This window comes from Dipodomys spectabilis, unplaced genomic scaffold, assembly GCF_019054845.1.
Source record: "Dipodomys spectabilis isolate Male_0828 unplaced genomic scaffold, ASM1905484v1 ptg000266l, whole genome shotgun sequence".
Taxonomy (NCBI): domain Eukaryota; kingdom Metazoa; phylum Chordata; class Mammalia; order Rodentia; family Heteromyidae; genus Dipodomys; species Dipodomys spectabilis.
The window spans coordinates 2,339,021-2,472,231 of NW_024870943.1; the positions used below are offsets into that span (position 1 = coordinate 2,339,021).

The window sequence follows — 133,211 nt, forward strand, 5'->3', positions numbered from 1 at the left end:
GCCCACAGCCTTTTTCCTCCCCACCCTGCAGACGTGCAAACATACAAACTGCAGTGCGTAGAGCTGCAGCTTCTCAATAACCAGTGGTGCACACACATCTACAGCAGCAAGGTGACAGACACCATGATCTGCGCCGGAGGCTTCCAGAAGGAGGGCGGAGGCCCCTGCGTGGTAAGCCGCCCCTCATGTCCTCAGCACCCACCTACCCCATCCCTGGCACACCTCACTGCCCCACCCCTCCATCCAGCACGTCACCAGTACTGGTCACACTCACGGTGCTGTCCCAGGTCCTGATCCATTCTGATGGGAACACAGAGAGAAACAGGGAGCTCACCACAGACATGGAGCAGTTCAGGGGGTGACAGTTAAGGGGCAGGGAAGAAGCAAAGCAGTGGAAAGGAGGCACCACAGGCCTGGGTGCCCAGGGAGAGGGCCAGAGGGCAAGGGGCAGCTGGGGGCCCGCACGACTGGGGCAGGGGGCAGAGAAGGTGAGTAGGGGCCGAGGCAGGGCAAGGCCCAGCTCTAGGCTTGCCGGCGCCCTCTGGTGGTGGTGTGGGGACCAGGCTGCAGGGAGGCAGGGGCTGGAGGGAGGGCAACAGGGCTGCCCTGGCTCCCCCATCCCTGATGGAGCCCGGTTGGGGTTTTTTGTTTGTTTTCAGTCAGTTGTGGGGCTTGAACTCAGGCCCTGTCCCTGACGTCTTTTTTTGCTCAAAGGTAGCCCTCTACCACTTTGAGTTACAGCCCCACTTCTGGTTTTCTGGTGGTTCATTGGCAATAAGAGTCTCATTGACTTTCCTGTCCAGGCTGGCTTTCAACCATGACCTTCAGATCTTAGCCTCCTGAGTAGCTAGGATTACAGGCATGAGCCACCGGTGCCTGACTAGGAGCTGGGTTTTGATGTCTCCTCCCAATGAGGAGGACCCTCTGCCAGAACCCCATTTTCTTGCTCTAGAGGGGCAATGCCTGAAAGTGTACTCTCTCTCTCTCTCTCTCTCTCTCTCTCTCTCTCTCTCTCTCTCTCTCTTCTCTCTCTCTTTCTGTCTCCCCCGCACACCTTCCAGGGTGACTCTGGAGGGCCGTTGGTCTGCAATGGCGTGATCCAAGGTGTAGCGTCGTGGGGTCTTTCCAAGTGTGGCATCTTTGGCTACCCAGGCATCTTCACCCGAGTGCAATCCTATGTGAAGTGGATCATAGACACCATGGAGGCCAATCCCTAAGTCCCACCTTGCCCATTCACCATTAAAACAGAATGTTAGCAAGCTCTGATGTCCTCTAGTGTGTGGCTATGTCCTGGTCCTGGGGCTAGAACTCAGGGCCTGGGTGTTGTTCCTGAGCTATTTTTGCTGCAGAAGGGCTGAGTAGCAGCTGGATGAACCTAAAACTAAAGAATGTGCCCACCAATCCTTACGTGGTGTCTCAGAAAGGGAGGAGAAAGAGATAGTGAGAGAAAAGAGAGAGGGGGGAGGGAGGGATGGAAGGAGGAAGGGAGGGAGGGAGGGAAGGGAAGGAGGATATCTCAGCTCATGCTGACCTGGGAACAACGAGAAAAGGAGACTGAAGAGATGGGGACCTCACAGGTCTGGGAGAGGACCCAAATTCCAGGGACCACAGAAGGGCACAAGCAGCTGTGAGCTGGGAAGAGCTATGGTCCCACAGCTCTGGAGCCAGCGGTCTGCCCATGGGATGCCTGATGTGCATTTCCCCCACAGGACACCATAGGCAGGGACAGTGGTCATTTCTCTGTGAGGAATCTGAGTGCAAGTTTGCTGTCCCCACACTGAGATGAGCTAAGTCCTCCAGGATAAGGCAGGACACAGCCTCACCCAGGACCCCACCAATCTAATTCACAGCCCTGTGTGCCTTAGCCTCACCCTCAGGCCCCCGGGAGGCCTCCTCTCATACCCCTTCCTCTCCACCACTCACTGCTGCCTCTATGTCCCCCTCTCCCTTCTCCCCCTCTCCCTCTCTCCCCCTCACTCCTTCTTTTCCCTCTCCCCTGGCATTCAGCACACATGATCTCCACCGCTCTGTGTCAGGACCAAAGAACACTAAGCAGGGGACTGCGTGGAACCCTGAGATTTTATTATATGTGGAACCCTACAATTTTGTTGTGAGAAAACAGATTTGTGGGACTAGATCCTGGGTGTGAGAGTACGAGACTCAGAGTGCTCTGAATGTTTGAAAAGAACACATGAAGCCAGGCGCTGGTGGCTCACGCCTGTAATCCTAGCTACTCAGAAGGCTGAGATCTGAGGATATCGGTTCAAAGCCAGCCCGGGCAGGAGAGACCGTGAGACTCTTATCTCCAATACACCACCAGAAAACCGGAAGTGGCGCTGTAGCTCAAGTGGTAGAGCGCTCGCCTTGAGCTGAAGAGCTGAGGGACAGCGCCCAGGCCCAGAGTTCAAGCCCCACGACCAATCAAAAAAAAAGAAAAAAGAAAAGAACACATGAAGCTGGGTGCCGATGGCTCACGCCCATAAACCTAGCTACTCAGGAGGCTGAGATCTGAGGATCGTGGTTCAAAGCCAGCCCGGGCAGGAAAGGCCGTGAGACTCTTATTGCCAAAAAACCACTCAGAAAACCAGAAGTGGAGCTATGGCTCAAGTGGTAGAGCGCTGAAGAGCTGAGGGACAGAGCCCAGCCCAGAGTTAAGCCCCACAACCAACAAACACATACACACACACACACACACACACATACACACACACATGAACCAAGCCCATGGCGCTGACAGCTCAGAGGACACTGGGTCTTGAGCGGTGAAGAATTTGCTTGAGATTTAGGCACATGAGACTTTGTTTTCAGGGTCACTCTCTCTTGTCTAGCTCTAAACTTAGACAGAGGAGCCCTGAGCCACGAGCCTTGCCCCTGGGATTCGTCCAGCTGTATCCACAGAACAAGGAGTGCTAGGTTCTCCTCCTCCCTTGGCACAGCTCTTGGCGGAAGATGGCCAGGCCGAAGCAGCTCTGGCAGGACGCTGGCCAGCCTCAGGGTGCCAGCCAAGCAGGGGCAGGGTCCTGGGGCAGGGAAGGGCTTATAAGTCTCCTCTGGGAAGCTACTCAGATCAGAGCTCGCCTCCTGCCCGGACACCTCCAGTCACCATGTGGTTCTTGACTCTGTGTGTCATTCTGTCCCTGGGGAAGACTGGTGAGACAATGGGAACACAGGAGGGGGGGCCCTGGCACTCACTCTGCCCTCACCCCAAAGTCCTTCCCTCTCTCCACCCTAGCCTCGCTCCTCCCACCCACTGCCCACTTTAGATCAGGTGCCAGGCTTGTGCATGTATCTCCCAACAGTCTATACTGCCAAACCTTCCCCAGCCCTGATTCTCATGCCATGCCCTCCCAGGAACTCCAGAACTTTCTTTCCTTTGGGCTACCAGTACTTCATTAAAAGGGGCCAAGTTGGAAGTCATCTTTGTCCTTGTGGGGTTCAAATCTTCCCAGACTAGGCGCAGGTGGCTCACACCTGTCATCAGAGCTATTCAGGGGGCTGAGATCTAAGGATCGGGGTTCCAAGTCAGCCTGGGCAGGAAAGTCCATGAGATTCTCATCTCCAATTAACTAGAAAAAAGTTGAAAACAGAGCAGGGGCTCAAGTGGGTACAGCACCAGCCTTGAGCAAAATATCTACAGGATAGTGCCCAAGCTGAGTTCAAGCCCCAGTACTGGCACCAAAATAAAATAAAATAAAATCATGCCAGGACTGCCATTAATCCTGCCAAGTTCTGCTGATTTTTCCCGTGCCTGTGAGATTCTTAATTAACACTGGCTTGGAACGTAGTATCCGGCTTCCAGTCCACCCCTTGGAAAACCCAGATCCTGCCAAACCCTGTCATCTTCCAAGAGTCATAGGATCCGCCAAAATCACAGCCCCTCTCAGCTGGCCACGAGACTCTTTGCCCCAGATCCTTCACAAACTGCCAGCCTGTGATCCCAGCACCTGAGAAACTGAGGCAGGAGAATCATGAGTTCAAGGCCAACCTGGACCATATAGCATGACCCCATCTCTGAAACAAAAACTAAAAACAAAACTCCTACACAGCCTCCCCTGCCTGTGTCCTGGGTGCCCACATCTTCCCCCACAAAAACTCTTTCTCACCGGGTGCTGGTAGCTCACGCCTGTAATCCTAGCTACCCAAGAGGCCGAGATCTGAGGATAATGGTTCAAAGCCAGCCCAGGCAGGAAAGTCCATGAGGCCAATTAACCACCAGAAAACCAGAAGTGGCATGTGGCTCAAGCAGTAGAGCACTCACCTTGAGCTGAAGAGCTGAGGGACAGTGCCCAGGCCCAGAGTTCAAGCCCCATGACCAACAACAACAACAAAAACAAAAACTATAAAGTCCCCCTCATTGGAACAGCCAGGAACCCACAAACCCAGACAACTATCCAAATTCTGGGTCCTTTCCATCATCTTGTCCACAGCCCAGGTATTGTTGCCTTGGTCCCCCACTCCCATATCCCTCCAAACCCACAGCTCTTCTCCCAGTCCAGTCCCCCCAGCCCTGCCAACTCTGGGTCCCCTTCTGCAGGTGCTGCGCCCTTCATCCAGTCCCGGGTCATAGGAGGCTGGGAGTGTGAGCGGCATTCCCAGCCCTGGCAAGTGGCTGTGTCTCACCACGGCCTGGCAGTGTGTGGGGGAGTCCTGGTGCACCCCCAGTGGGTGCTCACAGCTGCCCACTGCATCAAAGAGTGAGTAGAAGTCTGGGGGCATGGCTCAGGAGCACAGCACAGCCCCGGGAGCCTCCCAAAAGTGACCAGGACCAAGGGACGTAGAGGAATAAGTTGGCAGTTCCCTGGGTGAGCTCATGTGAAGCTGGGGTGAGAGGGAAAGGGGGTGCTAAGCCAGGTGGGTCAGGGACAGGCTGAGCTGGATCTCCAGGTCCCTGGGTCTCTGGGTGTGTCTTCAGCGCTGTGCTTTTGGTCGATGTCCTCCTTTTTTGGTCTGTATCCTTCCATCTCTGGATGACTCTGGTCTCTATCTCTGTACATGTCAGCATTTCTGTGGTCATCTATCACTGTGTCCTCTCTTGTCTCTCTCTGTCTCCCTTCTCCTCATTCCTTTTCCCTCGCTGCTGACTACATTCCCAGCGTGGACCCCAGGGCACCCCTGAGAAAAGGAAACCCCAACTGCGTGAGAGGGAAGGTTTTCCTCTGCCACCCACCCACCCCCGCCATCCCTTCTGTCCACCCTGCAGGCCCCAGGGAATCCTGGAGAGGCTGGAGCTGGGTGGGCGCTACTGAAGGGGGAGGAAGAAGAGGGAGGAGAGTGGAATAGGGGTGCAGGAGGAGAGGAGCAGGGCGCTGGAAAAGGGGACCAGCCTCAGGCCTCAGGACAGGCCCTGCCTGCTGGGAAGCCCTCAGCTCAGTCCCAGCTGTAGCTGGGCAGCTCAGGCCCTGGCCCTCCTCCCCTCACCCTTCCCCTCCCTCTGCTGTCCTGCTTTTCCCCTCCCTTCTCCTCTATCTTTCTCATGGCCTCTGCCTTGTCTCCTTCCTGCCCCCTAGGTTCCCATTGTCCCCCTCTGCTTCTCACTTCCCCTAACCTCTCTCCTCTGTTTATCTCTGTATGTATGTGTCTTTCACACCAACGCCCGGCTTACACGATTTTCACAGATGAGTCTTCCCCCTCTTTTCTTTTTTCTTTTCTTTCTTTCCTTCCTTCCTTTCTTTCTGTCTTTCTTTCTTTCCTTTATTCTTTCCTTCTTTCTGCCAGTCCTGGGGCTTGAACTCAGGGCCCAGGCACTGTCCCTGAGCTTCTTTTGTTCAGGCTAACTCTCTACCACTTGAACTGCAGATCCATTTCCGGCCTGTGTGTATGTGGTACTAAGGAATCGAACCCAGGGCTTCATGCATGCTCAACAGGCACTCTACCACGAAGCCACATTCCCAGCCCGTCCTTGTTTCTCAGACTCTCCCTGGGACCCTCCTGACACCCCTGCCCCGTCTCCCCACGCCTTCCCTCACCCCTGCTCCTCCTCGCAGCACTAGCCAGGTCTGGCTGGGTCGCCACAACCTGTTGGAGGATGAAGACTCTGCGCAGCGCGTCGCAGTCAGACACAGTTTTCCACACCCGCTGTATGACATGAGCCTCCTGGAGGGCAGAGACCGGGGCTCCGACTCCGACGGCAGCCACGATCTGATGCTGCTCCGCCTGTCGGCACCTGCCAACATCACCGACGCCGTCCAGGTCCTGGGCCTGCCCACCGAGGAGCCCTCGCTAGGGAGCACCTGCTTCGCCTCAGGCTGGGGCAGCATCCATCCCCAAATATGTGCGCCTGCCCCCGACCCGGCCACCTAGATCTGAGACCTCGAGACACTGCGGGGGGGCGGGGCTGGCGGCTAGGGGCGGGGCCACAGCAGGGGGTGGGACTGGTAACGAGGGGCAGGGCCACTGCGAGGGTGGGGCTGTTGGCGAGGGGCGGGGCCACCGCATGGGCGTGGCTGGTGACGAGGGCGAGGCCACCAAGTGGGCGGGGCTAGTGGTGAGGGGCCTTGTCACATAAGGTTCAGGGGGCCGATGAGCAAGCAGGGCTGGTGGAGAGGATAGAGCTCAAGGAGAGGGGCGTGGCTAGTGATGAGGGTGGGACTAATGATAAGGGGCGAGGCTAGTGGTGAAGGATGGGATCAATGGTGAGGGGCGGGACCAAGGGTGAGGGCGGGACCGGTGGGAAGAGGAGGGTCCGGTGGGTGTGGTCTGCAGCAGAGGGCGGGGCCTGCCTTGAGGGGCGGGCTCAGTGTGGGGCCGTGGTCCAAAGAGTCCACACTGCAGCCGTCTTTCTCCCTGGCCCTCAGCCTTGTTCCCCAAGACCTTGCAGTGCGTAGACCTCAGACTCTTGTCCAACGGCATATGTGAAGAAGTCTATTCCGAGAAGGTGACGGAGTTCATGCTGTGTGCTGGGCGCTTGAAAGGCGGCAAGGACACCTGTATAGTGAGCCAGGCCCCTCTCCCCCACCTGGCCCATGATCTTGAGGGGAACAGAGTGAGGGCACCCTAATTCTTTGCTGGACCTGAGGCCAGCCCCCCGTCTTGGAGTAAATGCTCTCCGGGGGTACCCCTCCCCACCAAGTTCCCCTCCCACTGAGCCCTCCCTCACCTCCCTCCCTCCAGCCACTGTCTCTCTCTCTCATGTAACGGCTCACTCCTTCCGGAACTGAGCTTGGGAGACATTCCTGTGGTCCCCATATACCCAGGTGATCTGTCAGGTCTGACGGATGGGGGTTCCCAGGGCAGATACTGGGGCTCACCTCCTCACTCTGTCTCTGTCGCTTTGACCCTCAGGGTGACTCAGGGGGTCCACTCATCTGTAATGGCATGCTGCAAGGTCTCACATCGTGGGGTGGCGACCCCTGTGCCTTGCCCAGACGGCCTGCCCTGTACACCAAGCTGATGCCCTACCGCAAGTGGATCGAGGACATCATGATAGCCAACCCCTGAGTGGCCTTGCCGGGCACCCCCTAGGAAAATGGAGCCCCTACCAAGTTGTGGCATCTTCCCACCCTTCTAGACTCCAGGTCCCTGGAGGCTCAGAGCTCAGCTGGTCAAAACCTGAGACTACTGGACGCTGCTGGTTCATACCTATAATCCTAGCTACTCGGGAGGCTGAGATCTGAGGATCACAGTTGGAAGCCAGCCTGTGCAGCAAAGTTTTATCTCCCATTAACCACCAAAAAGCCACAAGTGGAAATGTGGCTCAAGTGGTAGCTACTGTGTCATCAGGTAGATTCAACCCACTGTGCAACCATGTAGAGAAGTCCTATGGTCTTTTTTGCTTTGGATTGGGTCAGTACATCATGCCCCTACCAAGACCCACTAAACCTGCTGTCCCTGTCCAAGGCCTATCCCTCCTTCAGGGACCATGGACTGTAGACCCTAGCCTTCCTCCCTCAGACCCAAGGCTCTAGGCCCATCCTTCCTCCCTCACATGGACGAACAAGCATACTTTGGTGCCATCTTGTGGTAGGATTCCTCCAGGACAGCAGAAAGAGATTTTCTGCTTCTTGACTCCTACCAGCACAACCTAAGGGTTAAAGTCTGGACTCAGTACACTGCCACCTATCTATGTTCTCTACCTGCACCTCAATTTACCCATCTGTGAACTGGGGTTTGCTTTGTTAACTCTACTTTGTTGGTACTTGGGTTTGAAATCAAGGCCCAGCTCTTGCTAGGCAGATGCTCTACCACTTGAATCATAACACCTGGCAAAACTGGAGTCTTGATAAAGCACTGGGAAATTCAGAAAAAGCACCACATCTGAATGATCTGGAAATGAGGCGTCTTCCAATGCTCCATCTTCTGTCTGAGAAAGGCAACGTTCCTTGCCCAGTTTCTGTACCTGGGGAACCAGGACTAGAATCAGCTCAATGCTGAGAGGACGAGCGCAGAGCTCAGGAACTTTTGCCTCAAAATGCCACTATAGCTAGACTCAGTACTGGCGCACACACACACACACACACACACACACACACACACACACACACACACACACACAAAACCCTATTGACCTAGTCTGCCAGAATGTGTTAGGGCCTACAAATACCAAAGTCTGCTATTCTAGAAATACAGAGATCCTGTTGTTCTCACCCCAGTCAGGAAGGTATTTTCCATGAAGATGACGATGTCTTTGCAGACCCAGGGTGGGGCAGGCTTATGACACGTTTCGTCCTTTGCTAGAAGGCCCCAGAACAGTCCCTCCCATGCTTGGACCCTCTCATTACTCAGACATCTAGACAATTGCTTCAAGGTCTCTGGGGTTCTGAGACTCCAGAAGCCAAACTTAAATACCTGAGGCCTTGGATCATCTTTGTGATGATCTGCAGGCTCCAGAATTCAAACTCCAGATTCCAGCTTCAGAACCCAGAATCAAGGCTGTAGGATCCACAACAAGACTTGAGCATAAATCTATACTCTACATGCAAGACCCTGGAAGCCCAGAAGCCTAGAAGTCAGGCCCATTCTCTGGTCCAGCCTCTTTTTTTTTTTTTTTTGGTCAGTCCTGGGGCTTGAACTCAGGGCCTGGGTACTGTCCCTGAGCTTGTTTTTCTCAAGGCTAGCACTCTACCAATTGAGCATCATTTCTGGTTTTTTTCTGTGTATGTGGTACTGAGGAATTGAACCCAGGGCTTCATGCATGCTAAGCAAGCACTCTACCACTGAGCCACACTCCCAGCCCTGGTCCAGCCTTTTAGATGTGCAATGTAGATTTGAAACTCCAGACCCGGCACTCCGAACGTGAGTCTAGACCTAGATGCCAGAATCCACATGCCAAAATCCAAAACCCAAAATTCAGCTGGGTGCCAGTGGCTCACACCTGTAATCCTAGCTTCTCAGAAGCCTGAGATCTGGTGACATGATGACATCATGATGATGACATGGTTCCTGCCTGGCCAGAAAAGTTCATTGAGCTTTTTTTTTTTCTTTTGCCAGTCCTGGGGCCTGGGCATTGTCCCTGAGCTTCTTTTTTTCTCAAGGCTAGCACTCTACCACTTGAGCCACAACACCACTTCTGGCTTTTTCCATTTATGTGGTCCTGAGGAATTGAACCCAGGGCTTCGTGCATGCTAGGCAAGCACTCTACCACTAAACCACATTTGCAGCCCTCATGATACTCTTATTCCAATTAACCAGCAAAATTAAAAAGTCAAAAGTGGAGCTGTGGCTCAAATGGTAGAGCTTCAGCCAGTCTTAAACAACAAAGCTAAAGGAAAGCACCCATAGCCTAAGTTTAATCCTCAGTACACACACACACTCACACACACACACACACACACACACACACACACACACACACACAAACACCTCACACACACAATCCAAAATCTAGTGTTTGTACTGCAGACCTAAGGAAATACAAAAGTTCTGACCTTAAATGCCAAATTCCAAACACCAGCCCTGGTGTTTTATTTTGTTTTTTTTGTGGCCAGGACTTCAAATTTGAACTCAGTCTCATGCTTGCAAAGCAAGCCTTCTGCTTTTAGGGTTTGGGGTTGTGGGGTGTTGTTTTGTTTTGGTCATGTGGCTTGAACTCAGGGCCTGGGCACTGTTCTGAGCTCTTTGCTCAAGGCTAGCACTCTATCATTTTGAGTTACAGCACCAATTACAGTTTTCTGGTGGTTAACTGGAGATAAGAGTCTCATAGACTGCCTGGGCTGGCTTTGAACTGTGGTCCTCAGATATCAGTCTCCTGAGTAGCTAGCGTGAGCCACCCAGGGCCCAAATGGTTTTGTTGGTGGTGGTGGTGGTGTGGTGGTGGTAGTGGGTTTTCTGGGTTTGTTTTTTCTTTTTTTTTTAAGATAAAGTCTCATAGTTTTACTTGGTGTTGATGTTGGAACACAATCCTCTCTCTGCCTCGGAATAGCTGGGGTTATAGGTGTTCACCATCACACCTGGCCCAAGTCTGGCTTTTAAATGTGAAGGCCTGGGATCCAGAATCCAGTCTGACTCAAAGGCGATACAAAGGCCTCATCCCCCTGGAACTGAGGATATGACTTAGTGGTAGAGTGCTCGCCTAGCATGCCTGAAGCCCTGGGTTCAATTCCTCAGTACCACATACACAGAAAAAACTGGAAGTAAAGGTATGGCTCAATTGGTAGAGTGCCAGCCTTGAGCAAAAGAAGCTCAGGGACAGTGCCCAGGCCCTGAGTTCAAGCTCCAAGACTGGCAAAAAAAAAAAAAAAGCCCCACCCCAAGATCCAGACTCCAGATCTCCAAAAAACCCAGACAACACAGACTTCAGGTCATCAATACCAAACACAAATCCAGAACCCATGATCCAGATGTAGAATACAAGTACAAGAACTTCCCATCAGAGAAGCAACAGGAAGAATGCAGTTCCCATAGGCTTACACCCCAAATCCCAGCCTCTGTATTTTGCCATCCTCCAATTTTCTGCCCTAGGCTCCCCCACCCCTGCCTTGGGTGCACTGGGCCCTGGGGAGGAGCTCCTGACAGACTCACACAATAGCTTCATTCTAATAAATGCTCATTAGACCAAGTCCCCCGCCCCACCAGCCACCCCAGCGTCCTGCCCATAAAGCCAGCTCTGAGCCACCTCCCACCCCACCCCACCCCATCCCCAGACCCAGAAGGAGCTGAGAGCTTATAAAGGCAGGCTCTCCGGTGAGCATGCCCTCTCCTGCCATCTGAGTGCCCCGAGAAGCTGCTGGAGGATCTGGAGGGGGTGAGACCTTTGAGAAAGCACTTGGAAGGGGGTGGTGAGGGGAAACTGGGGGGCGGGGCGGGGAGAGGGTAGGGGGAAAAAGTGTCAAGGGCACATGGTAGGCCCAGGTGTCCTTTGCTGCGGCTACAGGTTGAATCAGAACTAAGAAAATGTCTTGGAAGTTGCCAGGAGCCCCAAAAGGGGGAGGAGGGAGAGGAGGGACCAGAAGGGTGACCCTGAAGACACACATCCTAGAACCAAGGACATGGTCATGAGCGATCCTGGTTCGAGTCGGTTCAGAAGCAGCCTGAGGCTTCCTGCGTGCCAGGCCTCAAGCCAGGCAGTGCTGGGGACACAGAAGACATGACTGAACTCCAGGGCCCTCGATGGGGGAGCAGGAAGAAGCCCAACCTTGGCGTGTGTGGGGAACTGGTCCATCAGAGGCAAGACAGGCCCTGGAGGAGATCCAGAAGGCTCCTAAGAGTGGGGCCAGGCCTCACAGGACAAACACAGATTCGGGGAATGGAGGGGACACTAACTCACTCCCCAGATCTCCCACCTGCCAGGTCCTGAGGCAGCAGAACTAGGAAATGCAAGTCCAGTCAGAGCAGGCCTGCCCAGAGCGGGCTCCTGGTCTGACGCAGGGGGGGGTGGGGAGTAGCAGAGGACACAGACAGCCCTGTGGGTGAGGAAAGGCCTCTCAAGGAGGATGTGGTCTAACCTAGTAGGGGTTAGCTGCAGGCGTGAGGTCACAAGGTGGAAACAGTAGCAGTGGCCTAGTCCAAAAGGACAAGGTCCTGAAAACTGGAGGTCGACAATTGACTCATGGCTCTGAATTGGGTGGGTGGGAGGACCAAAGGCTGAAACTCCATCCCGGGGCCATTAGGGGTCCTGAGCAGGCTGGGTGTGGGGGGGGAGCCATGGGCAGCTCTGGGTTAGAAAGACCCCCTCGGAGGGCTGGGGTGGAGGACAAGGTAGGGAACACCTGGAGACTGGGTAGAAGGCTGAGACAGGGTCTGAGCCAGGGCTCTGAGGCTTTTGCCAGCGACTGAGGTGAGACAGGCTGGGGGATCCCTGGGTCTTCCGGGTGCCTAGAGATCAGTGGAGTCTTCCTGAGATGGGGATCCTGGGGAAACAGTAGGCAGGGGCTGTGGGAGAGGGAGGAAGGCATGGTGAGAAGAAATTTTGTGGGTATGCGCACATCAGTCCTGAGACTTGAACCCAGGACCTGTGTGCTACTGTTCCTGAGCTTTTATGTTCAAGGTTGGCACTCTACCACTCGAGTCACAGCTGTACTTCTGACTATTTGGTGGTTAATTAAAGATAAGAGTCTCAAGGAGTTTCCTGCCCAGGGTTGGCTTTGAATGGTGATCCTCAGCTCTCAGCTTCCTGAGTAGCTAGGGTGACAGCTGGGAGCCCCAGCAGCCTGGCTAAGAAGTTTCTTAAGTAGGAAGCCCAGGGAGTGAGTTGGGATCTAGAAGGACCATAATGGGACACAGGGGTCCCAGGCTCACCCCAGCTTTCACTCTGTCTCCAGATCTCAGCGGAGCCTGGCCCCTCCTCCACAATGTGGCTTCTCGCCTTCTTCCTGATGGCATCTGCAGGTGATGGGGTCTGTGGGAGGCTGGTGCCCTTCTGCCCCAGAATGGGTCCTGGGACCTGTCAGGCCTCATCTTACACAGAGACCACTTAATGGCCCCACCTCCATCCGCCCCCACCAGCTACCTACAACCACCTCTCATCCACACTTCCCCGCCCGACCCCCAGCCACCTGACCAGCATCCTGGGCTCTAGAGGTGACACCTGAGGCCTCTCCCTGCCTGTAACAGTGAACACCAACCTGAGTTTGAATCCTGAGTTTGCCCCTTTCTTACTGTGTGACCTTAAGGAGACCACGTCAGTTCTCTGGGTCTTCTGTGTGTCAGACAGCCCCTAACCCAGACAGCAACAGCAAGATTCCACTAATGTCACCGCAAGCATTGAGCGAGGGTAGCAAGCCTCCAGGTGCATGCGGTGCACATCTGTCACCCCAGCCACACAGAAGGCGGAGATCTGAAGGTCGCATCCCAAAGCCAGCCTGGGCAGGAGAACTCTTACTTCCAATTAATCACCAAAAACTCAGAAGTGGATCTGTGGTTCAAATGGTAGAACACCAGCCTTGAGTGAAAAAGCTAAGGATAGGGCCCAAGTCCCTGAATTCCAACCCCAGCACTGGTGTGTGCGCACGCGCACGCACACACACACATACACACACACACGCACACACACGCACACAAAGGTGGTCCTGCTTCTGCCACTTTCCAGTTCCTTAACATCTCTATGCCAAACTATATGTCAGAGATGCCAGCAATTCCCTTACCCATTAATCTGAGTTTAGTGCATAAGCACCATGGGGCACTTAGAATGTGCTAGAAAAGCATCTCTCATTCACACCACTTCCTCACTGCTGTGGTTCACACAGGGGGATGACCACAAATTCAAGGTCACCCAGATGGCTGGACTGCAGCTCCATGCACTGCCACCCCCCAGGGAGAAATTACATGTAACCCGATGCCTGAGCCCTGAGTGGAGGAGGAAGATATTCACTACCCGCCCCCCAACAGCCAGCCTGCACATGACCCTGGTTCCCCCTGGGGCCTTCAGACCTCCCCTCTGCCACCAGCACCCCTGGGGCTCTCCCCATGCCCTTTCCTCCCTGCCCCCCACCTGCCTGCTGCACCCAGCTGAGGCCTCTACCTTTCTCCAGCTTGGACTGGCCAGGTGCAGACCGGTCCCAGCTGCTGGCCCGCGCCCTCCTCCAGAGGACACCTCGCCCTTCCTCTCTTAAGCCCCTTGGACACACATCCGCATTCCCCTCCAGTCCCTGACCTTGGTGGGCAGAGCTAGGAGTATTGGGTACCAGTCCAGCCCCATGGACCGCTTTGAACCTCCAGGGGATTGTAGGGGGGGTCCCATCTACACTGCACCATGCAGGGGGGCTGTGGGTCTGGAGACCTGGAAAAAAACAAGCAAACAAAACCTGATTATGTCCTTTGGCACGATGCCCGCCCATGTGGAGGTAGATGATCTGGAGATGGGTGACAGCGTCCTGTTGCAAGGCTGTGTCTGCTGCTATGTGTCTGCCTGCTGCGTGGAGGCCGATCTGGGGAGGGGAAGGTGGGCCTTCTAAGTTGATGTCTGGAGGGTGTGTGTGTGTGTGTGAGAGAGAGAGAGAGAGAGAGAGAGAGAGAGAGGTGGGAGTTGTTCTGGGGCTTGAGCTCAGGACCTGGGCGCTGTCCCTAAGTTTTCCTCCTCAAGGTTGGTGCTCTACTTCTTGAGCCACAGCTCCACTTCCAGCTTTTTGGTCCTTCATTGGAGATGAAAAGCCCACAGACTTTCCTGCCCAAGGCTGGCTTTGAACCTTGGTGCTCAGATCTCGGCCACCTGCATAGCTAGAATGCCAGGCGTGAGCCACCAGCATTGGGTTCTGGATCTTTAACGATGACAAAATGGCTTGTGGATGAATCACATTTTTTACCTTGACCCTGTGTCTGAGTCTGTGTGGACATCTGCCTTCCTTTGACCATCTGTGTGTCTACAAGCTGCCCATCCCCATAAAGTCCCCCATAAATAAATAAACCCACTAAATAAGCTATGCTAATTAAGCAATCACAGGGGGCAAGGCATTTGTCTCTTATATATTTCATCTTTATAGCCCATCTCGTTTTCCAGACAAGACTAGGGAGGAACAGAGAAGTCAAGTCTCTCTCGGTCTCACAGCCAGTGCATTTGAACCCAGGAGTAAAGCCTCGCCTTCTCTGTGTGCAAATATGCACATCCATGACACCAATGCCCCAGCCTCTGCTCTCCTTGGGCCTCCAGACGCTGCTGTGCGCACGTGTGCGCCTGCCGTAACCGCCTGTGTCCAGACACACACAGGGGTGTTTCTGCTGTCAGTCCTGACATAGTGGCCCAGGTGTCTGTGCGTGAATTTTGGTGCCATCCCTGTCTGTCCTGGGCCTGGAGATGTGCACGTGTGTGCAGGCATGACCGTGCTGATAGGTCACTGTGAGCCAAGTCTGCTTGCCACACCTACTGAGTGGCCAGGTCTGTGACAATAGCGTGACCTCAAATGACACTTCCCAAGGGATCACCCTGTCTGTGGGTGATCCCCCCTGCCCCTGTACCCAGAGGAAGATGGCTACAGATGTCCAGGCCCGTGGTCAGGGCCCCTGAGCAAATAGCAAGGATTTCTAAGCTGGGGGAGGGGGGCTACGGTAGAAAAGTACCAGTGAGGGTAGGGGGTCAGGGTTGCTGAGGAGACCCCTGTCCCCTCTCCTAACAGCCCGGGATGGCGACAAGGTTCTAGAAGGAGAAGAGTGCCCACCCCACTCCCAGCCGTGGCAAGTCGCCCTCTACGAGCGCGGGCGCTTCAACTGCGGGGCCTCCCTCATCTCGCCACACTGGGTGCTGTCTGCTGCCCACTGCCAAACCCGGTATGAAGGCCAGGTGGGGGGGAGATGCATGGCTGGGTGGGTGGGCAGGGGAATCACAGTGCCTACCCCGATGCCCATACTCCAGGGCTTGAATGGCAAAGGGACTCTCCCTCTTGGGTTCTGAAGGAGGAAAAGGTTGGGGGTCAAGGTCTCAGCTGGGGTTTGTGGGTTCTGAACCCTTAAATCCCAGGAGGAGGTGAGAGAGCTTTCCCAGTCTTTGACCTCTCCGACTGCTCCTTCCTGCCCAGCTTCATGAGTGTGCACCTGGGTGAGCACAATCTGCGGAAGCACGAGGGCCCGGAGCAGCTGCGGGCCGTACTCCGCACCATCCCGCACCCCGGCTATGAGCCACGCAGCCACCTTCACGACATCATGCTGCTGCGGCTGGCCCGCCCCGTGAACCTCACTCCACAGGTTCGACCCCTGGCCCTGCCCACGCGCTGCCCACACCCCGGTGAGGCTTGCGTGGTATCGGGCTGGGGCCTGGTATCAGACAATGAGTCTGGGACTACAGGAAGCCCCACGTCACAAGGTCAGTGAAAGGGTGGGCTTGGGTGGCAGGCTTCAAGGAAATCTATCTTCCTTCCCTGAGGGGGGAAGGGACAGAAGTATGAATCTAAGGCCACGCACAGTGGCTCATGCCTGTGATCCCAGTTACTCGGGAGGCTCAGATCGGAGGATCACAGCTCAAAGCCAGCCTGACAAGATAGTCTGTGAAACTCTTATCTCTAAGTAACTCCAAAATACCAGAGGAAGTACAGCTCTCTTCCACATCCACTGTCTTCTTCAGTGAGTCTGCCGGACACTTTGCATTGTGCCAACATCAGCATCATCCCAGACACATCTTGTAACAAGGATTACCCAGGCCGCCTGAGGGACACCATGGTGTGCGCAGGAGTGGAGGGCGGCGGCACAGACTCCTGTGAGGTCAGGGAGGGGTGTCCCACTGGAGGGAGGCCCGGGAGGGGACATGTTGGGGGTGCCAGAGTTGGCTTAGGTTGTTTGCTTGGGGCCAGAGAGGGTTCGAGGGTTGGATTCAGCGCTGGTGCAGCAAGAGCGGTTGGAATGGTGGGGAGGTTGGAGCCGGGACTGGTCTGGATGAGTGGGATCTAGCCAGGCTGAGTTGGGGTGCACAGGAAAGGTCTTGGGTACGGCCAAGTTTGGGTGAATTGCTGCTCCATTGGGTTAGGTGCGAGGCAGTGGTTAGATTGGAGTCCAGCAGTGACTAGAATGAAGATGAGGACACTGGATTCAGGAAGCTCCTACTTGAGTCTCCATTGTCCCCACAGGGTGACTCGGGGGGACCCCTGGTCTGTGGGGGAGTCCTGCAGGGCGTGGTATCCTGGGGAGACGTCCCTTGTGACACTACTACCAAGCCTGGGGTCTATTCCAAAGTCTGCTGCTACTTGGACTGGATCAGAGAGACCATGAGGAGGAACTGACCCCTGGCCTGTGCCCCGAGTCCCAGCCTGAACAGAAGTGCCCACCCTGACCCAGAACAAATCTGGCCACTCACTGGCCCCCCCATTGTAGCCAGGAATGAGGCTCCGCCCTCTCCAAGCCAAAGCCAGCCTCCAAATTCGCCCACTCAACACCAAGACAGCAGAGCGAGCTGCCCATACCTCCTCTGTGCAAATTTCTGTGACTTTCTTCTGAGAGGATGTGAAATGGGTGGCAGAGGCTGGGTGGGGAGCGGCTCCATTTCACCCATGTTCCCAGTCCCTGGCTGAGGGGAAATGACTCCGAGCAGGGTACTGTTCACCCAGCAGAAGTGTGCAACCACGCACATAAACACCGATTAATGGCCCAGCCACACCCATTGTTGGTTTTTCCGTCTGTAAAGTGCATCATCATATTCAATAAAGGCATTTGTGTGCATGTGTGTGTGTGTGTGTGTGTGTGCCTGCCAGTACCACCAGGGCTTCAACTCGGGGTCTAGGTATTGTCCCCTAGCTTTTTTTCACTTAAAGCTGGTGTTCTTATCACTGAGCCACACCTCCACTTCTGGCTTTTTGCTGATTATTTGGAGATAGAGGTCTCACAGACTTTCCTGTCTGGGCTAGTCTCAAACCCAGATCTCATCCTCAAATCTCATCCAAGTGTGAGCCACCAGTGCCAGGCTCAACAAGGCAATTCTTATGAACTAGTGAAAAGCAGCACTGTCCAAATATTCTTGATCTCTGGATCCTGGTTTGGGGACCCTACATGCACTGGGTCACAAAGAGTGAATGACTTCTTTCTCTTCAATATTTAGTTCCAAGTATCTTGACAGCTGATAGCCTTGGCAAAAAGGAAAATACTGCCAGGCTGGTTCATGCCTGCCATCCTAGCCACTGAGGAGGCTGAGATCTGAGGATCGTGGTTCAGAGCCAGCCTGGGCAGGAAAAGCCGTGAGACTCTTATCTCCAATAAACCACTCAGAAAACCAGAAGTGGCACTGTGGCTCAAGTGGTAGAGCGCTAGCCTTGAGCTGAAGAGCTGAGGGACAGAGTCCAGGCCCAGAGTTCAAGCCCCACAACCAAAAAACAAAGGGGAGGGGAATACTCTTCTTAAATTAGCCACCATCCTAACAAGTAACAGAAGTGGGACCCTATGAGCTGCTTTGATTTTTACCAATGAGCCAAAAAGCAGGCTGGAAGCCTATGGCTTCACCATTGAGGGTTCAGGAATCTTGATAGTCCTCAGAGACCCCCAAAATAGGACTTTTAAGGTCACTCAATCTTGAAGCACACGAACTTCATCCTTGAGACTGAGATCTTTTCTTGGTAGGGCTCGGGTGGTAATAGGAATTTGTGATGCAAGTCTTCACCAAGGAAGGGAGGTAGACCAGATCTCCTGCACTTTGCAGGGCATGACCTTGAACACCCATAGCTGAGTAACGAGAAGAGCCACGGTCACCCCAGCATTCTTTGGGGAGTCATTGGATTTTGAAACCTTAGTGAATCTTGAAACCTTAGCCTGAAATTTATTTCCTATTCTTGGCTCTGAAGGTGTTCTCTGATTGTGGTGATGCTCCATCTTTGTGTTACAAAAAGAACAAAATATTGGAGGCTCTAGATCCTGAGTCTAGAACATTCTGAAAGCTAGGATTCACAGTTCAGTTGAAACGGGCCAGCTGCTATCTTGTGGTGACAGCAATTAAGGCCCCGATTGCTTCTTGGAGCTCTGTGTGAGGGGTCGGATACTTCTCCACCTGCCCACCATGCCTCGCTGGCTCTGTGGCCCCGAGCAAGGCTCCAGGAGCTGCCCAGCCCCACCCCACCTGGCCTGGGCACTGGGCACGCAGCCAGTGTGACCAAGCCAGCACCACAACAGGTGCAGGTCCTCCCTCTTCTGCCCCAGCTCAGGGACAGGTGGGGGCAGCTGGCCTCCATCAGCAGGGGTGGGGCCCAGAATTGAGTGCCAGCAAGGCAGGGGTGGGGCGCTAAGGGCAGGGGGGGGTGGGGATAAGGGCTTTTAAAGGCTCCACGAGGAGGTACTCCAGCTCCAAGCTCACCACTTCACCACTGGCCTGCCTTGGACGCCTCTAGCACCATGTGGCTCTTGGTTCTGTGCCTCGCCCTGTCACTGGGGGGAACTGGTGAGACTGGGGGAAGGGGAGGGAACCCTGGATCCACCTTGCCCACACCCCTAAATCCTTCCCTCCCACCTCCTCCAGCCTTGTCTGCAGCCCATAGCCCACCCTAGACCCCTGTCCCCCAGGGCACCACCCTCCTCCCTCCTTCCCCCACTGGCTCCTCTGCCCCAGAACCTCCCCCACTCCTTAGCCAGAAGGGAAGGCCTGGGCCACCTGTCTGTCTCTTAGGAGTTCACCAATGCTTCCAAGGAACCCCCTAGCCCTGGATCATCCACCGCCACCCCCGATTTTCCTGTGACCCTTGAGCCTGCAGCTCCCCCAAATTTCAGCACACCCAGTGTCTTTCCCACCCCAGCGGTCAGTGTCTTCCGCAGGCTGATGTCACTTCATCTCTGACATCCCACAATCCAGCGGACCATCCTGCTCCCCACACTAACTGGCGGGGATCACCAGAAGGCTCCCCATCTCGCATGGGGAGTGCGCAAATATCCTTCTCCCTGTTCCCATGCTCTGTGCAGCGCCCCAGTCTCCCTCCAGCCAACACCCCCAGACCCTCCGTCCTTCAACTCATCCACCACAAGCTGTGGCTCTCCCCACCTGCATACTGCCCCCCCATCTTCACAGCTCTGGTTTTCTGGGACCCAGCCAGGGCCTCCTGCTGCCCTCCTAGGCACCCCAACATGTGATTCCAACTCCCTCCTCTCCTGTCTCCTTGGTGGCTGGGCCTGACTCAACCCCATTCTCTGTGCTTGTCCTGAGAATGTCCTCAAGTTTCTCCAGTGCTCAGGCCATGAACCCCATCTCCCTGAGCAGCGCCCCTCGCCCTCCCCCACAGGGCCCCTGCGCATGCGCCACCATCCCGACCACTGTTTGTTCTCATGGCCCCATCACCCCAACATGACAGTCTTACTGGACAGGAAGGACCCCAAACCCTCCAGAACCCCTCTCCCAGCCTTGGCCCTGCACTTGCCCTTGCCCCGAATTCTAACTGTCCCTGCCTAGCTGACCACGTCTAGCCCAATCCGGAGACCCATATCCCAGATGCTGTGGTGGCATCGTCTGCCCAGGGTCTCATCTCCCACTCAGGACCAGCCACCCCCGACCCTCAGATCTCTCCTGAGACCTGGGGCTGCATCCCCACGTGCCCAGCCTAGGCCCTGCACCTTCCTCCTGCGTCAAATCTTGAGCCCAGGTCTCCGCTGACCCTTTGCAGGTGCTGCGCCCCCTATCCAGTCTCGGATCGTCGGAGGCTCAAAGTGTGAAAAATACTCCCAACCCTATCAGGTGGCCGTGTATCATTATAGCAATCTCCAGTGTGGGGGCGTCCTGTTGAACTCCCAGTGGGTGCTGACAGCTGCCCACTGCTTCAGCGAGTGAGTAGGAGCCCATGGCCGGGGAGGAAGGCAGCCCCGCTCCAGGAGAAAGCAGCCAGGGACTTTCCAGAACCCCTCAGGCCAGGCTGGGGGCTGAGGGGCTAGGGAGGGCCTGCAGGGGTGCTGGACAGTGAGAGGGAGCGCTGGGTGGACCCCCTGTCCATGTCCCCCACCCCCCGTGTCTGCCTCTGTCTCTCCATGGTATCTTTGGGCATCTGTCTTCCTTTCTGTCCCCGTCTCTCTTGGGTGCGGTGTCCCTGCCTCTGTCCCCTCTGTGTCTCTGGGTCTCTGCCTCACTGGTCTTTCTCCTCCCTCTTTGCTGACCACACTCCCAGCGTGGACCCCTGGGCACCCCTGAGAAAAGGAAAGGCTGTTCTTCAACTGTGTAAGAGGGAAGGTTTTCCCTCTGTTCCCTCCCCCATCCCTTCTTCCACCCTGCAGAGCCTCAGGGGAGCCTGGAGAGGCTGGAGCTGGGTGAGAGCAACTGAGGGAAGAGGAAGGAGAGGGAGGAGAATGGAGTAGGGGTGCAGGAGCAGGGCTCTGGAGGAGGGGACAGGCCTTGGGCTTCAGGCCAGGCCCTGCCTGCTGGGAAGCCCTCAGCCCAGTCCCAGCTGTGGCTGAGCAGCTTGGGGCCTGGCCCTCCTCCCCTCACCACTCCCCTCCCTCTGCTGTCCTGTTCTTCCCCTCCCTTCTCCTCCTCTGTCTCATGGCCTCTGCCTTGTCTCCTTCTCACCCCCTTCTTCCTGACCCCTAGATTCCCACTGTCCCCCTCTGCCTCTCGCCCTCCACCCCTGCACCTCTATCCTCTATCTCTGCCTTTCACACTCTCCCCTTCCTGTCTTCTCACACACACACACACTCAATTTCCCCAGGTGTGCCTTTCCCCTCCTCCTTCCTCCGTTTCCCACTCCCTGCTCTGTCTCCAGTTTGGTCCCTCTATGACCCTTCCATACCTGCTTTACAGGGGTCTCTGCCCAGCTCCGCCTCCCTTCTCACTCCCTCCATTTCCCTCCCAGCAATTACCAGCTCTGGCTGGGTCGCCACAACCTGTTTGATGATGAAGAGGAAGCTCAGTACGCCCAGGTCAGTGAGAGCTTCCCGCACCCATACTTCAACCTGAGCCTCCTGAAGAACAACACCCGTCACCCTGGAGAGGACTACAGCCACGACCTGATGCTCCTGCGCCTGACAGCACCCGTGGACATCACAAAGGCTGTGAAGCCTGTGGTCTTGCCCACCGAGGAAGCACAGATCAATACAGCCTGCATTGCTTCTGGATGGGGCAGCATCGAACCACAAAACTGTGAGCCTACCCCCTCCCCCCAGGTCTGAGGGAGGGGGGGGAATGCCCCAGCTGGGTGAGCTAACAGCTGCTTTTTCTCCCTGGCCCACAGACAAGTTCCCGGATGACCTCCAGTGCGTGGAGCTAGAACTCCTGGATAATGACGTGTGCAGGAAAGCACATCCCCAGAAGGTGACGGAGTTCATGCTGTGTGCAGGGCACTTGGAGGGTGGCAAAGACACCTGTGTGGTAAGCAGCACCTCCATCCATGTGGGGGGGATCTTCATCTGGTTATAGTCTTCATCATTGTCTTTATCTGGCCTTCCAGCCCCAGGAGTGGGGCTGGTAGAAGAGACACAGATTCCAAGTTTTGGGGGGATTTTTGGTTGTTGGTCATGGGGTGGGAAAGGGCCTGGCCCTATCCCTAAGCTTTTCTGCTCAAGGCTAGCACTCTACCCACTTTGAGCCACAGCTCCCCTTCTGGTTTGGGGGTAGTTAATTGGAGAGATAAAGAGTCTCAGAGACTTTGCTGCCCAGGCTGGTTTCAAAATGTGAACCTCAGATCTCAGCCTCTAGAGCAGCTAGGATTATAGGCCTGAGCCACCAGGGCCCAACTGAGGAGACTCAGATTCTGAACTGAGGTCTGCCCGCCATCTGCCCCCAAGGCTGCCCCCAGTGCCTCAGTTTCCTCCCTTCCTGAACCCCCATCCTGGCAAGTACTGCACACCCCCGTATCACAGTGTCCCCTGTGGCATGTGTTCTGCCTGGTCCCAGAAAGCTTCCTGAATGGGGCTGAGAGATGAGCCAGGAGGGAAGGGTCACCTAGCTCCTCTGGCCTTTCCAGCTGGACCCTGTTGCCTCCCCCTCACCGCTGTGTTGGAACCCTGTCTTCCAGCCTGGTCCACAGACCTTTCTCACTATCTCTCTGTTTCCTGTTCTCAGGGAGACTCAGGGGGCCCGCTGATCTGCAATGGGGTGCTGCAAGGCATCACCTCCTGGGGCCATGTCCCATGTGGCAGCCCTGACAAGCCTGGTGTCTACACCAGAATTACCAAGTACAAGCAATGGGTAGAGGAAACCATGAACAACAACTCCTGAACGCCACCTTCTCCCCACTCCCAATAAAGCCAAATACGCATCACACCAGTGTCTCCTGCCTTTATCTGGCTTTCAGCCCCCAGCCCATCCAGCGGATCCCAGTCTGCCCTGGCACGGGGCTGTGCCGATGCGGACGACCAAAGGGGCAACCAAGGCTGGGACCCTCGGGGCGAAGTCGGGGATGCCCGTGGGGCGCTGGGCCGACCCCTGTGAGAGCAGGGGCACCGAGGAGCTGCAGGGCACCCAGCTCGGTGGGGGAGGTCGGGAAGGGGGCAGAGGGCTGATGGCAAGCCACGCCCCCAGGGAGGGGCCTGCTCCCTAGATGGACCCTGCAGAATGCCAGGACAGAGGAAGGGATGGGAGCTTGGGGCATGGCCTGAGCTGGGACAGGGACAGGGCAAGGCGTGTGGGCGTGGTGTGAGTGCTTGAATGTGGGAGGGGCCTGGCTAGTAGTGGTCTGAGTGCCCTGTAGTGGGCATTGCCTGGTAACGTGTGTGGGCGTGGTCTTGCAGGACTGACACCAAGGGCGGGGTCTAGCTGGACATGAGTTGGGGGGGGGACAAAGGGGCAAGGGGGGGTGCCATGTGTGTCCTGCCATAGCTAGCATAGGGACCAGGCTACAACTATGCACACTGTCCAGGCTGCAGACCCCAAGAGGGGTGTCAGACCTCTGGAGTGGGGACACTGTGAGGACCCAGTGGGCGGAGACAGGATGGCAAAGTGTGGGCCCTAATGCTGGTGGTGAGGTTGGCCACGGTGGTCTTCAGAGGGTGCGGCCTGTTCTCAGGGCCTCCAGAGAGGGGTTGGGGATATGAGTGGCCACGGTGAAGGGGCGGGCCAGCACCTGGCCTGGTTAGAGCTCAGTGTTCTGAATTGCTGAGGAGTTCTTCGTGGTAGGGTCTTGAGTGTCACCCTGGTCGGAAAATGAACTATCCTCAGTCTGCTCAGGGTCTGAATCTTGCTGCTGGGACAGGCGCCCCACGGCGCCCTGCTGAAAGGCCCAGCGACGATAGCTTATTCTCCGCTCCATGGCGGGCATCCTCCGGCTCCACAAGCCCACTTGGTTAAGGTAAGAAAGGCCTCCTGTGGGAGGAGTGCACGTGGGAGCTGGACTACCAACCCCAATTTAGGCCCACTCATCCCTGCCTCCTTCCCTGGGCTCTGCCCCCTGCTCCGACCAAGGCCCCACCCTTCCTTCCCAGGCCTGGCCCTCACCGGCCCACAGCATCAAGCCACTGGAGCACAAGCAGAGGTAGAAGGTCACCAGGTAGGATACCTGTGGCCTGGGGTGCAGGCTCTGGCAGTCAACCACAAAGAGCGTCAGACTGAGGAGAATCAGGAGCCCTGCACTGGGGTGGGGCCAGAGACAGACAGGAGGCTGGACAGTGACCCTAGTTCTCCCAGGAGGAGGAAGGGAACAGAGACATCCCCTCCCACCATCTGTGACAAGCAGACAGACAGACACACAGCCACACACACACACACACACACACACACACACACACACACACACACACACACAACAGACACTGGGAGAGAAAAGAAGGGGGAAAAAAAGAAACAACCAGTAGGAGAAAGACATCACACAACAGAGCCTAAACAAGAAGGAGATGCCTACAGAAGGAGAGAGAGAGAAAGAGAGCGAACGAGAGAGAGACAGAGACAGAGACAGAGACACAGAGAGAGAGACAGAGACGAGAGAAAAAGAGAGAGAATGCACCTGAGAGGCCTTTGCAAGACCGGCAGATTTCAGAGCAGTAAGTTCAGCCACACCTCAACACAGAAAGGGGATCTGGGAGGGGTGGGGGGCAGGGCCTTCCCCGAGGTGGCCCCCTCCCAAGCCAAACTTACCAATGCTAATGCTCAGGGAGCTGAAGACAAAGTCGATCTTGACCAGGCGGCGGAAGACTGGGCGGAAGGAGAAGATGATGACGGGGAGGAGCAAGAAGCACAGGCCCAGGGCCAGCAACATGAAGCCCTTACTCATGTGAATGAGAACTAGGGAAGTGGCAACACATACTGTGGTCAGCCCCAGCAGTCAGTCAATGCTATGCCCCCACATCATGCCCACTGCCACTGCGAGCAGTCCCTCAGACACTCCCACCCCCAAAGTCTAGCCACAGTCCCGCTCAACATCCCCTAGCCTCATATCAACCAGTCACCCCCTAGAAACTCCAAAATAACTTTCACTCAGAAAGTCACCCCAGACCCTCCCCCAGAGAGACTGCTGGGAGCCCTCCATCCTCGGCAGGGCCCGAGGGGACACTGACCTGTGACCTGGCCCACGTTGGCACACCTGTGCCTCCTGCAGTTGGTCCAGAAGCCCAGGTAGCCAGTGTAGGGGCCCTGCAGGTAGGCCATCCGCCCATCCCCCACACTGAACATCAACAGGGTGGCCAGGATGATGAAGACGAAGCACCAGCCTCGAAGGATGAACTTCCGGTCCTCCTCCCAGGAAATCAGGTACTCCACTTGTTCCGCTGGGAAATTGCAGAGTTTTGTTGTTGTTGTTGTTGTTGTTGGAGGGAAGACTGGATCATTCTTCCTTTTCTTCATGTTTTATTCCATCTCCATCATCTTCTACACCCTCACTCCCATCACCTCCTCCCCACCCCCAACTGTTCCTACCGCATTCCCTGCCTCCTTCCAAAGCGAGCCCCACACGAAGCTCAAAGGGACTCGTTTTGTACCTCTACCCCTCTTCTCCCGTCCATGTTCCCCATCTCTGCAGCCATGACACCATGAGATCCAGAGTGCCACACACTTGTGACCCTATCCACCTTGCCACTGCTGCTTCCTATTTGCTCTCTCTCACCTCCAAACCCACCAACTTCCCAGGGGTTCCCTCACTCCCAGGGCCTCACCCCCTCAGTGGCTGCTCCCTACTTCCAACACTCATCTCCTGCTTTGGCCCAGCTCCTCCCTACCCATCCAGGAGGTTTCCAGGTCAATATCATTGTTTCTCCACCTTCTCCAGAAGCCCCAGCCTTCCTCCCAGACCCCCACCCAGCTCCCAGGCAGGCAGCCTGGAGCAAATGCCAGCTGCACCCCTCACACACACACCAGCCCAGCACAGACAACTGATTAACGCCTCTGCCAGTCTTCTGCCACACCAAACTGAGGGCCATGTCTTCTCTGAGACCCCCAAAAGAAGTGAAAGAAGATAAAACAGAGGAAGGGAAACAGGGGAGCAGGAGAGACAATGAACTGAAGGACTAAAAGGAGTAAATGGATCCTGAAGAGGCAGGAGGAGGTGAAGGGAGATGCCAGTGGGAAGAACAAGATCTAGTTTCAGATCTCGGGCTCTCTAGAAACAGGTAGAATTCATTTCAGATGTGTTGCCCAGGCCTGGCTCCTCGCTCATCTAACACAACCCCTCCCCCATGGCCCAGACCTTACACTGAGTCCCCTCCCCTCCCCCCCACAACACCACCAGCCCAGCCCCAGACCTCAGGTCACTCACAAAAGGCCAGCGTGGAGCGTGAGGCCATGACCAACGTCCCACCACCCTGGAACCCCTATAACTGTCATAGAACCTACCCTGCCCCCAGCTGCAGGCCGGATTGAATCCCTGAGCCCTGCCTGTGGACAGCAGGAGAAACTTGGAAACATATACCAAGGCAGAGAAAGGGAATGCTAACAGATGGAGCCTGAACCCTGGAGAGACACCCACAGGCTTCTGGGTAGCCGTGGCAGTACCCAGGAAGAGAAATTGAGGCCGTTGGCTAGCTGAATCCACCAGAGCCCTGCCCCTGCCGTGACCTTCCCCATGTCCCAGGAAGCCCCATCTGACCCCCAGAGACCTCAGCCAGCCCCTCCCAGCACCACCCAAGCTGAGACCCCAGGCTTTCTGCCAAGTACTTATAACCCCCAGGTTAGTACCTGTTAGGATCCATTGCGACCATCCCAGGGGACCACGTGGAGGCAGGCAGGCACAGGAGGAAGATTATTATAAGGTTTATGAGAGGGGCCATGTCTCCCCCAGGAGAGGGAGCAAATATGGCATCTGCCCTTATCCAGGTAGGTAGCTCTGAGGTCGGTGTGCAGGTAGGTCTGGGCCGAGAATGGGACTGGCCAGCTCTATGGTGGGAGCTCTAGGGCAGGGAGGAGTTCAGGTCTGGTTGGAGCTGAGGACTGGTGGTGGGGAACAGTGCTAACAGACCCAAGACTCTTCACCCTCTGTCCAGAGTCAGCAGGTGAGCGCCCAGGAGCCCCTGCAAAGTATCCTCAGCCGGCGAGTGAGCAGCCAAGAGCATTCATCAGCCCACAGCCACCGCCGGGTGAGCATCCAGGAGCCCCTGCCCAGCATTCTCAGCCGGCCAGTGAGTCTCCAGGATTCCCCACCGGCCCTAGGCCGCCGCCGGGTGAGCATCCAGGAGCCCTCGCCAGCCTCCAGCTACCACAAATTCAATCTCCAGGATTCCCCACTGGCCCCCAGCCGCCGCCGGGTCAGCATCCAGGAGCCGCCAGTAAGCTTCTTCCCATCCCAGTCCAATATCCAAGACACCTCACCCATTTTCCACAGTCACCAAGCCAGCATCCAAGACACACCACCTGTCACCTACAACCGCTGGGTCAGTGCCCGAGACTCACCTTCGGTGTTACAGGAGCATCAAAGCACTTACCCCCTGAACAATGTCCAATTCAAGTCCCCCTCCGGGCCAGCAAGTACCCAAGCACCACCCAGCCAAGTGCCACCAAAAACCAAAAAGGTCAGCCTCGCCGGCAAACAGACCTGGCCCCAGGACAACATCCCCTCAACAATCAGCCAGGGCTCTCGTGCAACCATCCAAAGCATGGGGTCACTTGCCTCGGACTCTGATGCGACCTCAAGAGAAGACCACAGCTACCAACGTGACCCAGTCACCCCGAACAGCACCATACAGTACTTGGCAAGGCGTTCCACAGGAATCGCGTATAGCGGGTAAGAGGGCATGCCCAGCCGAGCTGCCAAGATCTGAGCTCCAGTACTATGGGAGGAACAGCAGTCAAAGGTTGGGGACTTGCTGGGTGCCTGTGGCTCACACCTGTCATCCTAGCTACTCAGGAAACTGAGGTTCTCAGTTCAAAGCCAGCCCTGGGTGGGGAAGTCTCTGAGACTCTTTTGTTGGTGATGGGGCTTGAACTCTGGACCTGGGCACTGTCCCTCTTCAGCTCAAGGCAAGCGCTCTACCCCTTGAGCCACAGCACCACTTCTGATTTGCTGAGTGGTTTATTGGAGATAAGAGTCTCATGGTTTTCCTGCCCAGGCTGGCTTTGAACCACGATCCTCAGATCTCAGCTTCCTGAGTAGCTAGGATTACAGGTGTGAGCTACTGGCACCTGGCTATGTGAGACTCTTCTCTCTAATGAAACACCAAAAAAAGCCAGAAGTGAGCTGTGGCTCGAGTGGTAGAGTACTAGCCTTGAGCAAAGTAAAGCCCCAGGACACACACACACACACACACACACACACACACACACACACACACACACACACACACACACACACACACACACAGAGTTAAGGACTAGAAGGATGCTGGATTAGAAACCAGACATCATGGCTGGCTGTTGCAGGTATAAGGTAACTCTGAGAGAGGGTGGACCGGACAGACAGGGCAGGTGGGTCAATGCTGATGGTCTGGTGGCTGGGCAGGGCAGGTGGGCCAGCGCTGATGCTGGTGGCTGGCATGTGATCTGTGCAGGTATCGGGCAATGTACAGTCGCCAGTCACTGCTGCCCATAGGCTGGAGGCTGCTTCACGAGGCCAGGAAGATCAGCCGCCAGCTGAGCCTGGTGCTGACCCTGGCTGGCATGCTGATCCTCGGCCTCATCTCGCTGGGCCAGCCCTGGGTCCACTTCCAGGTGCCACTGATGCCCCCTGGGGGTCCCTCGAGACCCCCAACCATCGCCATCGACACCATCCTCTTTGTGCGATGTCCAGACATCTCCTGCATGCACGAATATGACCAGAATGCATGTAAGGCCTGCCCTGGCATGGACTGGTGTCTCCCTCCTTCCCTGGGGTGGCCAACCCAGCTCTAGGGTGACCCTCACCTGGCAGGTTGCATATGTCAATTTCCATTTTCTTAAAGGAGAATCCTTTTCATGGGATAGGAGGAAGGAGGGGTGACACCTCCACCCCCTCCATGCCCAAAGCCTTAAAGACAGCCTTGGTGTTCTTGATATCTTCCCTTCCTCAGACCTGCTGGACCTTGCCTGGGCCTTCCTAGTTATATCCAGCATCACCTGCTTCTGTCTGTTTGTGGGCCTCATCAGCACCATCTTCTTCACCAGCTCCAACCTGCCCATGCTGGATTTTTTCCTCTTCATCTGCAGCATCATGTCAGGTGCAGTGCCAAGATCCTGCCCCTGGGAACCCAACTTGTTCTTCTTCACTTGTTTCCAACCCGGGCATCTGAGAATGTCAACCCCAGTCCAGCTCCAGCTCCATCACCCTGTAGACCTCACTCTCCAATTCCTCCCCACCTATTCCCAACTCTGAGCTCTTTCCCAGCCATAAAACATCTACGTGCTCCCCCAGGCCATCCCCAGCACAGCTTCAGCTCCCAACCTCTGCCCCGCCGCCAACCTCATCCCCAATCCCGTCCACCCACAGCAATCACCATCTCTCTGAGCCAGTTTTCTGTTCAGTAGGATGAGGGGTAAAGCTTCCTACCATGTGGGGATGTACCTTAAGAAAAAAAGGGGGGCCGGGCGCTGGTGGCTCACGCCTGTAATCCTAGCTACTCAGGAGGCTGAGATCTGAGGATCGTGATTCAAAGCCAGCCCGGGCAGGAGAGACCTTGAGACTCCTATCTCCAATAAACCACCAGAAAACCGGAAGTGGCGCTGTAGCTCAAGTGGTAGAGCGCTCGCCTTGAGCTGAAGAGCTGAAGGACAGCGCCCAGGCCCAGAGTTCAAGCTCCACAACCGACAAAAAAAAAAAAAGAAAAAAAGGGGGGTCCGGAAGTTAGTCAACTAGAGAAGCAATGAGCAAGAGCCGGGGGGCATACAACTCTGAGCAAGGGTTCTCACACATCCATCCCTGGCCTCCCACCCTCTGTACTCTCACCTCTGTGCTCACACAGGGACCAGCATCGTACTGGCTGTCCTGTTCTACCTACTACAGACCAACAAGTATATGCAGGAAGGCATGACCTACACTCTGGGGACCAGCTTCTACTTGGCTTGGACAGGCGTCTTCCTCTTCCTCATCACCGGTCTGTGCTGGATTGGGGGCAGGCTGAGTTATGGTTCAGGAATAGAGATAGGTGTTGTGTGGGGAAGAAGAGAAATCCAGGGCCGGGTAGGATGAGACTGACATGGGAGACAGGGTTGGGAACACACGTGAGGCTGGATGTAAGGATGGGCCAGGGTTTGACACCAGAAGTGAGTTAGGAAGAGGGCAGGGGGTGGAGTCAGGTTGGGGTTTAAGGGCATGATCAGGGGACAGTTTAGGGGATAAGTCATGGGGTTAAGACACAGCGTAGGGCCCATGGGATTGGGCTAGTGAACCGTCTGTCCTCTGTCTGTCTGTCTCTCTTCCCCTTTGCTCTCCCAGGTTTCTTCTCCTATCTGAATTACATCAATTTCTGGTCCATCCTGGCAATTCAGGCAGTCTGGACTTAGGCCATGGGATGACCCCACTGCTGGACGGCTCTCGTGGCTCCTCGTTGAACACCTGACAGGCCTGCTCCATATCCCCCACCCTTGACAAGTCTCCTATTTTTTTTTCAGGAGCCCCTACCATCCCTTACCAACGTACATTAATAACTTGTATTTTTAAATAACCAGTATTTTCTGCTCAGAATGTATTTAGTTTAGCTCTGCGCCTTGAAGCCTTCTGTGGAAGTGCCCTTCCTCTTGTGGCATCCTTGGGTAGAGACAGGGAAGGGACTCAGACATGAAGGACCAAGATACACAGCAACCAAGAGAAAGGGGCCTTGGTGCCTGGCACACAAAGGGTACAGTGTCTGATGAATCACTCATTCTCTCCCATGCCTGGTCTTCAACCTCTTAGCTTTGTGAGTCTGCAATAACTCACCATTCCTGGGAAGATTCTCCCCACGCCTCCCTCTACCTTCACCCGCACCAGCACCCAATCCTCACCTCATCTTTCTTCTCCCAGGTCTGTGAAAAACAGCTTTTTCCTTACATTACAGGTGTTGAACTCAGAGCTCTGAGCTTGCTAGGCAAGGACTCTACCAAATGAGCCACACTCTAGCCTTTTTTCATTTTCAGCGTCAAAGCTTTTTTTTTTGTCAAATGGTCCCATCTTTAGATTAAGACCCAGCCACCCAAGTAACTAGAATTACAGGGATAAAACACCATACACACCACTTCCAGTTTTTTGTTTTACAAAATAATATTCTTGCCCAAGCTGGTCTCAAACCAAGATCCTCACATCTCTACCTCCCAAGTAGCTGAGATTGTAGGCATGAGCCACCACTCCCAACATGTGCAGCAGCTTTTTGAATACGGTTTGAAGCTAACAGCCCCTTGTTAACAGGGTGGTGTTAAAACTCAGTTACAAAATTCTGTCATTGCCCAGGTCCCCCCAAAGGGCCTTGGCTGAGGGCACCCCTCCGTCTCCTTCTCACTGTGGTTAAAGCTGCCACGCTTGGAGTCTCAGCTCTGCCACTTCCTGGCTTGTGACCCATAGCGTCCCAGTTCCCTCATCTGTGAAGTGAGTGATGCTGGTATTTTAATCTACACTGAGTTTAACCCAAATGCCTGTCCTACAGTATGGCAGTTAGCAGTGTTGCTCATACTAATCCTTGCTCTTCTCTCCAGCAAAAGGCTGTTCTTTTTTTTTTCTTTTGCCAGTCCTGGGACTTGAACTCAGGGCCTGAGCACTGTCCCTAAGCTTCTTTTGCTAGAGCTAGCACTCTACCGCTGGAGCCACTGAGCCACTTCTGATGTCTATTTATGTGGTACTGAGGAATCGAACCCAGAGTTTCATGCATGCTAGGCAAGCACTCTACCACTAAGCCACATTCCCAGCCCCTTTTGTTCATTTTTAAATATAAGTGGAGCCACAACTATGTGCCAGATGCTGGAGCAATTGTTTCAGCAGAGGCAGAAAATGATGTCCATAAACAATGAAATAAAAATAAGAGGGCTGGGTGGGGTAACTCTATTATAGTCAGATGATCTGATGGACAGAATAGAGCCACATGGATTGGGAGAAGAGCTCTGAGGAGAACACAGGACGTGCAAAGGTGCTGAAGCACACAGACACTAGCAGGTTCCAGAAACAGAAAGAAAGCAAGCCAAGGCAGAGAAAAACAGACATCAGTAGAGGCGTGGTGGGCCTTGGTCAGACCATGCATTGCCTTTCCTTGGAAGTACAATAGGAGCCGGTGATGGAATGTCTGTTGTCCTTACGAGAAAAAAAAATCTAGGCCTTTTTTTTCCTTTCCCCTCAGACTACTGGGTTCATGCAAGGAATATCCCCACTAACAGGAAGAAAAGAACCCAAATGACCCAGGTATGAGCTAAACAAAGTAGGCACTCTTTGATTAATGAATAAATGGATTGCCTATACACGGTGAGACAAACAAAAAAATTGTATTTCCCCTAATGTGTCCTTAGCAATCAGAAGTGTGACACAGCTTGGTGACCGCAGGTGAATTACAGTAGAAAAGTTTCTGTTTAATTTGGAAATCCTAACCGTTGAAAGATAGTTCTCAGACCTCCAACAGTACCAAGAAGCCAGAAGCCCTGATTTTAAGTCATCAAAACCCAGGGTGGACACAAAGCCCTAAGACCCAGCCTCCCCACTCAGGCCCCAGCTTCCTCCCTCAGACCCAGGAATCCAGACCCAAGCCTTCTTCCTCAGACCCGAGGGGGTCCAGGCTCCAGTCTCCTCCCAGACCCAGGGTTCTGAGACCAGGCAGCTCTCCCTGCACAGCCCCACAGACGCAGAGGCGAGCGGCCTCTCACAGCGCATGCTCAGTCTGTAACTCCGCCAAGCGATACCTACCCGGGACAGTCTCTGTCAATCTCTCATGGCCCCGCCCCCCTCACTGCGGCTGGATCTCTGTTTGGGTCTTTCTATCTTGGCCCCGCCTCCGGCGCAGAAGCTCTCACCCTGGTCCCGCCCTCACTCACTCTCCGCGGTCCTCATTAAGCGCGGCCTGGAAATTGCCTGATACGCCTGGTAGACAAGCGTTCCAGATATGTTATTACTCACTTGCAGCCTCATGTAGAAACAAGTTTTGTCTATCCTTCTCAAGAATATCCCAGAGAAACGCGAATTCTTTCTTTTGCCAACGTCAAAGCGCGGTTCTGATACAGGCGAATACGTCGGACAGCTAGGGGCGGAGCCTGATGGTTGGCGGGTACTATATAAAGAGGTCTCGGGGCCTTCTCGGCGCCTTTTCGGAGAGGAAAGCTTGGTGAGTGTGGCCCTTTCGGGTTGCCTTAACGCCTTCGGTTTTTTGTTTTTGTTTTTTTTTTTTTTTTTTGAGGGGCAACTTGGGGATAGGAGATTCACTTGTTGAGAGGTTCCCGCGTCCGTGGCTGCACAGAGAAGCCCTATGCCGGACGCACGGTGTCGGGGTCCTTCAGGGCCTCAGCGAGCGCCCTCAGGGTGGAGCCTGGGGGGTCCCCCACACAGAAGCAGGATTGGCGACTCCTGCCTCGTGGGGCGGGGGGGCGCGCTTGTCGGCCAGCCAGGCTTCCCTGCGGGCTGTGCGTGTCGCCCCCAAGTCTCCCGGCTCCGCCATCTTGAGCTGTGCAGGGAGGTGGCCCCTGGCACGTGGTGACTGCCAGCTCGGGAGAGCCCTGCGCCTGTGCGCACGCCGCCCGCCTCCCTAGACGATCGAACCTTTTCGCTCTTTTCGGTCCTAGAAGCAGGCATTTCTGTGCGACCTAGACCCAGGACTGAAACGGATGGAAGAAGAAAAGGTTCTGAGGTTCCCGCCCTGGCGGAGTCAGAAGACCAAGCGCCTAGGGAGACATGAGTCTCGTGAGTCAGGTAGGAAAAGACCTGGGAAAAGGAGTAGGAGAACGATTTCCACCTATAGAATAGGTCTGGGTTTACACCCTTCTGGGATATCCGATTTTGAGGGACAAAAGTCCTCTGGCCGGTAGAGAGCTAACTGACTTTACTTCGAGAAGCACCCAAAAAGAAAACGATAGGTTTCTATCCCGCCGGTTTCCTTTTTTTTTTTTTTGTTTGTCGGTGGTGAGGCTTGAACTAGGAGCCTGGGCGCTCGCTGACCTATTTTGCTCAAGGCTAGCACTCTCTACCACAGCACCACTTCCGGCTTTGTGGTGGATAACTGGCGAGAAGAGGCTCACGGACTTTCCTGCCTCGGCTGGCTTTCAACCCTGATCCAGAGATCTAGCCAGGATTGCTGGCATGGGCTACCATACCATCGCCCTCCTGAGGTCCTAACAGTTGTAGCATTTTACGGTAGTTGTGCTTGGAATTTCTATCCCTGACAGGGCCCTTGTAGCCTTTGATAGGACTGATTTCCATATCCTTTTTTTTCCCCAGAAGCTGTTGGCCCATTCTCATGAGTTTCGTTAACTGTTGACGGTTACTAGCAGGTACTGTGGGGTGCACCAGGGTTTTGTTTATGTGGTGGGTTTGGCTGTCCAAACCTGGAGAACTCCCAGTGAACCCATGACACTGGGGAAGCTGGGGCAGCTGAGGATTTTGCATTTATCCATTCCTACATTCTATTAGTTTGGCTCCCCCTTCCTGAAGGCAGCTGGCCTTCACCTGGCTGCAAAGAGGGACCAGGGCTCCCATGATGTCCAGCACTGGGCTCTGAGCATCCCTGAGGACATAGTGCCCCCCCAGGACCTTTGACACCTGGGGGTCTGAGGGGCCCCAGTCATGTTCTCCTAGACCAATGGGTTGTTGGTGTAGTACTGAGTCTTTCCTGTGTTACAGGTATGGCATGAAGCTGCTTCAAGAGATCATCCACATACTCAAGGTGAGAATCCTTGCCTTAGTCCCTCATCCATCAGGTCAAACTTGGGTGACTGCACAGCAGGTGTTTCTGAGACATAATCAGTTGGGCCTGGGTCCAGATCTTAAGCTCTGCTGTGCATAGGTTTGGAGATGCTCATTGAACAATGTACCGAACAGCACTGCCTCCTGTCACGCTGCACCTTTGTGCAAGGCCAAAGTGGCAGATTTTCCCTGGAGATTGTTTAGCAAATGGTTGAAAAGAGCTAAATGATACTGTGGGCGTGTGCCTGTTAGAGCATGTGTCTTCAAGCTCTGGGAAACTTTCCACTTGGGCAGAGAAAGTAAGAGGAGAAGAAGAAGAAGGCAGGACAGGGAAACCTCAAACAGGTGTCCCTCCCACCCAACGCCATCCTAACAGAAATGCCCTGCTCCTCATCACCTGCCAGGTGCTCTTGAGCACCTCAGCTGGCTAGTATGACATAGCACATAATGGCACTTTTCTGCACAAGGTCTTAACTGTTCCTAGTTGCTAAATGGTAGTGTACTTAAGTAGTAACTGAAAATGAACTCCCTAGATCTACCCAGCAGGGTCCTGGCAAAAGGCAGGCATCCCAGCCTTGCACCCAGGGAAGGTTGGAAGCATTGGGTGTGGGGAGACCAGGCCTGGAGTGTGGGCAAAAGCCATCAAGGATATTTTCTTTTTTTTTGGTCCGGTCGTGGGGCCTGAACTCTGGGCCTGGGCGCTGTCCCTCAGCTCTTCAGCTCAAGGCTACCGCTCTACCACTTGAGCCACAGCACCACTTCCGGCTTTTTTCTTTTTGCTTATGTGGTGCTGAGGAATCAAACACAGGGCCTCAGGCATGCAAGGCAAGCACTCTACCACTGAGCCACCTTCCCAGCCCCGATCAAGGATATTTTCATTAGCCTTTAAAAGACAGGGACAGAGTTGGGGTTGGGCGCTACATAGGCCAGATCTTGCTTCATGGCTCTCCCTCTCTGCTTCCTTCCAGAAAAGCCACCTTGGAGGGCTGGTCCCTTGCTAACCCCAAGGAATCAAGAAAACGGCTGCCATTTACTTCCCAGATCTCTTGAGTGTCTGTCTGCCCTGTGTCCTTCAAGACTACAAGTGGCTCTGAGATTTGTGGAGACCACTGGGGCCCCTATGATGTCTAGCACTGGGCTCCGATGGCAGGTTGAGGACATCATGCTTCCTGGGACCTTTGACACCCAGTCTCTGAGGAGGGGAAAAGTCAGGATGCTGAGCTTTCCTGCCTCCCACCAACCTCTTACCCCCTTCTTACTGCCTACAGGTGTGCTCCAGAGGGCCAGGCCCCACAACCTGCCAGGTAAGAGCTGCTGGGGCTCTTAAAAGATGGGAGTCACATTGGCTTTAGTAATAACACTTATTCTGCTTCAAGTTTACCTGGTTTTAAAGACCTTACTTACATCTGTTTGCAGAAACTTACATATTGGAATGTTTTTACAGTTCCTTTGAATGTATTGCATCCACAAAAGCATTGTTTCCTGTATTACCTCAAACATACATAAACTAGCATCACACAGTTTCTCTGAGATGTTTCTGTATTCTGGAAGCTGAATATTAAATATTTTTCCATTCAAACAGGTGGTGATAGAAATAATGGGACTTGGACTGTTTCAGTGTTTAGACAGGAAAATCCACTTCCTTGTTTCGCGATGACCTAGATAGAAGAAAATTTAAAAGGATGGGAGTCAGTAATGATGCTTGTATAAACCCCAGTGGGGTGACATCTACCTGCAGTAACAGCCCTGAAGCTGGGCTGGAGGGGGTGGGGTGGGCTCAAGGCTGGTCTTGTGAGACCTTGTCTCTTAAAGCCAACCAAAAAGAGTGAAAATGCTGTGGGGTGGGTAGGGGGTCTCAGGGCTACACTTGGGGACCCCCATGATGTCCAGCACTGGGCTCTGACCACCCTGAGGACATGGTGCCCCCTGGGAACTTTGACACCCAGAGGTCTGAGGGGTCCCACTTAGGAAAGGCGAGGAGTAGGGTGAGTCTCTTCCTGCTTTCCCATTACCTCCTTTCCTTCACACAGCCCTTCCTGGACCTCTTGATCCTGCCCTAAAGCAACTGGGGCCATGGGTGTCCATCCACATGGGCGCCAAACTGCTGGCCACCGTGCAGCCCTTCCAGCAGAGCCCCAGTGACCTTGGAGCTGGCCAGCCCCCCGGAGCCTGTCCATACCAAGGCACGGTCTTCATTTACCACCGAGACACTGTGCACTTGGGCGTCAGCAAGGAATCGTTCCTGTGATGCGCTGCCCTTCCTTCCTTGGGCCCACATGAAGGGGGTATCCAGCTGCCCACAGCAGTGCACCCTCAGGAGTCAGCCTGCTGGTCTGCCATCATGCTGCTGTTAAGCCCATGTGACTTTGGCTCAGGAGAGGCCCCGTCCCAGTCCTCCCTTGTCCTCAGCCCACTGTCCCTCTGCTTTGCTTTGTACCTTCCCTTTGGAAGCTTGCTTGGCTGGGCTTCCTGGGGTGCCTGAGGAGCCCCAGCATGAGTTGGGTGTGGGTTTAGGGATGCTGGGTAACCAGTACTGCACAGGTGCCCATTAAATAGCAGGTGCATCACCCTTTGAGCTGTGGGTCTTGACTTGGTCCTGCTGTGGTCTTGGGGTGTTGAGCGGGGCCTGGCAGACAGGGTGCGCCTGGGCTTGCCCACCAAAGGATTTGTGGGAGCCAGAAACAATCCCAGCCTCCTCCTAGAGCCAGAAAACACCCAACAGTGGTCCACGTTGGAGGCTCTAGTGGTGTATGGCCCTTTGGAAGTGATTAAATAACACACGACAGCAGGGTGGGGCCCCCCAAGTGGCCAGCAGTGGTGGATGGAGTCCCCCCCCTTGGTTTTGGGCAGGCCAGAGTTGTCCCCTCCATGAGGAGTGGTGCTCCTGCCAGGATGGGGCATGGTCCCCACAGTCACAGTGACACTAAGTACTGTCCACACTGGGTGCAGCCACTACAAGGCTGGAGGCATGTGTGCATGTCCCAACCCATAAACAAGTATGGCCTCATCCACGGGGACCCCACCCTATCCTCCCTCCCCAGGCGCAGTAAGTGACAAGCCAGAGCAGCAGATGAGCACACTTGTTGGGGTCCAGGGGCAGCTGGGGAGGAGGGACTGCCCCACTCACACGGCTCCCCCCAAAGCCCGCAGACAGCTGGGCCTCCAAGCAAGGAGGCCAAGGCCCAGGCTGAGCACTGCCAGCACGGCCACAGCTCCAGCCAGCAGGGGTATCGCTGTGGCTGCTGCCGGAAGAACATGGGGGTTGGTGTCAGGGCTTGGAGGTTCCCCACTCCCACCAAAGCGCAAGGGGCTGTCACCTGGGGGGGTGGCAGGATCAGAGGAACCTTGGCAGCGGGCCCCCTGCACTGGAGGCCGCGCAGGCGCAGTCAGCCGGTGGAAACGCCCCAGAGGGCAGGGCGCCGGGCACCCAGGGAGGCTGAGGGGCAGCGGCGGGCGGGTGGTGTCATTGCGATAGAAGAGGGAAACCGTGATGTTCCTGCCGGGGGGAGAAGATGGTGGCATTTGCCCCTGCCATGGATTACCATCAGGAGGTAAGCTGTCACGCACACCCGCCCGTGCCTCACCCTCCATCATCTTCTGGGTCCCTGAGGCACCTCCGGAACTCAAAGGCCAAGCAGGCGGCATAGGGCGGCGGCGGGGTCTTTCCATCATAAAGTCCCAGGGCCCCCAGGAGTGCCAGGATAGTGCTGTCATGCTGCAGGCGTGCGGAGGGCTGAACTCAGCTCTTCCATGGGCTCCCAACTTCCTTGGGCCCTCTGAGGGGCTGTCCTGTCCCTCCAAACTGCTCCTGTGCTGTGGCCCTGAGCTTCCTCCAGGGCCACCACCCTCGGCTTAGCTTCCCCTCCCTCTGCCCTGCGCACTCACAGCTGAATACATCACCATCTTGAGGGGCAGGCCCAGGCGCTGGGCCCGAGAGAAGTTGCTGAGGATGGCATCGAGCAGGATCCCTGGGGGCAGAGCAGAGGGCTCAGACCATGCCCCTGTGCCCAGAAGGGTGTGGCAGCCTCCCCGTCCACACCTCACCCCCTGTCAGCTGGGCCTTCTCTGCTGCCCGGGGTGGGCCCACATGGGCCCCGATATCCAGAGCTGAGATCTGTGTCAGTGTCCGCAGAACATCTGGGGAGGCCCATGCCGGAAGGGTGAGTCCGTGTGCCCGCTGCAGGAAGAGGGGCGCAGGCTTTTAGGAAGGTCTACAGCACCCAGAAGAGCTGAGCAGCTGTGCAATTTAAGAACAGGGCAGGGAGGCTGGGCACTGCTGTCGTCCTGGCTGCTCAGTAGGCTGAGACCTGAGGGTCCCCATTCAAAACAAGCCTGGGTAGGGAAATCCATGGGACATATCTCTAGTGAACTACCAAAAAAGTATGTGCCAGCCTTGATTGGAAAGGCTAAAGGATAGCACCTAGGCTCCCAAATTCAATCCCAGTATCTGCACCAAAAAAAAAAAAAAAAAAGGATAAGCAAACTATGAAAGCATCCTCTTTAGGTTTTTTGTTTTTGCCAGTCCTGGGCCTTGAACTTGGGGCCTGGGCACTGCCTCTGAGCTCTCTGAGCTGCTTTTGCTCAAGGCTAGCACTCTATCACTTAAGCCACAGCACTGCTTCCAGCCTTTTCCGTGTATGTGGTACTAAAAAATGGAACCCAGGGTTTCATGCATGCTATCAAGCTCTCTACCACTGAACCACATTCCCAGCCCCTCTTTAGGTTTTGAGGTCAGCTGCTGCTCAGCCTTTCTGAGCTTTTCTTGCAGGAAGAACTGCATGGCCTGACCTCAAACCCAGAGGTGTGGCCAACATACGGGGTGGCAAACACCCACATGTGGGGGGCTTGTGGCCTTCCCTGCCGGGAAACTGAGTCCCAGCAGGCTAAATCACTTTGCCTGAGGAGACCTAAGTGACCCTTGGCAGGGAAGAAGCAGGGGCTCACCTGGCAGATGAGTGTATCCAGAATTTTCCACGCCTTGCGGAGGGGCTCTCCGACCAGTGTCAGCCCCGTGAAGTTGCTCAGGCGAGTCAGGAAGTCCTGGGGGCACAGAGCTGGGTGAGCCCCGACAGATAGTCCATCCCAACACCCCTCTCCAGTAGGCCCCCACTCACCGTCCAGCCCTCCAGAGCCTCCTGGTACTCTGCAGCCTCCGTGGACTCCCGCAGCAGTTCATGGTATCGAGGACAGCTACGCATGGGAAACCTCAGCAGCTGGGGGAAACTGAGGCTCAGAGAGGCCAGCAGCATGGGGCGGGGAGGGAGAGAGATCATCCAGCCCTGGTTCTCCCTTAAGTCTCTGAGCAGTAATATCGACTGCCAGGGGCTCACAGGTGACTTGCCCTGTCCCTCCCATCTCATCCCTGTCCCTTTCTCTGGCCCTTTTGCCCAATCCGGCTGCTGACCTTGTCCTCACTGACAGGCACCGTGTGCACCGGGATGGGCTTCCAGTCGGCCTCAGGGTTCCCCGGGGCAGCCTCGGGGAACAACCCCGCCAGGTTGGCCTGCGCGCTCTCCAACGTGCGGTCAAAGTCAGTGCTGCGGATGTACACCTGGGACGGGCAGAGCAGAGGTCAGAGGTCAGCGGAGGCTGCCAATCAGAAGCCTCAGATTCACCTTGCCATAGGCTGAAGGGCATGAAGGGGTCATTGGAAGTCAAAATTCAAGGTGGCTTTAATGTCGGAACTTGGGACCAAGGGTCAGATGTCAATGTTAGCAGTGTTGGGTGAGACAAGACCAGGGGTCAGATGGACAGGAGTTGGGGACTGGAGGTCAGAGGTTGGGTAGACTGTCCTCAGGAATCGGCACCTGAGGTCAGGAGAAAGAACTGATCCCAAAGTGAATTAGAGGATGCCAGAAGAGGGAGGGTAGCTTCCCATGAAGGACAGATGTTAGCAGTCAGTACCAGGCTCAGGGCACGAAGCCTGTTTGACCCCCCAGGACCACAGAGAAGAGGAGGGAAGGGAAGAAGGCTGGCACTGAGGAGAGTGAACACATCAGCAGAGAAAAATTCGGGGAATGTGGCTCAGGTTGAGATGAGGTCAGAGGTCAGTTTCAACAGAGGTCAGTCAGGTTGACAGAGGTCAAAGGCCAGAGCTGCAAATGCTCAGCGGGCACAGGGGTCAAAGGTGACGCATAGCAGTACCTCCTCCCGCCGGTACTCAGGACTCAGAAAGGCCTTGTAGCGCCGCCTCAGGAACCTGCCCAGCTCCAGCTGCTGGCGGATCCCCTCCTGGGGACACAGCAGGCCTCAGTGGACCCTCCTCCCCTCCCCTGCCCCTGCCCCACCCCTGCTCCTCAGCTGGCTCCTCACCCGGGTCAGCTGGCCCAGGCCTCGGGGCCACAGGCTGGAGACGGCTTCCTTGTGCGGGTCTGTGGGGTAGGAAGCCAGCGGGGCGCGGTCGCCATGGCGGAACACCTGGAGACAGACAGAGTCAGGGCTGGCTGGGGGGAGGCAGGGGCCAGGCAGGGCAGGGGCAGCTCACCAGAGCCACGAACACCAGGGGTCCCTCGGGCAGGGCCTGGGATGGGAGCAGGAGCAGCAGCACCAGGAGCGGTCCACCGGTGTGGCCCCGAAACCCTGGCCCAGCCATGTCCGCACAGCTCAGACGCTGAGCTCAGCCGCAGTCTGCCACCGCCTCACCTGCTCATTAGCCTCTGCCTGGGCCCCCCTCAAGCCAGCGCAGGCCCCAGCATGCCCCCCGCACCGCCCGGGGCCTCCCCGCAGCCCGGGCTTAACCCATTTCATCTCCACCAAGCCCGAGCAGCTATTGACACCTGCCACCGTCGCCGGCATCTGCCTTGTTTTCCTTTTATTTGATTTTCTATTTTTTAGGGCTGGGGTTTGAATTCAGGACTTTGCACTTGCTTGCCAGGTGCTTTACCACGTGAGCCTTGCCTCTGTCCCTTCTTGGTTTGGTTTTTTTTTGAGATGGGAGCTCATTCCGGGCCTGTCAAACACCCAGACTGCGATCTGTGGGTTCTAGGCTTCCTGTCGTAGAGGTATAGCTGGAATGACACGAATATGCCACTTGGCCCATCTATAGGTAGAACGGCGAGTCTTACATCTGCCAAGGCTGGCCTCAAACCACAATTCTCCCATTCCCAGCCTCCCAAGCACAAGTCACTGGCAGTGTCCTCTGATCATATCCTCCCTCTCCTAGATCCCTTTCAGCTGTCACTTGAGCCACACCTCCAGCTCAGCATTTTACTGTTTGTGTGTGTGCGCGCATGTGCGTGCGTGCACAATTACCAAAATTTGTTTTTTGTTTTTGGGTCCGGTCGTGGGGCCTGAACTCTGGGCCTGGGTGCTATCCCTCCGCTCAAGGCTAGCGCTCTACCACTTGAGCCACAGCGCCACTTCCAGCTTTTTTGTTTTTGTTTATGTGGTGCTGAGGAATCGAACCCAGGGCCTCAGGCATGCAAGGCAAGCGCTCTACCAGTGAGCCACCTTCCCAGCCCTGTTTTGTTTTGTTTTGTTTTTGGTCTGGTCATATGACCTGAACTCTGGGCCTGGACGCTGTCCCTCAGCTCTTCAGCTCAAAGCTAGCGCTCTACCACTTGAGCCACAGTGCCACTTTCAATTTTTTTCTTTTTTGCTTATGTGGTACTGAGGAATCAAACCCAGGGCCTCATGCATGCAAGGCAAGCGCTCTACCACTGAGCCACCTTCTCAGCCCCAATTAACAAAATTTGAACTCAAGTTCTCTCCCTCTTTTTTTTTTTTTTTTTTTTTGGGTCCGGTCATGGGGCCTGAACTCTGGGCCTGGGAGCTGTCCCTCAGCTCTTCAGCTCAAGGCTAGCGCTCTACCGCTTGAGCCACAGCGCCACTTCCGGCTTTTTTCTTTTTGCTTATGTGGTGCTGAGGAATTGAACCCAGGGCCTCAGGCATGCAAGGCAAGCGCTCTACCACTGAGCCACCTTCCCAGCCCCTCTCCCTCTTTTTGTGGGGGCTTGAATTTGGGGAGAGGGCTGGGTGCCGTCCCTGAGTTTTCTTGCTCAAGGCTGGTGCAGTACAGCTGGTGCTGTACCACTTAAACCAAAGCTCCATTTGTGACTTTTTGGTTATTAATTAGAAATGAGTCTCATGGACTTTCCTGCCCAATCTGACTTCAAACCATGATCCTCAGCTCTCAGCTTCCTGAGTAGCTGGAATTACAGGTGTGAGCTACGGGCACCCTGAGGGTCTCTTGTTCAACTTTTTCACTCATGGCTGCTACTTTACTATTTGAACCCTATCTCTAGACCTGCTTTTTTGCTGGTTATTTTAGGGAGACCAGACTGACTCTGAACCATGACCCTCCAGATCTCAGCTTCCTGAGTAACTAGGGTGGCAGGTGTCTGGCTTTCCAGGTGTTTTCTGATTCTCCTGTTACCTAGTCCCATCTATCCTGCCTCATACCCAGAATGCTCTTCTCTGGTCTCCATGGCCACCATTCTGGTTTCCCCGACAACCCCCTCTTGGTTCCAGTGGCTTCTTCCCTTCTGGCTCAGAGGCCTGGGAAGGGAGACAGAGGTCAAGGAGTGTGTGGCTTGAAGGAGTAGATGGCCATGAACTTCCAGGAAGTGAGCAGAGGGGAGAGGAGGGAGGGGAGGGGGAGCAGGGCTGAGGAGGGCAGGGGAGGGTACTGACCTCTCAACTCCTCCCCAGAATGTGACTCTGGCCATGGCAGTGTTGACCATCATCGCCTCCATCTACTTCTTCAACAAGGTGAGGGAGGGGAGGGCAGTTGGGCCCAGCCTGCCCCCCTCCGCCTTCCATCCCCTCACCTTTCTCTGTCTCTGTGGCTCTTCTTCCTCAGGCCCAGCAGTGAGGACACCCCGGCTCCCCAGCCCTGGAGCAGGACCCCCACCCGTCTGACCATGCCCTCGGCCTCTGAGACCAAATAAATGCAACGCCACAGCATGCCTGGCTCCGTCTCTCTTAGGGAGGGGCTGCACCCTTGGATGAGGGGGGCGGGCTGGGGCCTGGACCCCTGGATCTGAGAGGGGAGGGTAATTAGGGAAGCTCCTCAGGCCTGATGGGTAGAGTCTTTCAGGAATGCAGGCCAGGAGGAAGGGAGAGGCCAGGCGTCCACCGAGCCTCAGCCGCCTGCCTTACTCTTCACCCGCTACCTGGGTCTGAACCTTCCTGTTCCCATTAGAGCTGCACATTCTTCCCTGGCAGCCCTGGAAAGTCACAGATTGTGTGACATCTGTCACTATTTCTGGTGTCAACCCCTCTTTTACTTGGGGGAAGGGGAAGAAACAGGTTTGAACACAGGGCATCGCTTGCTAGGCAAGTGCTCTACCATGTGAGCCTTGTCCCCGGCCCTTTTTGCTTTAGTTTTACTGAGGGTCTCTCACACAAGGCCTGGATCCTCCTGCCTCCTCCCACTGGAACTACAGGTGCATGCCACCACACCCAACTTTTCCACTCCCCGCCCCCCCCCCAAGTTTTTAAAAAGAATTTTAGCAAACTCCTGCTCAACTTTTGACATTCCTCTAGACAGAGAAATATCCAGAACCTTCAAAGACAGTCTGCTGACAGTTTGTTTTATTTCCTGTGAACAGTCCCTTTCACTACTTCCCCTTTCCACTCCCTGAGCTCATCCCAGGAATGCATGGACGAAGTCACCCCAGCCTTTTCTTGAGGTTCACCTACTTTCTCTGAAAAGGAGCAATTTCATCTTAACCCAATTATGTGATCACATGGCTCCTGAATGGACTGCATGCTGGTTTTACAGAGAAAGGACTAGAAACCCCCAATTACAAACAGATCTGTTATTCTTAGCACAACTTCAGCTTAGCGCAGTCTGGTTTGATTGGATCACGTATTGAAGAGTCCTGGGTGTGGTTCCACAAGTCACCACACGAGGGCGGAGTCGGACCATTTTCCCAGGCCCATGCGGTCCCAGCTGTGGTTGACCTCAGCCCAAGGAACTTGATTTCCACAAAACCACAGTGCAGCTTCTAAGTCCTGGGGGGATCCAGCGGCTTCCTCTTACCTTCCCAGCGTGGGCTTGCCTGTCAGGGTTTCCTTTTTTTTTTTTCCTTTTTTTTCTTTTTTTCTTTTTTTTGGGGTCCGGTTATGGGGCCTGAACTCTGGGCCTGGGCGCTGTCCCTCAGCTCTTCAGCTCAAGGCTAGCGCTCTACCACTTGAGCCACAGTGCCACTTCCGGCTTTTTTCTTTTTGTTATGTGGTGCTGAGGAATCGAACCCAGAGCCTCATGCATGCAAGGCAAGTGCTCTACCACTGAGCCACATTCCTAGCCTCTTTTTTTTTAATGACTAAACTGGACTTGGGGATGCTGTAACATGACTGTACAGTACATTGAGGTTGAAAACTACCCTCAGAGACCCTAATGTACAGCCAAGGTTAAGAGGGCACTCCAATGCTTTTCCGAAGAGAGGTTTAGCACATTGGCTCACTCCTGTAATTCCAGCTACTCAGGAGGCAGAGATCAGGACGGAGGCTCTAGGATCAGCCTGGGCAAAAAGTTACAGAGGCCACCATCTCCATCAACAAGCAAGGGAGGCCCTTGCCTAGAATCCCAGCTGTGAGTAAGGCAGAGATAAGACAATATAGATCGGCCCAGGCCAATCCTGCCAGACAATAACCCCAAAATATATAGAAAAAAAAGTAAGGCCAGGCGCTGGTGGCTTATACCTGGAATCCTAACTAATCAGGAGGCTGGGATCTGAGGATTACGATTCAAAGCCAGCCCTGGCAGGAAAGTCCATGATGAGCCACCAGAAAACCAGAAGTGGCACTGTGGCTCAATTGGTGGAGTGCTCACCTTGAGCTGAAGAGCTGAGGGACAGCGCCCAGGCCCAGAGTTCAAGTCCCATGACCGACAAAAGAAAAAAAAAAAGTGTCAAACTAGCAAGTGTGAGGCTCTGCATTGGAAATCACACGCCACCAAAAAAGAAAAGAAAAAGTTGGATTTTCCCCAATCACATCAAAGATTCAGGACATGAAATAAAAATTAGCCAGCTTTAAAATGAAGAAAGGCAAATGTAGTTTCTTGGGCCAGGGACAGACAGAAGGGACGTGTGGATTTCCAGCCTTGACAAGACACAGCCAATTGTAGTGCATGACTGTAACCCAGCTACTCAGAGGCCGGGAGTTGGGGGGGGGGGTGAAAGAGGGGATCAGTTCTAATTGACAAGCAGCAGGACTCCTCTCCTCTGTAGCTCCAGAATGGCCTAATACAAGCAGGAATCACGGGGACCCTGGTCCCATCGGCTTGGTCCTGGGCCATGGCTGCCCTCCTAGCTTCCCATCCAGGTCCAGACCTCTCACCGTGTTCTTCTGTCTGTCTACCTCTGTCTCTCCCCCCGCCCTCCCCCCACTACTTCTCCCCTAGAGCTCCAGTTCTGTTTCTGCACCCTGGCCTGGCCTGCTTCACACCTGGGCCCTGCCTCAACTTCCGTCTGCAGCCAAGACTCTGCGACTCCTCGACAGACAGACAGGCAGCCTGACGGACAGGTTCTCACTGAGTTACCTCTCCTGGCTTCCTCTCTCTAGATCTCTTCTTCCCCCTCTCTGGGACCCTGTCCCCTCTCTTCTGTTCCTCTCGTACTCTCTGGGTATGTTGCAGTCGGCCCTTCTGTCTCTCTTCTCTGGACCCCACTCAGCCTGTCTGGCTGCGTTCAATCCAGCCCTACATGCTTTGGAGGTCGAGGAGATGGGGACCCCCCCACCCCACTGTGTCCTCAGGTTCCCACTGGATGGCTCAGCCTCCAAGCCCAGGCCTGGGCGCTCTCCACCTCCTCCCCACACCCGGCGCCTTGGCAGGACCCCAGAACCTGGCACAGCCTTCTCCTGAAGGCCTGGCCCCCACACACACAGAGCAGAGGGTGGAGCCAGCTGCTGGCCCCTGCGAGGCTGAACCCCAGGGGTCTGAGCAGCACCCAGACCTCCCCCAAGTCCAGCCCAGCCTCACGCGCCCCCAACAACTTGAGCAAAAGCAACAGGTGGAAAGGGAGCCAGCAAAGGAAGAGCATGGCCGCGGTGGCCCAAGGCAGCCCCAGCAGTGGGGGGCGCCCAGTCAGCCGGGCCAGCTGCAGCTGGGCCCCCAAGAGGCTGCGAGAGAAAGCCATGACCCCCAGGGGTACCCCAAACCCAAATGCCAGCTGGTCTAACACGGGGCTCCAGGCCCCGAAGCCCTGGCTATGGCTGGGGACTTCTGCAGCCAGAGTCCTGTTAGAAGGGACAGCCAGGCTGGCCTGGTCCCTCCTGGCTTGCAGGGCTGACCCCCCCAGACCCAGCAGAAAGATCCAGAATCCGCCAGCCCAGAAAACCATCTGCCGAGCTGTGTGGTGGCCCAGGGCCCAGGCAGGCTGGCACAGCGAGGTGTAGCTGTCGGCAGCCCCCCGGGCCAGCAGGCGGCCGCTAGCCCAGCAGGTGAAGAAGGACAGGCCGGGGTCCGCGCGGCAGAAGGCGCCACCCAGCGGCCAGCAGGAGCGCGTGCAGGTGAGGCTCAGGGGCAAGAGTGCAGTGAAGGTGAAGTCAACGGTGACTTGGTGGCCAAACCAGGCGGTGGACAAATGGCGCGGCAGGAGGGGCCCAGCAGCCCGGGCCAGCAGGCCATGGCTGGCCACCTCCAGGACATAGGAGGTGACCATCACCAGGGAGTAGAGAAGGACCAGGGCGGCCCAGGGCGGGCCCAGTACCGCAGGGGGTGCCGGCAGCCAAGGCTCCGAAGGGTTCTCCATGGGCCAGACGAGGCTGTGGGGACCCAGAGCCTCCACGTTAGTCACCCCAGTTCTTCCCCCCAAATCTCCATCCTGTACCCCAAGAGCAACTCCACCAGCCACCCAGCCACGGCTGACCTCCCCCCTCTTCATCCCTTGGCCTTCCTGGTCTCCTGGGCCTTGAACTCACTGCCTGGTCACTGTCTCATATATTTTTCCACTCAAAGCTGGTACTCTACCACTTGAGCCATAGCACCACTTTCTGACTTTTTGAAGATAAGTGTCTCATGGCCTTTCCTGCCCAGGCTGGCTTCAAACCACAATCCTCCAATCTCAGCTTCCCAAGTAGCTAGGATGACAGGCCTGAGCACCAACACGCAACCTTCCTATCCTGCTTGACAACCTCACCCCCATCCAGCCAGCACAGCTAGGGCTTCCCCCCATTCCCCAGCCTCCCTGCTTCCAGCCTGTAGCCCACCTCTGACCCTCTTTGCTCCCCAGTGCCTTTGGACAAAGTCCCAGCCCCTCAGCCTGGGAGGGCCCCTCCCGCCAAACCCCAACCACACACACACTCCAGGAACCAGCTCCTGCCCCATGGGCCTGTTAGCTTCTGATCTGAGAAACCCAGTATCCTCAAGTTCAAGGCCTGAGAGCTGCCAGGGAGCTGACCTTCAGACAGCCTGCCCTTCATGTGGGGAAACTGAGGCCCAGAGGAAAAAATCAAATCTCATAGCAAGGCAGATGAGCTCATCATATCTGGGAGCTCAGAGGCCTGGATTGGCAACGGGGCTCTGCTGTCTGTGAACCTCAGTTCACCCTCCCCCCCCCTCCCCTCATGTCTCACCTCACCAGAAGTGGGAGTCAGAAGCCCTCCAGGCGTCTGAGCAGAAGTAGGAACTGGAAGTAGCTCACCAATAGACAGAAGAGGAAGTAGAAGCTGGGGTCTGCCTGAAAACCAGAGACTGTTAAGTGCTGTCTGGGCCTGGACCTCAGTTTCCTCCTTCTTGAATGGAGGCTCTGGCCTGCTCCCCAGGGCACCCCAGGATAAGAAGCCCCTCAGCCTGGCATTTGCAGCCTTTCTTCTTGTAGCTCCACCCACCTCGCCAACCTGCCAGCTCCCACTTCCCTTCCTCCTTTTCCCTCTCCCCCTTCTCCTCCTCTTCCTCCTCCTTTTCAATTCCTGGAGTAAACCACACACCTTCACAAGTGCACCCATATGTGCATACACCAGCATTTGTCCTGTCTCTTCGCCCTGGTACCCATTGTTTTGTCCCATTGATGCACACAACAAACTCTTGTTCATCCTTCAAAATCCAATCCGGTGTCATCTCCTCTGGAATCCCTGACCTATCCACCATTCACCCCATCAAGGGGGCTGAGAATTACCTTCTTCATATGCAGGATCTGGAGCATGGGTTGGACTCATGCTAAGCCTCATGCATCCTGGGTTCTCTGACCATCCAGAGCTCTGCTCAAGGGCCACCTCTTCCAAGAAGGCTCTCCGTGGTCCTCCTCCTTCTTTTCCCGGTTCTGGTGATGATGCATTGTTCTTAATTTCTGCATTACCTGACCACCCCAAATGCTTTACATGGCCCCTCTATGAGAGCTTCATCCACCGGCTGGGTGCCAGTGGCTCATGCGTGTAATCCCAGCCACTCAGGTCACTGAGGTCTGAGGATTGTGGCTCGAAGCCAGCCCAGGCAGGAAAGTCCATGTGAGTCTTATCCTCAACTAGAACTTGTAAGATAATGAATTTGTGTGGTGTAAAGCCCCCAGATTCCTGGCGATTTGTTAGAACAACAGGAAGTGGGTGCACCCATTTTATGGACTGGCACATGGAGTCTGGGGGGAGGGTCTCATAGTCAGCTGATTGCTGGTTATGCCTCTGGGGTGAGGAGGAGGCAGGGAGTTAGGGACAGTCTGCAGGAGGGGCGCTCCCAACCCAGGCTGGCCAAAGAGGAGGCTGTGGTGCAAGGGGCAGGGCTGGTGGTGGAAAAGAAAGGGTACAGGGAGAGGAAGTGGGTGCAGGCCCGGCTAGACCTTGTCCTGGGGCTAAAGTGGGCCTCCAAGTGGCCCAGACGTGGAGTGGAGGAGGGAAAGCAAGGGACCGGAGGCCGGGCCTGGATTTGGGTTTCTGTCAGCTTTTCCCAGCCCTGTCCTTCGCCTCTGCACCCCGTCCCCCCCACACACACCCCTGCATACCTCCGGGTTGAGGGTAGGGTGTGGCTGGGGACTTCCTGGGTCCTAAGTTCGAATCCGGTCTCGGCAGCCTATCCTGGCTCCAATGAGTGAAGTTCCCGTCCCGGGGAGCAGAGCCTACAACCTGCGGGGCGGGGCTGCAGGTGTCAGGAGGTGAAGTCTCCCGACAGCTATTTCCCGACATCTGATGACAGAGTGTCTCCTGCGGCAGGGAACATCTCAAACCAGGCCACGCCGGGGGCGCCGCCTCCCCTCCCTCTTCGCCTGGGAGAAACAGAGGTAGTGATTAAGATGGCATAATTACCTCCCTCCCTCCCGCCCGCCCGCCTGGGAGGCAAATCCTGCCGTGGGGCTGCTCCCTGGCTGTCTCGCTCTCTACTCCCAGCGCTCAGCGCCAGCAGGGTCGCCTCTTACTATGAGCTCCGCCGGACCCGCCCTGGGGCGTTGGCTCCGCCCCTCAATCTAGCTCCTCCCCCTGGAACCTTAGCTCCTACAGTTTGCCCTGCCCCTAAGTGTTAGTCCCTCCCCTGAGGCTTCAGCTCCTCCCCCAAGAAGTAGCCCCACCCCCAAGTGTTAGTCCCTCCCCTGAGGCTTCAGCTCCTCCTCCAAAGGGTAGTCCCGCCCCCAAGTGTTAGTCCTTCCCCTGAAACATCATCTCCTACCCCAAGGCGTTAGCCCTTCCTCTGTTAGTCCCTCCCCTGAGGCTTCAGCTCCTTCCCCCCCAAGATATTAGCCCCGCCCCTAAATGTTAGCTCCTCCCTCGCGTTGTTAGCCCCGCCCCTTAAACGTTAGTCCCTCCCCGCGATATTAGCCACGCCCCCAGATGTCAGTCCCTCCCCTGCGTGTCAGCCCCTCCTCTGGAATGTTAAGTTGCCCCACTCCCCCAGAATGAGTGTACCTCCCACTGGTTTGTCGGTCTTTCCAGTCTGGATTCTTCGCGCGACGACTGCCGTTTACCTTGAAAGGTGCTCTATAAAAGTAATTGAATAGATTCATGGAGTCAGACCAGTCAAATCTTGACTCCACCACTTGCTTGCTGTGTGATCTCATAAAAGTCACTTCACCTCTCTGGGCCTCGAGTGTCCTCGTCTGTGCAAGGGACAGGATCGCAGTGCCGTCCTTCCGGGCTGAGCGCTGGTCTCAGGGGTCCGGACAGGATCAATGGAGGAGCGCCTTGCTTTGGGCTTAGAACCCAACTAAAGACCGTGGCCTCCCGCGGGAGAAGCTTGCAGTGCTGGGAAAACCGCAGGATGTCAGAAGGCGTCGCCGCATTCATTAAGAAATCAATGCGGATGAACCCCTCCCGGGATCCCACTGCATCCAGTCCGCGTTGGCGAAGTGCTGGGAAGCCGCCCGGAGGAGGGCGAGCAGGTGTGCAGCCATGCGCTGCGACACGCGGCCCGCCCTGGGCCCGCGCGGTGGCCCGGCAGGAAGCCAGCCTGCCAGGTGGCACCGCCATCAGAGCAGGCACCCGGCGGAGGAGCCTCGCCCACACCACCAGCCAGCCTCACAGACATCACACATCCTTCTGTGGGAGGTTGCGGGAGGGGAACTGAGGCACGGAGAGTGGCTCAAACAACGTCGTGAGCCATTAAGTAACCTGAGTAAAAAGTTCTCCTGTGCCTCTACGATTCGTATTTGTGCAGGTATTCTGTATATTTGAAATTATCTCCAAATAAAAAGATTTGCTTTTGTTTTTGCCAGTCCTGGGGCTTGAACTTGGCCTGGGCACTGTCCCTGAGCTACTTGTGCTCAAGGATAGTGCTTTACCACTTGAGCCACAGCGCCACTTCCAGCTTTTTCTGTGTATGTGGTGCTGAGGAATTGAACCCAAGGCTTCATGCACGCTAGGCAAGCACCCTACCATTAAGCCACCTTCCCAGCCCAGATTTGTATTTTTTTAAGTTTGGGCGGACCAGTGCCTAGCACACATTTTTCAAGTACAGGAAGAAATTTCGTATTATAATTCAATACATAATTCAGTCACTCAAAATTTGAGAAACATTTCTTTTTTTTTCTTAGGTCCCAGACTGGGACTGGAACCTGGAACTAGGTACTTTCACTTATTGGCTGGTGCTCTAGTTAACTGAGCCATGCCTCCAATGCTGAGAAGCATTTCTTACCAATTTCTATGCCCACTGAGATTTCATATAAATGTATTTCACTTAAAAATAGCTATGAAGAGCCGGGCGCTGGTGGCTCACGCCTGTAATCCTAGTTACTCAGGAGGCTGAGATCTGAGGGTTGCGGTTCAAAGCCAGCCCGGGCAGGAGAGACCATGAGACTCCTATCTCCAATAAACCACCAGAAAACCGGAAGTGGCGCTGTAGCTCAAGTGGTAGAGCGCTCGCCTTCAGCTGAAGAGCTGAGGGACAGCGCCCAGGCCCAGAGTTCAAGTCCCACGGCCGACAAAAAAAAAAAAAATAGCTATGAAGGGGGCTGGGAAGGTGGCTCAGTGGTAGAGTGCTTGCCTTGCATTCATGAGGCCCTGGGTTCAATTCCTCAGCACCACATAAGCAAAAAGAAAAAAGCCGGAAGTAGCGCTGTGGCTCAAGTGGTAGAGCTTTAGCCTTAAGCTAAAGAGCTGAAGGACAGCGCCCAGGCCCAGAGTTCAGGCCCCACGACCGGACCCCCAAAAAAATTTTTTTAATTAAAAAAAATAAAAAAAATAGCTATGAAAGGGCTGGGAAGGTGGTTCAGTGGTACAGTTGCTCGCCTTGCATGCATGAGGCCCTGGGTTTGATTCCTCAGAAAAAGCTGGAAGTGGCGCTGTGGCTCAAGTGGTAGAGTGCTCACCTTGAACTGAAGAGCTGAGGGACAGTGCCCAGGCCCAGAGTTCAGACAAAAAATAAATAAATAAAAATTAAAACAAAAGACAAAACAAAACTATGAAGCCGGGCACCAGTGGCTCACACCTGTCATCCTAGCTACTCAGGAGGCTGAGATCTGAGGATCATGGTTCAAAGCCAGGCTGGGCAGGAAAGTTCTTGGGACTCTGATCTTCAATTAACCACCAGAAAACTGGAAGGGCACTGTGGCTCAAGTGGTAGAGTGCTAGCCTTGAGCTAAAGAGCTGAGGGACAGCGCCCAGGCCCAGGACAGACAAAAAAAAATAGTTATAATCTGCACACAGATCATAACTGTGTTCTGAAAAACTTACTGGGAAGTCAGGTGCATTAACCTGTGTGGCTTCTGACGTCCTACGCTTGGGGCTCGGAACCGGACTACATTTCCCAAAATGCTCATGGGCGAGGCCAAGGGATGGGAAGAGAACTATGAGCTCTGATTGGAGACAGCATAGTTCTGACATTGTGTGTGTGTGTGTGGGGGGGGGGGGGGGCATGGCCCTTAAGATTGCTGGGAAATGTAGGCCAACACCACGAGGAAAGAGAGAGGTGGGACTTACAAAACACTCTTGCTGGCTGCTGGGAAACGATAATCAGCCCCCTTGGCCTCCTGGGGATTTGTAGTTCAGAAAATGGGTCTTTCCCCTCCACCCCCCCAAAGACTCTTCCTGGACTATTAACTTGGGATGACATAAACATGGATCTCAGTCAGCTGCTGTTTCCTCTGGCTTCACAAACCTCAGGTACTCCTCAGAGACTTGGGAGGGCCAGCCCGGTGGAGGAGGTGAGTTTCTCAGTAGGCGACCACAGTTAGAGATTAACCCCTAATGCTACAAATACCCAGGTTCGCTGGATGCATAAACAGCTCTCGTAAATGGGCTCTCTGCTTCCTGCCTCTGCCTTCTTTTTGTGCCCACAACTCTGTCCCTGAACTGGTGTGGGTGGTCCTGGCCCAAACAAGGAGACAGAGACTTATAAGGATCTCAGAACCCCAGACCCTGTGGGGTGTCCAAAACCGGTTCCTGACCCAGGCCTGGAAGGCCAGGGAGGAACAGAGCTGATCCTACTCAGGCCCCACAACAAAATGTCACAGGCTGTCTCCATTCCATCAGTTTCCTTGTGCCCAGTGACCCTAAACACACCAAGTTGGTGCTACCCAGTCTTGCCTACTGTAAGGACAAGGAGTGTTCCCCAGCTGGTAGAAGCAGTCCTGCCCACACGTGCCGTCCTGTCGTATTTCCCTCTCTCCCTCTCCCTCTCTGTACTAGATTTTAAGCTCAAGGCCTTGTGCTTGCTGTAGACAGGCACTCTACCACTTGAGCCAGGTCCCCAAACCCTTTTTGCTTTGTTTTTTTTAGTAGAGGCTTGGTGTTTGTTGTTGCTGTTGTTTTGCCTAGGCTCTGGCCTGGGACAGTGAATCTCCTAGTTATGCTTCCTGAGTAGCTGGGATGACAGACGTATACCATGTCTCCAGTTTTTATTAACTGAGATGCGGCCTTGAAAGCGTTTTGCCCAGGATGGCCTTTGACCTTCCCAATTACTGTCTCCCAAGTAGCTAAGATTACAGGTCTATGCCTCCACATGTGGCTCCGTTCTATGACTCCAGAGAGAGTAAGGGTAAGGGTAAGATTAAAGGCACTCCCCTTTAGGGGATGGCAGGGTGTCTCCTTCCCTCCTTCCCAGATCAGATGGATTGTGGGTGGGGCGGAGGGAGGGAAGGGGCAGAGACTTAGGCCAGTCAGGGTTATATCTCCATTACTGAACTCCAGGGGAGTCCTGCTCCCCCCCCCCCGCCCTCCACGTGCGCCTGGCCGGCCGAGGGGGGGGACACTTGGGGGTCCAGGGAGGGAGGGGAGTGGGGTGGAGCACAAGGGCGGGAACCGGCCCGCTAGAAGGGGAACTCGCAGACGAAGTAGAGGCGCCGATCGCAGTCGTGATCCCACCAGGACCCGTCGTCCGAGGCCTGGGCCACGCAGTTCTCCAGCACGCCGCCGTTAGGTTGGTCGGGACTGAGCGGGTGCGGAGCGGCGCTGGGCCGGGCGCCCGGCTCGGGGCTGGGTGCACGGTGCCAAGCGAAGAAGGACACGCGCTGGCCGTTCTCGAAGAGGTAGAGACCTTCGGCGCGCCGGTCGTGCACGCCCAGCCACACCGGCCAGTTGTAAGGCGCGAGCGCAGCGCGCAGGTACCGCGCCAACGCGTCCATCTGCTGGCGGTCCGCCGGCTGCGCCAAGCTTCCGCCCCGAGCTGCGCACCGCGCCTGCGCCGCCGGCTGCGTCTCGAAGTCACGCGAGAGAAAGAAGCACTTGTGGCCCAGGCGCAGCCCCTTCAGGCAGCCTGCGGGCAGGGCGGGGAGGGAAGAGGGCGTGACCAGAGTGTTCATAGGCGGGCGGAGAAAGGGGGCGTGTTCGTAGTGGTGGTGGGAGGGGCGAGGGTCTGGGCTAGAGGGCAGCGAGGAGGCTGGGTCAGAACTACAGCAACCAATGAGGTGGAGCCAGGGGCTTCGGGGCGTGGTCAGAGTGTGGGCGTGGTCATCCGTTGGGGGCGGGACTTCAGGGCAAGGACGGTGGGGGCGTGGTGCAGTTCAAGTAGGGCCGGGTAGGCTTCTTGGAAGAAGCGTCTCGCCCTCTGCCCAACCCAGTCATTCTGGCCCCAGATCTGCCAACACATTCTAATTTTCTTTTGCTTCCCTGACTTCCTCATGTCTCCATGGCTCCCCCACCTGGCCCGGACCCCCTCGACCTTCGTCACCACGCAGGGCGCGAACTCACCTTCCAAGCGGCCGTGCTCGCGCTCGGCGCGGGCCCGCGCTTCTTGCAGGGTTTCCACGGCGTCCCGGGTGTTGCCAGTCGTCTCCCGCAGCTGCCGCAGCCCCTGGGTCAACTCGACCACGCGGGTGTCCAGTGCATGCAGACGGACGTGCAGCTGATGCAGGCCCGCGTCCAGGCCCGCCAGGCGGCCCACTGAGGACGGACGGACAGGGTGCTCACGGGAGGGGGTTCTGGGGGCGCCACCGGGGATGGGGTGCTACAGGGCCCTAGGACTCCGGAGGGCAGGAGTGAGGGAAGGAAAGGGGTTCTGGAACTTCCGAAAGTGGCCTTTTGGGAGGTCACACCCGTGGTCTGTAAGCAATTGAAAGACCACCCGGCTTCTGGTTACTCACGGATATAAGTGATGGTGTCCTCAGGGGTAGGAGAGGGGCTGGAGCTGGGGGTTGGGGGAGCCTGTGTTGCTTCCTCCTCTTCTTCATCCCCTTGATCCTCCTCCGTCACCCCAGTCCCTTGGCCTTCCGCAGTTGAGGCAGGATTCTCCTCCCTCCTCCCATCCGGCAACCCCAGGGCCTCCTGTAAATGCTGGGCCAAGCAGCAGCCATCAGTCCCGTCTCTCCTCCCCACCCCCCACCCCCCTCCATGGCCTGCTTCCCTTCTCTGAAGCCACCTTCCCATTCTGTCAAATCCTCATTTCCCAAACTCTGGGATGTCCTCACCCCCAAGCCCAGGGGGTTCCCTTCCACCACTCACCTTCAGCATCAAGGCTTCCCGCTCCCGCTCCTCCTCCAAGGCTCCTCCCCAGCCTCCTTCCCACTCCCTCGCAGCTCCTCGAGCCCCATGGCCAAAGCCCAAGAGCTGGAGGACCACCAAGGCCCCGAAGAACCAGTACGCCTGCATCAGGACCTTGGCACCCAAGGTCAGAGGTGTTGGATGTCAGGGCTGAGGCTGGGTTCCCTGAAGACTGCACCCTTGTCGTGGGTGCCAATTGCTAGCCCCCGATCGCCACTTATCCCAGTTGCTTTCTGGTGCCTCTCCTCTCTTCTGATCCCAGAGGGCCTGTCTTCTTGGCTTCTTGGTGTGTGTGTGTCTCCCCGCCCTTCTTGGCTCCCCTGAGGCCCTGCCTTTGTGGCCGGAAACCTCCAACGTTCCAAAGCCAAGATCCCGCCTTGCCCCCCCCACCCCCACCCCTCCTTCAACTTTCCAGAGCTGGCTTCTGCAGGGTTCTTTCCTTCTGCCTGGCCAAGAGCTCAGCAAGTCAGGAATAGAACCTTGCTCTCCAAAGGATCCTGGGGACAGCAGGCAGACCTTTTTTAGGAACCCCTCAGGACCAAGGGGTCGAGGTGGGGTGATGGGACCTTCACCCACACACCCTCCTTCCTCTCTCTCTTGGCCATTCCTGAGGAGGGGGCAGACTTCAGGAGCTTCGAAGGTTGTTATTGCCCAGTGGCCACCATCTTCCACAAACCATTCACAAGCTCCAGGGTACTCCCTCCCTGCCTCCTGTCCACCCACATGGGCCATCCCCACCCACCCAGCCCTTATCCAGGGAGAAGATAAAGTATATGTGCATATCTGTGGGGACACACACACACGCACACACACGCACACACACACACACACACACACACACACACACACACACACACACACACACATATATATCTGGGAGTCAGTGGCTCATGCCTAGAATCCCAGCTACTCAGGAGGTTGAGATCTGAGGATCCTGGTTCCAAGCCAGCTCGGGCAGGAAAGTCCATGAGACATCTCCAATGAACCACCAACACACACACACACACACACACACACACACACATGCTCCACTACAGTGCAACAGATAAGCTCCCAGGATGCAGGGCTGTGCAGAGGGGGGGGGTACCAGGGGTGCAGTGAGCTGTCAGAGAAAATTTCTCTAGGAGATAGAGCAGACAGACATGGGGCTGGGTACAGAGAGAGCTCTAAACCATCCAGGAGCTGCTTCCTCCCAGCCTGGACCACTGCAGTCCCCTCCTCCCTGCCCTCCTCCTCCTCCTTCCTCGGAGCCCCTCCAATCCCGGCTGCCTGCTTGCCGCAGCCAGAGCAATCCTTCCAAACCATAAATCAAATCACATCATTCCCACTCCCCTACCTTCCCATCAGAAGTAGGAGGAGAGCCAAACCCGGACTCAGCCCTCAGCCCAGCCTGCTGCCTAGGGGCTGGGGAAAAGAGGAACCCTTTGTAGCTGTGTGACCTCATCACCCCTGCTCCCCATGTCCCCCCACTTCCATGGTACCGCTCAGGCTGCAGCCTCCCTGCTCCTCCCTACCCCAGAGCTTTTGCATTCTCTTTCCTTCTAGAAGCCTCTCTCCCCAGCTGCTCATCTCTTAGAGGCCTTCCCTAATCACCTTTAGCTAAAAAAGCTTCTGGTATACAAGCTGTTTTTATTTGAAGTGCCCCCCTTTTATCTTCCAGGTATCATTGGGACTGACAAGATCTGCTTGTGGCTTTATGTCTATCTCTTGCCAACGAAAGCAGAGATTTGCGCAGTGCCCTACCCATGAAGCAGGAGATCAGACCCTTCCCTGCGCATAGTAGGTGCTCGCTCAAGCTGTGAGTCTGGCCATAGCCTTTCCAAGTGTGGTAACGGCTTGGTCAGAGGCCTGGAGGTCTGTTCGCACCTGCATTCCCCATTTGGAGGCTGCAGTGAGGATGGAGATGATGGGCAAGCCCCTTGGGGCTGGGGAAGCAGGAGGCCATACTGGGCACACTCCATGCCAGGCCCGTGAGTCACACAGGGCTTTCCCAACTTTGGCCTGGCCACTTGTGCCAGCCAGCACCAAGCATATTAGCCAGGCTGCAAAGGGCCAGCCCTTGAAAGAAGGAAATTGAGCCTCAGACGGGGGGCGCATAGCCCTTTGGAGGTCACCAGTGTGCAGGTAGCCAGCCCAGGCTCTGGCTCCCAGCATGGGAAATGGGTCTGTCCTGGGATATCTGCCCTGGGGTGTCTGAGAGCCCCAAACGGACCTTGGAAATCAATGCATTAGACCTTGTCTTCCAAGAAAGCACAGTGCCCGGTGGAGGCCCGTGTGACCTTGGGCGGGGTGTGCTCTGCCTCAGAGCTTGGACCTCTCAGGTGCCTGCCTGGGCCCACTGGGCTTTCACTCCCGGCCACGGTCCTCCCTAGATCATGTGCAAGGCTGCGACATCCTTGCAAACTGTAGAGGGGTGGGCAACCTCACAGCTGGTGCCAACACACAGCTGTTTTCCAGGGCCCAGCTGCTCCCCACCTGGGTGGATGGGGGTGCATCTACAAGGGCCTCTCCCAAACCCAGGCACCTGCTCCTGCTCAGGCATTGTAGGGTGCCACAGAGAGCCTGCAGCTGGGGGGTTGGGAACCCCACAGGTTGCCCAGAAACCCAGAACTGCCTTCTCAAGGTGCCTTTGCAACCTTTAGCTTTTTTGACCTCTCTATCTCTTGAGCCACAGCTGCACTTTTGGCTTTTTGGTAATTCATGGGATACAAGAGTCTTGTGGATTTTACTGCTTGGGCTGGTTTAGAACCATGATCCTCAAATCTCAGCTTCCTGAGTAGCTGGGATTACAGGCGGTAGCCACTGGCACCCAGCTGTGTAGAGATGGTTGGGCACAGCTGCCTGTGCGAGCCGGGGGCATACAATGAAGCACAAGGGGCACCTGCTGTCCCTAAGCCTCTGCGATTTCTACAACCGGGTGACTTGGGGCAAGTTCTCTGTGCCTCAGTTTCTCCCTGGGGAACACAGAGATGGCCAACATTCTACCACATAGAAGCGACAGCGGCTGCTACCCAGGAGGGGAGCTAGGATGAGAGCTGGGCTGCTGGGCAGGTGTGGGGTGCCGGGTGAGGTGTGCGTGGTGGCAGCCCCACCTCCCTGACACGCGCCTAGCCTTCTGCTCTGTGAGGGCCGGGCACACAGGCGTGCACAGCCCAGGTGGGTGGTGGCCAAGCCTGGCGCCACGTTGCTGCGTGTGCTGGCTGGTGCAGGAGGGCTGAGCGCACGTGTAGCTGGGCGCGTTTGTGGCGGTGTACCCCGGGGGGGCACTGGCAGGCAGGGCAGCCATGCCCCGGAGACAAGGCACATCTGGTGGCAGCCCGGGCTCTGCTCCTATCTGGGGGGACCCCGAGCCCGGCTCAGGTGGGTCCACGTGCGCTGGGCCCTGGACTGAGGTGGCCTTCGAGGGGAGGGGAGGAGAAGAGAGGAGGGGGGGAGGAGAGGGCCCCCCTCCCCGGCCCCCACTGTGGGGGAGCCCCCCGGGAAGGGGCGGTCCTGAGGTGAGTGAGGACCCCCGGTGGCGGGGGTGGGGGCGGGGCGGGGGGCGGGGCGGGGCGGAGCCGGCCGGGGGGGGGATGGGCGAGGTATGGGGGCGCGGGGAGGGGCGATGTCTCCTCCGCCGGCTCGGGGAGGGAGGGAGGGGAGAGGGCGGAGGGAGGGGAGGGCGGGAGGGAGAGGGGGAGGGAGGGAGAGACCGGGTGAGGGAGAGACGGCGCGAGCGCGCGAGCCAGCCGGTGGCAGAAGGCGGCGCGGAGCGGGCGGCGGCCGCGGCCCGAGGACGAGGAGGCGGCGGCCGAGCGCGGGGGACGCGGCGCCCGGAGCCGGCGGGACCGAGCCGGGGCGCGCGAGCAGGGGCGCGGCGGCTCGGGGGGGCGCCCGGCGCATGGCCAGGCCCGGCCCGCGGGGGGGGTGAACCCCGGCCCCCGCCGCCCCCCGCCCGGCCCGCTCGCCCCCCGGGGCGGTGGGGCATGGCCTGAGGGTCCCCCGGCCCCGGGGGAGGGGGGTGGGGGGGAGGGGGGGAGGGCGCGGGCGCCGCCCGGGATCAGCAGCCCCGCCAGGCAGGTAAGCTGGGGCCGGGTGCGGGGCCCGGGGGTTGCGGGGCCGGGGCTGCGGGAGGGGGCGGGGGCGCCCCGGATGTCCTTGGCCCGGCGCCGGGCTCGGGCCTGGGGTGCGGGGTGCGGGGGACAGCGAATTGGGTTCCGGCAGAGCAGGGCGCGCCCCCCACCCCGGCGGCGGGGTCCCCCCAACCTGGGGCTCTCCGTGGTCGGGCCGGGGTCCCGGGGCCCGCCTCCCGCCCGGCCCGGTCCCGGCCACTCCCCCGCGTCGCCCCCCTGGCGCACCTGGCCCCTCCCCCAGGTCACCCCGGGGCTCGGCCGCGGCCCAGCCGGGGTCCCCGCGCCCCCCACCCCGGGACCGCACGGGCCCCGCGTCTCCCGCCGGGCGCCCCCCCTCCCCCGAGGCCGCCCCTGCCCGCACTCCCGTCCGCGCCGCGGCTCCTCCGGCCCGGGGTCTCCCGCCCCCCTTCCCCGGCCCGGGGTCCCCCCCGCCCCGGCCCCGACCGTGGCCTCCGCCCCTCTCCGCCCCCACTCGCCCTCCCGCGCCCGCGGCGGGCCACGCCGCCGCCCCCAGGGCGCCCCCCGCGCCCCCCGCCGTCCTCCGGGGCACCCCCACCTCCCCGCCCCCCGGCTCCTCAGCCCGTCTCGGTACCAGCTGCGTGCCAGCTATTCTTAGCCGCCGAGCGTTTGATTCATGCCGCCCCGGCGGAGTGTGCCCGCTCCCTCCCTCGGGCCGGAGGGGGAGGGGCCGAGCGGCCGGGGGGCTGGGGCGCGGGGGAGGGGGGGGACCCCGGGCCGGCCGCCGCCCCGCCCCGCCCCTGTGTGGCCGGAGGTCAGCCGGGGTCAGCCGAGGGGGGAGTGGCCGCGGCCCCGGGGGAGGGGGCGAGAGGGATGAGGGGGGGAGCTGGACCGGGCCGGGGTCCCCCTCGGGGGCGGGGCCTCGGCGCGGGGAGGGGGGGGAGGGCCCCGACTGGGGTCTAGGTGCCCTCTCGCCCACAGTTCTTGGAAGTCTGCTTCCACACACATTTTCTCTTCCTTGCTTCAGCCCCCCCATCCCCAAAGTCGGCAGTACCCTCCACTGCTTCTCATCTCCATGGCAACCGTGCGGGAGCCGGGCCTGGTGTGGGGGGGGGGGGGGGAGGGAGGGACCAGACCAGACATTCTGGTTTCCGGTGCTGGGGTGGGAGTTGGGGGGGTGTTTGGGAGAGGCAGTTCTACCCCCCACACCATTTGGAAGGGACCTGCCCTCAGAAGGCAAAGTGGGGACCCAGGAGATGATCCCCAGCCCCACTTCCTACCTTCCTTGGCAGCCAAGCCTTCCCCCGCCCCTGCCGGCTCCTCGGATGCCGGCCCACCCCTCCCACCATGCCTGTCCTGGAACACGCCCACAGGTCATCACAGACACCTGCACCCCACCACCCAGGCCCTCCTCCCCCAGCCTGGCTCGCACCCCGGGGGGCTGCTGCTCACCACTGCCAACCTGGTTCAGATGCCCCAGTAACCTCTCGCTGTCCCCTTAGGGACAGCCTGCAAGATGCCCTGCCCTGGGGCGCCCTCAGGTGGCACCCTCGCTCCCCTGGGAAGGCCTTGCTTTGGTGAAGTCACCCATCAGGGCACCGCCATCTCCCTCCCCCCCCTTACTACGGGGCTCAGTCAGCCTGGGCAGGAGCACAGGGGGCCAGGGTGGGGCCGGGAGGGTGGGTACCAGTGGTTCCACCTGTCTGTCCCGAAGCTAATTTTAGCTCCATTTTCTGCGACCTCACAAAGTGGGCCACTAGCTCCCGCGGTGATTCTGCGGTTTCTGGGACACGGCCACACAAAGTGGGGCGCAGGGGGGTGGGGGGCTGCAAGCAGGGCCAAGGGCAGGGAGGAGACAGGTGCCAGAAGTAGGCGAGGCAGGGAAAGGGGCCTGGTGTGGGCCCGTGTGGTGGAGGTGGGAGGCCGGCAGGTCTGGAGCGCATGCCCAGCCTCCTCCCTGCCTGTGCCGGACCGATTGTCCACTGAGGGGTGCTGGTGGCCCCCGAGGGGTCCGAGCCTGATGCTCACTCCTGGTCCCCTGCAGTCACCTGTGATGCTGCCGCCCCCCACCGCCCCGTGGCCCCACGATGACCCACAGCCCCGCGACAAGCGAGGACGAGGAACCCCACAGTGTCAACGAGTATCTCGAGGGGGGCTCGGAGTCCGACAGCTCCCCCGACGGGCCAGGTCGAGGCCCCCGGGGGACCCGGGGCCGGGGCAGCGGAGCACCTGGTAGCCTGGCCTCGGCCCGAGGCCTCCAGGGCCGGTCCATGTCTGTGCCCGACGACACCCACTTCAGCATGATGGTTTTTCGGATTGGCATCCCAGACCTGCACCAGACCGTGAGTTGACCACCCACCCACCATCTGGCAGAGGTGGGGACGAAGCCCCTAGCTGGTGGGAAGCCACTTCCAGGGAGGGCCCCCATTTCCAGAAATGCCTTCCCAGCCCACCTGGGACCCCTGACCTACCTGAGTCCTCCTGTCTGTCCCCCTCTTCCTCCAGAAATGCCTGCGTTTCAACCCCGACGCCACCATCTGGGCCGCTAAGCAGCAGGTGCTGTGTGCGCTGAGTGAGAGTCTCCAGGACGTGCTGAACTATGGCCTTTTCCAGCCTGCCACCTCCGGCCGCGATGCCAACTTCCTGGAGGAGGAGAGGCTGTTGAGGGAGTACCCCCAGTCTTTCGAGAAGGGGGTACCCTACCTGGAGGTGAGACCTCCATCTCCCCAACCTTTTTACCAACAACACAAAAGGCATGCCCCAAAATAAGCACACCCCACACTTTCATGTGCTCTCCTAAGACTCCCCAGCAAGAGAGGCCCAGAACAAGGCCTGATTTCAAATCATTCTCCCCTTCTGACCCCCTGGGTGGCCTTCGCAAAATCCTTGTACCCCTCTCCCCTTCTTGTCTGTGAGTTGGGGAAGGTGTCCCTGACTCCCTGCAGGAGCCAGACACCTTTAGCCTTCAAGGCAGGCCTGCCTCTCAGAAAAGTCAGTCTCTGCCCAGCCAACCTACCAGGGCTGTTGGCACACCAGTCCTGCCCTACCCTGGGGATAAGGAAGAGGTCAGAGGTCAGAGGCCACCTCTTCCACCATCACCCCTACCCCGACACTTCCAGTCAAGACCCCAGTTCCCAATCTTGGTCTCTCCTCCATGCCTCAGTTCCGATACAAGACGAGAGTTTACAAACAGACCAATTTGGACGAGAAGCAGCTGGCCAAGTTGCACACAAAGGTGAGAGAAACCTGCTGGAATGGAATCACCTCCACCCCCCACCCCCCACGCCATGCCTACCCTCACACCTCCCTGCTCTCCACAGCAACCCTCAGTGTGGGCCAGGCCCCAATGTCCAATGGAAGCTATTTCCTTCCTCCACCATCCTCTGAGCTCACCTGGATGTACCAAGTCCAAGGATCACCTACATATTTTCTCCAGTCCTTATGCCAAATCTCCCCCAGTCTCCCCTGATCACCTGGAGGATGTGAAGGGGCTGCTGTGGCTTAAAGAGGGAAATTTTGTGGGCTTTTTTTGTTGTTGTTGTTGGTCGTGGGGCTTGAACTCAGGGCCTGGGTGCTGTCCCTCAGCCTTCAGCTCAAGGCGAGCACTCTACCACTTAAGCCATAGCACCACTTCTGGTTTTCTGGAGGTTTATTGGAGATAAGAGTTTCACAGACTTTCCTGCCTGGGCTGACTTTGAACCTCGATCCTCAGATCTTAGCCTCCTGAGTAGCTAAGATTACAGGTGTGAGTCACCATGCCTAGCTCGAGAGGAGAATTCTCGGGACCCTAGCACCCCACACCATACATCTCACTCCTTTCTCAGTTCCCTTGGCTCTTCTTCCCCTGCCATCCTGAAAGGTCCTAGGGTGCCACTGGCCATCTGGGACATGGCCGATCTGGACAGGAGGCGTTCGAGTAAAATAACTGCATAGCTTTCATCTGTTGGAATAGTAATAGCGTGGATTTATTAATCCAAGAACAGTTTCAACTGTTCAATTCCAGTACAATAGATGGTTCTTCTGTGTGTGTGTGTGTGTGTGTGTGTGTGTGTGTGTCTGTCTGTCTGTCTGTCTGTCTGTCTCTCTGTCTGTGCCTGTCTGTCTGTCCTGGGGCTTGCACTTGTGAACTTGGCACCTGGGTGCTATCCCTAAACTTTTTCCACTCAAGGCTAGTTACTGCTCTCTTACTTGAGCCACAGCTCCACTTCCGGTTTTTGGGTGGTTCGTTGGAGATGCGAAGCTCACAGATTTTCCTGTCCAGGCTGCTTTGCACCCTGATCCTCAGATCTCAGCCTCCTGAGTAGCTGAGAATACAGGTGTGAACCACTTGTGCCCGGCCTTCTTTTTCTGAGACAGAAAATCTTATTATGTGGCTTAGGCTTGTCTCAAATTTGAAATCTTTCATCAGCTTCCTGAGGGCTGGGATTCCAAGGATGCACCACCACACACAGCTTCCTTTTTCCTTTAGAGGTGGTTGCTGGAAACTTTTTGGTGTTCTCTGTGGCTCTGTCTTCCACTGGGTGGCGCTGTTTCAGATCTCTGAGCAGCTTCCCCTCTTCCTCCTCCCCCAGACCGGATTGAAGAAGTTCCTGGAGTATGTGCAGCTTGGGACATCCGACAAGGTGGCACGGCTGCTGGACAAGGGGCTGGACCCCAACTACCATGACTCGGACTCAGGAGGTAGGGAGGAGGTCCTCCACACGCTGGAGGAGAGCAGGCGTCAGACTCGGTGGTGCAAGCCTGTAATCGCAGCTATGTGGGAGGATCTCAAGTTCAAAAACAGCCTGGGCAAAGTTAGTGAAACTCTTGTCTTCAAAACGAAACAGAAAAACCTTCAGAGCTGGGGAGTGGGAAGCACAGGGAGTGGGAACTGCCTGTGATGGATGGCCTTTTTCACCCCCAGAGACGCCTTTGACGTTGGCGGCCCAGACGGAAGGCTCTGTAGAGGTGATTCGAACTCTGTGTTTGGGCGGGGCCCACATCGACTTCCGGGCTCGGGATGGCATGACAGCTCTACACAAGGCTGCCTGTGCCCGGCACTGCCTTGCTCTCACGGTGAGTCACCGGGGTGCCCTCAGCACTCCTGGGACCTTCTCTCCTTTTCTCTTGCTTTTCTGTCAACATCCACGTTTGTTTGTTTGTTTCTCTTTCTCTCTTCCTTCCTTCCTTCCTTCCTTCCTTCCTTCCTTCCTTTCTTTCTTTCTTTCTTTCTTTCTTTCTTTCTTTCTTTCCTTCTTTCTTCCTTATATGTTAAAAACAGTCCTTCTTTGTGTCCTGGGTACCTCTTTCAGTTGTCACTCTTCTGACTGAATTAGAGACCTTTCTCAGGCTCTGCGTGGGGACACACGTGACCATCAGCGGGTCATACCTCACCCAACCTGGGTAGATCCAAACCCTACCCCCACTGAAATATGACACAGGGTCATGTTGTATAGACCTAATTTGAAAGGTTCTTCCCGAAGCCGGGCACCGGTGGCTTACACCTGTAATCCTAGCTACTCAGGAGGCTGCGATCTGAGGATCCCAATTTGATGTCAGCCTGGGCAGGAAAGTCTCTAAGACTCTTATCTCCAATTAACCAGCAAAAAGCCAGAAGTGGAGCTGTGGCTCAAGTGGTAGAATAAGAGCCTTAAGCAATAAAGCTCAAGGACAGCATCCCAGCCCTGAATTCAAGCCCCAGGACCAGCATAAAAAAAATTTTTTAAAGGTTTTTCCTCTCCTCCAGCTCCCAGAGGCACCTTGTCTTTCCTCAGGAAGACACACACACACACACACACACACACACACGCGCACTCCAAACCTTCACTGTTCATTCCATTAGCCACTGGCCACACAAGGCTGTTTACATTTAAATTAATGAAGATAAAGCAAAATTAAGTGGTCAGTTCCTCGGGCTCACAAGCCCCATTCAGATGCTCATGGCCCCCATGTGGGCGCCATATTGGATGGTGCCATTGAAGACCACTGGCTGCTCCCCTGCTTGTGGGGCAGGCTGGCTGCAAGCACTTTCTCCTTGGAACACTTGAGGGTGCTTGCTCTTCCACATCCAAAGCTTCAGTTGGAACCGTATCCTGCTCCCCAGACCCCAGTCCCTGTGAGGCTGGTTCAGGGCCTGCCCTGTCCTAGCTTGACTTGTTTTCTAGACCCATTTTTAGGATACTTTGTTTTAGAACAATTTTCCATTTGGCCAGGGGCCCTGGTAGATCCCTCGTGTTTTGCATTGTCACATTGGTCCCCCAATAAGCATCCTCTAGAGGGTGTGGGATGGCACTGCCACACTGGCCACGGCTATCTTCCAGTGGCTCATCTATGGTGGGAGCAGGTGCATCTGCTGGATGGCAGAGCTGAGATGGCACTGGCGGTGTGGGTGACTGGAGGCCACCTCCCTGCTAGTCCTACAGAACCTCCTGAGACTGTCCTTCCTCCCCGGGTCTGTCTCCCTTCTTAGGCGCTCCTGGACCTTGGGGGGTCCCCCAACTACAAGGACCGTCGAGGACTGACCCCTCTGTTCCACACGGCCATGGTAGGGGGTGACCCCCGTTGCTGCGAGCTGCTTCTGTACAACAGGGCCCAGCTGGGCGTAGCTGACGAGAACGGCTGGCAGGAAATCCACCAGGTGCTTGAGGCTGGGGTGGGAGGGGATGTTTGGGAGGGAAACGGAGCCTTGGTGCTTCCAGGAGGCTGGGATTCTTGTGTGGGGTGAGTGAGGATAGAGGGGAGGGAAAGTCAGGAGCATGGATGCACACCAAGAGTATTTGGGGAGGGGCACGGGCCAGAAGACGGGACAGCTTGGGACCCACAATGGGTCCCAAGGACTGCCCTCTTGTCCCTCATGAGGGCTCAGGCTGGACCCTCTGGCCTTCAAAGGAGCATTTGTACTTGTAAAGCTGGCATCGTAGGTCCCTAAGCAGGAATGAGAGGTAAAGGTGAAGAGAAGGTGAATGGGAGGGCTCATGGCCCCAAAGAACAGGGAGGAGCCTGGAGGGATTCAGAATGAGTCTGATCGAGCCCTTGTGCTTCCTGACTTCCCCCATCCCCCAGGCCTGCCAGCGAGGTCACTCTCAGCACCTGGAGCACCTGCTTTTCTATGGGGCTGAGCCCGGAGCCCAGAATGCCTCGGGGAACACGGCCCTGCACATCTGCGCTCTCTACAACAAGGTTTGCCCTGGCAGCCCCTCACACCTCAGCTGCCTCAGCCACCTTCCCCGCACTGATGCCTGCCTCAGGCCCTCTCCATCCCAGCCTCCCAGATGTGCACATCTGCTTCTCCGATGCTTTCACCCTTTATCCACCCATCCATTCATTCATTCACCCATCCATTCACTTGTCCACCCACATACCCACTCATCTATCCACCCATCATTCCTCCACCCATTCACCTATCTATCCACCCATCCATTCACCCATCATTCCTCCACCCATTCACCTATCTATCCACCCATCCATTCACCCATCCACCCACTCATCCATCCTCCCATTCACCCATCCATTCACCTATTTATCCACACACCCACTCATTTATCCACTCATCCATTCACCCATGCATCCACTCATCCATCTACCCATTCACCCATCCATCTACTCATCCATTTACCTATCCATCCACTCATCCATTAATCCATTCACCCACCCATCCACTCATCTATTCACCTATCTATCTACCCATCTATTCACCCATCCATCCACCCATTCATCTGCCCTACACACCCATCCATTCACCCATCCATCCACTCATCCATTCACTCATTCACCCATCCATGCACCCACCCATCCATCTACTCATCTGCTTCTCCATCCATCTTTATAGCTTTCCATCTACTTATCAACCAGCCAGTCAACCAACCATCTATTCAACAAATGTTCCCCAAGTTCCTTCCTAAGTTCCTGAATCAGGCCTGGAGTTGGTTGCTAGGGGACACCCCCTGCTGTTATGACCTGGAGTGCTCAGAGTGAGGTCCCAAGGGAGTGCTATCTGGATGTGGGCCTGGGTGGAGGTGGCTTTCGGGAGAGGCTCCAGTCAGATTATTGTGACATCAAGAGTCAGCCAGACAGAAGAGGGGAGAGAGGATGCTGCAGGCAGAGGGCTTGGCTTGCACAAAATAGGCGGGAGGAGGGGGCATGACAGGAAGTGGAAAGGGGTCTATGTGGGCTTTCACTTGCTGGACATCTGCACTCAGCCAGCTCTGATGGCGAATTGGGGACAGAGGAAAGATCCAGAAGCAGCTCCTGACAGGGATCCTAGGGTCCTGCTCTTTCCAGGCTGGTGGATGGACCCCACGTAGGGCTCTCTGGGAAAGGCAGCTGGATTGCTCATGGTGACAGCTTGAGCCCCAACACCTCTCCTCCCCAGCAGTGCTCCTAGAAGCTGCAGCTTCCTGCTTCTTTTGCTTATTTATGTGTATATATATTTTTATTTGGAAGGGGGAGATTTGAACTCAGTGCGTGGCGATTGCTAAGCAGGCACTCTACTACCTCATACCCACAGCCCTTTTCACTGTGATTATTGTTGAGATAGTAGGGTCTCATACTATAATCTTACTCTTTATGCTTCCTATCATAGCTGGGTAACAGGTGCACACCACCATGCCCAACATTCTCTGTTGAGCTGAAGTCTCACATAATGGACAGGTAGATGCGTGGAGGAATGGATGGATGGATGGATGGATAGATGGATGAAAGATCTCCTCTTTTTTTGCTGGAACTAGCCTTGAACTGTGATCCCCCTGATCTCAGCCTCATGATTTTTTTTTTGCCAGTCCTGGGCCTGGGCACTGTCTCTGGGCTTCTTTTGCTCAAAGCTAGCACTCTAGTACTTGAGCCACAGCGCCACTTCTGGCTTTTTATGTTTATGTAGTGCTGAGGAATGGAGCACAGGGCTTCCTGCATGCAAGGCAAGCACACTACCACTGAGCCACATTTGTGGCCTCTTGAATAGCTAAGATCCTAGGTATGAGCTACCAGCATCCTGGCTCCTACCATGCCCACCCCCTGCCAGTTCGCTGCCCTTGAATGTGGGGATGCCGGGAGATGGGAGCCTGCTGTGAGGCTGCTGGTCTGCCAGCCACTTCCTCCAGGAAGTCTTCCAAAACCTCCTTCTGCCTTGTGAGCGAGCACTTGCTGTGCTGGGGATTTGGCAGGTGGCCCGGTGTGGCCCAGTGGCAGCGGCCAGGGAGGACTCGGTGTTTGTCAAACCATGCGGGGCCTACATGTCGCCTCCCTGCTTCTTTCTCTTGAAGGGTAAAATGGTTCTGGAGTCCAGATTGTGGGGGTGGGGTGGGAGGGAGGGTGTGTAGTGGCGTAGGAAGGACTCCCCCCCCCCTACAGACTAGGGCCCCGCAAGCCACGCCCCCTCAGCATGTTGATCTGGGGATCCAGTATTCATCCTGTATTCATGACAGCTCTGATCATAATAATTGTTAGTATTAATGTCGCTACCCGTGCCACTCCGGATCTGGTCGGGAGATTTATTCATTTGAGCAGGGACAATTTAGGACAAAGATGACAGTAGCACCCACCATGGACGAGGATCCAGGGGACTTAGGTGCTGCTTGCTCCTGCATGCTAATAACCAAGCAGATGTCCACAAATGGGAGGTTATTTTCCATTCTTCGGGTGGTTCTGGGGATTGAACTCAGGACATCATTCATTCTAGACAGATGCTCTACCACTTGAACCATACTTCCAGTCCATTGGGGTTTTTTTCATTTTATTGTGCTTTGTTTTTTGCTTTCGTTATTTTTCAGATAGGGTGTAGTCATTTTATTCAGAATATCTTGGTCTGTTATCTTCCTATGTTTCTTTTCTTTTCTTTTTTGTTGGTTGTGGGGCTTGAACTCTGGACCTGGGCGCTGTCCCTCAGCTCTTCAGTTCAAGCTAGCACTTACCACTTAAGCCATAGCACCACTTCTGGTTTTCTGGTGGTTTATTGGAGACAAGAGTTTCACGGACTTTCCTGCCTGGGCTGGCTTTGACCCGCTATCCTCAGATCTCAGCCTCCTGAGTAGCTAGGATTACAGGTGTGAGCCACCGGTGCCTGGCTTTCTTTTTTTCTGTTTTTGTTTTTGTTTTTTTTCTTTTGGTCAGTCGTGGGGCCTGAACTCTGGGCCTAGGTGCTGTCTCTCAGCTCTTCAGCTCAAGGCTAGCACTCTATCTCCTTGTCTTTGCTCCCAAGGGCCAGGACTAGGTCTGGCTATTTTCCCACACTCTCTAATCTTGGCATTCCCATCCAGCCCCGGTGGTGGAGGTCAGGTCCATGTCTAGGCTATGAGCTCCTGAGGGCTGGCTCTAATGGACCGCTCTGTCCCAAGGCCCTTTGCACATAGTAGGCCTAGCTGCATCTCTGGGGAGTGAGTGAGTGAGTGAGTGAATGAACGAATGAACAAATCATGGGTCAGCCATCTTGGATTTCTACCAGGACTATGTACTGGCTCAGAACTCAAAACAGGTGGTGGCTTGTTTCCACAGATCGAATGACTCAACACATGAATAAATGAATGACTCGAGCAGATGAAGTTTGATTGACAGCTCTACATCCCCCAGCCTCATCCTTGTTCCGTGCACATTTGCTGAGCACCTCCCTTGTGCCTGGCACCAGGTGCTGGGGATAGGAGAAGGATCCGAGACGGGGCTCGGACCAGGGAGAGGGCCGGGGAGGCTGAGGCTTGTGTGAACAAATCTGCACCACCCTGTGAGATGCCCTCTAGTTCCAAGTAAATGTCAGGCTCTTTATATGCCCGGTAGGGGGAGCCATGGAGTCTGTGACATCTAAAAGTGGTCAGGGCAGGATGACAACCCCATGGATGGGAGCCAGGGATAGGGCCCACAGCTCTCAGTGGGACCCCGGGCAGACACAAACATGTGAAAACGCATATGGCTATAGTGAACGCATGCGCACTCCTACAGAACACCCACCACACTAGCTGGAGTCTCCTGCTGTATGGTCACCTTGGCCATCACGTGGACACAGATGAACACCAGGGCCAGAAGGTCAGTTGGAATACTGACTATTCTACTAACTGCTGTGTAGCCTGGAGCCTGGGACTGCCCTCTCTGAGCTTGCCCTGTCCAAGAGGCCTCAGAGGACATGCTGTGAAGGGCTGAGATGAGAAGGCATTTGTGACTTGGCACAGAGGGGCACAAGTGGCGATGAACTGGGACTTGGCCTGGGTTTTGACAGGCTGAGACAAGGGAAAGAAAGCTGTTTTTAAAAAGCCCTATCCACTAGCCAGACGTGGTGGCTCACGCCTGTCATCCTTGCTACTCCGGAGGCTGATCCTGGGAGGATCACAGTTTGAGGCCAGCCTGGCCCCAAAGCTGTCTTAAGCCCTCATCTCAACAAATACCTGAATATGATGGAGCACGGCTGTCCTGCTAGCTGTGAGGGAGGATTGAGATGCCAGGCCATTTCTGGAGGAGAAAAGTTCATGAGATCCCATCTCAAAGAAAGAAGCTGGCTGTGGTATCAGGTGTATCTGTCATTCTAGCTATGGAAGGAAGCATAAATAGGAGAATCACAGGCCAGCCTGGACGAAAGTGTGAGGCTCTGAATTCGAACTAGTGCTGCCCCCAAAAAAGTGTACCCTTTTGTAAAATCTTTGGGGTGAGCTGGGTGCCGGTGGCTCACACCTGTCATCCTAAGCTACTCAGGAGGCTGAGATCTGAGGATCACGGTTCAAAGTCAGCCCGGGCAGGAAACTCTGTGAGACTCTTATCTCTAATAAACCACTAGAAAACTGGAAGTAATAAACCACTAGAAAACTGGAAGTGGCGCTGTGGCTCAAGCGGTAGAGCGCTGGCCTTTAGCTGAAGAGCGCAGGGGCAAGCGCCCAGGCCCAGAGTTCAAGTCCCACGACCAACCAAAAAAAACAAAAACAAAAAAACAAACTTTGGGGTGAGTGGGGAGAGACACAAAAAATGACAAATAGCATAGAGAGTGGAATTTGGGGCAAATAGGCTCATTTTAGCTTTAGAAGAATGCCTGAGACCTGGCAATGAAGGAAGGGTAGGTATCAGAGGCTCTTTTGTAGACAGAGGCTGCCTCAGGAGAGGCGACATTGAGCAAAACCCTAATGAGGTGAGAAAGTAATCTGGGAGTAGAGATCTATGAGTTGAGGGAACCACAGTGCAAAAGCCCGGGGCTGGAGCAAGGCGGGTCAGAGGGGGGAGGCCAGGCCTCTAGAGCCAGGGCAGGAGGAGCTTCCCCTGAAGTAGCTCAGGTGAGGACTTCCCAGGTCATGGCAAGAGTTTGATGACATAATTGACATTGTAAGGAATGGATGTGGATGGCATCCGGGCCTTCCTTCGGAGTCTAAGAGAGTGAGACGGTCCTAGGCTTGAGTCTGAGCACTACTTATCACCAGCCACATGACCTTGAGGTGTTCTGGAAGTTTCTAGGAGACCAGAGGCACTCATTTTCTTCTCTGGGAACTTTGGGCAAATCCAATGAGTACCTCCCATGCACCGTGCAGAGTGTGGTGCTACTGCCATCTAGCGGTAGAATCTGGGCCATAGCTCCTCGCCCAGGAGCCTCAGCCCCAGATGACTCTGGGGTCCAGAAACCCTAGTTCTGTTCAGCTCTGGCTAATAAGATATAATTCGAGCCTCAGCTCCAAAATGCCCTCTTAGTGGCCAACGAAAAGAGGAATTGGTGGCTTTCACTGCAGTAGCATATTTCACTTAACCTGATGTTTCTAAAATATCACTTAAACAAGGAATGCTACAGCCAGGCACCAGTGGCTCACACCTATAATCCTAGCTACTCAGGAGGTAGAGATCTAAGGATTGCAGTTCAAAGCCAGCCCTAACAGGAAAATCTTTGAGAATCTTATCTCCAATAAATTACTCAAAAAGTTGGATGTGGCACTGTGGCTCAAGTGGTAGAGTGCTGGCCTTGAACAAAAGAAGCTCAGGAACACCCAGGCCCAGAGTTCCAGCCTCAGGACTGGGGTGGGGGGTGGGGGGGGAAGGAATAGCACATCACTTAATTTTTCCCTTAAATATGGAATATTAGACCATTTAATTTCTTCCCCATACTAAATCTTTGAAACCTCGTGTATTTTACCCTTTTGGACTAACCATAAAGTGTTGTGCTTGTGAGCTGAGTGTGGTAATTAATGCACACCTGTAATCCCAGCCCCAGTGGAGGCTGAGGCAGGAGGATCATGAGTTCAAGGACAGCTTGGGTTACATGGAAAGCCCCTGTCTCAACACAATGAGGAAACAGGACAAAACCAGAATGCTTGTGTGGCGCCATCCTGAGCGAAGCAGGTTTTCTTCCTTGTGTTTCCAGGTGGTTCCCTGCATGCCAGGCACTCACAGCAGCCTTGATTTTGGTTTTCTGTCTCCTCCCCCTCCCCCCCCCCAGGAGACATGTGCCAGGATCCTTCTCTATCGAGGGGCGAACAAGGATGTGAAAAATAACAATGGACAGACTCCTTTCCAGGTGTGGGCTCAGTGGTGGCTATGACAGTGGCTGCAAGGCTTGGGGTGGGGGCGGCGATAAAGAGGACTCAGGGAGCTGGGCTTGGGTGGGGAGACTGAGTCAGCGAGGATGGTGGTTTGAGGCCCGCGTGGGCAGAAAAGTTTACAGAATCCCTTTTCAGCCAATAACCTAGCACAGTGGTGGCCACTGTCATTCTAGCAGGACAATCACAGTCCAGATGCCACCCAGGGACTGGATTCCGGGTGTAGCTCAGCAGTTGAGTGCCTGAGTCCAGATCCTAGTACCTCAAAGAAAATAACTAAAAAGAAACCAACCCAAGCAGGAAAGGCCTGAGACTCTTATCTCTAATTTACCACCTAAAAACAGAAGTGCACTGTGGCTCAAAGTAGTGGAGTGCTAGCCTTGAGCAATAAAGCTCAAGGACAGAGCCCAGGCCCTCAGTTCAAGCCCTGTGACAGACTGGGAAAAAAAAAAAAAAAGGCTGGATGAGGCAGCAGCAACCGAGCAGTGCTGCGAGAAGGGGGTGGCAGATCAGAAGGAAGGTTTGAGTTGTGGAGACCCCAGTAAGTTTCTGCCCTGTCTCCCCCCCTGGACCTCTGGCTGCACCCCTCCATCCAGGTGGCCGTGATTGCTGGCAATTTTGAGCTGGGCGAGCTGATTCGCAACCATCGGGAACAGGATGTGGGTGAGTGGCACTTAGGGAGCCCATGGGGGTCACTGGGGTTGATGTTGGGATTAGCGTCCAGGCTTGAGCCGAGCACTGGTGCTGGGGCCAATAAGCCTAGTGACTCAGGAGGCTGAGATCTGAGGATTGAGGTTTAAAGTCAGCCTGGGCAGGAAGATCCATGGGACTCATTTCCAATGACCAAAAAGCCAGAGGTGGAGGCGTGGCTCAAATGGGAGAGCACCAGCCTTAAGCAAAAAAGCTCAGAGGTAGCAACCAGGCCCTGAGTTCAAGCCCCAGGATGAACACACACACACACACACACACACACACACACACACACACACACAGAGTCAGAACTTGATTGGATGGATGAGGAAGAGACCTAGAATCCCCAGGCCTGAAGAGCGGAGGGTGCGTCCAGTTCCCCCTCATTCTCATCTCCGTCTCTCATTCTCCTTTTCTTCCTCATTGTCTGTCTGTCTCTGTCTCTCCCCCACCCCATGTGCCCCAACCAGTGCCCTTCCAGGAGTCCCCCAAGTACGCAGCCCGGCGGCGGGGCACCCCCGGGGCGGGGCTGACGGTGCCCCCAGCGCTGCTTCGAGCCAACAGCGACACCAGCATGGCACTGCCAGACTGGATGGTGTTCTCGGCCCCAGGAGCCTCGTCTTCTGGGGCCCCCGGTGCTACCTCAGGCCCCCAGAACCAGTCCCAGCCCCCAGCCCCCAGCACCAAGCTCAGCAGCGGGACCCTCCGCAGTGCCAGCAGCCCCCGCGGGGCCCGGGCCCGCTCCCCGTCCAGAGGAAGGCACCCCGAAGAAGCTAAGAGGCAGCCTCGTGGGCGGCCCAGGTAGGGCAGGGCTCTGAGCCCCCCCACCTCAGCCAGATGCCCTCCTTAGAAACACCCCAACTCCAGCCCGTGTCCCTAGCGTGGTAGGGCCCTCCAAGCCCCTGGCTGTCTCTGGGTGAGCCCCTCTTCTGACCCTGTCCTCAGGCCTGCAGATGAGCTGGGGAGGGAAAGCAGAAGAAACTGAGGCCACTGAGGGAAGAGAAGGGAGAGGGCAGGAAGGGCAGGCGCCACTGTGGGATAAGGAGGCAGCTGGCAGGAGACTTGGAGGTGACCCAGGAGATGATGGATGAGGTGGGGTAGAGAGGCTGGGATGCAGCTCGGAGCTGAGGTGCAGTCCAGAGAGGGGAGCTGCAGATTGGCAATTTGGCAATGGGCAGGCAGATGGCGCCCCCCCCAAATGCCCTCTTCCCTGTCACTCCAGACCCCAGAGCTGATGCTTCATCTCCCTCCCACCCAAGGCGCCCCTTCCCTCCACTCCCCCTGCCTCTCACACCCTCTGTGTATACAGCTCCAGTGGAGCCCCCCGGGAAGGCCCGGCCGGGGGCACCGGGGGCTCTGGGGGCCCCGGGGGCTCCCTGGGCAGCCGCGGAAGACGGAGAAAGCTCTACTCAGCTGTGCCTGGCCGGTCCTTCATGGCTGTGAAATCCTACCAGGCCCAAGGGGAAGGAGAGATCTCCTTGAGCAAGGGCGAGAAGATCAAAGGTAACTGTGGGGCTGGGCATTTGGGTCACAAGTATCTCCCCAAACCCATCATCCAGGTGGACAGACTCCAGTCCAAACCTGGTCTTTCCTGCTTACTTGTGCAGGCCAGAAGCAGGGCTTCTGGTGCTGCCCCTGGCCTGGCCAGCAACCCTCACCTGACATTTTTCTTTGAGGGGTAGATACCCTCCAAGGGATCTGGTGGGGTGGCAGGAGTTGGGTCATCTCTTTCTTTTTGAGTCAGTACTGTAGTTAAAACTCAGGGTCTTGGGCTGGGAAGGTGGCTCAGTGGTAGAGCGCTTGCCTGGCATGTCTGAGGCCCTGGGTTTGATTCCTCAGCACCACATAAGCAAAAAGAAAAAAGCTGGAAGTGGCGCTATGGCTCAAGTGGTAGAGCGCTAGCCTTGAGCTGAAGGGCTGAGGGACAGCGCCCAGGCCCAGAGTTCAAACCCCATGACCGGATTTCCCCCCCCCCCCAAAAAAAAAAAAAAAAACTCAGGGTCTTGCAGTCTTGCTTGGCTCTGAGTGCTCTATCACCTGGCCATGCTTCCAACTCAGCTTTGTGCTGGTCAATTGGAGTTGTGAGTCTCTCAGACATTTCTGCCCACACCGGCTTTGAACCGGGATGTTCAGATCCCAGCCTCCCGAGTAGCTAAGATTCCAGGCATGAGCCACCTATGCCTGGCAGTCCTCTGGCTTCATACACCCTCCTGCATCCAAGGCCAGGCCTGGCCCACACCCCCAATCACTGAACCACACCCCAAACTGAGGAGTCAGTGAGGGAGCTCCCTCTCAAAATCAAAGCCAGTGTCCTCACTGGGCCCCTGCAGGGTTCTGGGGTTCATTCTGTTGGCTGCTCCTCACTGGGCCCCTGCAGGGTTCTGGGGTTCATTCTGTTGGCTGCTCCTCACTGGGCCCCTGCAGGGTTCTGGGGTTCATTCTGTTGGCTGCTCCTCACTGGGCCCCTGCAGGGTTCTGGGGTTCATTCTGTTGGCTGCTCCTCACTGGGCCCCTGCAGGGTTCTGGGGTTCATTCTGTTGGCTGCTCCTCACTGGGCCCCTGCAGGGTTCTGGGGTTCATTCTGTTGGCTGCTCCTCACTGGGCCCCTGCAGGGTTCTGGGGTTCATTCTGTTGGCTGCTCCTCACTGGGCCCCTGCAGGGTTCTGGGGTTCATTCTGTTGGCTGCTCCTCACTGGGCCCCTGCAGGGTTCTGGGGTTCATTCTGTTGGCTGCTCCTCACTGGGCCCCTGCAGGGTTCTGGGGTTCATTCTGCTGGCTGCTCCTCACTGGGCCCCTGCAGGGTTCTGGGGTTCATTCTGTTGGCTGCTCCTCACTGGGCCCCTGCAGGGTTCTGGGGTTCATTCTGTTGGCTGCTCCTCAAATGCTCTGTGTTTTCTATTTCAACTCTTCCAAAATGCCCTCCTTCCCTCCCTCTCCTTCTTCCTCCCACCCTCTCTGCTTCCTCCTTCCCTTCCTCCCTCCTTCTCCTCTTTTTCTGTCCCTTCCTCCTTCCTTTTCCTCTTCCTCCCTCCCTCCCTTTCCTTTCTGGACCCCTTTGCTGTTTAATTCACTCCCTTCTCCCAGGCACAGCATCCATGTATAGCTCTTCAGTTTCTTGCAGTAGTTGCAGCTCCAAGCTCTGCTGACCTGGACGCTCTGCATTAGCAGAACACACTCTGGTTGTAAAAGTAAAAGAGCAAGGGACATGGATGGCTCAAGTGGTAGAGCGCCTGCCTACTAGGTGCCAGGCCCTGAGCTCAAACCAAAAGGGGACCGGCTTCCCAGGTCAGCACTTACCAGTGTGGAGGCCCCGCCCCCTCTGTCCATCCAGTTCACCTGCGCTGCGTGAACCGGCAGAGGGCAGACCTGTGCTAACTGTGAGGCTTGCAGGCCACAGGGCCCAAGTGTAGACCTGCCCCTTATCTTGGGGGATCCTGCGGGGGACAGTACTGAGGTTTGAACTTGGGTGCTCTACCACTTGAATCACAAACCCAGCCTTTTACGCCTTAGGGTTTTTTTTTTGTTGTTGTTGTTGTTTTGTTTTGTTTTTGCAAGCCCTGGGCTCGAATTCTAGGCCTGGGCACTGTCCCTCAGCTCTTCAGCTCAAGGCTAGCACTCTACCACTTGAGCCACAGTGCCACTTCTGGCTTTTTCTGCTTATGTGGTGCTGAGGAATCGAACCCAGAGCCTCATGCATGCAAGGCAAGCACTCTACCACTGAACCACCTTCCCAGCCCCCATTAGGTATTTTTTTAAGATAGGATTTCACTTTTTTTTTAATTGGTCATGGGACTTGAGCTCAGGGCCTGGGCTCTGTCCCTTGAGTTCTTCAGCTCAAGGCTAGCATTCTAACATTTTTACCACAACGCCACTTACAGCTTTCTGGTGGTTAATTGGAGATAGGAATCTCACAGACTTTCTTGCCCTGGCTGGCTTTGAACTCCATCCTCAGATCACAGCCTCCTGACTAGGATTACAGGCGTGAGCCACTGGCACCTGGCTGGATTTCACATTTTGTTGGTGGCCTGACCTTAGTCTTTCTACCTCTGCTTCCTGTATGGCTGGGGTCACAGGTCTGCCCCACCATTCTCTGCTTATTGATTGGGCAGTGGGGAGGAACTTAACTTTTTTTCCCCCAGGCTGGCCTTGAACCTTTTTTTGGGGGGGGGTCTGGTCATGGGGCCTGAACTCTGGGCCTGGGTGCTGTCCCTCAGCTCTTCAGCTCAAGGCTAGCGCTCTACCACTTGAGCCACAGCGCCACTTCCGGCTTTTTTTCTTTTTTCTTATGTGGTACTGGGGAATCGAACCCAGGGCCTCAGGCATGCAAAGCAAGCGCTCTACCACTGAGCCACCTTCCCAGCCCAAAAGACTTGCTGACTTCTTTCTTTTTGCTTATGTGGTGCTGAGGAATCGAGCCCAGGGCCTCAGGCATGCAAGGCAAGCGCTCTACCACTGAGCCACCTTCCCAGCCCTGGCCTTGAACCTTGATTCTTCCAATTTCCACTTCCCAAGTAGCTAGGATTACAGGTGCAGATCGCTATGCCAGGCCTTTTGAATTACCCATTGGGTCCATGATGTGATTCCACTCTACCACCATCCTCTCTCCACCTCCATGGAGAATTCTGAAGGCCGCCCTTGCACCAAACACTGGGACTGGACTGTGGGAAGGCAGTGTGTTGGGGGCTGAGGAGCAGAAATCTGGAGCTGTTTTTTTTTTTTTTTTTCCTGCTCCCTCTCCAGTGCTCAGCATCGGGGAAGGAGGCTTCTGGGAAGGCCAGGTCAAAGGTCGCATTGGATGGTTTCCCTCTGACTGCCTGGAAGAGGTGGCAAACCGCTCCCAAGAAGGCAAGCAAGGTGAGGGAACCCCACTGCTGCCCAGCTTTTTCTCCTGTAAACAGGAATGGGGGACCAGGCTTACTGGAGGGGAGCTGGGGATGGGCTGAGGATCTACAAAGTAAGGGTCCCAGAGTGTCCCTTGCTCTCCCCCCTGCCCCTTGCAGAAAGCCGAAGTGACAAGGCCAAGAGACTCTTCCGGCACTATACTGTGGGCTCCTACGACAGCTTTGATGCCCCAAGGTAAATGTCCCCACACCTCAGGTGTCCTTCCTCCCCTACCCCTCGCCCCCACTGCAAGACTACTTTAGACAGCGACCCTCCTCCGGGTTGGAAGGTGTCTGCTGGGTGGGAGAAGCTGAGTTAGCTTCAGACGGCACAGCCAAAAACCCATACCATCCCTGTCAGCCACTGAGTCCGCCCAGCTTTGGATGGGGCCTGGGGTGCTCAAGGGGGCGCGGCTGGCTAGCGTCCTGGTGTCTGTCCTGCCCGGTCTGCCCCTGTCTCCTTGCGGGCGCGGGTCTCCAGGATGGGGAGGGCCGGGCTGGGCCGGGGGGCGGGGAGAGGGCGGGCGCACTGACACCTTTCCCCTCCCTGGCTGCTGGCTGATTTGCCTCTGAAGCTTGATGGATGGGATTGGCCCCGGGAGGTGAGAGGGGCGGGCGGGGCGGGGCCGGGGTCAGGCCGGGCGCCGGGGGGGCGGGGCGCGCGTGCGGGTGTGTGCGCGTGCACGAGCCGAGGGCGCGTCTCCGCGGGCCTGCATGGCTGCCTTTCTGTCCGCATGTGTGGCTGGCTGGAAAGCCTTTCCATGGATTTGGCTGTCAGTACGCCTCGGACCCGGGGCCGGGTCCCGCCCCGTGCAGGCGGGTGCGTGCGTGTCGGTGCTGAGCGTGCGTGTGTCGGACGGCTGGCTGCGCACGTCGGGGCTTGGGGAGCGGTCTGTGAGCGCGCCGGCACCCGGTGTGCATGTGTTCGTGTCGCCCCCCCCGGGGGTCTGGAATGTTGGGGTGCCTCCCTCCCCTCTGGGGGCCTCAGGGGAAGGACCGTGGGAGGGAAGGTCCTGATTCGGTGTCTAGAAAGATGACAGCTCCCCCCGCACCCCCAGTCCAGGGAAGGGTCCCCTTGTTCACAGCACCCTTCCATTAAATGTGTCCAAACCTACGTGTCTGTGTTCTGGCCGGTGGGGACTGGGGCCGGGCTGGGGAGGGGGGGCGCCCGGAGGGTCAGCGGCGCTGACCACCGGACACGCTCCGCGCTGGGCCCCGGTGAGTATGGAGGTGCCCCCCCACGCGCACCCCAAATCTGCTTCTTGTCTGTCTCTCCGTGGGTCTCCTTGGCCTTGGGGGGGGGGGGTGAGGAGAGTCACTTTTTCTAGCAGCTGAGTGTGCGAGCGTGTGCGTGTGTGTGCGTGTGCGTACGTGCGGGGGGGGGGACGGACCTCAGCTTCTTCCCTCCCGTCCCGCACACCTGCCTGGCCGTATCCACTCCCGGTGTGTGTGCATGCGTGTGCATGTCCGCGCACGTGTGTATAGTGGCGTAAAGGTGTCCGAGTGTAGGCACGTGTGTGCACGTGTATGTGTGCTTAGTGTGCTCGCGCGTGTGCGTGTGGATGCATATGTACGCGCCTGTATGCGTGCGTGCACATGTGCGTGTACACACGCGCGCGGGTGCGAGTGCGGGCGCGTGTGTACATGTATGTGTGTATGCGACGCGTGTGCGTGCGTGTGTGCGCGCCGCGCTGCATCTGAGCCCCTCCCCCCCCGCCCCCTCCGCAGTGCCCGGCCGGGCCTGTGCGGTGCACCTGCGTCCCCGGCAGGTCCCCTCGGCGTGTGCCCCGCTCCGCGCACCCCTCCCGCTGATCCCCCCACCCCGCTCTCATGGCCCGCGGGGCCCGAGCCCCTCCGCACCGCTTCCTTGGAAGGGGAGGGGGAACAGGACCTCCTCTCCTCGCCCCTCCCCTCCCGGGCCCGGGCCGAGGCTGGGGGTCCTGCTCCTTCCGGGCCTCCTGGGGGGGGGGGTGCCGGGCCTGTGTGGGGTGGGGGCCGGGGTCCCCGCGCCGGCGGCGGGGGGCTCTGTCCGCGCGTCCCCACACGCGGTGGCCGGGCGCCTGGCGTGATGCGGTGCGCTCCTCTGCACCTGCGCGGGAGGGCCGGGGAAGGGGGGCCGACCGGAAGTGCCGCCCTCCCTCCCTCCCCCCTCCCGCCGAGGCCCCGCTCCCCCCCCCCCGCCGCCCCCTCCCGCCACCGGCGCAGGACGCCAAGGGGTTAAAGCGCGCGGCGCCTCCGGAGCCGTCCGTGGAGCCCGGCCGCCGCCGCCCGCCGCGCCCCCCGCGCCCCGGCATGTGAGCCCCCGGCCGGCCCTCCCTCCCGCGGGGGTGCGCGCCCCCTCCCCGCGCCCGCCCCCCTCCCGGCGCGGGTCAGCATGAGGCGGGGCCTGGGGGCCCGGACACGGGGGTTCGGCCGAGCGGGGACGCGGCGGCGGCGGCGGCGGCGGGGGCGGCCGGGACCGGGACCGGGACGGGGACCCGGGCCGGGGCCCTGGCGGCGGCGGCGATGGCTTTGTCTGCGGTCGGCGGCGTCGGCGGCGCGGGCGGGGGGCTCGGCCCCGCGGGGGGCTCCGTGCCGCAGCCCCCCGCGCTCTCCTCCAGCTGGCCGGCGCTGGGCCCGCGGCGGCGCAGCGTCTGGTACATCTACAGGTAACCGGCGCCGCCGCCCCGGGCCCGCCGCCCCCTCCCCGAGCTCCCGACCCCCTCTCCCCCCCTCCCCGCTCCCCGCACACGGCTTCAGCGGCGAAGCCTCCCCGCCCCCCCCCCGCCTCTCCAGCTCTCCATCCAGAACCCCCCCCCCCATGAGACCCCTGTCCCCCCGGGTGCCCGGCCCGGCCCTCCCCGCCGCCCTCCGCGCCCCCAGTCCCCGCCCCTCTGCCTGGAGTGGGCCAGGCCCCCATTCATGCCCCTCGCTCCCATTCACAGCCGTCCCCCGTCACGCAGCCCCCGCCCCCGGCCACCCTCCCTCCGCGCTCGCCGCGCTGCGTGTCAGTGTGCGGCTGTGTGGGTGCGCGTGCGGCGGCCTGTGGCCGAGCGAGCGCGCGTGTGGCAGTGACAGCGTGGGGCTGCGTGTGTGACAGTGGCCGTGTGGCGGAGTGCACGCGACTGGCAGTGCGTGTGCCCGCGTGTGTGTGTGTGTGTGTGTGTGAGACGGGGAGGTGGGGGCCGCGACCCGCCCCCAGCTGTATCTGTCTGTGTGTCCCTGTCACAGTGTCTGTCTGTGTGACCTGCAGCAGGACTGCGTGCGTGTGCGTGTGCGCCCGCGGGAGGGAGTGGGTCTCTCCCGGGCACTGCGACGGCTCTGCCCGGCCCCTCCCCCCTTCTCTGCCCCCCGCCCCTCCCCCCAGTCCCCGCCGTGCCCGTGGGGGGGGGCTCCGAGCGTGGAGGCCCCCCCGGCCCACAGGCTGGGCCTGAGCGTGGGGACGGGGCCGGCCTCCCCGTGGGGGCCTCTGGCGGCGGTGCGCGGAGAAGGGGGTCTGCGGGGTGGGGGGCCGGGCGGGTGGCGGGGCCCTGGCCTCGCAGGGACGCGGGGTGGTGGCGCGGGGTGGGGTGGGGGGGCGAGCGCGGGGCCGGCTCCTGCCGGGCCGGTGGAGCGCGCCCCAGCGTGAATGGGATGCTGCCGCGGCTGCGTGGGCAGCGGGCATGGGGGGTGGCGGGGTCTGGGCAGGAAGAGGGAGAGTGGGGGGACGCCAGAGCGGGGTGCTGTGGGTGCAGAGCGCGTGGCGCTGAGCAGGGCTGCGGTGGAGCGGGAGGACGCAGAATGTAAATGAGCGCGGCTGCTCGCCGGCGGAGGAGGGGTGCGGGATCCACGCGCGGGAGCACGGCCATGGGTGGGGGCCACAGTGCCGGAACAGCCTGGGGCGCCATGGGGTCACCTCCCCGGTACGTACGAGCCCCCGTGGAGGCGGGAGAGGCCGGGGGGGGAGATGGAGGAGGCCTGGGAGGGAGCGGAGGGGGGAGGGGGAGGTCACCGAGGGGCCCCGAGGGCCGCCCGGGGGTGGGAGGGGTGGGGGTTGGGGGGAGGGCTCCCGGAACAGCGGGGACCTGGCAAGGTCATGGGAGTGGGGCTGCGAGGTCTGCGGGATGAAGGAGAGGTGAGGGGGACGCAGAGTCGTGGCCCAGGTGCTGGGACACTCGGGGTGCATTGATTATTGGGGGTGTCGCTCTCGCTCTCGTAGGGAACTCAGATTGAGACTGACACGGTCTTGTCTGGCTGGTGTGATCTGGAGCGAGTTCCTTCCCGGTGCCTCAGTTTCTACCGCTAGAAAGCTGGCAGCAAGGGCTGGTGTAGCCTCTCCAGGGGCTGGTGGGAATATGTAAATACAACAGGGACTAAGTGAATATGCAGATGCACATGCAAATTAGAGGGGAAGAGCTTGGCCCTCAGTGGGTCACCTGTGGTATGGGGTTGGCTTCAACCTGGACAGGCTCCAGGTGCTGGAGGGGTGGCTGGGGGTTGAATCTGGAGTGTCTGGGTAGGGGGGAAAGGCATGCGGGTGCTGTGGAATGGAGGACATGGTTTTCTGGGGGTACTGTTGAAGTCACTGTCTCTGTGCCTCTGTTTCCTTCTGTCTCAAGCCCATTGTCAGGAGGGAGCTGAGGGTCTTGCCAGGGGAGAGCTCCCCTCAGCGTGGGGGGAGAGGCTGTGTTTCAGGATAGGGTATGAAGATGGTGTGGGGCTGAAAGACAGGTTATGGGGAATAGAAGGAAAGATGGGGGGAGCCAGGGTCTGGGGCCTGCATGGAAGAAAAGAAGTGATGTATGAAGGAGAGCTGAAGGGCACCGGTGGCTGTTGGAGGGGGGCCTTAAGAGACCTGGGGTGGTGGGCATAGCAAGGACACGGAGGACGTGGAGGACGCCTTGGTCAGGGTCAGGGATGGGCGAGTGTGTCACGGAAAGCCTGGTCAGGACCAAGCAGCTGTGACCCCTTGAACCAACTCCATTAGCTGTGTCCACTTGCCTCCTCTTGGCCCCTCCTCAGAGCCTCCCTCCCTCCCTCCCTCAGCACCCTGTCCTTTCCACACCTGCCCCATCCCTCCCCAAAGGTGGCCTGACCCTTGGGGCACAGCTAAGGTCAGGCAGAGGAGGACATGGTGGTGGGGTGAAGTACGGGTGTGTTTATTGGACCAGGATTTTATTTCCCCCCTTGGGCCAGTACTGGGACTTGAACTCAGGATGTGGGCACCATCCCTGAGCTTTTTTTACTCAAGTCTGGTGCCCTACCACTTGGGCCACAGCTCCACTTCCAGCTTTTTGGTGGTTAACTGAAGACCTGTCAGGGTTGGCATGGCACGGTGCTCCTCAGATCTCTGCCTCCTGAGTAGCTGGGATTAAAGGTGTGAGCCATCATACTGGGCTCTCAGGATGGAATGTGAGTGAGGCTAGCCTGCCAGGGCTGAGTGGCTAGAGTGTGTCTGAGTGCATGTGCTGTGGGGCGCACCAGGCGCCGGCCGCTGGGGCACAGGCAGCACACCGTGGCATTGCAGGGAGCCAGAGCCACACTCGGGTGCTTGCATGGGGCTGTTATGTTCCCCTGCTAGATGTGTGCAGGGGGTGCGTTTGGGGAATAGACCGGGATTGAAGGAGGGGGAGTTATATTATTGGAGCGTGTGGGGGTTTGTGCAAGACCCGGGAGTATGCGTGGAGGATGGCTTTGCTGACTCTGGTGCAAGTAATTGAGGAGCCTGCTTGGCTATTATTGGAGCATGTTAGGGCCCCAAGAGGGGGTTTACTGAGGGGGCCTGGGCATTGTTAGCACACCCCAGGCATTGCTCTGGCTGAAAGTGCTCTCTTTCCTTAGGCCTCATAGGAGCTCAGAGGCAGGGCTGGGCATGCGTTCTGATGGCTCTGGAGGGTTCTAGGGGGTTCTGGAAGGGAGTGGGCTGGACACTGGGCTGTGGAGTCCTCTTGCAGTGGGAGGAGTGCCATGATGATGTCGGGGAGTCTGGCACTGTTGTTTGGGGGGGATCCTAAGCAAACATTGAGACAGGAAGGCAGTGAGTTGGGGGTTCACTGTACTTAGTGAGTGGGCTCTGCCCCACCTGGCTGGTGCCATCATGGGGAGTTTCTAGTGTTGGAGGTCTGCTAGCATGACAGGGGCCATGGTGGAGAGTTTGTATTTTTCTGGCTGGTACATGCATGCAGAGATAGACTTGAAATGAACTGGGAGACACAGAAGTTAATGCTGTCGACCAGAACTTCCTGTGAGCTATCACTGGCCTGCACGGTAGCCACACACACGGGAGGTGACCGGGCCGCGGGCAGGTGGCCTTGTGAGGAAGGGCTGCATGTTTAAGTTGCATTTTGCTGAGCATTGACAGGAAGTCACAGACAGCTAGTGACCTCGGTACTGGGCGGAGCACAGCCAGCTGTATTTGGCCCCAGACACCTTGGAGGTGACATAGTCATACCTACATAGTGAAGGGTGTGGAGGAGTGTAATCAGAGGATGTGTGTCAAGCCAGGCATGGTGGTGCACATTTATAATACTAACTACTTGGGAAGCAGGAAGTTCAAAACTTCAAGGCCAGCCCCTGGGCAAAGTTAATAAGATCTTGCCACAAAAAAGTGGGGGAAGCTGATGGCTAGAGCCAGGAGTAGAGCCACTAGCTCTAGCCAAGGTCATGGGTTTTATCAAACCAGTAGGGCAAAGTAAGCTTAATACTTGATTTTAGCCAGGAACTGGTGGTTGTAATCCTAGCTGCTCAGGAGGCTGAGATCTGAAGATCATGGTTTAAAGCCAACCCAGGCAGGAAAGTCTGTGAGACTCTTATCCCCCAATTAACCACCAAAAAGCTGGAAGTAGAGGTATGGTTCAAAGTGGTAAACACTAGCCTTAAGCAAGCAAACAAACAAAAGCTCAGGGACAGTAGTTAGGCCCTAAGTTTAAGCTCCAGGACTGGCACACACACACACACACACACACACACACACACACACACACACACAACTTTGATCTAAAAACAGAGAAGGAAGCCCACTGGAGACACACCTTTGTTGTATTTGTGCTGAACACTGCATATGTATTTCCTCCTCCACCTCTCCCCCACACCATGATCCCATCAGACAGGGGCCTGCCATTGCCTCCATAACAGATAAGGGAACTGAGGCACCCAAGGTGAAAGGCATAGGCCCAAGGTCACAGACAGGAAGTAGCTAGCTGGGACCCCAGACAGGCCGCGGTAATGCCGGGCCTTCCCCCTGCGCTCCTGTGGGTGCCGTGTGCAGGGCAGGCTGGGTACTACCTGCTGAATGGCGGGTGGAGGGGAGCATGGATGGATGAATGAAAATCAGTGAGTGGGAGCCAGAGCACTCTGGGCTCTGAGGGGGAGGACTGCGATGCTGCGGGGAGCACATGCACACAGAGTGTGGAAGAGGCACCCAGGAGGCGCCATGAACAGCCATGGATCCGGGGCTGGGGTGCTGGGCGCTGGGTGGGGCCTGGACTCTGTGTCTCATCATTCTCCGCCCCCCCCTCCCCATGTCTCCTGCTTCCCTGCCAGCGATTACATCATCAAGGAGAAGACCGTTTTGCTACAGAAAAAAGACAGCGAAGGGTTTGGGTTCGTGCTCCGGGGGGCCAAGGGTGAGTGCTGGCCAGGGAGGGGAGGGGCAGGGTTGAGGGCTTGGGGACCCAGGAAGCAGGGCTAGGGTGGGGAGTGTGGGAAGGGGAGGTGGGGGAGACCCCAGCCCACCACTCCACTGCCCCACCCCACCCTGGGGTGCTGGTGGTCCCCCAGCGACAGTGAGGCCTCTGTGACTTGGGCCTGAGCCCCATCCCCTGCTGGGTCTCTTCACTCTCTCCCCTCCGACCCCGCCCGCCGGCAGCGCAGACCCCCATCGAGGAGTTCACCCCCACCCCGGCCTTCCCGGCGCTGCAATACCTGGAATCGGTGGACGAGGGCGGTGTGGCATGGCGGGCTGGACTGCGGATGGGAGACTTCCTCATCGAGGTGAGTCCTGGAGACAACCCCCCACCCCCCAGACCTCCTCCATTATCCACACCAAGATCTGACTACCCATTCTAGATCCTTCTTGGACACCAGCCCTATCCTGTAGCCCACCTGTGCTTTCACCAGAAATTCCATCTAAAGGCCACTCTTTCTAATGGCCGAGAGCTGCCCCAAGACATACCAGACTGGGGGGACCCAAGGAGAGGGGGATGGGCCCCTCCCTTCCCATCCCTTGGCTCCTAGACAGAGGAATGGAGGAAAGGGTAGAAGGCAGCTTTCCCGGGGACAGGGCTCTGAAGCGGAAGCACTCCCCATCTGCAGGTGAACGGGCAGAATGTGGTGAAGGTAGGCCACCGGCAGGTGGTGAATATGATTCGCCAAGGAGGCAACACGCTCATGGTGAAGGTGGTCATGGTGACCAGGCACCCGGACATGGATGAGGCTGTCCACAAGAAAGGTGCTGCCTCCAGAGGGCCACTGTAGCACTGGGGGGCCATGGGGGGTTTCCTCTCTGTCGTGCTAATGCCAGCCCCCCTCCACCTCATCCTTCCAGCACCCCAACAGGCCAAGCGGCTCCCGCCCCCAGCCATCTCCCTGCGGTCCAAGTCCATGACCTCAGAGCTGGAGGAAATGGGTAAGAGCTGGACCTGAACCGCCAAGCCATGGGGCAGGAAGGGTGAGGGGGCGGGGCCGGACGCCCCTTGAGTTTGTCAGTGTTGTTAGTGACCAGGGGTCCTTGTCCTCACCCTGTCCCTCGTCTCCTCCCCTGGTCCTGGGGCCCGCCTGGGGCCTGCCTACCTGTATGTCGTAGGGAAGGGTGTCAGAGCTGTGGCTTCCTTCTGTCCCCCGGAATTTGTTTCTCTTTTGGGGTCCCTCGGGGTCTCTGTGTCACCTCTTGGAATCTCTCAGGGTCTCTGTCCCTCTCTCCCGGCCTGTCTCTTTTGGGGTTTTGCGGGGTCTCTCAGAGCCTCTGTGTGTCCCTCTTGGGGTCTCTGTGTGTCCCTCTTGGGGTCTCTGTCCTTCTCTGGTTCTGTGTCCCTCTCGGGGTCTCTCTGTCCCTCTTCACCGATCGTGCTTTCTTTCCTTCTGACCCCCTCCACCACCCATCCCCATTCTCTAGCTCTTTCCACTGGTTCCCATTAACAGACAGGGCCCAATGAACCTAGGGGGTCCCATTGCCCCTGACAAGGAGCTAGCCGGGCATGTGACCGCCCTGACCCTGAGGGCGCCCTAAGGGAGGAGGGCATCCAAGAGAAGGGGGCCCCTGGCGTCCCCCTGACCTCCTAACTCTTGGCTCCTCTACTGCCTCCCCCCCGGGCTAGTCTCCCCCTGGAAGAAGAAGAGTGGTGAGTGGGCACAGGACTGGCGGGAGGGCCCCTGCGGACTCGCCCCGCCCTGACCCCTGGCCCCCTCACTGCCCCACTGCGCCTGCGCACGCCCGCGGGCCACGCCCACCGGCCTGCAGGGCGGCCACGCCCACCCCGTCCAGCTCGCCGGCAGGGGGCGCTCGCGCGCGCTTCATCCCCACCCTTTGCCCACAGAATATGAGCAGCAGCCCCCGCCGGTGCCCAGCATGGAGAAGAAGCGCACGGTGTATCAGATGGCTCTCAGTAAGATACCCAGCCCCAATCCCGGGCTGCCCCGGTCCTCACCCGGCTCCCAACCTCTCTGGGCCACCATCAGTGCCCAGAACCTTGGGGCCCAGTCAGTGCTCCAGCCCTATCCTCCACCCTCCTGCCGGCCCCCTCCTCCCTCCTTGCGGGACCTCGCCTCTGCCTGCACCCCTTCCCAAAGCTGGGGTCCCCGGACTGTCGGGCCAGGCGGTACCTCCAGGGGTGGACCCTTTCCATCTCTGGTCCGAGTGCGCTCCCTGTCTCCCTCCTGGCCGTGGGGGCGAGTGTGAAGCAAGCTTTCCTCCCCGGACCCCGCAGACAAACTGGACGAAATCCTGGCAGCAGCTCAGCAGACAATCAGTGCAAGCGAGAGCCCTGCGCCCGGGGGCCTGGCGTCCCTGGGCAAGCACCGGCCCAAAGGCTTTTTCGCCACCGAGGTAGGCAGCCTGGCTCGGGCACATCTGTCCTCTTCCCCCCACTCCCCCCCACCCCCTCCCTTCTTTAGGCTTCTCCTGGGGCCATGTCCTGCTTCCTCTGCTTCCTCCACACTGGGCACCTTCTTTCACACTGCCCGTCGTTGGTATTCTACCTCCCTCCACACCCCTCCTTTTATTTCCATTCATCCCTCCTCCCCTTGTTTCTCTTGTCCCACCTCTTTCTGGCCCAACTCAGGAGCGTTAGGGAAGCAAAAAGATGGCCAACCCCAGCATGGCCGTCGCCATGGTGACAGGTGCTCAACATACAGTAGTTTTAACATACTCATATTAAGCTGGGTACAGTAGCATACACCTATAGTCTGAGGCTAAGGCAATAAGGTTGCTTGAGAACAGCCTGGAAAACTTTGTCTGCAAACAAAGAAAAAAATTCTTTTTCTCTGTGCTTTTTTTTTTTTTTTTTTGCCAATCCTTCCACACAAGAAGAAACTAACCTCTGGTGAATGCAAATCATTTCTAGAAACTGTGACTTTTTCCTTCCTTCCTTCCTTCCTTTCATCCTTTCTTTCTTTCTTTTTTTTTTTTTGGCCAGTCATGGGGCTTGAACTTTGCCTGAGTGCTGTTCCTGAGCTTTTTTGCTGAAGGCCAATGCTCTACCAGTTTGAGCCACAGCTCCACTTCTGGTTTTCTGGTGGTTAACTGGAGATGAGTCTCATGGCCCTCCCTGCCTGGGCTGGCTTTGAACTATGATCCTCAGGTCTCAGCCCCCTAAGTAGCTAGGATTACAGGGGTAAGGCCACCAATGCCCATCTGAAGCTGTAAATTTTTTTTTTGTCGGTCGTGGGGCTTGAACTCGGGGCCTGGGTGCAGTCCCTAAGCTCTTCAGCTCAAGGAGAGCATTCTACCACTTAAGCAACAGCTCCACTTCTGGTTTTCTGGTGGTTAACTGGAGATAAGAGTCTCATAGCCTTCCTTCCCGGGCTGGCTTTGAACTGTGATCCTCAGAGCTCAGCTTCCTGAGCAGCTAGGATTACAGGCATGAGCCTCCAGTGCCTGTTGAAGCTGTGGTTTTAAATGGATTATCTCAATCATTTCTGAGAATCATGCTTGCAATAAGCAATTATTAGCCCATTTACAGATAGAAAAACTGAGACTCAGCAAAGGATATAAGATTTCATTTCAAAGAACCTAGATACTGTCCCTGAGGTTCTTTTGCTTAAGGCTAGTGCTCTATAACTTGAGCCACAGTGCAGCTTCCACCTTTTACTGTGTATGTGGTACTGAGGAATCAAACCCAAGGCTTCATGCATGCTAGGCAAGCACACTACCACCAAGCCACATTCCCAGCCAAGCTCTAGCTTTTTAAATATTGTGTATTAATTGTACAAAGGAATTATGATTGTGATATTTACATATTTCCATATTACTCTGATCAAATTCACCCCTCTACTGGAGCTTGAATTTAAGAGCCTGGGTGTGGTGCCTTAGCTTTTTTTTTTTTTTGGTCTGTCATGGGGCTTGAACTCAGGGCCTGGTGCTGTCCCTGAGCTCTTCAGCTCAAAGCAAGCACTCTACCACTTGAGCCACAGTGCCACTCCAGTTTTCTGGTGGTTAACTGGATATAAGATTCTCACAAGCTTTCCTGCCTCAGCTGGTTTGAACCGAAGTCCTCAGATCTCAGCCTCCTGAGTAGATAGGATTACAGGCGTAAGCTATCAGTCCCTGGCTCCCTTAGCTTTTTTGCTCAAGGCTGGTGCTCTACCCCTTGAGCCACAGCTTTGCTTCTGGCTTTTTGGTAGTTAATTGGAGATAAGAGTCTGTGAGACTGTCCAGGCTGTCTTTGAACCTCAACCCCCAGATCTCAGGCTCCTGAGCACCTAGGATTATAGGTATGAGCTGCTGCCCAGCTACCCGCTCCTTCCCTTTTATAACTGTGTTAGTGGCTTAGAATTCCACTTTCACACACCCATGTAAAATAGTCCAATCATATTCGCTCCTTCTTCTTTTGCCTTTCCTCTTCTTCATGAATGTCACCCTCAAGGGAGCCCTGGCTCTTCTGATGGAACCCTGGTGCCTCCCACTAGATGAAGCCACGGACACCCAAACATCCCTGATTCATAAAGAACATGTAACCAAAAGGGCTGGAGGTCAAGTGGTAGAGTGCTTGTCCAGCATGCCCAAGGCCCTGGGTTTAATCAATAGCACCAGGAGGGAGGGAGAGAGAGATGCTTATAAATGCACAAATGTTATATGTAAGTTAATAAAAGAAGCCAGTGAAACCAAAATAGAGTTATCAAAATATTTTTTAAAGCCCAATTTGTGATATGGTAATATGGTTATCTTCGTCAACACATTCCATTGTGAGACTGGCGGTAGATCTTAAGTACTCTAATTTCACAATCACAAGCAGCATAAACACTGTTTGGAGGAATCCGCACGGCTGGGTAGGGTGTGGAAGTGTCTGTGACTTCTTCTGGGAAGGCAGACACCAGTATTGCTGAGACTGGCAGCATTTGTTGCCTGCTGCCTTAATTAAAGAAGAGCAGAGTTTTCACTGCAGAATGGGACAGCAAAGAGAAATGATATATTCCTGCCCAAGTGCAGAGGCCCCAAGAAGGCCGCTTCACAGGCCACTTCCCCCACTAGCTGTAGAAAACCTTATGCTGCTACAAGAATCAAGAGCAGTTAACACGCTAGGTGTAGCAAGCAGGACATGCCTGTAATCCCAGCTACTTGCAAAGCAGAGGTAAGAGAATCTCAAGCTCAAAGCTAACCCAGGCAAAGTTGGCAAGAAAGACCCTGTCTCCAAACAAACTGGAAAGGCTGGACGTGTGGCTTAAGTGCTAGAACATTTACCTAGCATGTGTGAGGCTTTGAGTTCAGTTCCCCAGTGACATGCCCTTTCCTCACTCCCCCCCCCCCCAAAGGGAAAGAATTGTGTACCAGGAATCTTGGAATTTCTCAGTTGAGAGGAGGGTTTTTGTGTTTTGTGCCAGTATCAGGGCTTGAACCCAAGATCTTGTGTTATCCCTTAGCTTTTAGCTCAAAGCTGGCACTCTACCACTTTGAGCCACAGCTCCACTTCCAGTTTCTTTCTTGCTGGTTAGTTGGAGTTAAGAATCTTACAGACTTTACTGCCTGGGCAGGCTTTGAACCTTGATCCTCAGCTCTCAGCTTCTGGAGCAGCTAGAATGACAGGCATGAGCCACCAGCACCTTGCTTTTTTTGTTGTTGTTGTTCCTGTCTCTCCTTGGGGCGTTTATTTCCTATCCCATCTTTTCTTCCATTCTGATCTCGTTTTTCTCCCTCCCCTCTTCCCCCCAATCTTTCTCCTACTCTAGATTCACATTTCTTTGCCAATCTGTCTGGGTCTGTGTGTGTCTCTCCCCTCCCTGCTCTGTCCTGTCACCCAGGAGGAATTTCCCAGCACCTGGTCAGGCTGTGTCCACACAAGAGGGCCCAGTTCGAGACCCTCAAAGTGCCGGGATTCTGCCCGGCAGCCGGTGACGTCACTCACATGGTGCAATCTGATTGGCCTCCCCTCTGCGCAGGGGGCGGGCGTTCTGGGTTTGTAGGTGGAGCTCAGCCTGTCCATCTGGGGCCCAGGGCCTTCTTGTACAGTGTTCTGGTTCCTCTGTCACTTCCAGTATTACTGTGTCAAGCTCTCCCATTTTTTTCCCCTGCCCTCTTCCACCTCAAAATGTGTACATGTGAGTGTCGGTCCTAAGGCTTGAACTCAAGGCCTGGGTCCTGTCCCTGAGCTTTTCTCCTTAACATTGGCACTCTACCATTTGAGTCACAGCTCTGCTTGTTTTTTTGTTTGTTTTTATCGGTCGTGGGGCTTGAACTCTGGGCCTGGGCGCTGTCCTTCAGCTCTTCAGCTCAAGGTGAGCCCTCTACCACTTGAGCTACAGCGCCACTTCTGGTTTTCTAGTGCTTTATTGGAGATAAGAGTCTCACAGACTTTCTTGCCTGGGCTGGCTTTAAACCATAATCCTCAGATCTCAGCCTCCTGAGTAGCTAAGATTACAGGTGTGAGCCACCAGCACCCGGCTGCTTCTGGTTTTTTGATGGTTACTTGGAAATAGGAGTCTTTCCTGGACTTCCCAGGCTAGCTTTGAACCATGATCCTTAGATTTCAGCCTCCTGAATGCCTAGGATTACAGGTGTGAGTCATAAGTGCCAGGTGCTAAAAGGGTAAACTTAAGGATGGAGGCAGTGTGGGTCTGTGGATAGAGGTCAGCCAGAAAGATACCTACTAGAATCCGCCTGCTGGAATGAGCCTATAGCTGGAGTGTGAGTGAGCTGTACCCTGGAGTTCTGCATCTGTGAAGCCTGCTTCTCCTCTCTATAGCCCAGGCTAGCCTCAAAATTCATAATCTTCTGGTCTCTGCCTCTTGAGTGCTGGAATTACACACAACTGACCTTAGTTTTTTTTTTAATATTTTTTATTGATTTAAGTGATTACATAAATTTCACAAAGTTCACAGAATTATGAGATAGTGATACTTAAAGTCGCAAACATGGTTTAATCTTCACAGGGCAAATCGTCATTATCATGGTCTATAATGTTGGTGAATTCTATGAGCTTTGACAATGCAACTATTTCTTCCTCCTCAAGTGGAACAGCTTAGTATAAGCATTAGCTCTTTCCCTCTCTGACTTTCAGTTTTTAAGGAGGGCAGTAGCACACCTTAAATTTTTTTTTGAAAGATCCTCTAACTTGTGTAGAAAGCAGAGTAGCAAGAGGCTACTGCAGCCATCCAGGCAAATGCTGAGTAGCGGGATGTGGGTCCCCGCAGCAATTGTAGTAAGTGGCCAGCTCAGAGGTACAGCAGGCAGAACCAAACTCTTCCTTTCCCTTCTCCCCACTGCCCACACTTAGAACACTTGACCCTTCCCTTCTGCCTTCTTCATGGTGCTCCTATTCCCTGCAGAGGCTCAGAGAAAGCATGGTGAGCTGTGGAGAAGCCCCAAGACCTTACACCATCACTGATTTTTCTCTGTCACCTTTTTCTCTACCTGCCACCCTAAAGTCAAGCTTCGATCCTCATCACCGCTCCCAGCCAAGTTACGAACGCCCTTCTTTCCTGCCTCCTGGACCTGGGCTGATGCTTCGGCAGAAATCTATCGGTATGTATCTCAAAGAGGGCAGCGTAAAGAATGAAGGACCCGGGGTGACCATTTGTGGGGGAAACAGGGGGGCATGTATTCTGCTCACATGTGAGACCACAGCTCACTCAGGTCAGGCTCTGTCTAAGAAATATGTGTATGTTTCATTCCCTTCCTTGCTGTGTGACTCGGGGCAGGTGTCTCTACTTCTCTGAGCATTGAGTTCTGCATCTAGCAAATGAGGACCTATTGCACACCTGGCATCGACAGTATGGGAGAGAATGGGGCCCCAGACATAAAGGTGGGACTGGACAATAGAAGGGTAGTAAATGAAGCCAATCAGAGCTAGGCATGGTGGCCCATGTCTGTAATTCCAGCTATCCAGGAAGTGGAGTTAGGAGGATACTGATCCGTCCAGGCAAAAACGGAAGACCAGAGCAGGAAGTGGAGCTGTGGCTCAAGTGGTAGAGCACTAGCCTTGAGCACAAAAGCCTCAGGGACAGCGCCCAGGCCCTGAATTCAAGCCCAGGACAAGAGGGCTGGAAATGTCGCTCAAGTAGTGTAGCCTATGCTTGGCCCACTGCGGGGCCCGCGTTCAAACCCCTGCTGTGGGGCTCACCTTGTCCCACCTGCCTTGGCCGCCCAGGGTCTCCCCCGCACACGCAGCCTCGGTGCAGGGTTCAGAGCGCGCCCCCTCGTGGCCGGAGGAGGGAACGCAGCCGGGCGGCTCCCTCCGCGGGCTGCGCTTGCGCAGTGCACAGCCCTAGCTCCCGCCGTCCGCTGGGCAGCTGCTGCCGGCGCCTGCCCCGATCCTTCTCCTGAATGGTGGCGGTGCCTGCGGCCTAGGGGAGCAGCCCAGGACACCCCCGGACCCCTCTGTCTCCCCAGGGGCCGCGGAGGATGATCGACCCTATCTGGCGCCGCCAGCCATGAAGTTCAGCCGCAGCCTGTCGGTGCCCGGCTCGGAGGACATCCCCCCGCCGCCCACCACGTCCCCACCAGAGCCCCCCTACAGCACCCCGCCGGCCCCCTCCTCCTCCGGCCGCCTCACTCCCTCCCCGCGGGGAGCCCCCTTCAACCCGGGCTCCGGGGGTCCCCTCCCCGCCTCCTCCCCCTCGTCCTTCGACGGGCCCTCGCCCCCCGATGGCCGCGTCGGGGGCCGCGAGAAGAGCCTGTTCCACGGCGGGCCCCTGCCCCCCGCCCACCACCACCCCCCGCACCACCACCACCACCACGCGCCGCCGCCGCTGCCGCACCACCACCACGCGCACCCCCCGCACCCCCCGGAGATGGAGACGGGCGGGTCCCCCGACGACCCCCCGCCGCGCCTGGCCCTGGGGCCCCAGCCCAGCCTGCGGGGCTGGCGGGGCGGCGGGCCCAGCCCCACCCCGAGCCCGGGGGCCGCGTCGCCCTCGCACCACGGCGCCGGCTCCCAGGCCCCGGCGCTGCGCTACTTCCAGCTGCCCCCGCGGGCGGCCAGCGCGGCCATGTACGTGCCCGCGCGCGCGGGGCGCGGCCGCAAGGGCCCGCTGGTGAAGCAGACCAAGGTAGAGGGCGAGCCGCAGAAGGGCGGGCCCGCAGCCAGCGCGCCCGCCTCCCCGCAGCCGCCCGCCACGCCCGCCGCCGAGAAGAACTCCATCGCCATCCCCACCATCATCATCAAGGCCCCGTCCACCAGCAGCAGCGGCCGCAGCAGCCAGGGCAGCAGCACCGAGGCCGAGCCCCCCGCCGCGGCCGAGCCGGGCCCCGCGACCCCCGGCCCCGCGCCGCCCCCCGCCGCCGCCGCCGCCGCCGCCGCCGCCGCGCCCTCGCCCGCGCCCAGCCCCGCCTCGCCCAGCGGCCCGGCCACCCTGGACTTCACCAGCCAGTTCGGAGCGGCGCTGGTGGGCGCGGCCCGCCGCGACGGGGGCTGGCAAAGCGAGGCCCGCCGCCGCTCCACGCTCTTCCTGTCCACCGACGCGGGCGACGAGGACGGCGGCGGCGGCGGCGGCGGCAGCGGCGGCGGCGGCGGCGTGGAGCCCCCGGGCCCGCGGCTGCGCCACTCCAAGTCCATCGACGAAGGCATGTTCTCCGCCGAGCCCTACCTGCGCCTGGAGCCCGCGGGCTACGCGGCGGGCAGCCGGGCCTACGCGGGCGGCAGCGCCTTCTCCAGCGTCCCCGCGCCGCGCCCGCTGCTCCACCCGCTCACCGGCAAGGCCCTAGACCCCGCGTCCCCGCTGGGGCTGGCGCTGGCCGCCCGCGAGCGCGCGCTGAAGGAGTCCTCGGAGCCCCCGGCGCGGCCGCCGTCCCCGCGCTACGAGGCGCCGCCGCCCGCCGCGCACCACCACCCGCACCCCGAGCCCGTGCTGCGCCTCTGGGGCGCGGCCCCGCCCGACCCCGCCCGTCGCGAGCTGGGCTTCCGGGCGGGGCTGGGCGGGCCCGACAAGGCCAGCCCGCCCGCGGCGCGCCGCTCGCTGCTGCACCGCCTGCCCCCCGCCGGCCCGGGCGTCCCCGCGGTGCCCGGGGTCGGGCCTCTGCTGCTGCAGCTCGGGCCCGAGCCCCCCGCCGCGCACGCGCACGCGCACCCCGCGGCCGGCAAGGCCTGGCGCTCGGCGACGGCGGCGCCCGACGAGGCGGAGCGGCTGCCGCTGCACGTGCGCTTCCTGGAGAACTGCCAGCCCCGCGCGCCCGCGGCCACCGACGGCCCGGGGGTCCCGCCGCCGCCCAGCCCGCGCCGGCCCGCGCCCGCCTCCCCGCGCGCTGGCCCCGGCGAGGAGAACGGGCTCCCGCTGCTGGTCCTGCCGCCGCCCGCCCCGTCGGTGGACGTGGACGACGGCGACTTCCTCTTCGTGGAGCCGCTGCCGCCGCCCCTCGAGTTCTCCAACAGCTTCGAGAAGCCCGAGTCGCCGCTCACCCCCGGGCCGCCCCACCCTCTGCCCGACCCGCCCGCGCCCGCCGGGCCCGCGCCCGCCGGGCCGCCCCCCGGCGCGGGCCCCACCGGCCCCGCGCTGGACTCCACCGCCTCCAGCCTGACATCCTACGACAGCGAGGTGGCCACGCTGACCCAGGGCCCGCCCGCCGTCCCTGGGGACGCGCCGCCTCCCGGGCCGCCCGCCGCGCCCGCGCCTGCGCCGCCGCCCGGCCCGCCGCCCGCCATCGACCCGCCCGCGGGCACCGACTCGGGCATCGAGGAGGTGGACAGCCGCAGCAGCAGCGACCACCCGCTGGAGACCATCAGCAGCGCGTCCACACTCAGCAGCCTGTCGGCCGAGGGCGCGGGCGGCGGCGCGGCGGCGGCGGCGGCGGCGGCCGGCGGCCCCGAGCTCCTGGACACCTACGTGGCCTACCTGGACGGCCAGGCCTTCGGGGGCGGCGGGGCCCCCGGGCCGCCCTTCCCCCCGCAGCTCATGACCCCTTCCAAGCTCCGGGGCCGGGCCCTGGGCGCCGGCGGGGTCCTCCGGCCCGGCCCCGGCACGGGCCTGCGCGACCCCGCCACCCCCACCAGCCCCACGGTCTCGGTGACCGGCGCCGGGACCGACGGGCTGTTGGCCCTGAGCGCCTGCGCGGGCCCGTCCGCCACGGGCGTGGCCGGCAGCCCGGGGTCGGTCGAGCCCGAAGCCCCACCGATGCCCTTACCGACAGCCTCCTCCCTGCCTCGGAAACTGCTGCCCTGGGAGGAGGGGCCCGGCCCCCCGCCGCCGCCGCTGCCCGGGCCTCTGGCTCCGCCACCGGCCTCGGCCCTGGCCACCGTCAAAGCTAGCATCATCAGCGAACTCAGTTCCAAGCTCCAGCAGTTCGGGGGCTCCTCGGTCGCCGGGGGCGCTCTGCCATGGGCCCGGGGAGGTGGCAGCGGCGGCGGCGGCGGGGACAGCCACCACGGGGGAGCCGGCTACGTCCCCGAGCGGACCTCCTCCCTCCAGCGGCAGAGGTAAGGGGGGGGGGCGCACGAGGCTGGCAGAGGAGGTTGAGCGGGGTCAGAGCCCGCCCCGGGGTGACTGGCAGGAATAAGCTGCGACTTTGCCACCTCCCAGTGGCGTCCCGAGTCTGTTAGGATCCCTTGCACCCCGCAGTGAGAACAACACCGGCTCCTGTCTGCGCCTTGAGGGGCAGGCCCCTGAAATCTGGGGGGCTTTTGGTTCCAAGGTCACAGCTAACAAGAGTGACCAAGGTCTGGGCCAAGGACTCCACCTCTCTGTAGAGAAGAGATCTGGCAGTCCCTACCTGAAGGTTTGGGAAGAGCGGGGCATGGTGGTACACACCTATAATCCCAGCTACAGGGGAGATGGAAGTAGAAAGCTGGAAGTCTGAAGCTTGCTAGGCAAAAGCACCAGACCCTTTCTGAAATACAAATTCGAAGCAAAAGCGCTGGAGGGAGGGGGAGACACAGTGGTAGAGGCCCAGGGTTCCATTGTCAGTACCACCAAATGAACAAAAACTGGGGAGACTGGGGAAGGACAGGCTGGGGGGGGGGGGGGGGGGGCTGCTCCCAAAGCAGCTGCTTAGCTGAGATTGCCACAGTCTGAGCCGACTGGAGTCACATTCCTAGTTCAGCATCAGAGGAAGAGAGGTCCCTGGATTTCTGCTTGTCCGTGGATCATTTGGGGCTCACGTTCCACCACAGGGGGTTCTTGGGCCTTGGAGACCTAAAGCACTCGTTCTCAAGGAAGGAGAGGGTTGCTTACGTAGTCTATCAGGGCCTGTGTGCTGGACTTTTCATCTACATAGAAGACCACACTGAGCAAGAGTGAAGCTCAGGCCCAAGTGAGGATGGAGGCTGGACAAGAAGGAAAATAATCCTTGCAGCCATCCTTGGGGAGAAAGATGAAGAGGCAGCTTGGGGTGCTTGGAAAAGGGCTCTCAACTGACAGCTGAGAGGAGGGAAGGGAGTGGGGCCACCCAAGTGTGCAGAGGGGGAAAGCCAGTTCAAAGGCCCAGAGGCAGGGTTGTGTTGGAGGAGCTAAAGGGATGAGGGGAACATTTTTCTCCCCTTGTTTCTTCTCTCTTTCATCTCCCTCTCTTCATCTTTCTCTCTGTCCCCCATTCCCTTCCATCTCTCTCCCATGAATGCTCACCGTCTTTTTTTCCCTTTCTCTCTCTCTCTCTTTCTCCCGCTCACTTTCTCTCTCGTCTCCCTGTCTTCCACTCTGCTATGACTGGCCATAACCCAAAAGGCAGTATAGAGTAGTGGTTAAGAGCTCAGACTTCGGTGCCCTATAACTGCGCTCTGCCACTTCCTGGCTGTGTGTCCTTAGGCAAGTTACCTAACCCTGTCTGGGCCGCAGTTGTCCCGGGCGGCAGAGCTGTCCTGGGGCTTAAATTGAGACGTGATACCTAAAGTTCTTAGCACCAAGCCTGGCACACGTGAGCAGCAGTAAGTGGTGGCGATAACTATTATTATCATTTAATGTCTCTTTTTCTTTTCATCTCTCTTGGCTGTCGCCCTCTCCCTGTCCTCTCCTCTTTCTCTCCCTTCACTCTGTCCTGGCATTCATCTTACCCGGCCCTCCCTCCATCTCTCTCTCTCCATCTCTCTCCCCGCCCCCCTCCCGCCTCTCGGCCCTCCCCACCCTGCCCCTCCCCCCTCCCCCTTGTCACTTTTCAGACTCTCCGACGACCCCCAGTCCTCCTCGCTCCTCTCCAAGCCCGTCAGCAGCCTGTTTCAGAACTGGCCCAAAACCCCCCTGCCGCCGCTCCCCACGGGCGCCGGGGTCCCCCCCGCGGGCTCCGGGGCTGCGGGAGCCACCTCCCCGACGGCCTCCGCGGCCTCCTCATCCTCCCGCCACCTCCAGGGCGTGGACTTCGAGATGCGGCCGCCCCTGCTGCGCCGGGCCCCGAGCCCCTCGCTGCTGCCCGCCTCGGACCACAAGGTCAGCCCCGCGCCCCGGCCCTCGTCCCTGCCCATCCTGCCGTCTGGACCCCTCTACCCGGGCCTCTTCGACATCCGCGGCTCGCCCACCGGAGGCGCCGGAGGCTCCAGCGACCCCTTCGCCCCTGTCTTCGTGCCACCGCACCCCGGGATCTCCGGGGGGCTCGGAGGGGCCCTGGCCGGGGCCTCGCGCTCCCTCTCGCCCACTCGCCTGCTCTCGCTACCCCCGGACAAGCCGTTCGGCGCCAAACCTCTGGGGTTCTGGACCAAGTTCGACGTGGCCGACTGGTTGGAGTGGCTGGGCCTGGCCGAGCACCGGGCCCGGTTCCTGGACCACGAGATCGACGGCTCGCACCTGCCCGCCCTGACCAAGGAGGACTACGTGGATCTGGGCGTGACCAGGGTGGGCCACCGCATGAACATCGACCGCGCGCTCAAGTTCTTCCTGGAGAGGTGATGGACGGCCTGCGGGCCCGCCCGGCCTCGAAATCCCACGACCCCTCCAGGGCGGGGACCCTGTGGAAACTGCGCCCTGCCCTGTCCCCCGAGACCCCCTGAGGTCATGGGGGACGACCCGGAGGCCGGACACTGCACCTCACAGGAGGGAGCAGCTGACACCAGACTGCGTGTGTGACACAGGAAGGGGGGAATGTGGTAGTGGACGATGTGACGTGGAGGGGGGACTGGAGGGAAGAGTTGATGGGGGAGGGGACAGACAGAGCCATAGAGGGTCAGCCCCAAGCCTGACCGGATGGGGGCCGTCCCCCAGGCCGCAGGAGAAGGGGTGCCCTCAGATTCCACCACCTGCCGCCCCTCTCACAGCCTTCCTACCCACCGTCTCCAGCCCCTCGGCTCTCCCTGCCTCCCCTCTCCCCAGCACACACCGCTGCCCTCCCCCGCCTCTTGCACGCTCGCTCTGCACGCCTGCTTCCCCCCCCCCCCCCGCAGCCTGCAGTTTTGCACAAACCCGTCTTGCACACCGCCTTTGCTTCCAGCTTGCAAGGTCCTCTCAGCTCTCAGTTCTTGCATACGTGGTATCTCTCCCCTCACGCTCCTTGTCCTCTGTTTACACACTCGTCCCCTGGGGCCCTCCCTGCACACACATGCCACTCTCCCCAACCTTCCTAGACCCATGATGCAGACACACATGGGACAAACCTCTGCCCTTCCTCTCCCAAGGCCTCTGGCTTCGCTCAGTCCTTGCACACTTGCCCTGGTGGCCTTTGGACAGGACACCTCCATTTTCATTATTTAAGCACTTTCCCTCCCACCCCACCTGCTCTGGCCCGGTCACCTTGCAGTCACCGCCAACCCCTCTGGCCAGTCACCTTGCAGTCACCGCCCCGAACACGCCCCATGTGCTCCCCCCCACACCTCTGCAAACTCCATTCTGGACTCCTTTGTGAACCTCTCCTTCCCAGCATTCCAGTACCCCAGCCCATCTGCAGATTCTTCCAGCTCCTAGGCCGCCTCTGCCACCTGCCTGGGGACCCCAGCACACGCCCCTCATTCCATGCATCCTGTTCTGTTTCTTTTCCTGACACCCTCGTTCCAGTGCTCATGCCCCTTCCTGGGAGAGAAGGGAGGGGTGCATGCACACTTGCTCACAGCTCACCAGGCTTCCTCTCCTGCCACCTCCCCTCCCTGCCTCCAGCCCCCCACCGTCCCTCTTGCTCTGCCTTGTCCTATCTGTCCATTTTGCAGGAAGGTACCCCCCCCTTTTCACCATCTCCCTTCCCCCTCCAGCATGGCTCTTCCCTCCCCGCACGCTTCTCCTCTCCCCTTATTCATGGGGCTTGGGAATTTTAAGCCACCCTTCCCTCGGGGGAGCCCCTCCCCTGCTGTGGGTAAAAGGGGGGGGAAGGCATTGCCCTCAGGTCCCCCTTGTTCAGCTGCCAAAGAAGGGAGCTCCCCCTCCAGCCCATTTCCCCCCTTGCTGCCCCCTACCCCCGAGGGGGGGGGCCGCTCCGTCTATGAGGGGAGGGGCAGCCCCCCCTCACCACGTCAGGGATCTGCGGGGAACCTTGTGGGAGGGTCGCGGGAGGGGGGAGGGGTAAGGAGTAGAGCTGAGGTGGCGCTAGGCCCCTACCCGCCCCCTCTCCCTGGTCGGATGCCCCCAGTCCGCAGGGGGCCTGCGCGGCGCCTGTCTATCAAGGGCTTGTTCATTCTGGATGGGTGCCGCGGGGTTGGGGAGGGCGTAGGGGGTGGGGAGGGGGGGGAGGAGAGGTGGGGGGAGGGACTGGACGGGGGGTGCAGCGCGGGGTGGAGAGGAGATACAAAGCAAAAAGAAATAAGTTACAAAGCAAAACAAAAAAAAAAACCCTAAAACAAAAAAATTTTCAGAAAAAAAAAAACCTGAAATAAAAGCCCGAGAATTGTCTTCCAAGGGGAGTGGGGAGATGAGGGAGAGGGGCGGGTGGAGACGTCGGTTCTCGAGAGACATGGGTTGCTACGGTGGTCCCTGAAAGGATTGGAACCCCGGGGTCCATTCCGGGCTGGAGTAAGGTTAGGGAGGCGGGATTATAAAGTGGGGGTTCGTCCCTACCCCCATCACCTCCCTCCCCTGACTCCCCACCGAGATTTTGCAGACAGAAATGGCTTTTGTACCAGGTCATTCTTTATAATTAAACTCGCAGTATCCACCCCCTCGAGCCGGCCCCGCCTCCTTCCTGGGGAGGCGCCGCTCCCTCGTCCTCCGGGGTTGGGGATTGGGTCTCCCGAGCCAGCGGGGCGGGGCGCAGGCACAGCCGGAACCCGCCCTGCGCGTCAATCCTCCTCGGTCGGGTCCGCCCCCAGGGCCTCGAGCATGCGCCGTCGGACCTGAGAGCGGCGCAGGTGCAGGCGGTAGTCGTCCAGCAGCAGGTCGTCGTGGCGCACCAGCTGGTGCGCGAGCCCGCGGGGGCTGAGGCCCGAGCGCAGCAGGCGCGAGCGCGTCTGGAAGTCGGCGACGGAGATGAGCCACCTGCGGAGGGGAGGGGCCCGGCGGGAAAGGGGCGCGTCCCCGTACGCCAGTCACTCTGTCCCTCGAGTCCCTTTCGGCCCTACCCTCACCGACGTATTTCTAGGTGTCCCCTTCTCGCTCAGCCTTTCCAGGTGCAGAACGCACATCCTGGCTTTGCCTGTACCCATCACGACCCAGGTCACTCCGGATCTCTTCCCTGGGATCTCCCTTCGTACTCGGCCCGCCCCCTTTGTCCTCTCCCGACTCCGCCCTCCTCGTTCTTGGCCACGCACCCTCATGCATTCGCCACCGCCCCTCTCGCAGGCTCTCCTCTAGCCCCGCCCACCAGCATTACGCGCTCTAGGCCCCACCCCTACCGCGTGCCTCTGACCCCACCCACCAGTATAAGTGCGCTCGGCCCTGCCTTCCATGGCCCTCCTTTGAGCCCGCCCACCATTTAGGCGTCCTAGACCCCGCCCTCACGGCTCTCCCCCTGGCTCCACCCATCCGTCTTACGCGCCCTCGGCCCTGCCCCCACCGCGGCCCCCTAGCCCCGCCCACCAGTACGCGTGCCCACGACCCTCCTTTGGCCCCGCCCAGTCTCGCTGCGCGCTGTCAACCCCGCCCCCACGGCCTCCCTCTGGCCCCGCCCACCCGCTTTCCGGCGCAGACCTCGGCGCGCGCTCACCGGTCTCGGCGGCCCGCGGTCCCGCAGATGACGTTCATGTTCTCAAAGCGGATGCTGTTCACGCGCCCGCCCTCCATGGCCCCGGGTAACTCGGCCTCCAGCGCCTGCAGCACCTCCAGGTGGGTGAAATCCTCCTGGAGGAGTCAGGTGGAGAGGCTCAGTGCTCGACGTCCCGGCTCCAGCCCGGTCCCCACATCACCCACCCTGGCCCCCCACGTGCGGAAGCCGCCGGGGCTCCACGTGGCCTCGAGCGGGCAGGGATCGCCCGCGTCCGGGGGAGACGCCCGGCATTCGTGTCCGGGGCGGCAGATCGTCCTCAGTCATTCCGGCGAGGGGAAGCCACGGAGCCGGTGGCCGGACCGGTGTCCCGGGTGGCCTCGCCCGGAAGCCGGGGTGGAGGCGCCGACGCGGCCGGGCTAACGCGCGCATCCCAAGGGATGCTCAGCCCGCGGAGGCTGAGACTGGTGAGGAGGGGTGAGTGCGCGTGCGTGCGTGGTTTTTCCTTTTTTTGGTGGTCCTGGAGTTTGAATTCAGAGCGTCCTGGAGTTTGAATTCAGAGCATCCAGCGTAGTTCTGCCTCTCTAGCCTCCTTTCTAACCTTTTCGTTTTTTTAATTAACTTTTCAGATAGGGTCTCAAGCTTTGTCCAGAGCCAGCCTTGGACCAAGATCCTCCTACGTTCCCCCTCCTGCCTAGCTGGGATTACAGGCACGCACCACAGTACTATGCCCAGCTTGTGTGTGAAACCAGGCAGTTGGTCACTCCCAGGAGGGATGAGTGAAAGTCTGGAGGATCACCTCCTCAAAGCCACCACCTGTAACTGTGGGATGTGATTGCCAAAGGACTCTGCAGAATGGCCAACTCTGGCAAAAGCATGGGTTTTTCCTTGTGAGTGAGTTTTTTGTTGTATTTGAAACATCACAGAATTCCTCAGCAGATCGATTCACAGGGCTCCTTTTGCCCTCAGCCTCGGGCTGTCTGCCTCTCTGCCTCCCCTCTGGGATGCTGAAGTTTAACAAGTGATCCTTTCACAAATCTACAATTGATTCTTGCAAATGGGGCCCGGGCCAGGCCTACAGCTGGTGCACCACAGAGCCGAGATTTTAACCTCAGTCACCTCAATCCTGATTCCCACCCAGACTAGAAACCCAGGGACCACCGAGGGCACTCACTGAGGAGGAAGGGGCACTCACTGGGGAGGGCACTCACTGAGGTCTCCATGCACAGGCAGAGCGGCTGGGCGGCGGGAGGGGTGGAGAACTTGCGGATGCATGGGAGGTCTCTGTCCAGTGCCTCATATTCTGCGATGACATGCCTCATGTACTGCTTCCTGGGGAGAGAACAAAGAGCAAAGGTCTCCAAAGTCAGGGGACATTGCTGTCGCCTTGTGGAGGGGGGGGCTGAGAACAGAGGCTGTGGGGAGAAGAAGCCACTCACGAGGATTTGAAGAGCCTGCCCAGGCTGCGAACTTGTATCTCCTCCGGAGTCTCCAGGTCCACACGGACAGTTCCTGAGGACAGAGACCCCAGTGTCATCGGCCCCAAGCCCTCCTCAGCCTTGAGCCCAGCACTGTACTCAGAGGCCAGCTCTACGGTTTTTATCTCTCAGTTCCAAATGCTGCCCTTTCATATGGCTCCCTGAGGCTGGAGCTGAGACAGCTGTGTTCTCGTTAAGCTCTGCCTGAAGTGGGCACCAGAGGGAGACCACAGCGCTGGAAGAAGCAAATGGCCTTCCTTCTCTTTGCTTCCCCTTCTGGTCAACCCCACAGGTTTCTTCATTGTATCATGTTGCCTGAGTCAAGCACAGTGGTTCAAGTCAATAATCCTAGCTGCTTAGGAGTCAGAGATAGGGAGGTTCACAGTTTGGGGCCAGCCCCTGTGATAAAGTTCACAGACTATCTAGACCACTGGCTGAGCACAGTAGTCCACACCTGTCATCCTAGTAACTAAAGGAAACACAAATAGGAGGATCACATCCCTGGGCATAAACAGACACTCCCTCCCCCCCCCCCCCTTTTTTTTTTGCCAGTTCTGGGGCTTGAACTGTGGGCCTGGGCACTGCCTCTGAGTTCCTTTTGCTCAAGGCTAGCATTCTACCACTTGAGCCACAGCTCCACTTCTGGTTTTTTTTTTTGTTTTGTTTTGTTTTTTTTTTTGTCGGTCGTGGGGCTTGAACTCTGGGCCTGGGCACTGTCCCTCAGCTCTTCAGCTCAAGGCGAGCGCTCTACCACTTGAGCTACAGCACCACTTCTGGTTTTCTGGTGGTTTATTGGAGATAGGAGTCTCACGGTCTCTCCTGCCCGGGCTGGCTTTGAACCGCGATCCTCAGATCTCAGCCTCCTGAGTAGCTAGGATTACAGGCGTGAGCCACCAGCGCCCGGCCCACTTCTGGTTTTTTCTGTGACTAACTGAAGACAAAAATCTCATGGACTTTAAACCTAGGCTGGCTTTGAACCACGATCCTCAGATTTCAATCCCCTGAGTTGCTAGGATTACATGTGTGAGCCATCAGTGCCCAGCTCTGTGACCCTATCTTGAAAATACAAGAAAGGACTCAAGTGGTTGAGTGCTTGCTTACCAAGAGCAAGAATGGAGCAAAACCAGTATGGCAACACCAAAACCAAAAAGCATTTAAGTCTAGCCTGTGAGTATTCACCTCCCCCTCCCCTGCCCCTGAACTCTCTTAAGAAACAAGCCTACTTCATGAAACCTAACAGATGATTGCCTCATATCTGGCCCCTACTTGTCAGCTGGCTTCCTACAGCCCATCTCTCAGTGTCCCCTTCCCTTTTAACTTTAGAAGTTGTACTGACCAGTCCCTAGCACACAGCTGCGCCGCCTCCCTTACAGCTATGTGTGGCCATGTGACCATGCTCTCCCTAACAGAGTGTTAGTAAGAGGTCCAACTTTGGAATTGTTTACTTAAAATTGCTTAGGTCAGGTGTAGTGAGGATACACCTGGAATCCTGGCTACTGGGAAGGCAGAGACAAGATTGAGGTTTGAGGCCAGCCTGGGGGAAGTCAGTGAGGCCCTATCTGGAAAAAAAAAAAAAAAAGCAAAACGGTTTCTGGGTCAAGTGGTAGAGTGGTAGCCATCATCTACTAAGCATGAGGCCCTAAATTCTATCCCCAGAATCGCCAGAGGAAGAAAAGAACATTGTTAGTCTTGGACCTTTTCCTCCTCCCCTTGGGCTTGGCTGGGCCAGCAAAACGTCAGCTGTCCTGGTACTATGACATGGTGAGCCAAACATGAAAGCAATCTGGATCCCTGGATCAACTCGTGAGCTCCAGTGTCCACAGCCCCAGCCACCTGCCTCAGTCTCCCAAGTGTTTTGACAGCCAGTACAATTCACTCCTGCTGAGCAAAACAAGACCAACACCTGGCAAGACCACCGTGTCTGTGATGCACCAAGACAGAGTACCAACCCCGCCCCACTCATACCTCAGCAGAGCCTTGAACACAAACAGTGCCCATCCACAATACACACAAGGTCAAACCCCTCTACAGGCTCAGAGCTGATGTCTGTTTCTATTGTTTTGTTGGAGACAGTATCTTGCTATGCAGCCCAGGCAGGCCTCAAACTTGCTATCCTTCTGCCTCAGCCTCCCAAGTGCTGGGATTACAGGCCTGTACTACCCCACCTGACTAATGATCACTTCTTTAACCACAGCATTAGCTCCTGGAGCCTCAAGATAAGACAACAGACGCAGTGGTGGACTCTACCCTGCCCCTTGCAAGGGTCCAAACCAGAGCAAAGCTTACTCCCCTGAACCACAGTCTGCTGCCCTCTACAGCTCCCTTCCTGCCTTAATCTGCCTTCTCAGGGCAGCCATAGAGAGCTCTTCTTTTTGGCACCACATAATTAAAACCTCCAGAGGCACCTATTATAGTCTAGCTGGGATGACTGGCACATGCCACCATGTGCCAGGCTGCTGGTGAGTCTTTCGGCCTGGAACTGTGATCCTCTCAATCTCCCAAGCGCTTAGGATGACAGGTGAAAGCCATTTCTAGTTTAGTCTAGTTTTTGTTTTGTTTTGTTTTAGTTTTATCTTGTTTTCCTCTTTGGTACTGGGGATTGAACTCAGAGCCTCTTGCTCCCCACTTGAATCAAGCTTCCAGTCTTTTTGAGTTCAGACCAGGCAGAGAAGTAGAAGGGCAAGAAGATGGGGACTGATAGAAGGAATGGGGACTAGCTGGGGAGGAATAGCTTCTGGGGTCTGACTCTGTGCCTGAGTTGGTAATGGGGTCATTTGAAAATGAAAAACTGGGTAAGAAGAAAGAAGACTGCTTACAGCGGAAGACGAGGGTGGGTATCTAGGGGGAACAATGGCCTCCGAGAAGTTGCTAAGACTCCGGAGGCTCATGGGATATGTAGTCCTGTGCTCCAGCGTATTGGCCGGAGAGCTACGGAAACCCATGGGAAGTGTAGTTCTGCTTCCAGCGTATTGGCCGGGGCGCCACAGAGCCTCATGGGAAGTGTAGTTCTAGAAACCGATTACTGGCCGGGGAGCCGCAGCGCCTCATGGGAAGTGAAGTCTTATTTCCCAGCGTGTTGGCCGGGAAGCTACGGAGGCTCACGGGAAGTGTGGTTTGGAGCCCAAAGGGCGCTAGTTCAGGAATTTAGGGGAAGTCTTTCGCTTTGAAATGCCAGTGACTGGTCCAAGCCCACGCTGCGGGCCAAGGCCACCGCGCAGTCCCGCGACGAGGGCCGGCCGCGTGCACCCCCGCCCGCCCCGCGTACCTGCCTCCCTGTGCGGGCTGCCCTGGCTGGCGGAGCACGGGGGCTCCGCCTCGCGCTGCGCCCTGGACGGGAGGGCGGGGGCCGGCTCGGGGGGCTGGGGCGGGGGGCGCGGGCCGGTCCACCCCGCCCGGGTGAGGAACGACGAGCTGGAGGGCTGGGACCACATGGAGAGCCGGGTCCCCCTAACCTCGGGGATTTCATGTGCGCCCCACTTCTTCCTCTCCCACCTCCCGTTCTCGGTCCCCGTCTCTCCCGGCCTCCGGGCGCTCTCTCTCCAGCCCTGCTCCTCCTTCGCCCCCCACTTCCCGGCCCGGCTCCCGCTCGGCCCCTCTCCCCACGTCTCTGCTCTTCTGGGCTTCGTCATCTTCGTCCCCTCTCTCCTCCCCGGGTCCATCTCCCCCGCCTCCTCCTCGTCCTCCTCGTCGTCGTCCTCCTCCTCTTCCTCTTCCTCCTCCCCCGCCTGCATCAGTTTCCCCAGCATGACCCCGGCCAACGCGCCCTCCCTCTCTTCATCCCCGTCTGCCTCTCTGGAAGCCTGTGGCCCTCTCTCGACGCCCCTGCGTCCCCCTCGGCGTGTCCCAGCTCTCCGCCGGACCCCCCCCCCCCCGCCTCTCCTCCCCTCCCTCGTGCACCCCCCGCCCGTCCCGCGCACCCCCATTCCTGTGTCTTACGCATGAACTGGTTACACGCAGGTGACACACAGAAAGGGGGTTTCCTCTGGGGGTCCGGTTGCCATGGTACTTCTGGGGGCGGGGGTGGGGCTCTGAAGAGGAAACTGGGGACTTGGACTTCAGGGTGGGGTTGCAGGGCTCGGCCTGGATAGCTTCCTGTCTGTCTCTCTCCCTCCTCACAGCTTTCTAGATACATCTTTCTATGTAACCCAGAATTCCTGCCCTAGAATTCCTGCTTTCACCGCCTGAGTGCTGAGATTACAGGCAGGTACCACCATGCCCTTACCTCTGACTATTCCTCTCCACTCCCAAGCGCTCTTCGTCTTCCCTGCCTGTTGTGCTTTTCTGCCAAGCATCAGTTCTCCATTTTTTCTGAGCAATACCACCTTGATCTCAAGGGCAAACAATCTTTAGACAAGTCTTTAAGACTTTTCTTTCTCTTTTCAGGAAGTTGCAAGGCTGGTCAAAGCTGAGGATGTAGCTGCTGGGGACTAGGTTGACTTGCCTGAGAGCAGAGACAACTGGAGGGAAGCAGAGTGCAAAGAGAAGACAGGTTCCTGGTAATGATTGGGACAGCTGGATCTAGCTATGCCTGAAACCCTTGTCCACTCAATACATTTCCTCTTTATACTTAAGTCAATTCAGTTTGAATTGTTGTCATTGGCAATTTTAACAGCCCATACTTACATAGCCTCTGTGAGTTGTTTTCTATAGTCTTGCTCCATCCTGCACCACCTCCACAGAGGTGCTCCTCTAGGTGCCTGCCTCTAGGCCAGCTTTTCTTGGCACAGAGGCAGAGCCACATGGGAAAAAGGGGAAAACCATGTAGAGGTTGGGTATCACTTCGGAGACATGATTTCTTGGGGTGGCTGTGGGGTGCTAATCACTGTAGGTGTCTGCACAGGCGACACTGATGTTCCGTTGCTTCCGCAGGAGAAGCAAACAGCCTTTTGCTCAGGGATGTATTCATTGAGCGCCACTGTTGTCAGTGACAAGGGAGAGATGGTGGGGTGTCATGCAGCTTTCTGAGCTGCAGCTATGCTGTAGATCTGGACTCTACCCCAGGGAGTTAGCCTCCGTGAGTCTCCATCTTTTGCCCTGTGGGGTGGGAAGAATATAATTGTGTGACCCGCAGGCCCCCACGTGAAGGCGCACTGGGCAAAGCTCCTTAAAGCCCTTAGAACAAGACTCCTAGTGGCCTACGGGCAGTTATTAGCTGCTATCAATATACCAGAAACTCGTGTGTGTGTGTGTGTGTGTGTGTGTGTGTGTGTGTGTGTGCCAGTCGTGGGGCTTGAACTCAGGGCCTGGCTGCTGTCTCCTAGCCTTTCCACTCAAGGAAAGAAGAGTCTTGTGGACTTTCCTGCCCCAGCTGGCTTTGAACTGCCATCTTCAGATCCCAACCTCTTGGGTAGCTAGCATTACAAGCATGAGCCATGGGCCCTCAGCTCTTATTTGTTGCTTTTAGGAAGTATTAATTAGGGGCCTCCTTGATCCAATGCGTTATGTATGTTGGCTGGTTCTGGAAACTCGCAAGTCCCTTCGGCAGGGCGTGTAGGGTCTGTACTTTCCTGAATCCCAGCCGGGGCTGCTTCTGCTCGGGGCCCTGACCCTGCGGCCTGCACCTGCTCCCACCCCTCGGGCGGCGGCCCTTCAAGTCCGGCGTCCCGGGGAGGGGCAGGGGTCCGGCGTGGCGTCCCAGGGCTGTGGCGCCTCAGTCCCGGGCACTCTCCCTCCTTCTCCGCTGCAGCCTCGCGATTTTGGCTTTCGGGATGCAGGTTCGGAGGGGTGGAAGGAGGGGGTGCAGGGGGAGGAGCTGCGGACCTGCGGCAGGGGCGGGGAGAAGCCGCGCGGGGCCGGTGCGGGCGGGCGCGCGGGGCTGCGGCGGCAGCGGCGGCGGCGGCTCCGGGTGAGTCCGCCCCTCCCCTCCCCTCTCTCCTCCCCTTCTCTCCCCTTCTCTCCCCTCCTCCTCCTCGACCCCACGAGGGGGGGGGGCGGCGCGGGGAAGTGGGGGTCGGTGCCGCGGCGCGTGGACCTGGGGCTGGGGAGGGGGCTCTGTGGTGTTCGCGGCCGCCCGGGCGAGGGGCGCACGGCCCCGGGAAGCGGGGGTTCGACACACCTGGATGTACCCCATCTCCTCCCATCCATCCCCACAACCCGGACGTCGTCCACTCATTCCTCCAACCCGAAGTATTTGGGACTCTGTGGCCTTTCGAGGTCCTGGACGCTGTCCCCTATTTTCCTGCAGCATCTTGGGACCCTGGCATCTTAACACCCCCCCCTCCCCGCGCCCCAACCTGCAAAAAAATCCCATCCTCTCTGCAGCCTGGAGGGGCAGTTAAGGACTTCAACTCCCATCAGCCCTTGCGGCATAGGGTCTGTGAAGCCTCAGCGGCAAGAGCGCACTGCCTACCGGGAATTGTAGTCCTTAAGCATTCCCCGGAGGTGGGAGGGGGCGGCCGGACCACTCGCCTCCTCTCGGGGGTCGTCTGGGGTCGGGCAGCCGGCGGGAGGAGGGCAGGATGGGTGGCTCGGGCTGAGTTTTTCCTCTCGGCTTCGGTCCATCAGATCAGAGCCCGCACCCCCCCCCCTCCCGCGTGTGGGGACCGGTCCACCCCGCTGGTCTGCCCTGCAGCCCCCATGGGCCGCCGCCCGCCGCCGCCTCGGCTGGCGCCCAGGACGAGGCGGGGATAAGCGCGGTGAGTCCGCCGGTGCCCGCGGTGCCCAGCACACCTGCCCGTCCCCACCTGCCCGCCCCCACCTGCCCTCTGCGTCCTCGGTCTGGCTCCAAACCCGGGCCCTGCCTCTCTCCTCCCCAGTCGGCCTCCCCCCTGCACCGCCCAGCCCCCTCCTAGGGCTGCCAGGGATCCAGGCCGGGGTCCGGCTGTCTGTCCTTCCATCTGTCCTGGGTTTCTGCTCCCGTCCACCCTGTGCTTACTTCCTACCACTTGCACAGCCGGCTGTTGGTGCATCCTGCTCCCTTACACAGCCTTCCATCCCAAATCTCAATGTCTGACTTCCTTCTGTCTGTTGGTCTCTCTCCAGTTCACCTCATCCTGCACCTCCATACCTACCCACTTCTCTCTCCCTCCTCCTCCTCCTGCCCCTGTCCTCCCCAGCCTGGTGCCTTCCCCTAAGCTCCGTGTCCCTGCTATCCTAGCTGCCTCCTGCTTTTCCCTGCCCCAGCCCCTGCTGCCTGTGGCCAGCTCCACCACCTCCTCCAGGGAGCCAGCCCTGACTACCCCTCTCCAGGTCTTGCTTGCTGGTTGGTGTTTGCTTTTCTTTGCTCTTCTCCTTTATTGGGCTGTGTACACCAGAAGCTGGGTGGCTCCACTCCCCTGCATCTGGGGCAGCCAGCCCAAGGCCTGCAGTTGGCCCTCAATGAATATTAGTTGGGTGAATGAATGAATGAGTGTCCGTCCCTGAATTTTGTCCCCCCCCCACTGGTGCACCTCTAATTTTTGTCCCCTTACCTATCTGCTCCTTTATTGGTCCATCCTGATTCTGCCCCTTTGCTGGCCTTCCCTCACTCAGCCTGCCTGCCTGTCCTCTACCCTTCTTCAGCACCCCTGTACCCCTGCCCACCTGTTCCCCCCATTCCTGTCCCCCTCCTTACCTTTCCCCACCTCTCCCTAGCACGGGACCCCAGGGCCACCATGTCTGGAGACTACGAGGATGGCCTCTGCCGACGGGCCCTCATGCTGGCTTCAGACCTGTGTGCTCGCGTCCGGGATGCTGACACCAGCGACAGGTGCCAGGAGTTCAATGAACTGCGAATCCGAGGCTACCCCCGGGGCCCTGATGCAGGTCTGCACCCCACCCTTCAGGTTCCAACAGCCGCCCCCGCACTCCAATAGCATGATAGACAAGACTCGAAGAATTCGGCTTTCCATTTCATTTGGTACCAGATCCACTTAGAGTCCTGCCTCCATCCTGCTTGCTGCTACCTTATCTCCAAAACTCCTAAGTGGAAAGAGCCTTGTGTTCAACCTGACCCCTGACCTTTGGAGTTGTTCCTTGTGGACCCCCAACTATGACCTCTTCAGGAGTCTTTGAGACTCTTGCATAACTAGAGTTTGCTAACTTGAGCCCCAGACCATAATCCTTCTACTGATATTTTCCATATATCCAGGATAACAGGTGCATACCACCATGCCTGACTTACTAACTGAGATAGGGTCTTACTAACATTGCTACCTGATCTGGCTTTGAAACACGACCCTCAGTTTTCAGCTTCCTGAGTAGCTAGGATTACAGGTGTGAGCCACTGGCACCTGGCTTATCAGCCTCATTTTCAACAGGGGAAACTGAGGCTCAGAAGGGTGAAGAGACTTGTGCAAGATCCGAGGGCCAGAAAGCAGCAGACTGCTTCTCAGAGCTGCAGGTGTGGTCAGTGGTAGAGTGACTGCCTCACAGGGGCAAGGCCCTGAGTTCAAACCCCAGGACTATCCAAAACCAAAATGGCTATATAGAAACACCTCTTTCCAAGGGGTGGAGAGCTCAGATTGAGTCCTGCATTCAGAGTGCTTAGGTAGAAGATGCACTCTGACCCTTCCTGACCCCAGGCCCCTCTCCTTCTCTCTAGACATTTCTGTGAGCCTGCTGTCTGTCATCGTGACCTTCTGTGGCATCGTCCTCCTAGGGGTCTCTCTCTTCGTGTCTTGGAAGCTGTGCTGGGTGCCCTGGCGGGACAAGGGTGGCTCTGCAGTGGGTGGTGGCCCACTGCGTAAGGACCTGAGCCCCGGGGTTGGGCTGGCTGGCCTGGTGGGTAGTGGTGGGCACCACCTGGGGTCTGGCCTGGGTGACCACCCTCTGCTTGGCGTCCCCCCTCACCATGCCCACGCGGTCCACCATCCGCCCTTCGCTGAGCTGCTGGAGCCGGGCAGCCTGGGTGGCTCTGAGCCCCCTGAACCTTCTTACCTGGATATGGACTCGTACCCAGAGGCCGCCGCCGCCGCCGCTATGGTGGCCGCTGGGGTCAAGCCGAGCCAGACATCTCCAGAGCTGCCCTCCGAGACTGGGGCAGGGTCGGGGCTGCTCCTGCTGCCCCCCAGTGGAGGGGGCCTGCCCAGCGCACAGTCGCACCACCAAGTCACAAGCCTGGCGCCTACCACCAGGTGAGAGGGGGCCCCCCGGGTTGGGGGACCACCCCACTTCTGCTCCTCTTCTGTGGCAGCTTTTCGCCCAAGCCTCATCTGAGTCCTAGGTCAGGAAGATTTTGGAGTTTTGACTTTGGGTTCCAAGAGAATGAGGCTGGCACCCCAGACTTTTGAACCTTTAAGGATAAAGATGGGGATCCAGACTCCTAGGACTTAAACTGGGGTGGTGGTGCTGGAGGCCTTGATTCTTGAGTCTAGAGACAGGAAGGAGCTGCGGACAAAAATCCAGGGTCAGAAACATCAAGGAGACTAACGATGAGATTCCCAAATGCCCATGGCCTTTTGCTCTAAGCGAGGCTCAGCTGTGGAGGCCTGGGCTCGGCTCAGTCGTTCATTCGTCTTTACTTATCTGCATGGACTGAGTACCAGCTGAGCTTGAGGAAGGCACCCAGACCCCCTAGACTTGACCCTCAGAGCTGCCCACTTCAAGAGTGGCCTGGAGAGACAGGAAGGTGGCATGGGGGACAGCAGGGTCCCTCAGAACTCCTGGTTCTAGGCTAGGAGGAGGCCCAGGACTTCCCAGAGGAGGAGGCTTAGGTGGACAAGGAGGCAGCAGTGAGACCCCACCCCAGGGCACAGAGGCTAAAGGAAGACATCATATGTGGAAGGAGACCGCGGTGCATTGTGGGCAAAGACCATGGTGCTCCCTGGGAGGACAGCATGGTGTACTGGGAGACCCACCAGGAGTTATGGGGCTTTGAAAACACGTTTGAAAACAGAGAATTTGGGTTTTTTTGTTTTTTGTTTTTTGGTCCAGTTGTGGGTCCTGAACTCTGGGCCTGGACGCTGTCCCTCAGCTCTTCAGCTCAAGGCTAGCGCTCTACCACTTGAGCCACAGCGCCACTTCTGGCTTTTTTCTTTTTGCTTATGTGGTGCTGAGGAATCGAACCCAGGGCCTCATGCATGCAAGGCAAGCGCTCTACCACTGAGCCACCTTCCCAGCCCTGAAAACAGAGAATTTGGGAACGGGGCTTGCAGATGCCAGGCCACTCCAGAATGAGTGATTTTGTCTGAGGCACTGGGGAACTACGGGAGGCGGGGGAGACTCAAAGAGGGAGAGGAAGGGATTCTGCTGTGTGTGTTGAAGGTCCCCCATTGGGCTACATGGGTGATCGAGAGGGAGCGGCTAGAGGCTGAGACTCCAGGCAGGAGCAGAGAGGCTCAGCCTGGCAACAAGGGACAGGTTGTAGAGATTTGTGGACCCCACCATCCCCCAGAGGACCAAAGAGCAGGTGCTCTGTGACACCAGTGACCCAGAGTAGCTTCGAGGGATGGTGCCACTGCAGGTCTAGGGAGCTTAGACAGGGTGGGTGCAGATGGGGAAACTGAGGCATGAGTGTCTTGTTCAGGCCAAGGAGATTTGTGATCACCTGGCTGGACATTGAAGAAGAGGCAGGAAAGTCCACAGGTGCCCGGATGCAGACAGAGATTGAGGTGCACTGACCTCAGTTTGGTTCCCTCCACAGGTACCCAGCTCTGCCCCGGCCCCTCACCCAGCACACGCTGACAACGCAGCCGGAGCCAAGCAGCGAGGAGCGGCCGCCAGCCCTGCCCTTGCCCCTGCCCGGAGGCGAGGAAAAGGCCAAACTCATCGGGCAGATTAAGCCAGAGTTGTACCAGGGCACAGGCCCCGGCGGCCGCAGGGGCGGAGGCTCTGGAGAGGGGGGAAACCCCTGTGGCCGCATCAGCTTTGCCCTGCGGTACCTCTATGGCTCCGACCAGCTTGTCGTGCGGGTCCTTCAGGCCCTGGACCTCCCAGCCAAGGACTCCAATGGCTTCTCCGACCCTTACGTCAAGATCTACCTGCTGCCCGACCGCAAGAAGAAGTTCCAGACCAAGGTCTGAGGGGAGAGGGCTGGGATCCGGACCCTTGGTCTGAGGCTGGGGCCTGAGCATAGATTCCCAGGGTGCTGGCTGGGGAAATAAGGGGGAGGTTCATGATGTCTGTTCCCCTCTCACCTCCCCCCCAGGTGCATAGGAAGACCCTGAACCCCGTGTTCAATGAGACGTTCCAGTTCTCTGTGCCCCTGGCCGAGCTGGCCCAGCGCAAGCTGCACTTCAGCGTCTATGACTTCGACCGCTTCTCACGGCATGACCTCATCGGCCAGGTGGTGCTGGACAACCTCCTGGAGCTGGCCGAGCAGCCCCCCGACCGCCCACTCTGGAGGGACATCATTGAGGGTGGCTCGGTCAGTGGCACCCTCTCTGGACTCTCCCCTTCCCGGGGCCTGAGCCCATTGGTTTTGAGCCCTGGGACCTTGTAGAATCTTAACACTTTGTCTCTAGACTTTCTAAACCCTGTGTTCAGAGAATATGGCTTCCTTCCCACATATAATCAGGAGTGGAGGAGGAGGCCAGGTGTTATGGATCATGCCTGTAATCCCAGCTTTTTGGGAGGCAGAGATCACCACTAATATGTGGACATAATTGTGTGTGTGTGTGTGTGTGTGAGAGAGAGAGAGAGAGAGAGAGAGATCTCAGCTACATAGGAAGTTTAGATAGGAGGATCGAGGTCCAGGCTGACCCAAGGAAAAAAATGTTGGCCCATTCCCTAAATAACCAAAACAAAAAGGATGAGCGTGTGGCTCAAGTGTAGAACACCTTGCTTAGCAAGCACAAGAAGAAAAACAAAAAGGAATGGCGTGGAGAGGGAAGTGGGGGAGCTCTTGTCTTTCCCAGCTCAGACCTGGATCTCAGACTCTCCACTTCATTTTACTTATTGATTTAGTTAGTTATTTGCTGGCACTGGAGATTGAACCCAGGTCCTCACACACACTAGGCGAGCACTCTCCCACAGAGCCACACTCCCAGCCCTTTCATTTTTATTTTGTCTGTACTGATCTGCACCGATGCGGCTCCTTTTTCCTCCACTGTCCAAATAGCTGGGATTGCAAGCAGGTACCACCATTCTGGCTCCAGATTCCTGACTTCTGAACCTCTCTTCACATCTCCTGGCTTCCATTTGCAGCTCTGTGACTCCAGCTGGCTGGCTTCTCTCAGCAGCCTCCCGATTTTCCCTCCTCTCCCGGCGCACCAGGCTTGAACGCCTTCATCTCGCAAATACCTGGCATTTAAACGTGTTCATATTCCCTCCTGTTTCTTCACCATCCCCGACCCCAAGCCCTGGCAGGCCTCAGACACACCAGGATCCCCAATTCTCCCCACCCCCAGCCCCAGTTCTCCCAGAGTCTAGATCCAGCCCCTGCCCAGCCTGACTCCCACGTTCCTATTAGGTGCCCAGAGCCTTTGAAGCCTCAACCTCACACTCCCGCTCCTTAGCCATGGATTTCCCAGCATTATAGTTCCCTGCCAGGAAGCCATGACTGAGGTCCAGAGAGGTCTGGCTCTGAGCCTCAGTTTTCCCACCTGCCAGTGACCTGGGTGAAGTATCTGCCTGTAACTTTTGTAAATACCCCAAGGCTTATCTCTGGGGTGTAGAAGAACTTCCTTCCGGGCCACCTCCACAGCTCCTGTCTGTCTCCGCCCCCCCCCCCCCCCCCGCCTTCTTGCTGCCCCACCAAGTGTCCCCCAGGGACCATCTTGTCTCCTACTTGTGCCCTCTTCTCACTTCCTCTGGCCTTCACAACCTAAGGCCTTTCCCCACTCCTTCCTTCATTTACTCATCCACTCTCCCCATTCATTCATTCATCCCTTTCTCCCTTCCTTCATTGACTCCCTCCACTGCATTCATTCACCCACTCCTTCACTTATTCATCCACTCCATTATTCATTCATGCTCTCCTTTACTCACTGATGAGTCATTTGTTTATTTGCTCGTCCGTCAGTTCATTCATTCCTTCATTCATGCACTCACGTGCCCATTCACCCATTCACGAATGCCTTCTCTTCCTCTTCTACTCCCATCCCCCTGTCATTCATCCATTCAAGGCCATTCATTCTTCCAACCCGACAGTCCTCAGGAGCTTGCGTTCCCGGGAGTCACAGTTGGTGCTGTGGGGCACACAGGGCAACTCCAGGGGACGCAGTGTGGCAGGGGCCCGGTCAGCATGTGTGTGTGGGGGGGGGGGAACAGGGGCCCCTCTGAGGCTGTGTGGCACAGGTTCCCACTGGCTCTGGCCACTGCTTCCCCTGGGCATCCCGGAAGGCAGAGCCTCTCCCTCCAGGCACCATCCTATTTTGGGTGCACCTCCTGCCTTTTCTACAGCTGTCTCCTTGAATCTCATGTGGTCCCAGGGTCTCCTTCTCTAGGTCTCTGTCTCCACCCTCTTTCTCTTTCTCCATCTGTCTGTCTCTCTCCCCTCCGCACCCCACACCCACATCTGTTGTTTTCCTTAGGCTTTGATAGACTTGGGCAGCTGTGGCCTGGGAGTTTCCTGGCCCTGGCCAGTGACTGGAGCACTGGGTGTCAGGGAGGAGGCTGGGGGCCAGAGAGGGAGGAAGCGGGGTGGGGGACTGGCACTGCTGACCCTATTCCCCAATGGCAGGAAAAGGCAGATCTTGGGGAGCTCAACTTCTCACTCTGCTACCTCCCCACCGCCGGGCGCCTCACAGTGACCATCATCAAAGCCTCCAACCTCAAAGCGATGGACCTCACTGGCTTCTCAGGTGAGCTGCAGGGAGGAGGCTGGGGTGTGAGGGAGGAGCCTTGGGCCTGGAGCCCCGGGTCTGAGGGAGTAGGCTGGGGTCTAGACTCCTGGGTCTGAGGGAGGAGGGCTGGAGTCCAGATCCTGGGTCTGAGGGAAGAGGCTAGACCTGGACCCCTGGGTCTGAGGGAGGAGGCTGGCCCTGGACCCCTGGGTCTGAGGGAGGAGGTCACTGTACCACCCCTCTCCTGTCCCAGATCCCTATGTAAAGGCCTCTCTGATCAGTGAGGGTCGACGTCTGAAGAAGCGGAAAACCTCCATCAAAAAGAACACCTTGAACCCCACGTACAACGAGGCGCTGGTGTTCGATGTGGCCCCCGAGAGCGTGGAGAACGTGGGGCTCAGCATCGCCGTGGTGGACTACGACTGGTGGGCCTTGGCCTGGGGGGCAGCAGGGGGCCCCACCTTGGCCTGGGGGAATGTGGGGGGGGCCCACCGACTCTTGGTAACCTTCCTCCGCCCCCACAGCATCGGGCACAACGAGGTGATCGGCGTGTGCCGCGTGGGCCCCGAGGCGGCCGACCCCCACGGCCGGGAGCACTGGGCTGAGATGCTGGCCAACCCGCGCAAGCCAGTGGAGCACTGGCACCAGCTGGTGGAGGTGAGTGCCTTGAGGGCTGGGCACGTGCCCACCCTGGCTGTCACCCAACCTCTGGCTGTCCGTTCCTCCGCTGAGACTGAGTGGAGAAGGCCGATCCCTTTCCTATTGAGGGAATGGTCAATTTGACTCCCACTCCCGAACCTTTTGGATTTCCTCCTTCAGGAAAAGACCCTGACCAGCTTCACAAAAGGCAGCAAAGGACTATCAGAGAAAGAGAACTCAGAGTGAGGGGTAAGGAGCCCAGATTGGGAGGGGGAGAGGCCCTGGACCTCTGGGTCTGAGGGAGAACACTGAGGCCTGAACCCCTGGGTCAGGAGGAGGAGGCTGGAGCTTGGAATGCTGGGTCTGAGGGAAGAAACTAGGGTCTGGAATCCTAGATCTGAGTGAGAAGGCTGGGGTCTAGAATCCTGATCTGAGGGAAGAGGCTGGGGTCTGAACCCCTGTGTCTGAGGGAGGAGGTTAGGGTCTGGACTCCTGGATGAGGAAGAAGCTAGAGACTGGATCTTTGGGTCTGAGGGTGGAGGCTGGGGTCTGGATCTCTGGGACTGAGGGAAGAGGCTAGGGTCTGGATCTCTAGGACTGAGGGAGGAGACTGGGGTCTGGATCTCTGGGATTGAGGGAGGAGGCTGGGGTCTAAATCTCTGGTCTGAGGGAGGAGGCTGGGTCTGGATCTCTGAGACTGAGGGAGGAGGCTGGGGTCTGAATCTCTGGTCTGAGGGAGGAGGCTGGGGTCTGGATTTCTGGGACTGAGGGAGGAGGCTGGGGCCCAGCCCAGCATGTTTCTCCCTGTGAAGCCATCACTCCCTTCCTCTGATCTCTCCTCTTCTGCCCATTGTGCAGGTCTGGCCTAGGCTGGGGATTGAACCAGGGCCCCTGATGACCCCATCCCTTCCTGCCCGGACCGTAAACTCATCTCCTCGAAGCCATAGTGTCCGAGCCGCCGGTGCAGGCAGCCCTGGGCCTGCGCTCCTCCCCGCTGGAGGTGTGCAGGCGGGTGGGAGGCTGCTGGACCCAGGCCCCTGTTTCAGGGTGGGGGGCATTCAGCCTCCACTGTTTGTCTTCTGTTCCCTGGGGTTCCCCCACAAGGCAAGGGGCCATGCATGTCTGGGGGACCCCCTCTCCCTAAATCCTCTGTCGGTCTCTGTCTTTTTACTGTTGTCCAAGACTTGGTGTCCTGACCCTGGTTCTCGCCGTGAATGTCACTGGGCCAATCCTCTGTGTGACCCCAGACACACACACACACACACACACACACACACACACACACACACACACATCTGTATCCACCCCTGCGCACCATTCTGTAGTCCAGCCGATCCCCGCCCACTGCTGCTGCTGCTACTGATGCCAGAATAAACACTCTGTGGGCCTCAAGCTGCCTGGTCCTGCTTCTCTGTGACTGTATTATTATTATTATCATCATCATCATCATCATCATCATCATTATTGTGCTGCACACACATGTGTATGTGCTGGTTCTGGGGCTTGAACTCAGGGCCTGAGTCCCTTAGCCTTTTAGCTCAAGGCTGGTGCTCTACCACTTGAGCCATCCTTCCACTTCTGGCATTTTTTATATTTATTTTTTATTTCATCCCCCCCTCACCCCCTTAAAAAATTTCTTTTGTACTTCTGGATTTTTGCTGCTTAGCTCGAGATAAGAGTTTCGACCTGCCATCCTCAGATCTCTGGCCTCCTGAGATGACACCTGGCAGGCAGGACAAGATTTGGGCAACTTTGTGTCAGTCTGAGCTTTAGTTCTTAAAATTCTCTTTGCCAGTACCACTATAGTGTATAGGACCCCCCAAATGCCGCTGTGAATGAAGACTGCAGCACAGTAAGCCTTCAGGCAGGGTTGAATTGAGGTGTTAAGTGACTTTCACATTTGCCTTCCCTTTCGTAGACTTCCTTCTTAGACATGTCTTGCAGGAGTTATGCGCTGGCCTCTGAGCTCTAGGCTTGTAATGCTTCATTTATTAGGAAGCGTTTGGTTAAAAACAAAAATAAAACCCTAAATCAGGATTTCCAAGGGAAAGATTCAGAGAGGAAGATTTGTTGTGTTCCAGTAACAGATCTCCTGAAGACAGACAGTCCCAGGGCTAGCTCAGCTGCGTGGCAGCAGGCGGCATTGAGTTGTGTCCCTGAGGCTGCTGTCCCTCCCCCGGCCTGGGTACAGACGATGTGTTCTCACATCATTGCATTAATAAAGCAGCCAATGTAGCCAGGCGCAGTGGTCACGCCTGTAATCCTACTGAGAGAGTCTGAAATCCAAGGATTGGGCTTCAAAGCCAACCAGCTCAGGAAAGGCCCTGAGACTCTAATCTCTAATTAAGCACCAAAAAAAAAAAAAAAGCCAAAGTAGAGCTGTGGCTCAAGTGGTAGAGTTCTAACCTTGAATGAAAAAAGCTCAGGGACAGCACCAAGGCCCTAAGTTCAAGCCCCAGGACTGGCACAAAAGAAGAAAAAAAACCAAGATAACAAAACAATAACAACAACAACAAAAAAAAAACACCACCTCCCCTTAGTGATCACTTTTTTTCCCCCTTCAGAATTTTTTGTTTTCCCAGGTTTCCCCCAGGAGACCAAAGCAGGATCCTGTCTACCCCAGTCTGGAGCACATTAGGGAAAAGGATTCTGATTGGTCATGCTCAGGCCTTGGATGGTCGCCTAGGACCAATCATTGCATCCAGTTTGCCCTTGGGCTGCACCCTCTGCCATCTCTGACTCCATTTCTACCTCCCCCCCCCCCCACCTGTTTCACTTGCTATTGGTTCAACCGCCCTCAGGCTGTCATTGCTTTTGGCCTGAATGGCAAATTCATGTCTTTGAAGATGTAACTTTCTTTAATCCAGAATTTAGGGAAATTCCTTGATTGACAGTCCTGAAGGCATTTCAGGGCAGTAGTCCTTCTAAATGGATGTCCACTACATTCCTTGTTGTTCATGTCTTGTCTCCTTTCCCAATTACAGCTGCTACAAAATATCTCCAGGCAAATGCTACCATCAGTGTATTTATTTTATTTTATTTTTGCTCTGGGCAATCAACAAATGTCTGCATAAATCGATTCCCTCTTGGAAGAAAAGTCCCATCAGGATGGCAGCAGGTAGCTTCCTTCCAAGGCTCATAGGAAAACTCCCAGCATGCCTCTGGCAACAGCTGCGGACCCCTGCCTTCCTTGGCTACTGGATGCATCACTCCACTCTGTCTCTGTCTTCCTGTCCCCGTCTCCCTGCTGTGGCTCAAAAATCTCCCTGTGTCTTTTTCTTTCTTTCTTTTTTTTTTTGGGTCCAGTCGTGGGGCCTGAACTCTGGGCCTGAGCGCTTCCCTCGGCTCTTCAGCTCAAGGCTATCGCTCTACCACTTGAGCCACAGCGCCACTTCGGGCTTCTTTTTGCTTATGTGGTGCTGAGGAATCGAACCCAGGGCCTCAGGCATGCAAGGCAAGCGCTCTACCACTGAGCCAACTTCCCAGTCCTATGTGTCTTTTTCTTCTAAGGACACCTGACACTGGATCTGGGGACCAGTCTAAAGCCAGGACCATCTCATTTGGAGATTCTTAATTATATCTGCAAAAAGCTTTTCTCCAATAGGTTCTACTTATGGTTCTCACGGTTAGGCTATCGGACATGGCTCCACCAGACACCACACTCACCTATGAAACTGCCAGTTTCTTTTGTTATTTTGTGGCATCAGGGGTTGATCCCAGGACCATCCAAATGCTAGATAAGCCTCACTACTACTTGAGCCACACCACCAGCCTTTTGTTGTTTTACAGATGGAGTCTTAGGAGTTTGCCCAGACTAGCTTTAACCTCAAGATCTGCCTGCTGCCACCTTCCAAATAGCTGGGACTATAAGCACGAACACCACACCCAACTCATGTCAATTTCTTTTCTTTTCTTTTTTTGTTGGTCATGGGGCTTGAACTCTGGGCCTGAACACTGTCCCTCAGCTCTTCAGCTCAAGGCAAGAGCTCTACCACTTGAGCTACAGCGCCACTTCCGGTTTCCTGGTGGTTTATTGGAGATAGGAGTCTCACGGACTTTCCTGCCCAGGCTGGCTTTGAACCTCAATCCTCAGATCTTGGCTTTCTTAGTAGCTAGGATTACTGGTGTGAGTCACCAGTGCCTGATGGCTCACTAGATTTTCAATCAACCTAAAACTTGTTATGTTTTTTCTTTCAAGTCAATTCATTACCAAAAAAAAAAAAAATCATGGTAACAGATGTCAGGCCCGAACAACAGGTGTCCATTATTAATGAGTGGCCTCTCATTAAGTTGCTCGCGTAGGCATGATTGTGGAGATTAGAAGTAATGATAAAGGCAGATAAATGCTCTTGCATATTGAAGGATTTGAGAACAGAACGTTAATTCCTGGATCCAGGAATATTTGATTTCTGCATCGTCTCATTATGAATACGCTAATACAGGGAGAGAGGGCGCCAATCGGGAACGGACCACCGCTGACATCACTGGTCACCAAGGCATCCCCTCCACCCCCCACCCCACCCGGCCCAGTGCTCTCTGGCGCCCTCTGCCGGGAAGCAAGGGACACTGCCCGTGAGAAGAGCCAACCCCAGGATCTGGCCAAGCCCAACACCCCTCACTCCCCTTGGCAACCCGGGTCACTTTCTATGCCCACATTGCTGAAGAACTCCTGCTAGAAGAGGAGACAAATGCTGAGAAAGGGGTGGTCCAAATTCCCTGACATCGAATCAGAAATAGGTATTAACCTGAAAGTGATCCAATCAGATTAGCAGGAATATCTCTGGTACCCAATTGGAGACGGCCGAGTTGCCATGACGACACGAGTTTCTAGAGGGTTCCCAAGGTCTGTAAGCCCCAGCGCTGAGTGCCTCGTGGTGCCTGGCAACGCTTGGCCACCTACTCCAGCCAGCCCGCACCACATGGCCGGCCGGTTGAAAGCAGCCAATAAGGATGGGCCAGGCCTGCATGACGTCACTAGTTGCCAAGCGGGCTGCCGAGTGTATGACATCCCGCGAGAGTTTCTGAGAGCTCCTTGCCCCCTCCCCAACCACGGAGAGATGGAGATGCGCATGTGCACATGCTCCTTTCGAGGGAGAGAAGCCATAAAAGGCGGGAAAGCACAAGAGGCGAGAAATAAGATGGGGATGGACAGATGGACGGCTTGACTGACAGATAGACCTCAAGGTGCCCAGGAACAGCCTAGAAGATGACTCTTAAAAAGAACATTAAAGCCAAGTTCTATTGGCTCACACCTGACATCCTCGCTACTCAGGAGGCTGAGATCGAGGATGGAGGTCCAAAGCCAGCTCAAGCAGGGAAGTCTATGCGACTTTTATCTCCAGCGAACCACCGAGAAGCCAAAAGTGGAGTTGTGGTTCGAGTGGCAGAGCACCAGCCTTGCCCAGGCCAGGCCCTGTGTTCAAGCCCCACAAAGGGCACGCGCGTGCGTGTGCACAACACACACACACATACACACACAGAGTCACAGAGGGGTTGAGGGTCTTCCTAGCAACTACAAGGCCTCGAGTTCAAATCCCAGTACCACAAAAAAAGAAAAAGTGTACCAGATAGAGCTGTGGTCCCCACGGTCGCCTGTTGCTAATCTAGGCCTCCCCTTGCCCGCGTCCAGGCCTGCGGGTCGCGGCAGAGCCTCGGCTGGAAGCGCCAGGGCTGCGCGCGGCGCGTCTGCGCATGCGCACGCGGCCGGCGCCGGCTACTGTATTCTCCCACCCGAGTAGCGTGGCTCACATACTGTACACATTGTTCTACGGCCTGCTTTTTAGATTCAACAATATGTCTTGGAAATCCATCCAGACTTATTTAAAGATCTGGGTCCCGTGCCTTGAAGAGCAGAGTGCTATTCCAGAAACCTCTGGCTTCTTTTCCTAGTTCTGTTCGTTCCTGAACGTGGAGACTTTTCTTGCTTTCCCCACTCCTGCAGTGTTGCTGGGTCATCTCTATCTCTGTAGGGTCAACGGGAGAGGTGCACTTGACAGGCCGTGGAGTATAGTCTGCCTCTACCCCCTCGCTCTCTACTGGGATGTGTCCAAGAACTAACTCTGTCACTTCAGCCACCCCTCCCCTTGCTCTTTTTCAGGTTTGTTTTGTTTTGTTTTTGTTTTCAGATAGGTTCTCAGGCTTTGGCCCAGGACTGACCTCAGACTATAATCCTTGTAGCTGGGATTCTACAGGTATGTGTGAAGATCACTCCTAACTTGTTTTTTGAGATAGGGGATCTCACTGTTTTTTGGGGGAGGGAGGAGACTGGGCTGGCCTCAACGTGTGACCCTCCCATGTCTACATTCCAAGTAGTTGGGATTATAGATAGGCATGCGCCACTATTCTCAGTCCAATAGCTTTTGACTATACCTCCAGCACCCAGCACCAAACTTATTCCAAATACTAGACAGATGATTAGTAAGCAGGGTAGGAGTGATTAGTGCAGGATGCAGGTGAAAGCACAGCCCTCAAGATCACACATCCTCCTCCCTGATTTTGTATTTAAGTTGTTTTCAAAACTGGCTGCCAGGCGGGGGTTGGGGGCTCACGCCTGCAATCCTAGCCGCTCAGAAGGCTGAGATCTGAGGACTGTAGTTCAAAGCCAGTCTGGGCAGGAAAGTCCATGAGACTCTTATCTCCAATGAACCACCAAAAGTGGAGCTGTGGCTCACACTCCTGAGCATGAGGTTTTCCTATTTATTCTTGCAGTAACATTGTGTAATGTTCAACGAAGAGTTGCGCAGCCTCTAGCGTTTATTTATTTATATTTTGCTGGTTCCAGAGCAGAACTCAGCACCTTGTGCTCTCTGAGCTTGCTTGCTTGAGTTCCCAGCCCTGGTTTGATGTGCTGGTTGATAGGAGATCAGAGTCTCACAGACTGTTCTTCCTGAACTAGCTCAGAACTATGACCCTCAGGTCTCAGCTCCAGAGTAGCTGGGATTACAGGTGTCAGCCACTGGTCCACGGCAACATCCTCTATTATTTTTATGCATTTGATGCTATTTAGGGAGAAAATAATATTTCTCATATTGGTCTAGTATATAAAAATATTATGTCTTATGGAGGGGGTAACAATGCTCAATAGGAAGTGTACTCATTACCTTGCTCATGTAAATGTAACTCTCTGTATAGTATCTTTACAATAAAAAATTTAAAAAACATTGTGTCTTGGGGCTGGGGGTTTAGCCCAGCGGAAGGGCGCCCGCCCGGCGCGCACAAGGCCCTGGGTTCGGTCCTCAGCCCTGGAAAAAATATATATGTCTTTAAAAAAAATTAACTCTATTGCAACCTAACTCAATTTCACATATTTCTTCCAGAGACTGTTTGGGGTTTTCTACATACATAATGTCTGAATCAAGAGAATTTCACCTACTTTTTTTTTTTTTTTTTGATTGTTGGTTTTATTTATTTCCTAGGACTTGAACTCAGGGCCTGGAGGCTGTCCCTGAGCTTTTTTGCTCAAGGCTATCACTCTACCACTTAAGCCACAGCTCCACATGTGTGTGTGTGTGTGTGTGTGTGTGTGTGTGTGTGTGTGTGTGTGATTAATTGGAGATAAGAGATAGGAGTCTCCTAGACTTTTTGCCTGGGTCGGCTTGAACCCAGATTCTGGGATCTCAGCCTCCATTAGTAGTTGGGATTACAGGTGTGAACACCAGCACCCAGCCACCTTTTTTTTCTCTTGAGATAATCACATGACAGGCCCTCATTGTGCTGAATTCCACTCATTGCTTTCTGAATGTTAAACAAATAGTTTTCCCCACTCTAAATCCCCTTGTTACACTGCATTAACCTTTTCCGGTATTCCTCTTTTGAATCTGCGATATTTTACTAAGGACTTTGTCCATGGCGTTGTGAGCAATGTTGGCATGTCGTTTTCTTTTCTCATAATGTCAGGATTTGATACTGGGATTTGCTGAGTGGAGAAATGATTTTGAAAGTGTCTCTTCCTCCTCTGTTTCCTAAAATCAAAGTTGGGGGCGATCAAGAATCTCCTTTGGGAAAGTAGAGCTGGGGCTCAAGTTGTAGAGCCTCAACCTTGAGCAAAAAAAAAAACCAGAAGCCGGGCGCCAGTGGCTCAGGCCTGTAATCCTAACTACTCAGGAGGCTGAGATCTGAGGATTGCCGTTCAAAGCCAGCCCGGGCAGGACCATCTGTAAGACTCTTATCTCCAATAAACCACTAGAAAACTGGAAGTGATACTGTGGCTCAAGTGGTAGAGCGCTCGCCTTAAGCTGAAGAGTGCAGGGACAGCGCTCAGGCCCAGAGTTCAAGCCCCATGACCGACCAAAAAAAAAAAAAAAGCTCAAAACAGTACCCAGGCCCAGAATTCAAGCCTCAGGCAGTGTACATACACACACACACACACACACACACACACACACACACACACACACACACACACAGAGCAAAAGGAACTGAGAAGCCGTGACTAACATGGTACAGAGTATGACCCTGGGTTCTATGCACACACACACACACACACACACACACAATAAAAGTTCTAATAGAAGCAACCTTACTTTCTGAGAAAGCTGGGGTAGAGCCTAGGACCTCATCTATGTGAGAGGAGCAACTCCACCTCTGAGCTACACCCCAGAGCCCAGCAGCTACTTTGTTTCTGAAGAGCTGATTGTTAAACCTTTGCCAGGGCCATCTTTGTTACTCACAGGCCAGCTGTGAGCTTGTGAAATCTCCCCCACCGTTTCTCAGTGCCCAGTGTAGTTCTCCAGGCTTTGGGAGACTCCATTTCAACATTTATGGCCATCAAATGGCACATGTGAAACTGTCACATCGGGGCTTCCTTTGACCCATAATGCTACATTCCATCCCTTCTCAGGATGGCCTCGAACCATGATCCTTGAGATTGCAGCCACCTGAGCAGCTAGGATTATAGGTGTGAGCCACTAGCTCCTGGCTCTATTGGGCTTTTTAAAAATGTAGCCCAGGCTGGCCTTGAATTCTAGGTCTTCCTCCTGACGCTGCCCCCTGGGTAGCTGGGACTGCAGGCATGCACTCGTGTCCCCCTTTTCCTTTCAACGGGCCGGCTCTCTTCAGGGCTCAGCTGCCCTCTTTCGCAGCTGTCGTGTGAGGTGGTGGGTGGAGGCGCCGTCCCCTCCTGGAGCTCTCTGCAGGAGGGTCACAATGGCCATGTGTCCCCAGGGGCGGGGAGGGGGGGACAGCCAGGAAAGGAGTCCCTACCCTGATGTGAACATCAGGAGACTATTCAGTGCCAGCCCGGTCAGGAGCTGCCTCCTCTTTGCCCCCAATTACCCAGCCCCCCTCTGGGGAGGTGAGTCCAGTAGAGGAGGGCAGAAGTGGGCCACACTGTGGCCTCCCCTCCACCTCCCTGCCATACCACACCAGCAGCCTCACACCTCCAGGTGTGACCCCAGCACCTGCTGCTGCCACCTGGGAGAGGCAGGAGGGGGGGCAGGGCGGGCAGGCACAGCCCCACTGACTCCTCTGGGCTGGGGGCTCTGAGCCAGGGCCCCCCAACTCTTCTCTGTCTTGGTCAGAGCTGCCAGTGGGCTCGATTCCCACCTTGGCCCCTTCCAGGGTCTGAGGCTCCATTCTAATGGAGTGTGGGGGGCAAAGGGGGGGAAGAATGGAGTTCCATAATCATCCCTGACCCTCACCTCTGTGGCCTGGCTGCCAGCCCCCTCCTTCCCCTAATCTCTGTCCAGCATTGCTCCCCTTTTCCTGGTCCAGGGACTTCTCTCTGGTTCTCTGGCCCAGGGACCTCTAAGAGTCCCTCTCTCGGCCTCCTTCCAGGGTCACCCTTCTGCCCCCCTCCCTGCTCTCACCCCCTCCCCAGGGCTCCGTCCTCGGTCCCCACATCCTTCTCCCATGGCAATGGCCCTCTGTCCACTCTGCAGATGTGCAGGGACCCCAGGACCCATCCTTTCCCTCCCCTCCCCTCCCCTCCCCTCTCCATCCTTCCTCTTTCTTCCCTTCCTCTTCCCCAGCCTCTCCTCCCTTCCTCCTCCCCCCATCTCCCTCTCCTGCCCCTCTGTCCCCCCCCCCCCCCGCCGTCCTCCCTCTCCCCGCCTCCCTCCCCACGCCCCCCCTTACTCCATGCCTTGCGTCCCCTCCTCTGCCCTCCCTCCACGCTCCCACCTCTCCTTCCTTCTCAGCCTCTCTCCCCCTCCCCCTCCCCTCCCTCCTTGCTTCCCCTCCCCCTCTCCCTCCTCCCCTCCCTCCTCCCGCCCGCCGTCATCAGTATTCCGCTCCCGTCCCCGGCGCTCGCTCTCGGCCGCGCTCTCCCGGTGGCTGCGGCACCGTCCGAGGCGGGGGCCGGGCCGGGGCCTGGGGGGGGTGGGTGGGGGGAGCGGCGCCGGCAGCCCGAGGAGGAGGAAGGACGGACGGAAGGAAGGAAGGAAAGAAGGAAGGAAGGACGGAAGCTTGGGAAGAAGGAGGCAGGAGGCAGGATTCGGGCGGGCGCGAGGCCGAGCGCCCCCCGCACCCCGGTCTGCGCTGGGCCCCCCCCCACCCGGGGCCCGGGGGCCGCCCCGCCCCCGCCGCGGGCCTCGCACCCCAATCCCGGCGCCCCCTGGGGGGTCCCCCCCGCAGGGCATGCTGTCCCCCGGAAGGAGCCCGCCCGCCGTGAGTAGGCGCCGGGGCCGGCGGGGCGGGGGTCCCGGGCTCCCGCGGGACCGGGCCGCAGAGGGCGGTGGGCGGGGCCGGGGGCGCCGGGGCGCTGCGTCGGGGATGGGGCGCTGCGCCCGGGCCGCGGGGTCCGGACGCGTGGTGGGGGGACGATCGGGGCTGGGGTCCGGGCCGCGTCGGGGTCCGGGCCGCGTCGGGGGTGGGGGGGAGAACGATCGGGGCTGGGAGGGCGATCAGGGCCGGGGTCCGGACCGCGTCGGGGGCCGGGCGCTCGGGCCGCGGGATCCGGGCCGCGTCGGGCGTGGGGGGAACGGGCGGTCGAGCCGCGGGGTTCGGGCCACGTCGGGGTGAGGGGCGATCGGGGTTCGGGCTGCGTCGCGGGGGGGCCGATCGAGGTTTGGGCTGCGTCTGGGGGGGGCGATCGGGGTTCGGGCCGCGTCGGGGGGAGCGGGTGGTCAGGGCGCGGAGTCCGGGCGGCGTCGGGGGGCGATCGGGGTGCGGGCGGCCGGGGCGCGGGTCCGCGCCGGGCCCCCCGCGCCCCTCCCGCCCTCGCCGCGGCCGGGGGCTCGCGGAGATGGGGAGGGGGAGAGGCGGGCACGGGGTTTCCTTGGTGACCGCGCCTGGCAGGAGCGGTTGCCGTGGCAACCGGGGAGAACCGGGGAGTTTGGGAAGTGAAAATGGAAAAGACCGAGGGGATGAATGGGGAGTGGGACACCCCGCAACCCGCCTTCCCGGGGACCCCGGCCTCTCCCCCCTTCTCCAGGACCCCGTTCCGCCTCAGGGCCTCGGTCCTCGGGCCTCTCCCGGACCCGGCCTCGCGGGGGACAGGGCCCCCTCCCCGTGCCCCGCCCCCTCCCCGTGCCCCGCCCCCTCCCCGCGCCCCCGGCCCCCTCCCCGCGCCCCAGCTCCCAGGCCTTCCACTCCGGCCACCCCACCCACCCACCCGGGCCCTCCCCTCTGTTTAGGACCCCCAGCTTCTCCCCTTCCTCCCTGGCACCCCACTTTCTCCTCAGACCTAGCTCTTTCTGGGGCCCCTTTTGTGACCTTTCTTCTATACCTTAATCCGCAGGGTCCCCCCCTCATCCCACACCCCTTACATCCCGCGACCCTCCTCTCCACCTGCCTCTCCCCTCCTTCTTCCTCCAGCTTTGGTCTGAGTCCCCTTCTCCCCCTTCTCCCCTGCCCTCTCCCCCCCAGGCTTCCACAGGGACTCGGGGCTCTCCCCAGGGCCCTGAGCCCCCACGCCCATCTCCACCAGCCTTGGCCTTTCCCCTCCCTGCCCTGTGCCCTGCAGCCTCTGGAGCTGCTCCCAGGGTGGGGTTCCCAGGGTGGGGGAATCCCCTGGGGAAGCCCAGCTGGTGGGGGGGGCTCAGGAGGTTCCACCCCCCCCCTCCCCAGCTGGGATCTGCCCATCACTATGCACCTCACACCCGAGTCAGGCCCGGCAGCCAGACAGGAACTGGGCCTCCAGTGACAGCTGGTTGTAGCTTAGGCTGCTTCTCTTCTGTTACCCCCCCAAAAAAACAAACCTGACCCCCACCCTCCCTACCAGAATGTGCCTAGGTCAAATGCCTCTTGGCCCCATTGTCTTCCTTCTCCATCCTCCTCTCCTCTCCCCTCTCTACTGCCCCATTGGGAAAGGACAGACAGACAGTGGAGTTGGGGAGAAGCCAGGGAGGGGATCCAGCCCTCCAAACTGCACCAGGCTCCACACTTCCTCACTTTCCTGAAGGAAGGGCAAGGAGGGGAGCTGCCATCCCCATTCTCACACTAAGCCGAAGAGCAGCAGAGGGGACCCCAAACCAGATTCCCCCCCCCCAGAACGAGGACAGGACAGAGTAGGCAGACACCTCCACAGACCGTGGTAGCCTGAGCCCTAGATATGGAACCCCAAAGACAGCCCCCCTCCAGGGTGGCCCCAGAGACCCCTGCCCTCCACCTGACCCGGCCACACAGGCAGAGGCCTGGCCACTGCCGCCTGCCCCTGGGGACACAGAGCCAGGGCACCCAGAGAGGCTGCCCAGGGAGTGAGAGCGGGGTGACAGAGGGACACCCCCCCCAGTGCCCAAACCCCAATCTGAGACAGGCCCTGCTTCGGAGCCATGCAGAGACCTAGGGGGTCCTCCACGAAGGGGTGCGGAGCCCTCAGCCTCCCCATGGATCATCAGAGGTGTTGCCCAGCCTGGCCAGGTGCAGGGCACTGCAGGGCCATGTGGACAGGGGGCTGGGTCCTGGGCAGAGAGCCAGGAACGCATGGAATCCACGCTTCACACAGCACCCCAAGTCCTTTGCCCCTTGCCCTCATCTCTGGTGGGCTTCTGGCTTACTGCCCATGTGTTTCTGTGCCACCATGTCCCAGGCCCACACTCTGGCACCCCCCATGTCCCCCCTCCCATGTCCCATCTCTCCACTTCCCTAGGGCCTGAGATGCTACTATGACCCAGTGCTGGGGTGTCACCCCTCTCATGCCCATCTCTGTCCACCAGTCTGGCTGCCCCAAGCCCATTCAGGGTCCTGGGGTTTGAACTCAGGGTCTAGTCTGGGTGTTGTCCCTGAGATCTTTTTATTCAAGGCTGGCACTCTACCACTGGAGCACAGCACCACTTCCGGCTTTTTGGTGGTTTATTGGCAATAAGAGTCTTACAGACTTTCCTGCCTGGACTGATCTTAAACCTCCATCCTCAGATCTCAGCCTCCTGAGTGGCTAGGATTACATGCATTTTGTTTTTGTTTTTGGTCAGTCACGGGGCTTGAACTCTGGGCCTGGGTGCTGTCCCTTAGCTGTTCAGCTCAAGGCAAACACTCTACCATTTGAACCACAGCACCACTTCCAGTTTTCTGGTGGTTCATTGAAGATGAGTCTCACGGCCTTTCCTGCCCATGCTGGCTTTGAACTGCGATCCTCAGGTCTCAGCCTCCTGAGTAGCTAGGGTGACAGGCATGGGACACCGGTGCCTGGTTA

At 57.3% G+C, this 133,211-nt stretch overlaps 12 protein-coding genes, 1 long non-coding RNA gene and 3 other non-coding genes across 21 annotated transcripts in view; 11 read left to right on the forward strand and 5 right to left on the reverse strand.

The window, feature by feature from the left end:
- LOC122125573 (kallikrein-2-like) overlaps window positions 1-1,217 on the forward strand; it is a 3,378-nt gene extending 2,161 nt beyond the window's left edge. Inside the window, exons 4-5 of the mRNA XM_042700093.1 lie at window positions 32-171; window positions 1,062-1,217. Coding sequence (XP_042556027.1) covers window positions 32-171; window positions 1,062-1,217 — 296 coding nt within the window. The remainder of the gene's footprint in view (window positions 1-31; window positions 172-1,061) is intronic.
- A 1,884-nt stretch (window positions 1,218-3,101) lies between these two features.
- LOC122125650 (kallikrein-2-like) lies at window positions 3,102-7,437 on the forward strand. The gene is made up of 5 exons (XM_042700197.1): window positions 3,102-3,150; window positions 4,535-4,694; window positions 5,985-6,271; window positions 6,795-6,931; window positions 7,282-7,437. The coding sequence occupies exons 1-5, from the start codon at window positions 3,105-3,107 to the stop codon at window positions 7,435-7,437; spliced, it is 786 nt and encodes a 261-aa protein (XP_042556131.1). The 5' UTR covers window positions 3,102-3,104.
- A 3,714-nt stretch (window positions 7,438-11,151) lies between these two features.
- Window positions 11,152-17,136, forward strand: Klk15 (kallikrein related peptidase 15). Its single transcript, XM_042700184.1, has 6 exons — window positions 11,152-11,179; window positions 12,696-12,762; window positions 15,483-15,633; window positions 15,882-16,165; window positions 16,424-16,560; window positions 16,923-17,136. Exons 2-6 carry the CDS (start codon window positions 12,726-12,728, stop codon window positions 17,073-17,075), a joined length of 762 nt encoding a protein of 253 aa, XP_042556118.1. The 5' UTR covers window positions 11,152-11,179; window positions 12,696-12,725; the 3' UTR covers window positions 17,076-17,136.
- A 1,971-nt stretch (window positions 17,137-19,107) lies between these two features.
- Klk1 (kallikrein 1) lies at window positions 19,108-23,008 on the forward strand. The gene is made up of 5 exons (XM_042700174.1): window positions 19,108-19,213; window positions 20,424-20,583; window positions 21,600-21,886; window positions 21,978-22,114; window positions 22,808-23,008. The coding sequence occupies exons 1-5, from the start codon at window positions 19,168-19,170 to the stop codon at window positions 22,961-22,963; spliced, it is 786 nt and encodes a 261-aa protein (XP_042556108.1). The 5' UTR covers window positions 19,108-19,167; the 3' UTR covers window positions 22,964-23,008.
- Window positions 23,009-26,935: 3,927 nt separating this feature from the next.
- Window positions 26,936-30,646, forward strand: LOC122125574. The gene is made up of 6 exons (XM_042700094.1): window positions 26,936-27,010; window positions 27,151-27,887; window positions 28,651-28,925; window positions 29,149-29,295; window positions 30,037-30,168; window positions 30,510-30,646. The coding sequence occupies exons 1-6, from the start codon at window positions 26,936-26,938 to the stop codon at window positions 30,575-30,577; spliced, it is 1,434 nt and encodes a 477-aa protein (XP_042556028.1). The 3' UTR covers window positions 30,578-30,646.
- Window positions 30,647-33,778: 3,132 nt separating this feature from the next.
- On the forward strand, window positions 33,779-37,494 carry LOC122125652. Of its 2 annotated transcripts, none has more exons than XR_006150770.1 (5): window positions 33,779-33,929; window positions 34,455-34,507; window positions 34,857-34,899; window positions 35,888-36,223; window positions 36,950-37,494. It is a non-coding gene; the product is annotated as an uncharacterized LOC122125652 (long non-coding RNA). The 2 variants fall into 2 exon arrangements; XR_006150769.1 differs by having other exon boundaries at window positions 36,188-36,223.
- Window positions 34,703-34,794, forward strand: LOC122125908. The gene has a single exon (XR_006150793.1). It is a non-coding gene; the product is annotated as a small nucleolar RNA SNORD88 (small nucleolar RNA).
- LOC122125910 lies at window positions 36,032-36,122 on the forward strand. Its single transcript, XR_006150795.1, has one exon. It is a non-coding gene; the product is annotated as a small nucleolar RNA SNORD88 (small nucleolar RNA).
- On the forward strand, window positions 36,791-36,880 carry LOC122125909. Its single transcript, XR_006150794.1, has one exon. It is a non-coding gene; the product is annotated as a small nucleolar RNA SNORD88 (small nucleolar RNA).
- A 548-nt stretch (window positions 37,495-38,042) lies between the features above and the next one.
- On the reverse strand, window positions 38,043-41,511 carry Acp4 (acid phosphatase 4). Its single transcript, XM_042700160.1, has 11 exons — window positions 41,404-41,511; window positions 41,232-41,336; window positions 41,064-41,150; window positions 40,324-40,470; window positions 40,034-40,132; window positions 39,864-39,959; window positions 38,964-39,096; window positions 38,805-38,887; window positions 38,504-38,634; window positions 38,237-38,415; window positions 38,043-38,158 (listed from the first exon to the last, which is right to left on the reverse strand). Exons 1-11 carry the CDS (start codon window positions 41,509-41,511, stop codon window positions 38,043-38,045), a joined length of 1,284 nt encoding a protein of 427 aa, XP_042556094.1.
- Window positions 41,512-46,615: 5,104 nt separating this feature from the next.
- On the reverse strand, window positions 46,616-47,617 carry LOC122125575 (formyl peptide receptor 2-like). Its single transcript, XM_042700095.1, has one exon. The coding sequence runs from the start codon at window positions 47,615-47,617 to the stop codon at window positions 46,616-46,618; it is 1,002 nt and encodes a 333-aa protein (XP_042556029.1).
- Window positions 47,618-54,055: 6,438 nt separating this feature from the next.
- On the reverse strand, window positions 54,056-56,467 carry Clec11a (C-type lectin domain containing 11A). 2 transcript variants are annotated; one of them, XM_042700162.1, is made up of 4 exons: window positions 56,160-56,467; window positions 55,802-55,982; window positions 55,410-55,601; window positions 54,056-54,975 (listed from the first exon to the last, which is right to left on the reverse strand). In XM_042700162.1, exons 1-4 carry the CDS (start codon window positions 56,304-56,306, stop codon window positions 54,530-54,532), a joined length of 966 nt encoding a protein of 321 aa, XP_042556096.1. In that variant the 5' UTR covers window positions 56,307-56,467; the 3' UTR covers window positions 54,056-54,529. The 2 variants fall into 2 exon arrangements, with proteins under 2 accessions (XP_042556096.1, XP_042556095.1); XM_042700161.1 differs by having other exon boundaries at window positions 54,057-54,975; window positions 55,802-55,991.
- A 5,888-nt stretch (window positions 56,468-62,355) lies between these two features.
- Shank1 (SH3 and multiple ankyrin repeat domains 1) lies at window positions 62,356-100,958 on the forward strand. Of its 2 annotated transcripts, XM_042700124.1 has the most exons (24): window positions 62,356-62,610; window positions 62,774-62,977; window positions 63,432-63,503; window positions 64,840-64,948; window positions 65,172-65,323; window positions 66,717-66,884; window positions 67,310-67,426; window positions 73,632-73,709; window positions 74,328-74,394; window positions 74,892-75,222; window positions 75,731-75,924; window positions 79,162-79,275; window positions 79,422-79,497; window positions 79,877-79,903; window positions 86,802-86,884; window positions 87,127-87,251; window positions 87,573-87,708; window positions 87,805-87,885; window positions 88,574-88,597; window positions 88,793-88,861; window positions 89,183-89,301; window positions 94,335-94,431; window positions 95,299-98,317; window positions 99,992-100,958. In XM_042700124.1, the coding sequence occupies exons 1-24, from the start codon at window positions 62,356-62,358 to the stop codon at window positions 100,710-100,712; spliced, it is 6,438 nt and encodes a 2,145-aa protein (XP_042556058.1). In that variant the 3' UTR covers window positions 100,713-100,958. The 2 variants fall into 2 exon arrangements, with proteins under 2 accessions (XP_042556058.1, XP_042556055.1); XM_042700121.1 differs by lacking the exon at window positions 88,574-88,597.
- Window positions 100,959-102,553: 1,595 nt separating this feature from the next.
- CUNH19orf81 (chromosome unknown C19orf81 homolog) lies at window positions 102,554-109,749 on the reverse strand. Of its 3 annotated transcripts, none has more exons than XM_042700169.1 (5): window positions 109,582-109,749; window positions 105,321-105,393; window positions 105,093-105,213; window positions 103,885-104,018; window positions 102,554-103,189 (listed from the first exon to the last, which is right to left on the reverse strand). In XM_042700169.1, the coding sequence occupies exons 1-5, from the start codon at window positions 109,649-109,651 to the stop codon at window positions 102,880-102,882; spliced, it is 708 nt and encodes a 235-aa protein (XP_042556103.1). In that variant the 5' UTR covers window positions 109,652-109,749; the 3' UTR covers window positions 102,554-102,879. The 3 variants fall into 3 exon arrangements, with proteins under 3 accessions (XP_042556103.1, XP_042556101.1, XP_042556102.1); XM_042700167.1 differs by lacking the exon at window positions 109,582-109,749 and adding an exon at window positions 109,296-109,491; XM_042700168.1 differs by lacking the exon at window positions 109,582-109,749 and adding an exon at window positions 109,296-109,491 and having other exon boundaries at window positions 102,955-103,217.
- A 3,182-nt stretch (window positions 109,750-112,931) lies between these two features.
- Window positions 112,932-121,033, forward strand: Syt3 (synaptotagmin 3). Its single transcript, XM_042700145.1, has 9 exons — window positions 112,932-113,102; window positions 113,881-114,412; window positions 115,921-116,293; window positions 116,425-116,643; window positions 118,900-119,020; window positions 119,256-119,427; window positions 119,527-119,659; window positions 119,822-119,890; window positions 120,500-121,033. The coding sequence occupies exons 1-8, from the start codon at window positions 112,952-112,954 to the stop codon at window positions 119,885-119,887; spliced, it is 1,767 nt and encodes a 588-aa protein (XP_042556079.1). The 5' UTR covers window positions 112,932-112,951; the 3' UTR covers window positions 119,888-119,890; window positions 120,500-121,033.
- A 3,223-nt stretch (window positions 121,034-124,256) lies between these two features.
- LOC122125576 (vegetative cell wall protein gp1-like) lies at window positions 124,257-132,631 on the reverse strand. The gene is made up of 3 exons (XM_042700096.1): window positions 132,577-132,631; window positions 130,298-130,869; window positions 124,257-124,313 (listed from the first exon to the last, which is right to left on the reverse strand). The coding sequence occupies exons 1-3, from the start codon at window positions 132,629-132,631 to the stop codon at window positions 124,257-124,259; spliced, it is 684 nt and encodes a 227-aa protein (XP_042556030.1).
- Between the last annotated feature and the right edge of the window lie 580 nt (window positions 132,632-133,211).

Coding starts and splice junctions, on each gene's coding strand:
- LOC122125650 (XM_042700197.1), top strand. CDS start 3,105: ATGTGGTTCTTGACTCTGTGTGTCATTCTGTCCCTGGGGAAGACTG. Junction 6,272..6,794: donor CAGCATCCATCCCCAAATAT/GTGCGCCTGCCC, acceptor CCTGGCCCTCAG/CCTTGTTCCCCAAGACCTTG. Junction 6,932..7,281: donor GCGGCAAGGACACCTGTATA/GTGAGCCAGGCC, acceptor TTTGACCCTCAG/GGTGACTCAGGGGGTCCACT.
- Klk15 (XM_042700184.1), top strand. CDS start 12,726: ATGTGGCTTCTCGCCTTCTTCCTGATGGCATCTGCAG. Junction 16,166..16,423: donor AGGAAGCCCCACGTCACAAG/GTCAGTGAAAGG, acceptor TGTCTTCTTCAG/TGAGTCTGCCGGACACTTTG. Junction 16,561..16,922: donor GCGGCACAGACTCCTGTGAG/GTCAGGGAGGGG, acceptor TTGTCCCCACAG/GGTGACTCGGGGGGACCCCT.
- Klk1 (XM_042700174.1), top strand. CDS start 19,168: ATGTGGCTCTTGGTTCTGTGCCTCGCCCTGTCACTGGGGGGAACTG. Junction 20,584..21,599: donor GCTGCCCACTGCTTCAGCGA/GTGAGTAGGAGC, acceptor TTTCCCTCCCAG/CAATTACCAGCTCTGGCTGG. Junction 22,115..22,807: donor GTGGCAAAGACACCTGTGTG/GTAAGCAGCACC, acceptor TCCTGTTCTCAG/GGAGACTCAGGGGGCCCGCT.
- LOC122125574 (XM_042700094.1), top strand. CDS start 26,936: ATGTCTCCCCCAGGAGAGGGAGCAAATATGGCATCTGCCCTTATCCAG. Junction 28,926..29,148: donor CGAATATGACCAGAATGCAT/GTAAGGCCTGCC, acceptor TCCCTTCCTCAG/ACCTGCTGGACCTTGCCTGG. Junction 29,296..30,036: donor CATCTGCAGCATCATGTCAG/GTGCAGTGCCAA, acceptor GTGCTCACACAG/GGACCAGCATCGTACTGGCT.
- Acp4 (XM_042700160.1), bottom strand. CDS start 41,511: ATGGCTGGGCCAGGGTTTCGGGGCCACACCGGTGGACCGCTCCTGGTG. Junction 41,151..41,231: donor GCCTGGGCCAGCTGACCCGG/GTGAGGAGCCAG, acceptor CTGTGTCCCCAG/GAGGGGATCCGCCAGCAGCT. Junction 39,097..39,863: donor TGGATACACTCATCTGCCAG/GTGAGCCCCTGC, acceptor CTCTTCCTGCAG/CGGGCACACGGACTCACCCT.
- LOC122125575 (XM_042700095.1), bottom strand. CDS start 47,617: ATGGAGAACCCTTCGGAGCCTTGGCTGCCGGCACCCCCTGCGGTACTG.
- Clec11a (XM_042700161.1), bottom strand. CDS start 56,306: ATGCAGGCGTACTGGTTCTTCGGGGCCTTGGTGGTCCTCCAGCTCTTG. Junction 55,992..56,159: donor GGGAAGCCTTGATGCTGAAG/GTGAGTGGTGGA, acceptor TGCTTGGCCCAG/CATTTACAGGAGGCCCTGGG. Junction 55,602..55,801: donor GGACACCATCACTTATATCC/GTGAGTAACCAG, acceptor GTCCGTCCTCAG/TGGGCCGCCTGGCGGGCCTG.
- Shank1 (XM_042700124.1), top strand. CDS start 62,356: ATGACCCACAGCCCCGCGACAAGCGAGGACGAGGAACCCCACAGTGTC. Junction 79,904..86,801: donor GATGGGATTGGCCCCGGGAG/GTGAGAGGGGCG, acceptor CTTCCCTGCCAG/CGATTACATCATCAAGGAGA. Junction 86,885..87,126: donor CGTGCTCCGGGGGGCCAAGG/GTGAGTGCTGGC, acceptor GCCCGCCGGCAG/CGCAGACCCCCATCGAGGAG.
- CUNH19orf81 (XM_042700167.1), bottom strand. CDS start 109,491: ATGTATCTAGAAAGCTGTGAGGAGGGAGAGAGACAGACAGGAAGCTAT. Junction 105,394..109,295: donor TGCGTGTAACCAGTTCATGC/GTAAGACACAGG, acceptor CTCTGTCCTCAG/GAACTGTCCGTGTGGACCTG. Junction 103,190..103,884: donor ACCGCGGGCCGCCGAGACCG/GTGAGCGCGCGC, acceptor GCCGACTTCCAG/ACGCGCTCGCGCCTGCTGCG.
- Syt3 (XM_042700145.1), top strand. CDS start 112,952: ATGTCTGGAGACTACGAGGATGGCCTCTGCCGACGGGCCCTCATGCTG. Junction 116,644..118,899: donor ACATCATTGAGGGTGGCTCG/GTCAGTGGCACC, acceptor CCCCAATGGCAG/GAAAAGGCAGATCTTGGGGA. Junction 119,660..119,821: donor ACTGGCACCAGCTGGTGGAG/GTGAGTGCCTTG, acceptor TTCCTCCTTCAG/GAAAAGACCCTGACCAGCTT.
- LOC122125576 (XM_042700096.1), bottom strand. CDS start 132,631: ATGGGGGGTGCCAGAGTGTGGGCCTGGGACATGGTGGCACAGAAACAC. Junction 130,870..132,576: donor GGCACAGAAACACATGGGCA/GTAAGCCAGAAG, acceptor CGCTCCTGCCAG/GCGCGGTCACCAAGGAAACC. Junction 124,314..130,297: donor CCACCGCCCTCTGCGGCCCG/GTCCCGCGGGAG, acceptor CTCCTCTTCTAG/CAGGAGTTCTTCAGCAATGT.